At 44.1% G+C, this 144,179-nt stretch overlaps 1 protein-coding gene across 2 annotated transcripts; it reads left to right on the top strand.

Moving 5' to 3' along the window:
* The first annotated feature begins 29,446 nt into the window (after nt 1-29,446).
* GRHL2 (grainyhead like transcription factor 2) lies at nt 29,447-136,936 on the top strand. Of its 2 annotated transcripts, none has more exons than XM_044294420.1 (16): nt 29,447-29,916; nt 77,291-77,477; nt 78,517-78,584; nt 81,115-81,502; nt 86,315-86,367; nt 86,499-86,652; nt 95,820-95,931; nt 97,425-97,519; nt 110,793-110,951; nt 111,656-111,746; nt 114,165-114,304; nt 117,792-117,823; nt 119,334-119,425; nt 124,962-125,047; nt 127,582-127,646; nt 135,273-136,936. In XM_044294420.1, the coding sequence occupies exons 1-16, from the start codon at nt 29,846-29,848 to the stop codon at nt 135,388-135,390; spliced, it is 1,911 nt and encodes a 636-aa protein (XP_044150355.1). In that variant the 5' UTR covers nt 29,447-29,845; the 3' UTR covers nt 135,391-136,936. The 2 variants fall into 2 exon arrangements, with proteins under 2 accessions (XP_044150355.1, XP_044150357.1); XM_044294422.1 differs by lacking the exon at nt 29,447-29,916 and adding an exon at nt 49,295-49,438.
* The last annotated feature ends 7,243 nt before the right edge of the window (nt 136,937-144,179 follow it).

Here is a 144,179-nt window from a genome sequence, read left to right as displayed (position 1 = left end):
ACTTTCCCAGCCTCCATACCTCTCCAGTGGGAAGGGGAACTGGGAAAAGGATTTTCACTGCGTACAGATTATTGTTGGATGTAATACAACTCTTATTTTGCACTCAAAAAGAGACGTTTATTCTACTTCTAGTTTGGTTTTCTTACTCCTACTACACCATATGCTAGCCATTGCACTACTATACCATATACCGCCTGCCAGATATCCATACAATCACCAATATCAAGGGCATCCCAATCTACTATCAGGCAGGAGCCCCAACTACAGGGAGTGTCCTGAGGGAAGAAAGGGTGTACCCTCCTCTCACTGCATCGTCCCTAAGGAGCAATGGCCTGAGGGAAACCACTTTGACATATCATATCGTCCACTACCACTCCCATCCGTGGACATGTCAGATTTGCCAGGACGGGGGCTGCGTTTACAGATAGCTGTCAGCTGTACACTCATTGAGCTGAAAGCTATCACAGGTGTATGGACACCTTTAACCATGATTTGTATGTAGCACGGGGCAACAGGTTTCACCCCTTGAACACATTGCCAAATGATCTAGTGCCTTTTTAATCTAAGCATTTTAAATGTGATTATTTTTTATTGGCCAAATGGGGCATTCTAGTGATACAATACTGGAATGAACAGAAATGATAAAATATTACTTGCAACTTTGCTCCTACGAAGGAATATCTCTTTACAAATGGCACCCGACATGCCCATACAGCAGCACACGATGGCTGCACAGCTCCATACTAGGAAACCATAAGTCCTCTGTACATGGATATTGCCATCTGCATTGGGGACTTCAAGGCTTCGTTTGTAAGATTCAGCACAACATTTTGACATATATTATGGGGTATTAAAAGGGTTTTCCAGGATTTTATAACTGATGACCTATACTCTGGATAGGAAATCAGTATCTGATTGGTCGGGGTTCTGACACCCAGGACCCCCACCGATCTGCTGTTTGAGAGGGCACCGGTGCTCCTGTGAGCACCACTGCCTTCTTCCTGCTTACCAAGTGCAGGGCCGTACATAGTATAGCGGTTGTGCTTGGTATCGCGGCTCCTAGGCCATGTCACGTCATTGGCCTAGGAAAAGCAAAGAGAAGGCCGTGGCACTACTGCAAGCGCTGCCTTCTCAAACAGCTGATTAGCGGGAGTCCCAGGTGTCGAACCCTCTCCGATCAGATACTGATGTATAAACTCTCAGAAAACCCCTTTAAGGCTCCTTTACATGGGCTGATGATTGACCGAACAAACCTTCATAGGAAACTTAACTCCCAGTTATTACCTCTTGTAAACATACCTAGTGATCTGCCGGCAAGCACGCATTCATTTGTCACTGATGATCATATCTATTATGCAGGTCTATAAAATGCTATTTACCTGGGCAGCACGTCACCTCATGTAAACAGGATGTGCTGCCAACAATATGCAAACTGTCCATAGAGCATGACAATGTAATTGTACTAAGCAGTCACCGATCAGCATGCTACATCAATGGTGCTTGTTTATGGACAGATTATCTTGCAGCGTCCCACATGTGTGTGTAAATGGGACACTTTAAACATCTGCCTATGTATTTGCATTGTATGGTATTTCCTATTATCAGGCTGGCAATGTCATTACACCCAGTCGCCCCTAGGTGGTGCTGTCACCACATAATATATAAGTACATGAACTATTACACCCATCGGTCCACCGTGAGCCTCACGTGTTTCCCCTGTGGTTTGGTAGCGTTAAAATCTTCCCCTGTAAAAGGACCTTACAAGGGTTTTCCAGACTCCTGATATTGATGACCTATCCTCAGGATAAATCATCAATACCTGATCAGTGGGGGTCTGACACCCACACTGATCAGTTGTTCACTGTAGGCACCAGAACTAACACTTTTTGAATGGACCTGGGAGCTCAGTGTAATGGCAGGGCCAGGTTACTGCAGCACTTAATGGAATAGGAACTGAGTTGCAGTTACCTGGCACTGTGCTTCTGGCCATATTTAAAATGGTGGTTTTGGTGCAGGCTCTTAAGTTGCATTGACCCCTCACTGCTAAAGGATTAATGATACGGAGTTGGGAAGGAATTTTCCCCTGAAATTAGGGAAATTGGATTCTACTTCATAAGTTTTTTTTTTTGCTTTACTCTGGATCAACTTTGCAGGATAATAGGTTGAAGTGGATGGACATAGGTCTTTTTTCAGCTTTACAAACTATATTACTGTGGTTCATTGCTAAAGGGTATACAGTCAGATTTACTACTTTAGGCCTCATGCACACGGAGTGCTGTCCGCATCTTTTGCGGCCCTATTAAAGTTAATGGGTTCGCATCCGAGCCACCAAAACTGCGGCTCGGATGTGGACCGAAACAATGCTCGTGTGCATGAGGCCTTAAAAAGAGGTTTATTGTGAAACTGTTATCTATGTCTTGTGTAATCCAAAAATGCTATATATGGGTAGGAAATAGATAAACTGGTAGTTCTCAGTGTAGTTGGCGAGCAACAGTCTTAGCTAGCCTGTGAGTCTAGCAGACACCTTTGATTGTGGCTGCCAGAAAAAGCAGCTGTGCCAAGAGACAAACTTGGAGGGAAAGAACCACAGAAACCATAATAGAAGGTTGAGGACAGGGTGAGTGCGTCGGCACAGACAGTGAAGATAACTTGGACTTTGCTGCATGTGGTTATGGTAAATTGCTTCAGGTGCCCGCCACACTGGAACTTGCACATCTTTAAATGATTATATATATATATACATACAGAGAGAGAGAGAAAGATAGAAACTTAGAGGGGATCATGCCACTTCCTATCCCCTACACAGAACCTTTTGGAAAACATTGTGAAGTATTTGAGAGCTGTGCCTACTACTTTTGTGCTTGCACTGTGACACCCATCATCCTTAGTAAAGAGACTGTTATCAGCTGTAACCAAGTGTGCTGGCTCATTGCCTTGATCATAGGCTGACCATCTACCTGCCCTCCTTTCTCACACCCTGCTACCCATCCCCTATCAAGGGCACCCCAGTGACCACTTGGCAAGAGGCCCGAAAGCCCATAGAAAGGTTGCACCCCTCCTATCACTGCATGGCCCAGGAAGTGCCAAGGTGAGGACTGTCACTGTGAGAGCTACAACCCCCATCATTGCCACTACCACGACCACTCTCCTCATCTTGCTGTCCCCTCCTGGGCTCACAGCTAATCATCGGGGATGCTGGATGGTGAACCCCCCCACCAATTGAATATTATTGATCTGTCCTGAGGATCTTGCAAAAATGCTTTTTAATTTTTTGAAAGGTAATCTGGGCAAAAAATACAAATACAATGCCAGGCATTGTTCTTAGAGAAGGGCAATAATACAGGTCTCTACCAGCAAACACTGTCCTGCTGTAACCAGCTCAGTTTACTGTGATTTTTATTGTCTGTATTCCACAGGGTGCTAGCAATTCTTCTAAAAGGGAAGTGCGCCAAATAACCTTAGAAATATATCAGATCACAAGATGCTTTAAAGGACATGTCCAGTTGTGGGCCCAGAGATGATCCAGTGAGTCAGTACCTATTGGTGAAGATTACCAGCTGTTTATTTTTCTCAGATCTTCCTGTTTGACTGATTTTTAGCCCAGCTCCGTTAGGGCAGAGATTTGATCGATAATTTACTGTTGTTACAGGGAGTGTGAGGTAGGTTAATACACACCTCCTGTCTCATGATTGGTCCAGGTTGCTTCTCTCTCCCTCCTCGGATTGGACCCACCAGGAAATCAGTGCATGAAGAGCTTATTTCTATCACATCAAGGGCAGACTGATTATAAATAGTGTTGAGTGAATCAATCCGAATTTCAGGGAAAATTCGATTCACCGCAAAGCCAAGTTGATGTTAAGTGTATGTATGAGGGCAGGGTGTGTGGAGTGCAATGGCCGGCGTATGGTGCAGGAGTCAGTAACCAGGCCAGATGTAGTAAAAAAAGGCGTCTCTCTTTACTGTAGTGCAAAATGGGAGTTGTAGTACATCCAATGGTAGCCCCCAAAAAAACCTAAAAACTGTTCCCTCAATATACAGTGTAAATCTCCCCAGATGGATTTGTATGGCTTTGAGAAAAGATGGAAATTATCGTAGTCTTTGCCCTCTATCTTTCTCAAGAATCTATAGCTGGCAATCTAAATTTTTGCAATTGTGCCGGTAATTCACAACTGAGACATACAGATTTTCAAGATGCAACTGGACAAGTGTGTCCAAGTGTGAATGGTGTCTTAACAGTATTCCCTCGCGGCAGTTAAGTCTAAATGGCTTAGGTAGCAGGATACCATACTGACTGCAATGCTCAGCAATGCAGATTTCCGAATCTTTTTGTCTCTTTCTTTCTGTAGATCATCCAGAGATTGGTGGGTCTCGGTCTTTAGTCTAGTCTTGTGAGGAATAGAGTACATGGAGTTGCTTCCTCTCCTTGCTAACTCCAGGTGAACTCTCTAGACTCATCTGGGGGCCGATCCACACCAAAGCTTCCTGTAGGGGCTGTTCAGGGTTGATTAACTCCATTACTTCCATATATTACCATACTGGATACATAGAGCATAAAATGACATTAAATAACACAACAAGCATTAAACACAGGGGTGATCTGGCCATAGATGCAACAGGGAAATTCCCTAGTGGGCTGGTGCCCATGGGTCTACCTGAGCCCTGCTCATGGCCGCCAGCTGGGTGCATAACAATCTGATGCTCTCAGCATTAATTAATGCTAGCAGAACCAGGTCGCAGGTTCTCTGCTGAATTCAACTGTATTGCCTTCCTAAGGTGATATAGTTGAATAATGTGGCAGGCGTTGGCAGTATTTTGTGCTGCACTAAGGTATTGCTGGCCCTGCCTTTTTCTGTTGGCCCTGCCCAATTGAGTTGCCCTGCCTTCTGTCAGTTTTGCCTAAAACAGGGGGCCACTTTTAGTTTTAGTTTTTTCCAGGACCACTTTAAGTTTCCAGTTCACCCCTGATTAAACAGAAAACTATTTTCAAGTCCCCCCTGCTCAGGCGTACTGCACATGTATTATTGTAAGTCCAGTGGTTAGCGGTTAGCAGTAGTTACAATTACATCGCTGCATCTAAATGAGTGGGCATTGATCGGGTACTGTTAATTCCCATGAGTACCAGGCCATATAAATGGCCTTTAATATGAGACTACAATTTTTAAGCAATATCATATCTTCCACAGTAAACCTGAGGACTGGAAAGCAGACATGTGGAACATCAGTAGTTTGAGCATCTAACAACGAATTCATTAAAGACTGAAATTTAGGGAAAGTGTCCTTTCATGCAGATGAGCAATATTCAGAATGCGAGGATTAATAACTGCCTAAAGCAGTGGAACTTATAAACACGGCTCCGGGAATCACAGTTAATAGTATCAACCTCACAGCAACCGCCATTAAAGTGACAGATTTCTCGGCTAAATTTCATTATCATTGAGACACTTCATTTGCTTGACTTGTGTTCTGGAGCTTCATAGACCAACAACATCCAACTTGAGAACTTCTGATTCTTATAATACTTTCAGACTTCTTTAAACTTAGGCCTGGTTGTCACAGAAATATGGTAGTGTGTGATGCTACACGCATTTTAAATTTGGGATTAGAGTCTAATTTTGTTATGATTGGTGAGGATCTGAACTCCAGCCAATCCCAAGGACCAAGGGGCAGAGGTCTCGTTGGCTGTGTTGGAGTTCTCTGCACTGTGAGTGGCCAGGTGCACCACTTTGCAGCGTAAAACAGTGGTGGTGTGGCAGCATTTGGCTAGAGTGGTGGTCTTCCCCATCCGGTAAGTAGTGTTGAGCGAACTGAAGTATCCGAAGTGGACTTCGATCAGAATTTCAGGGAAAATTTGATTGTCTGTAAAGCCAAATGTCCTTGTGCTTAGTGGTAACGTAACAAATAAATTTTCACTAAAATGGCGGTAAAAAAAAAATCATACCACCTCATCCATTTGAGTGCAAAGAGGCCGCTGCGGCCATCTTGATTGAAGATCCTGCACAAAATCTCGTGAGCAGTGATGTATTACATCATTACGCCGGCCAGCATGATGACATCATCACTCACTAGGCAAGATTTCGTGCGGCATCTTCAATCAAGATTGCTGTGGTGAGTATTTTTTTTTTTTTTTAACGGATTAACCCCTGAAAGCCATATTTTTTTTAATTTCAGATGGTGGCATTTGAGGAGATCAATTATTTTTGAAATTTGGCAAAGCAACCAAATAGAAGTGGGTTTGTAAACTTCGCTCATCTCTATTGGTATGCATTTTATACCCTTTTGACCCATTTAAAAAAAAATTGAATCATCCAGAAAACCAGTTTAAATGGGAACCCCTCATTTTTTTTTACTTTCAGTCGATAAAAATCTGTCTTGGTCATATGATGGACACACAGGTGTATGGCCCGTTATAGTACAGCTATCAGAATTGTGATGTGTAATGCTCTCGCCCGTACAAAGATTACATATATCAGCAGAATATGCTCACACTGGGCAGCCTTATGTGTTGAGCTGCCTGTAGCTGGCCAGCTAAGACCTGTCCTAGGTTGCTAATATAGCTTGTGTGTTTATACAGATAGACCTGCCAATAACCTTAATACAGTTCCTATGTTGTGTGTTAAAGACAAAAGCAGAGTTATTTACAGTGACTTCATGTTTGGATGTCATATAACTGTTATATTTTGTGTTCACAGAAAAGATAGCATGCCTTTAAGATTCACTATATAATGTAAGGTAAGCTCAATGACACAGCAGAAACAACAGAACGCATAGAGTTAAACTGTTGTTCCTGGGCAGAAGTCTTGACCAATCACAGCCAGCCTCACACACTGCAAGAGTTTTCACCAATTACAGCCAGCCTCACACACAGCCTGTGTGGGAAATTCCCCTAGCATGAGCTGCTAGAATTATTCACCAGAGAGAGGAGCTTAACAGACATTCACTCCACTAAGATCTGTGTTTTATGGAAGCAGAGAGGCCAAAATAGGTATTTAAAACAGTTATATAAATGTTCCTATTGTTAATGTAGTGATTATAACTGTATACTGAACTAGTTATATGTGTGTTTACTTACAGTTCCACCAATTGCATACAAAGAACTACTGAGCCATACAATTGCAAACTACAAATTTCACAATCCAAATTCCATATTGCAGTCCAAATTGCACACAACTATAGCAGATCATACTCAACCAATCTGCAAATAGTTACTGCATACTGCAAATTGCGACCAAATTCAGCAAGTAGAACTATTAGTTAGACCTCAGATATACCTCTCAGAGAGATCAAAAAGTTCTTAAATAACTTAAAGTGAGAGTACAGATACTGAAGAGAGAAATATATCCACCATTTTATGCTGAATGACAAAATTGAACAGTTGAACCACCAGCTTATGCATACCGCCATTTTATGAATCTTTATGCAGTGTTTTGTACATGGACTATCTGCTGCGGAGGCGGGAGTGTTATATGAAGAAAAGTTGAAGTTAATAAAGAAGTTATTTCAAGCATTTGGTGTGCTCTTTAAACCTACTGCTTCCATAGAACGGTGCTAGAGGAATTACAGAGTAATAGACAGTCTGGTTAGACTAAAAGTCAGAGATATATAAATCCTATTAATGCCACAGTGCAAAAGGCACTTCATAGTGCTGTGCCTGCCACACTGCCATTATGCTTGCTGAGACATATCTCTGTTCTCAGACCTCCTGATGAGACAGTGGTCTCAGCATTGCAGCGGGGGTTCCTTCTTTTTTTTCATTGAGAAATTATAAGGATCACATAAGGATTTTTCAGCATACTCAGAAAAAGTACTGATTTTAGTGGGACCAGTTGACCATCTGATGTAGATTGGTATTCTGGCTTTTCGGCAGATATTAGCTTTCATAATACCTGTTCCTTTCTTTCTCACTGGAGAAAAGCCACCACTAGAGATGTCTGGCAGCGGGTTACTCGCCTTTCTTCATTGAAAACAGCTACACACTTGGCTAAGTGTGCATGCATGTGTGGGAAGTGGGGTGTGTTAGAAGGAATAGCTTTCAGCGACCTTTGGGCTCAAGTTCTACTATAAGCATGGAGACCATATGCAGTAGCCCAGAGGTGAGGGAAGAATGGAGGAGTGGTAGCGGCTATAATGGAAGTTGTAGTTTTCACAGTTCATGGTAGCAATCTTCACTCCAGCTATCCCTGGGCAGTGCACAGTCAATGGAGGGTGCACTTTTTCTTCCGTCAAGAGACACCCTGGACTTGAGGCTCCTGCCTGGTGTTAGTCGGGCATAACTACCATAGCGGCAGACCATGTGACTGCTATGGGGCCCAGGGCAAGAGAGGGCCCAGTGTTAGTCGGGATTATCTCCTCTTCTACTGGAGGTGAAAACTTGGTCAGGACTCTACCCTCTAAAGGAACAACTTTGAGCAAATGAGGCAGTGGAAAAATGGCCCAAGAGTCATTGAAAATGATTTATGCAGAAACCCTTCTGTCCTGTGTGGGGGCCTGGTTTAATCCTTGCTATGGGGCCCTTACTTCTCTTTGTACACCATTAGGTGCAAGGCAGGAGTGCAGGGGCAGGGGGCAGTGGATGGTGGAGGCAATAACCAGACCCATATATCACAAAAACATTGCACTAAACGGATATGCCACTGACTATACTGGCTAGTTATACAAGTAGATATTAAAAGCTGAGACTTTTGCCAATATAGTCCTGTCAGGAAGATATCGGAGCCCATCATGCACCACGTCACGGTCCTCAGCATGGCAAGGGGTCCTACCACTGCGCTACCTCTTTTTGGTGTGAACACGGTCTGAAGGTGATGAAATCCAGCTCACAGCCAAGCTTCCACACAACCGCATAGCAGGACAACTAATGCAATGTGAACAAAGCAAGACTGTGAGCCTCACCCATATCAGACCGTGTGATGGAGGTTACCAGGTGCAAAAGTGCTTAAGTGCCAAGTAAAGGCACATACACTGCATATCAAACAAAAACACAAAAATATCGTGGCAAATATGGAGGAACTGTTCAAACCCCGAACACTGTAGCGTCCCACCGCATGTGGACGCATGTGGACCGCAGCAGACGACTATCCCCAGCAAAAAATGCATACAATGGAGGATGTCGGCGCGGTCCACATGCACCACTAAGGCATCCCATACACAACAAGGCATTGTGCGGATGAAAATACAATCATATATCACAAAAACATTGCACCAAACGGATATACCACTGACTATACTGGCTAGTTATACAAGTAGATATTAAAAGCTGAGACTTTTGCCAATATATTCCTGTCAGCAAGATATCGGAGCCCATCATGCACCATGCGCTGACATCCTCCATTGTATGCATTTTTTGCTGGGGATAGTCGTCTGCTGCGGTCCACATGCGGTGGGACTGCTCCCCCAATGTAAAACATGCTACAGTGTTAGGGGTTTGAACAGTTCCACCATATTTGCCACGATATTTTTGTGTTTTTGTTTAATAACCAGACCCAGTTTAAATTACAATATACAGTTGCAAGAAAAAGTATGTGAACACTTTGGAATTATATGAATTTCTGCACAAATTGGTCATAAAATGTGATCTGATCTTCGTCTAAGTCACAACAATAGACAATCACAGTCTGCTTAAACTAATAACACCCAAAGAATTAAATGTTACCATGTTTTTATTGAACACACCATAAAAACATTTACAGTGCAGGTGGAAAAAGTATGTGAACCCCTAGACTAATGGCATCTCCAAGAGCTAATTGGAGTGAGGTGTCAGCCAACTGGAGTCCAATCAATGAAATGAGATTGGAGGTGTTGGTTACAGCTGCCCTGCACTATAACAAACAGACGCCAGTTCTGAGTTTGCTGAGTTCACTGCTGCTACTCTCCCTAGGAGTGACCGTCCTGTAAAGATTGCTGCAAGAGCACAGCGCAGACTGCTCAATAAGGTGAAGAAGAATCCTAGAGTGTCAGCTAAAGACTTACAAAAGTCTCTGGCATATGCTAACATCCCTGTTAGCGAATTTACAATACGTAAAACACTAAACAAGAATGGATTTTATGGGAGGATACCACAGAGGAAGCCACTGCTATCCAAAAAAAACATTGCTGCACGTTTACAGTTTGCACAAGAGCACCTGGATGTTCCACAGCAGTACTGGCAAAATATTCTGCGGACAGATGAAACCAAAGTTGAGTTGTTTGGAAGAAACCCACAACACTGTGTGCAGACAAAGAGGCACAGCACACCAACATCAAAACCTCATCCCAACTGTGAAGTATGGTGTTGGGGGCATCATGGTTTGGGGCTGCTTTGCTGCGTCAGGGCCTGGACGGATTGCTATCATCGAAGGAAAAATGAATTCCCAAGTTTATCAAGACATTTTTCAGGATAACTTAAAGGGAGTCTTTCACCTAATCTGAGCGTTATATACCGCTCAGATCAGGTTATAGACTCTTTAACCCTCATTACGATCATACCTGTCTCTTATGTGTCCCTCGCCCAGATAATGAAAATAACACTTTTTAAACTTATGCAAATTACCTTCTGAAGGTGCCCAGGGGTGGCGTTACTGGGCGATGTGCCCAGAAAAACACGCCTCCAGCCGGCGGACGTCACGAGCGGCACCAGAGGACGGCGGGCTGGGAACTGGCCCGCACCTGCGCACTGCTCTGCCCATTATGGGCAGAGGAACATCCTTTCATATTGCGCATGCGCAGACCGGCTGTCTTTAGTTGGCCGGCGCATGCGCAATATGAAAAGCTGTTCATCTGCCCATAATGGGCAGAGCAGTGCGCAGGTGCGGGCCAGTTCCCAGCCCGCCGTCCTCTGGTGCCGCTCGTGACGTCCGCCGGCTGGAGGTGTGTTTTTCTGGGCACATCGCCCAGTAACGCCGCCCCTGGGCACCTTCAGAAGGTAATTTGCATGAGTTTAAAAAGTGTTATTTTCATTATCTGGGCGAGGGACTCATAAGAGACAGGTATGATCGTAATGAGGGTTAAAGAGTCTATAACCTGATCTGAGCGGTATATAACGCTCAGATTAGGTGAAAGACTCCCTTTAAGGCCATTTTTCCACCAGCTGAAGCTCAACAGAAGATGGGCATTGCAACAGGACAACGACCCAAAGCATAGAAGTAAATCAACAACAGAATGGCTTAAACAGAAGAAAATACGCCTTCTGGAGTGGCCCAGAGTCCTGACCTCAACCCGATTGAGATGCTGTGGCATGACCTCAAGAAAGTGATTCACACCAGACATCCCAAGAATATTGCTGAACTGAAACAGTTCTGTAAAGAGGAATGGTCAAGAATTACTCATGACCGTTGTGCACGTCTGATCTGCAACTACAGGAAACGTTTGGTTGAAGTTATTGCTGCCAAAGGAGGTTCAACCAGTTATTAAATCCAAGGGTTCACATACTTTTTCCACCTGCACTGTGAATGTTTACATGGTCTGTTCAATAAAAACATGGCAACATTTAATTCTTTGTGTGTTATTAGTTTAAGCAGACTGTGATTGTCTATTGTTGTGACTTAGATGAAGATCAGATCACATTTTATGACCAATTTGTGCAGAAATCCATATCCTTCCAAAGGGTTCACATACTTTTTCTTGCAACTGTATATAAAGGCTCTCTTCTGAGTAGATGATGAGATTTGCAGCACAGATAGCAGCAATTAGTACAGCCCTAAGGTACGGTACATCACAGAGTTTACTTTTTCCTAATGGCTGTGTATGGCCAGTCTGTCTCAAAGTGTGGTGGGTGCTGGAGGCAATTAACCCTTTCCACATGCAGTAAAGTCTTAATGCCATAAATAAGCGGTACCTTACTGTGTGAATCTGTAACACGCCAGAGTTGTGTTACTAAACTCTTTCACCCCGCTACAATCTTCTAAAAGCATTTACCTTGTCATCTGATGTAATTTTACCTTACATCCTCACAAATGTGCCTTATAAACCTTGTTAATTGTATGTTGCTGTAATTTCCATGTTCACTAGCAGGTGGCAGCATTGTTCTGGCAAGGACTTAAGATCAGTTTAGTGTTGCTAGGCTGGAATAGTTCATTCCAGTTTAGCTCCCCCCTCTGTGAGCAGAGTTGGTTGCACCCACATCCTGCCTCATGGTTGGAGGAGGAAGTTAGAGACAGTGTGCCAGCCACTGCTAGGGGAAGGCTGTGCGTGTAGGAGATCCTAGATATAAGGAATCAAGCCAGGATCTTGTCTCGGCTGGAACATTGATCATCATCCCCAGCCTAAGCCTTGCAGCCTCAGGTGGAAGAAGCAAGCAGACAACTCCAGAATTCCAGGAAGAAAGCATTCCCTGAGAAGATAACTAAGTCAAGTTCCAGAAACCCAGGAGAAGCCATATTCCTCCTCAGCTAGTCAGTGCCCAGACAGCAGAAGATAGAAAGTGCAGAAGCCAAATTCCTGCCACAGTATAGAGCTACAAAGCAGACATCCTTTCCTGCAAGCTCCAGGTTGATAGAGCAGAAGATAAATTCCTGCCAACCATTGCCAATACCTACTGGACCTAAGACTAAAGCTGTATCTTGCTTGGATGAAAGATACAATCAGTAATGACAAGTTTGAACTTTACCAAAGGTCTGGATCTCAATTACTGCTGCAAATTCCTCTATTACTCCTACTAGCACTACATTCAATTTATTGCAAGTGAGCCAGGATCCAGGAGTCCAGCCGTACCCAGGTAGGAGACACCATTGACACCATTACTACTACTATACAGAGACATTACACCACTCTGGCATTCCTAACCTGGGGCGTGAGTTATAACATCTTAAAGGGCCCTGTAACAGTACCCTGCGCATGCTGCAATTGGCATCACAAACAAAACTATACACTATTATACCCATTTCCTGACCCACTGCATAATTTGGCGTCCGTGTAACCATACCACGGTCTTGCTCATTGCAAATCCAGTGCACACCCATGGTGGTTCTAGACTTTCTATCGATATCCGTTCCCTTTCCTTCAGTGGTAGTCTCTCAGTTAAAGGGGTTCTACGGGAATTAAGAATAGTGTTGATCGCGAATATTCTAATCGTGAATTTTTATCGCGAATATCGGCACTTTGAAAATTCCCGAAGATGTAGAATATAGTGCTATATATTCGCAATCGCGAATATTCTAGATTATTTTTTTTTTTATCAGCAACCTCCCTTATTGCTTGTGGGCTAGAGAAGGCTGCAATATCTTTGTCAGAGCTTAGCAACATCCCTAGCAGCCAATAGGAAAGTTGCCTACATCTTACTATATAAGAACCAGCAGACATTTTCTGCAGTTTTTTTTGTTCCGGTTCTGAGAGAGACAGCAGTGACATTGCTGTGCTCTGTTCTTTTCATCTGGATCCTATTTCTTATCCAATTACATTAGATAGTTAGTTAGCTCATATATATAATACAGATAGTTAGTGGGAGATAGTCAGTGGCGTAGCTTAGTAGGACCTGGGGGCGGGGTTTTAAGTCTTTTGAGGGTGGACACATTGTGGCAGGGGGTGTGTATGGGCTCCTTCCTGCAAGAGTGACGCCCTTCTGGGCACCTTACTGTCTCATTTGCATACCAAATAAACTGGATTTTCAGAGGATAAAAACATCTACTGCTGGAACAAAGGCACATCTGGAAATAAGGTACTAAGTGCTATTAGGCTATGGCTTTACTTCAGTAGCGAGTATCCTTGTGACGGATTTCCTTTATTAAAGCTCTGCTACAGCAGTGAAGATGGAAACCTGGAGTAAAACTGTGTATGTGATGACTGGAGGACCTGCGAGCTTCTATTGGCCGATAAGGGTCATGTGACTAAGCTTCTATTGGCTAATGCATTTTTTGGGAATATCTCAGGAATGGTACGTCCTAGAGAGCTGAGACCTGGTCTAAAACCTTCCCGGACACCTGATGTACCTATGGGCCAAATTTTGTGATTATAAATGCGACGTAGCGGATATACATACATACACACATACACTTAGCTTTATATATTAGATAGAGTAATATTTACATATTTTCATTTTCTCAATTCCCGGAGAACCCCTTTAAATAATTCTCTGGCAGCTTTTCAGTCTCAGGAGTGGAATCTACAGGAGGAGGCTTCATCTCTGACCTTCTTTGCAGGAACTCAAACATGTAGCTGTTGTCTGTTGCTCTGCTCAGCTAAGACTATCTAAATAACCGGAGGGCAGAGGGTAGCCTAACCAACTCTGCCAGTTAGTTAACCATTTGTTGTCCATACATTGCCATTGGGTATACATAGTGCACAAAGGAATAAAATCACATTAAACTCAGTAACATTAACTTAACTCTTTTAGCAGTAAGTGCAGTAGACATCGCAGGAGGTGCAGTAGACATCGCTTATCTAGACTTTAGTAAGGCTTTTGACACTGTCCCACATAGAAGGCTTATCAATAAAGTGCAGTCTTTGGGCTTGGACTCCCATATTGTTGAATGGATTAGGCAGTGGCTGAGGGACAGACAACAGAGGGTTGTAGTCAATGGAGTTTATTCAGACCATGGTCTTGTTACCAGTGGGGTACCTCAGGGATCTGTTCTGGGACCCATATTGTTTAATATCTTTATCAGCGAAATTGCAGAAGGCCTCAATGGTCAGGTGAGTCTTTTTGCTGATGATACAAAGATTTGTAACAGGGTTGATGTTCCTGGAGGGATACACCGAATGGAAATGGACTTAGGAAAACTAGAGGAATGGTCAAAAATCTGGCAACTAAAATTTAATGTTGATAAGTGCAAGATAATGCACCTGGGACGTAAAAACCCAAGAGCAGAATATAAAATCAGTGATACAGTCCTAACCTCAGTATCTGAGGAAAGGGATTTAGGGATCATTATTTCAGAAGACTTAAAGGTAGGCAGACAATGTCATAGAGCAGCAGGAAATGCTAGCAGAATGCTTGGGTGTATAGGGAGAGGCATTACCAGTAGAAAGAGGGAGGCGCTCATGCCGCTCTACAGAGCACTAGTGAGACCTCATTTGGAGTATTGTGCTCAGTACTGGAGACCATATCTCCAGAAGGATATTGATACTTTGGAGAGAGTTCATAGAAGAGCTACTAAACTGGTACATGGATTGCAGGATAAAACTTACCAGGAAAGATTAAAGGACCTTAACATGTATAGCTTGGAAGAAAGACGAGACAGAGGGGATATGATAGAAACTTTTAAATACATAAAGGGAATCAACTCGGTAAAAGAGGAGAGAATATTTAAAAGAAGAAAAACTACCACAAGAGGACATAGTTTTAAATTAGAGGGGCAAAGGTTTAAAAGTAATATCAGGAAGTATTACTTTACTGAGAGAGTAGTGGATGCATGGAATAGCCTTCCTGCAGAAGTGGTAGCTGCAAATACAGTGGAGGAGTTTAAGCATGCATGGGATAGGCATAAGGCCATCCTTCATATAAGATAGGGCCAGGGGCTATTCATAGTATTTAGTATATTGGGCAGACTAGATGGGCCAAATGGTTCTTATCTGCCGACACATTCTATGTTTCTATGTTTCTATGTAACCACAGTGGGCCTCTGGGGCACTACACATAGGGGTGGCTCTCTAGTACGCTGCTGCACACCTACATTTACAGAGATACTCTCCCCTAAGAGTAATGTTTCAAAGGGGGCAATATGCACTGGGAATGGGAGCCATAACATGGCCACGTGCATGAGTTCTTAGGATAAATGCACACGATCAGGATTGCTTTCGGATTTGCGTGCAGAAAATCCGCACCGTAGGTCATGTACTTTGTATTCTATAAGAATTTGAAATTCTCATGCACACAAAGCAGATGTTTTCTGTGCGGATTTTAAAATCCGCAGCATGTCAATTTATTTTATTTTCCCTGATCAGATTTTCTCTATACACTTCAATGGGGAGAGTAAAATCCGCATGCAAATCCACATCAATTGATGCGGATTGACCACACGGATTTCCCTATGAACACCTGTGGATTTCAGTGCAGATTGTCCGCACATACATCCTGAACGTGTGCATTTACCCTTAGGGTTCTTTTACGCAGGCTGATGCACAGGCAATTATTGGGAATGAGCCGTTAAATTGTCCTGGAAATTGCTTGATCATTGATCTGGGGGGGGGGGGGGGGGTAGAGCTGCATTTACAAGCAGCAATCATTGCCTCCGTATGAGGACGCACTATTACCTATTACTACTGCAGTCGCTCTTCCCCATACAGATATATTGTTTGCCGGCAGCAGACCCCTGTTTACACAGGGTGATGTTCTTGCAGCAATGATTTCATGTGCCGCATAAATCTCCAGACTAGTTTTTCCTTGTTCATAGGGTTGATCCGCAGCACATTTACACAAGGCAATTATCGGGAACAAGCTTGTTTCTGATAACAGACCCCATCATCGGCCTGTGTAAACAGATCTTAATACTGTAGAGATAAACTCCAGTGAGGATTAGAATATAATTTAATTTTCAGGGTAGCGATGGATGCGGCTTTCTCCAGGTAATGTAAGCTAAACTAATCTGCCATCTACCTGGATTGTAGGCGGCAGTGATTAAGAATTTTGCAATCTCTCTCGCAGGCTTTCAGAGATACGGTTACAGGCTGATAGGATCTGCAAATCTGAGAGTTATTGGTAAAGCATGCAGAGCAAGATTAGCTTCTTGATATCCTGGCAGCACAATTTTGCCAACCAATGTCCTACCAGGTTACGTGACTGTTATGATGACTGTTTGTTGTTCTCACGCAACCTGGGCCAGAGCGTATTGTGCAAAAGAGAAAAAAAAAAAAAACAAGAGCGGAGCTTCCTTCTTTCTTCCACAAGGTAACGACATTGCAAATGCCTGCAAGAGTCACCAGCAAATAGAGACAGCCTGGAGGAATGATGGGTGTGTGATAGGATTACAAGTGGGGGAGGGCAAGGCAAGGACTAACATGAAGAGTACACAACATCCTGCAAGACGTATGAGGACACTTCATGTTTGTATTAGCAACAGAGCAGCAGGCCTGATGTGTAAGGGAGTACGATTACCCCTAATAACCTTTACAAAGTCAAACTACAGATTGGGGTTAACATGTAGGTTTAACCCCAATAAGGCCTCGCCCACATTTGTGTGTCAGTTGGACTCCACAGCATCTGTCTTTCATCCGTGAAGATGTCCATGAAGGATCCGTGTGTCCAGTTTTTACCCGCCGTGTGTCATCAGTAATTAATTTCCAAAGCATCTCCTATCAGTCTTAAGTGAAAAACGGACGCAACCTGGATGCAACACAGATGCCATCCAGGTTGCGTCCGTGATTTTCACAGACCCATAGACTTCAATGGCCGTGTTTGGTCCACATCACGGGGCAAAGTAGTGCAGACACATTCAAATCAATGGGTACATGTGCTGTCCGCAGAAAATGCGGACAGCACACGTTCTTGAAATTAACAAATAACAGGACAGCCCCTTAACCACAGCCGACTGAACAGTAGGAAGAACTAATGCCAACCACAGTAGTATCAAACCCCCATACACAAGCTGTACTAATTGTATGCATGCAACTGTATTGCTTGTAGGTCCTCATGAAAGCTTTTTTTAAAACTTTTTTAATTAGAGTTTTTAATTTAAAAAAGTAGGTTAGAAAAATAATGAAAAAGGAGCGTTACTCACCTCACCAATCCCCAGCCACTGCTGTTCTGATGCTGCTCTCCACTTGCTGGTCCTGGCTTGATATGGGGAAAATGCCAGGAAAGACCTGCTCAGCCAATCACTGGCCTTAGTTTTGACCCGCTTCAGTCTGTGATCAGCTCCTCGTCTTTCCTAGCATTTCCAGCTGTGTAAAGCTGGGGCAGGAAGCACGGAGCAGTTGGGATGGAAGTAGCTTCAGAACAGCCATGGTGGGGGATTAGTGAAGGTGAGTAATGCTTCTTTTATACCTTTTTCTGAACTGTTTTTTTTTAACAATCTTCCTGGAAAACCCCTTTAAAGACTTATTATATTTCTATTATTATTTGCATTCCGAATACAAGGCTGTGATTTTATTTCCTTTTCTTAGTTCTCCAAATACTCTAGACAGCAGATGTCCTTCATGGGAAGTGGTTATATAATGCATGCTAGGGGTGGAAGGCTGGTGTCACCTAATATTTGTGGTGTTTATTAAATTGTATTTCTAAGAAATGCTGAGGGTCTGTGCCCCAGGGTGTGCAATAAAACTTCTAGATTAAGAAAATCCCCCATCTTCCCTTTCTTCGCATGTGTCTATGCCCCAAGTTGCCCGCTGTTCAGATTCACAATAAAACCAATCACTCCGGAGGGCGCTCTATTGAAAACCAGTAGTGTTGAGCGAGCATGCTTGGCCAAACTGCTGTTCGGCTCAAGCATCGCTATGCTCGGAACATGGCGGTACTCGGCCGAGTACCGCATGTGCTCGAGCGCCATGCTCGAGTCTCCCCCCTGCACGTTTCGCGGCTGCTATGCAGGCAATAAACATGCAGATAAGTACTGCCCTCACTGTAATGCCAGTAGCCATGTTGGCTACTGGCATTACAGTGATTGGCTGGCCGGAACACGTCATCAGGTGCTACAAGACGCATGTTCGGCTCATTTGTAGTCAGGGAGAGCTGCGCTTCGGAAGGGACTAAGAGTGTAGGGAGTCTGATCGCAATCAATTTAGTAGAAAAACTTTTCAAAGACCAAAAAGTCCTATTAAGGACTATTGTGTGTGGTGGCAGGCTGGCAGTATTTTATAGCTAAGCCTACAGTACAATTTTTTTCCACCTTTCTTTTTTAATAACTTTTTCTATAGAGGGTGTCGGCAGTGAGTTGTGACATCTGTCCAATACCTTCTGTGTGTCAGGGCCAGAGATTTGAAAAATATGAATGAAAATTACTATAATTTTTTCCATCATTTTCAATACTTTTTATATAGAGGGGGTCAGCAGTGAGTTGTGACATCTGTCCAATACCTTCTGTGTTTTAGGGTCAGAGATTTGAGAAATATGCAGTAAGTGAAATCTATTTTCCTTTTTCCAAAAGGGAGAAGCGGGCCACACCAAACAGGTCCGCAACTGTTCCATGGAGCACCCTCTTGTGTAAATCTCCCTTGCCAAGGGGTAAGTGTTCAGCAATATGGCACTTTTTTGAGAAAAGTGCGGACGACAAAAGAATAGTAGTTTGCACCCTGTGCCACACCAAAATGAGCCGGGGCGTGAACACTAACAACCTCACCACCACCAGCATGATCCACCACATGGCATCCAAGCACCGTAATAAGTGGGACGAACGCCTGGGTCCACAATCTGTGTCTGCGGGTCACACCACTGCCTCCTCTTCCCTTATGGTACGTGCTGGCCAATCGCCTGTTGAAGGCGCAGGCGAGGATGTCTCCTGCCCTGCACCTGGACCTTCGCAAGCACCATCAGCGACCACATCCACTTCCCTGTCCCAGCCCAGTATCCAAATGTAATAACCCCAGGGATTTGAACGCAAGCGCAAATACCCAGCCACCCACAGGCCATAGCACTAAATGCACACTTTCCAAATTACTGGCCCTGAAAATGTTGCCATTTAGGCTTGTGGACACTGAGGCCTTCCACAGCCTGATGTCGACGGCCGTCCCGAGGTACTCTGTCCCCGGCCGCCACTATTTTTCAAGGTGTGCCGTGCCCGCCTTACACCAACATGTGTCCCGAAAGAGAGAAGGTCCACTTAACCATAGACACATGGACATGTGCATTTGGCCACGGATGCTACATTTCCCTGACGGCACACATGGGTGAACATTGTGGAGGCTGGGAGCAAGTCGTACCCTGGGATGGCACAATTGCTACCGACGCCGAGGATTGCGGGCCCTAATTCCATCAGGGTTTCCACCAGCACCTATGTTAGTGGCTCCAAATTATCCGTGTGCAGCACCAGTCAGCTATCAGCCGGTAGCTGGAAGCAGTGTAGCAATGCAGTGGGGAAGCGTCAACAGGCCGTGTTGAAGCTGATCTGCTTAGGGGACAAACAGAACACCGCCGCAGAGCTGTTGCAGGGGATAAGAGACCAGACTGAGCTGTGGCTTTCGCCACTCAACCTACAACCAGGCATGGTTGTGTGTGATAATGGCCGTAACTTGGTGGCGGCTTTGGAGCTCAGCAAGCTCACACACATACCATGCCTAGACCACGTCTTAAACTTAGTGGTTTAGTGGTTTCTCAAAACCTACCCCAATTTGCCTGAGCTACTGGTGAAGGTGCGCCGCGTGTGTGCACATTTCCGCAAGTCATTGACAGCTTCAGCCGGTCTGTCAACGCTGCAGCAGCGCTTACAATTGCCAGCTCACCGGCTGTTGTGCAACGTGAGCACATGCTGGAACTCCACGTTCCACATGTTGTCCAGGCTTTGTGAGAAGCAGAGGGCAGTAGTGGAATACCAGCTGCAACATGGTCGTCGCCTTTCCAGTCAGCTTCCGCTATTCACAAGCGAGGAGTGGGCATGGATGTCTGACCTCTGTGACGTTTTAAGAAACTTTGAGAAATCAACAGAGATGGAGAGCGGCGATAACACTATTATCAGCATAACCATCCCACTTCTGTGTCTACTCAAACACTCGCTGCTCACAATTAAGGACGACGCTTTGCATGTGAAAGAGGTGGAAATGGGGGAAGAAGACATTACACAGGGTGATAGCCAGACCACGTCCGTCTGCAAATTTGACAATGAAGAGGAGGAGGAGCAGAAGACGGTTGCCTCCGCTACAGAGGGTAGTACCCCTGGAAGTTTAATTCCATCTGTTCAGCGTGGGTGGGCAGAAGAGGAGGAAGAAGATGAGGAGATTGAGAGTGATCCTCCTGATGACGACAGCGAAGTCTTGCCTGTTGGTACGCTGGCACACATGGCTGACTTCATGTTAGGCTGCCTTTCCCGCAGAGTCAGTAGTTCCTTTGGCAACCCAGGAGGGGACACAAGAGGAACACACAGCAGTTCCAACAGAGGCAGGGCAACACTCCAAGGCCTGGGACAGTTTAATGACACGCCGCCAGCACCCTCACCCTGAAGCGCGGCCTAGTGTCACAAGGAGGAAAAAGTTTTGGAAGATGGTGAAGGAGTACGAAGCAGACTGTGTCAGCATCCTCAGTGATCCCTCAGTGCCTTTCAACTACTGGGTGTCCAAGCTGGACATGTGGCACGAACTGGTGCTCTATGCCTTGGAGGTGCTGGCCTGCCCTGCCAACAGCGCTTTGTCTGGGCGGGTATTTAGTGCTGCTGGTGGCATTATAACAGATTAGCGCATCCGTCTGTCAACTGAAAATGCAGACAGGTTGACTCTTCTAAAAATGAACAAGGCCTGGATTGCCCCAGACTTCTCGACTCCACCAGAGGAAAGCGGATGAATAAAGGCACTTTAAATGTGTTGTTTAAAGTACTGAATACACTGTATTCCCATGCACCCCTTCCACCACAAAAAAGGGTATATGGTTAAATCTTCCTTTTCTCATCCTCCTTCTCCTCTTCCATCATATCAACATGCTTATTCGTCGCATATAATGCCCTCGCATATATGCCTTTGCATATAATTTTTTACAGGGTCAGCTCACCTGCAGGCCCTTGCATATAATGTTTTACAAGGTCAGCTCACCAGCAGGCCCTCGCATATAATGTTTTACAGGGTCAGCTCAACTGCAGGCCCTCACATATAATGTTTTACAGGGTCAGATCAACTGCAGGCTCTCGCATATAATGTTTTACAGGGTCAGCTCACCTGCAGGACCTCGCATATAATGTTTTACAGGGTCTGCTCACCTGCAGGCCCTTGCATATAATGTTTTACAAGGTCAGCTCACCAGCAGGCCCTCGCATATAATGTTTTACAGGGTCAGCTCAACTGCAGGCCCTCACATATAATGTTTTACAGGGTCAGATCAACTGCAGGCTCTCGCATATAATGTTTTACAGGGTCAGCTCACCTGCAGGACCTCGCATATAATGTTTTACAGGGTCTGCTCACCTGCAGGCCCTCGCATATAATGTTTAACAGGGTCAGTTCACCTGCAGGCCCTTGCATATAATGTTTTACAGGGTAATCTCACCTGCAGGCCCTCACCTACGATGTTTTACAGGGTCAGCTCACCTTCTGATGATGACAGCGAAGTCTTGACTGTTGGTACGCTGGCACACATGGCTGACTTCATGTTAGGCTGCCTTTCCCACGACCCGCGCGTTATATGAATTTTAGATAACACGGGTTACTGGTTGTTCACCCTTCTTGACCCCTGCTACAAAGAGAACTTCTCATCTCTCATTCCTCTGGTGGAGAGGACAAGCAAAACAGTGCTATACAAGAAGGTCCTTGTTGAAAAATTGCTCCAACAAGGGCAGACATCCAAATGGCTCGTCGACCTCTCGGGTACGTGCGATCGCCTAGAAGTTATCTAGAGTCAACAAAGCAGCAGCAGGCCCTCACCTACAAGTCCAGTCTCAGTAGCCAAGAATCTGGTCAACACAATCCTCACCATGATGGCACACTGGGTGAACGTTGTGGAGGCCGGGAGCGAGTTGGCTTTTGGCACCAGACTTGCCCTCCAATAGATCCTCGTTAACGGAAAGTGTACTCATTCCAATAACAGGTCCTCTTATAAGTGCTGTATTGTTATTTATCGTCACTACCTCCCCGAGTCAGGAGTAGGTAATTGCTGCATGCCTGCTGCCTTCCTTGGATGCTTGTACTTTAATAACTTGACCCACCCTCTCTGGGTGGTTCACAATTAGGAAAAAAAAGGGCAAGGAAACAGCCAAATCAGATTTCAGCCTTTTACTTCCCTTGAATGTGGTAGCCGTTTCTCAGGCTCCCTCTCTGGCATCGAACCTTGATGGTAGGCGCAGAAAATAACATCAAAAGTTGATAGGGCAGACATGCGAATGGATCGTCGCTGTCACGGGGACGTGCAATCACCCAGAGGTTATCTAGAGTTACCAATGCGGCAGCAGGCTCTAGCCCCTAATGCTGTTCCAGAACCATTTTGGTGGTGTTTCCATCAATTTTCGACATTTTCCTATGAACCAGGCACCCTCCCCTCTTCAGAACAGGGGGTACTTGGTTTAATTCTTGGGTTCTCCCATTGACTTCCATTATACTCGGGTGCTCGACATCCCGATGTGTTCGGCCCGAGCCCCCGAGCACTACGGTGCTCGATCAACACTAAAAAACAGTTGCCAGCTGTATAGTAGTGGTTTACACTCTGTACTTTGCTGTTTACCTTGCTGTATCTACTTATCTCTGTCTGCTTGTATTTGACCCAGATTGACTGACAACGGTATTGGCTTGTGACCCCTTTGTACGTTAATTCACCACCTACTATGTATATTGACACGACAAGTTATTGATTGCACCCCCTTGTACTGTGATTCATGTCTGTCTCCTTTCAGGCTCCCTACCTGTCTGATATTTGCCATATCATTGGTCCTCCGCACATTTTTTGAGGGAATTAGCTAGCTGACAACCTATAAGTCCTATAGTCCTAAGGCCAACAGAGTATGAAGACTAGAGATGAGCGAATCAAAGCTGATGAAGTGGAATTTGTTTAGAATTTCAGGAAAAATTTGATTTGCAATGAATGCGAATTTCCTCACGCTTTGTGGTAACGAATCACATTTTTCTTAAAATAGCGGCTACACGTGTGAGGACTGAGGACATGGGGCAAGGAACTCTGGGAAGGCGGGATCACCTAGATTGACATGCCTGCAGATAGCCAGCAGATAGCCAGCCCTGTGAGGTCACAGCCCTATAAATACGTTGGCTATCTTAAAGTCAGACATTTTCCAGCGTTCACAGTGCAGGGACAGATGTGTGAAGGCGCAAGGGACAGCTAATGTAAAAACTATTGTGGGGAAAAAAAGACAGAAAAAACTATTTATAAGTGCAGGGAAAAGATAGGGAGGAATCATTTCACAGCATCTTAGTGCAGGGAGAGATGTCAGAAGGCGCTAGGGAAATTGATAGAAAAGTGATTTACAAGTGCAGGGAATGATTATTTGTGGATCCATATAGTCATTAGACAGCTCTGTCATTAAAGCTTTTTGGCATTGTGCTGTAAGTCTTATGTTGAAAAGCCTTTAGAGGCTTATATCTTAGTATCTTATTCAGTACTACAAGAAAAATATATGCGCATTTAACTTCTGCAGTTATTTCTGGTGAAAGCGTATAGGGGCGTATTTCAGTAACAAAGAAAAATATATACGCACTGCACTGTTGCAGTTATTTCTGGTTATTTCAGTTATTTCTGGTGAATGCGTATAGGGGCGTATTTCAGTAGAAAAAAAAAGACTAATATATACGCACTGCACTGTTGCATTTCTTTCTGGTGAAAGCGTATAGGGGTGTATTTCAGTACTACCAGAAAAATATATAGGCACTTCACTATTTAATTGTTTTCTGGTTAAAGCATATAGTGGCCTATTTCATCCCAACAAGAAATATATATTCTGCATTTTTTTCTGGTGAAAGCGTATATAGGGGTGTACAGGTCCTTCTTAAAAAATTAGCATATTGTGATAAAATTCATTATTTTCTGTAATGTACTGATAAACATTAGACTTTCATATATTTTAGATTCATTACACACCAACTGAAGTAGTTCAAGCTTTTTATTGTTTTAATATTGATGATTTTGGCATACAGCTCATGAAAACCCCAAATTCCTATCTAAAAAAAATTGCATATCATGAAAAGGTTCTCTAAACGAGCTATTAACCTAATCATCTGAATCAACTAATTAACTCTAAACACCTGCAAAAGATTCCTGAGGCTTTTAAAAACTCCCAGCCTGGTTCATTACTCAAAACCGCAATCATGGGTAAGACTGCCGACCATCATTGACACCCTCAAGCAAGAGGGTAAGACACAGAAAGAAATTTCTGAACGAATAGGCTGTTCCCAGAGTGCTGTATCAAGGCACCTCAGTGGGAAGTCTGTGGGAAGGAAAAAGTGTGGCAGAAAACGCTGCACAACGAGAAGAGGTGACCGGACCCTGAGGAAGATTGTGGAGAAGGACCGATTCCAGACCTTGGGGGACCTGCGGAAGCAGTGGACTGAGTCTGGAGTAGAAACATCCAGAGCCACCATGTACAGGCGTGTGCAGGAAATGGGCTACAGGTGCTGCATTCCCCAGGTCAAGCCACTTTTGAACCAGAAACAGTGGCAGAAGCGCCTGACCTGGGCTACAGAGAAGCAGCACTGGACTGTTGCATGTCATTCGGAAATCAAGGTGCCAGAGTCTGGAGGAAGACTGGCGAGAGGGAAATGCCAAAATGCCTGAAGTCCAGTGTCGAGTACCCGCAGTCAGTGATGGTCTGGGGTGCCATGTCAGCTGCTGGTGTTGGTTCACTGTGTTTTATCAAGGGCAGGGTCAATGCAGCTAGCTATCAGGAGATTTTGGAGCACTTCATGCTTCCATCTGCTGAAAAGCTTTATGGAGATGAAGATTTCATTTTTCAGCACGACCTGGCACCTGCTCACAGTGCCAAAACCACTGGTAAATGGTTTACTGACCATGGTATTACTGTGCTCAATTGGCCTGCCAACTCTCCTGACCTGAACCCCATAGAGAATCTGTGGGATATTGGGAAGAGAAAGTTGAGAGACGCAAGACCCAAAACTCTGGATGAGCTTAAGGCCGCTATCGAAGCATCCTGGGCCTCCATAACACCTCAGCAGTGCCACATGCTGATTGCCTCCATGCCACGCCGCATTGAAGCAGTCATTTCTGCAAAAGGATTCCCGACCAAGTATTGAGTGCATAACTGAACATAATTATTTGAAGGTTGAATTTTTTGGTATTAAAAACACTATTCTTTTATTGGTCGGATGAAATATGCTAATTTTTTTAGATAGGAAATTTGGATTTTCATGAGCTGTAGGCCAAAATCATCAATATTAAAACAATAAAAGGCTTGAACTACTTCAGTTGGTGTGTAATGAATCTAAAATATATGAAAGTCTAATGTTCAGTACATTACAGAAAATAATGAACTTTATCACAATATGCTAATTTTTTTAGAAGGACCTGTATTTCATTAAAAAAATAAAAATATATACGCACTGCACTGTTGCAGTTATTTCTGTTGAAAGCCTATAGGGGCGTATTTAAGTAAAAAAATACAAATATATACACACTGCACTGTTGCAGTTATTTCTGGTGAAAGCGTATAGGGGCGTATTTCAGTACTACCAGAAAAATATATACGTACTTCACTATTTAATTGTTTTCTAGTTAAAGCGTATAGTGGCCTATTTAATTCCAACAAGAAATATATATGTCACGTACGGAAGGAGTGTTTGCCGTCCTGAGCTCCACCCTCACCTCTTTCCCTGCCTACTTGCATGGTCAGCCCTAGGTGACTGTGTACAACTTGACGGCGGTCCCTAATCTGAGTACATGCAGGGCCTTAAAGGTAAGAATACAATAAAGGAAAAAAGAACAAACAAAGTGACAGGCAGGCACTGAGGGGTTAATCAAATATCAAAGTCAATACGAGCCGAGGTCAGGAGCCAGGAGGAACAACAATACAAAAGGGAAAAGCAAGATCAAGTCAAACTCACGCTGGGGTCAAAGCCAAGAGGTCACGTCAAATGCAGGAGGTAGCAAGAACGAGGTCAAAATACGGAGCCGAGGTAAAAACACAACAAACACTAACAGACAATATGCTGGTGAATGAAATAAGTCCAATCACAGGCAACCTGTGGCCAGCAGGCTGCCTGTTTAAATAGCCCTGGCTGGCGAGTCACATGACGTGGCCAGCGTCACGTGATCACAGTACACAGCCCAACACAGCTGAGCACCAATCATCATTATTGGCGCTAAGGTCCTCTGTTGCTCACTTGCTGCCATGGAGACGAGGACACAGGCTGCGTTCTTGACCCTCTCCTTGTGCAGGGTGGTGGCGGCGCTGCAAAGGAAGCACACATTGCCGGATCCTCGTTACAGTACCCCCTTTAATGAGGGGCCACCGAACCCATAGTCACTGGAGTGGGCTTCTCTGGATGGGCAAGATGGAATTTTTTTACCAATCTGGCAGCATGCATCTTACTCGCCGGTACCCAAGAACGCTTTTTATTAGCCTTGATCTTTTGAACCTCCTGAGCTTTTTTCAGGTTCGACTGAACCTGGGCCCAGATTGTGCACAGTTCTCTAGCCAACCTATCCGCCTCCGGAATTTGCGAGGAAGATGGTGAAAAATAATTAAATTGTGGATGGAAACCAAGGTTACAGAAAAAAGGAGACACCCCAGTGGATGGGTTCACCTGGTTGTTAATGGAACTCATCCAAGGGTAAATGTCTCACCCACAACTGTTGGTTGTCAGAAACATAACACCTCAAAAAATGCTCCAAAAACTGACTCAACGTTCCGTTTGACCGTTCGTTTCAGGGTGAAAGGTCGAAGAAAAAGACAAAGAAATATCACACTTAAGACAAAAAAGCCCTCCAAAACCTAGAGACAAAACCACATTTTCTGGAATCCCGTGTAGACGTACTACATGATCTATAAATAGAGAAGCCAGAGTCTTAGAATTGGGCAGCTTTGCCAGTGGAACAAAATGCACCATCTTACTAAACCTATCAACCACTACCCATACCACCGACTTACCCTCAGAAACCAGCAAGTCGGTGATAAAATCCATTGAAATATGTGACCAAGGTCTACTAGGGATGGGCAGTGGTCGTAACTCACCCGCCGGATGGGATCTCAGAGTTTTGGCTCTGGCACACACTTCACATGAAGACACATAAGAGTGGATATCTCTAGATAACGTGGGGCACCAGTAGGACCTGGAGACGAGCTCCTTAGTGGCATTAATACCCGGATGTCCACTAAACACTGAATTATGGTACTCACCCAACAGTAGGAGGCGTAAATGACCTGGGACAAACAATTTATCTGTAGAGGATTGTACCGGAGCTAGGTATTGTCCTGCCTCTAATTCAGTAGTTAGATCGGAGGACACCGAAGCCACAATGATACCTGCTGGCAATATTGGTTCTGGAGAAGTATCCGGAGGTTGAAAAGCACAAAAACTTCGGGACAAGGCATCGGCTTTAACATTTATTTTATTTTTTAAATCAAGTAATTTTATATATATATATGTTTGAAAAAAATTACCGGCAGCACCACCAAGCCAAAAAACTGAGTAGAAAGGGTGCACTGCCCGAGTATGGTAACTGGTGCTTACCCACTGATACGGAGTAAAGAAATCGGACTGCACTCCAGATGGATCTTCAGTGAAAAAAGGATTTATTCACCCATAAGGTGGCACACATATGTATATATATAAATAAAAAAAATGCAACAAAATACGCAAAAAAATAAAATAAAAATATATATGTTTTACATTTTCTTTCCTGCGGGACATAGAGTGGTATGGCAGATACATCGACGACCTGCCGATTGTCTGGGCGGGCGATGTGTTCCTGCCATACCACTTTCAGGATTACCTCAATGCCAATCCCTACAATCTTAGATTCACGGGCAATCACCATGTTTCCACAATCCACTTCTTGGATTTAACCCTGACCGGGGAGATAAACAAAACAATAAATACAGTCACATATCGCAAACCCATATGGGGCAACACATTGTTACGAGCAAATAGTTATCACCCGCTACACACTGTAAAATCTATACCAGTAGGGGAATTTACCCGAGCCAAAAGAAATTGCAGTGACATTTCAAGCTACAACAATGAATAGGGAATTATTGGTACACGATTGCTGGCTAGGGGTTACCCAAGGTGGATGGTTGAAAGAGCGAAAAATATAGTGGATAAAAAAGACCGTGAAGAATTGTTGTTTGGACTCAAGACCAAACAACCACACGGCAATCAATTGACAATGACAAATAGGAAAAAAGATCAAAGCAAAATTCTGACGCTAATACTCACTTATAGCCGACAGTTTCAGCAGGTGAAACAAGCTGTGGCAGAGTGTATTTCCATCCTTTATGAGGATGAGGCCCTCTGCAAATTGTTGGACGGAGGCTACAAGGGTGGTCCCCAGAAGAGCACCAACCTTGGTGACCTCTCAGTCACCTTCCTTATTCACTTCCACATCTAAGAAAGAGCAAAATACGTGACTCAAATATATAGGCTTCAGTAGATGTGGAAGTAGTCCCTGCAGAACCTGCCACCATGTAACCCCCACAAAAACATTTAATGATAATGACCATTCCACAATTTATGATATCAAGTCCTACATTAATTGCAACACAGTAGGCGTCATATATGTTATAAAATGTAAAGAATGTGATCTACTCTATGTAGGGAATACTACAAGAAAGCTAAAAACTAGATTAATGGAACACATGAATTACATTACTAATCCCAGCTATACCAACATCTCAAGTGCAGCCAAACACTTTATTTCTAAGCATACAAGAAGCTTGAATTTTTTCACTGCCTTAGGCAATGAAAAAATACAATCACGTGTTCGGGGTGGAGATCTGAAAAAACGCATTGTGTGCATAGAGGCTTACTGGATCTTATGCCTGAAGACCAGAAGCCCAGCAGGACTTAATGTTAGGAAATAAATAATGCATGTGTACTAACCACTTTATCATGAAGCTTCTTATTGCATACAACATGCTTAGGATTGTACACGTTTATACAGTTAACATTCTTATTTAAAATGTAAAACTTTTTTTTTGGTTGATGCGTTTTTTGTTGCGTTTTTTATATATGTATTTTATTTATTTTATTTATTCTTGTAATGATCTCAGTTGATTTAATATCTCCAGTTAATTGAAATAGTGTCTTTCCTTCAGATATTCCCTCATAGAGGCTCGTTCAAGATCGGACAAGTTATAAATACAACCCTTCGAGTATTTGGATCCTGCAATGACATTGATGGCACAATCATATGATCTATGGACTGGAAGGTTCTCAGCGTCAGATGTGGAAAAAATATCAGCGAAGTCATAAATGTATGGGGTAAGAGTTTTTGACCCACTAGTGATTCCAGCCTGAATAATCGGTAGACAATAGGAATTACATTTAGGTCCCCATTTCTCTATTTCACCCGTGGACCAATTAATGACAGGGTAAAGAATCTGGAGCCAGGGCATGCCCAAAACCACCTCCATGGGTGAATTATCTAATATCAAAAAAGAACAAATTTCATTATGACAAGTCAAGGAGTACAAAATTTGACCGTTCCACCCACCAAAGGAGTAGAATCAATAGCAACAATGTAGGGTTAGGGAGAGACAAAATGGGTACCCCCCATAGAGAGAGCAAAATTATGATCAAGAAAATTAGAGGCGGAGCCTGAATCAATAAAGGCCTCCCCCGTGACCCTTAGAAGAACCCAAAGAAATAACCACCGTTACTAGTAATTTCCTTTTTGCCACCTCTGGGAGTACCTTATCCTTCGGGACGTCCAATTTGGATGATCTCCCGGAGGAAGGGACCTTGGGGCATAGTTGTACCCAGTGGTCAGAGTCTCCAAAGTAGAAGCATGTACCCCTCAGGTGTCGTTGATCTCTTCTGGTCATCCCGAGTTGTATGGGTTCTTCAAGATGATTTTCCACCTTGACTCTCATAGGTAAGGAGTCTGGTTTGCCCACCGCCTATGGAAAAAACAGATGTTACCGCTGCCTTTCTCTAAAGCGTCGGTCCAGTCTAATGGCTAGGGTCATAGTCTGCTCTAAGGCAGTGTTTCCCAACCAGTGGGCCTCCAGCTGTTGCAAAACTACAACTCCCAGCATGCCAGGACAGCCTTTGGCTGTGCGGGCATGCTGGGAGTTGTAGTTTTGCAACAGCTGGAGGCACACTGGTTGGGAAACACTGCTCTAAGGTGTCAGGACAGGGATAGCTGACCAACATGTCTGAGACTTTCAGAGAGCCCTGATCTAAACTGACACTTGAGTGCTGGCTCATTCCAGCCAGAGGGAACACACCACTTGCGGAATTGGGTACAGTACTCCTCTACTGGTCTGTCCCCCTGAGTAAGAGACTTCAACTGAGATTCTGCCACATTCGCCCTATCAGGTTCATAATAAAGTACACCTAAGGCCTGAAAGAACGATTCCACTGATGCTAAACAAGAGGAGTCCGTGGGGAGGGAGTATGCCCATTCTTGTGGGTCGCCTTGCAACAAAGAGATAATAATCCCTACTCTTTGGTGTTCAGACCCTGAAGAATGAGGGCGTAAACGAAAGTACAATTTACAGCCCTAAATGCAAGAAAAGATCTACCATCCCCTGAAAAACTATCCGGCAGCTTAACTTGGGGCTTGATATTCTGCAGGGAGGAGGTAGCTTCAGGTGGGGTCTGAACCGATTCCTCCTGCTGTAACCTTTCCGTCAACTCCTGCACTATTTGAGCAAGGTTATGGACCTGATCAGTAAGCACTCGCATCGGGTCCATAATGAAGGTAAGGCCTGTGATTCTGTCATGTACGGGAGGAGTATCTGCCGCCCTGAGCTCCACCCTCACCTCTGTCCCTGCCTACTTGCACTGTCCGCCCTAGGCGACGGTGTACAACTTGACGGCGGTCCCTAATCTGAATACAATAAAGGAGAAAACAACAAAGTGACAGGCAGGCACTGAGGGGTTAATCAAAATCAATACGAGCCGAGGTCAGGAGCAAGGAGGAACAACAATGCAAAAGGTAAAAGCAAGATCAAGTCAAACTCACGCCAGGGTCAAAGCCAAGAGGTCACGTCAAATGCAGGAGGTAGCAAGAGCGAGGTCAAAATACAGAGCCGAGGTTAAAACACAACAAAACACTAACAGACAATATGCTGGTGAATGAAATAAGACCAATCACAGGCCACCTGTGGCCAGCAGGCTGCCTGTTTAAATAGCCCTGGCTGATGAGTCACATGACGTGGCCAGCGTCACGTGATTACAGTACACAGCCCAACACAGCTGAGCACCGATTATCATTATCGGCGCTCAGCTCTTTTGCTGCTCGCCAGCTGCCATGGAGACGAGGACGCAGGCTGCGTTCTTGACCCTCTCCTTGCACAGGGCGCCGGCGCTGCTGCAAAAGAAGCACGCATCACCGACCCCTTGTTACAATTTATTCTCAGGTCACTTTTTCAGTTATTTCTGGTGAAAGCGTATAGGGGCGTATTTCATTAAAAAAAGAAAAATATATACGCACTGCACTGTTGCAAGTTATTTCTGGTTAAAGCATACAGGGGCGTATTACAGTAAAAAAAGAAAAAATATATTCTTATTACATTTCTGCAGTTAATCCTGGTAAAAGCGTATAGGGGTGTATTTCAGTAAAATAAGAAAAATATATACGCACTGCACTGTTGCAGTTAATTCTAGTGAAAGCATATAGTGGCCTATTTCAGTCCAACAAGAAAAATATATGCTCAGTTCACTTCTGCAGTTATTTCTGTTGAAAGCGTATAGGGGCATATTACAGTAAAAAAAGAAAAATATATACGCATTTCACTGGTGCACTTATTTGTGGCAAAAGCGTTCAGTGGTCTATTTCAGTACAGAAATAAAAATACATTCTTAGTTCATGTCGGTAGCGGTTATATTTGTTGAAAGCGTTTAGTGGCCTATTTCAGTACAAACAGAAAAATACATTCTTAGTTCACGTTGGCGGTTATATGTGTTGAAAGCATGGCTGGGATTCAGCAGGGTGGCAGCAGTGGGAGGTCGGGAGCCAAACCTACCCAGGAAGTAGTGGTGCGGGGGTTCACAGACGTAGCGGGGGTAGCAGTCAGTGTGTCGGTTATATGTGGTAAAATCTTTATTGAAGTATTTCATTCAAAAACAAAATTTATTCAGTACTCAGCGCTGTGGTTATATGCGTTTAAATCTCCATGGTGTCTCCATGATAAATCTGCAGCGTAGGGGCCCCCTTGTGTCTTCTACACACTTTCAAAATAATCCTTCAGCGGAGCGAATAGATGCCGGATGATCGGGATGCTCCATGACCTTCCCAGGAGCTGATGTCTGGAGCAGCGGTTCATTTCTGAGATGTCCGTATAGTGCAGGTAAAATCCGAAGACCCTTGCCATCTCCATGTGGTAAAATCTTTATTGAAGTATTTTGGTGGAAAAAAATAATGTATTCAGCGTTAAGCGCTGCACTTATATGTGGTAAAATCTTTTGTGAATTATTTCAGTGGAAAAACTAATTTCCACCTCCTCCATTAACTTTCTCCTCTCTTCATTCTCATCTTCAACACATACACTGACTTGACACCCCCCCAGCTATATATAAGTGGTGCCATCACCATCTAGGGGTGAATAAAGGTAAATTACACTGCCAGCCTGTTAAAAGGGAATTACAGCATGATACCACAATACATTTGAAATTACATTTAGCAACAGTTTAAAGTGCCCATATATAGCACAGGCGTGGCTTAGCCAGGATTTCCACACACCAATGCTTGATGCATCAGACTAGATCATCTATGGTGCCACACCAACTATTTGACAAAAGAGACCAGTTTCTTCTGGCTACCTGTCTCAGCTACTTTTCTGATGCTGTTACCCGCCTGATGCCACACATCTGATGCCAAGTGCTCCCTCTTTCACCCACCATCTTCAGTGGGTACTGGTATTGCCACCAACCTCCACAGTATGTCACCTTGCTGCTCTGTGGTCTCCTCATGCTGCTGTCACCTTCACACTATGTCACCTTGCCACTCTGTGGTCTCCACATGCTGCTGCCATCTCCACACTATGTCACCTTGCCTCTCTGTGGTATCCTGCTGCTGCCATATCCACACTATGTCACCTTGCCACTCTGTGGTCTCCTCATGCTGCTGCCATCTCCACACTATGTCACCTTGCCACTCTGTGGTCTCCTCATGCTGCCGCCATCTCCCCACTATGTCAACTTGCCTCTCTGTGGTATCCTGCTGCTGCCATATCCACACTATGTCACCTTGCCACTCTGTGGTATCCTGCTGCTGCAGGAAAACTCCTTTTGCTGTATGGACCGAATTACGTTGTGTGATGTCTGAAAGTGTGAGGAAAATATACATTATGAAACAAAAAATATACAAAAACTACATGAAAAAATGACAACCTCCTGATGCTGCGGCCACCTCCAGACTCAGTCATTGTGCCACTCGGTGGCCTCCTCATACTGCTGCCACCTCCAGACCCTGTCATTGGGCCACTCTGCGGTCTCCTCATGCTGCTTCCACCTCAACACTATGTCATAGGTCCACTATGTGGACTTCTCATGCTGTTCCCACCCTCCCCACTTAATGACTGGGCCACTATTTTGGCTTTTGGCCTGGCTGACATCATCATTTATTTGACCTTTCTTCTGATCTGTCAGAAGGAAGGAAAAATGAGACGCACAACAGATCCTATCTGTGTATCAGCTGTAAGGCCTGTATGGTCCCATCAGAATTGGCTTATGATTTGGTAGCCAAAAACGGGAGTGGGTACAAAACACAGAAGACATGCAAATATTCCATTCACGTGTCATCTCCGTTTTAGATCCACTCCTGTTTTTTTTGGGGCATTAGCAATACTGATGGATTACTGACCAAATGCTGACTGAGTGAAGGCAGATGCTCCACAGACAGGATCCGTTTTTTGTGGGTTATTGTTCTGATGGATCAAAGGAAGGGCAAAATAATCAGTGACGCCAACAAAAAATTTCTACTGACACCGTCTCCACTCTATCAGGAGGGCTCTACATATATAAACGTGTAAATGCATTTAATAGAACAGGTTCTGTTGATATCGATGTGGAATCAGCTGGCGATAGTGTAAAAGGAGTGTGCTTCTTCTTTGCGCTAACATCGACCTGTAAGGCTGAGTTCATACTTGAGTTATTTGGTCAGTGTTGGCCCCGTGACTGCTCAAATAAGTGAAGTGCGCAGTGATTCTAAGAGCGACGCCTGTCATCTGCATGTCATACTGACTCACAGTATTATTTCACTACCACAGCAGACTCCCTATGCGTATTACTGCAAAGCACAGTGTTCTACACCACTATAAAGGCTCTCAGCATCCAGAAAATAGCAGTTTTTCAAAGAAATTAGCTGCAAATATATTCGGATTGAATCGGATTTTTCCCGAAAAATTCGGCAAAGCGGTGAATTGAATTTACGAAAAATTTGCTCATCGCTAATGAAGACCCCAAAGTTGAGGCAAAAGCGGAGGCTGTATAGTAGAGTTTTTTCTTTGGGTATGACAGGTTCATTACACTATGTAAAGTCAACTGAACCCCCAATCAGGCAAGAACAGCCAAGAATCAGTGTTTGAACTTTTATGATCTTTCTGGGGGGGGGGGGGGGAATAATAAGGAATTGTCATATGTGATTTCAGCATGACTAATGAGAGGTATAGCTTTAGGATGTTTATAGTGTCCTGGTAGTTCACTGCTAAAATTATCAAACGATTTACTGCTAAAATAGTAACATAGTACACAAGGCCGAAAAAAAGACATTTGTCCATCCAGTTCGGCCTGTTATCCTGCAAGTTGATCCAGAGGAAGGCAAAAAAACCCTGTGAGGTAGAAGCCAATTTTCCCCACTTATGGGGAATAAAAAATTCCTTCCCGACTCCAATCAGGCAATCAGAATAACTCCCTGGATCAACAACCCCTCTCTAGTAGCTATAGCCTGTAATATTATTACACTCCAGAAATACATCCAGGCCCCTCTTGAATTCCTTTATTGTACTCACCATCACCACCTCCTCAGGCAGAGAGTTCCATAGTCTCACTGCTCTTACCGTAAAGAATCCTCTTCTATGTTTGTGTACAAACCTTCTTTCCTCCAGACGCAGAGGATGTCCCCTCGTCACAGTCACAGTCCTGGGGATAAACAGATGATGGGAGAGATCTCTGTACTGACCCCTGATATATTTATACATAGAAATTAGATCTCCCCTCAGTCGTCTTTTTTCTAAAGTGAATAACCCTAAATTTGATAATCTTTCAGGGTACTGTAGTCCCCCCATTCCAGGTATTACTTTAGTTGCCTCCTCTGGACCTTCTCCAGCTCTGCTATGTCTGCCTTGTTCACAGGAGCCCAGAACTGTACACAGTACTCCATGTGTGGTCTGACTAATGATTTGTAAAGTGGTAGGACTATGTTCTCATCACGGGCAGCAGCTGCCTGACACAGTTTTTTGCAGCTTAGTTTGCTGTTTATTAAAATTCCTAGATCCTTTTCCATGTCAGTGTTACCGAGTGTTTTACCATTTAGTATGTACGGGTGACTTGCATTATTCCTTCCCATGTGCATAACTTTACATTTCTCAGTGTTAAACCTCTTCTGCCACTTCTCTGCCCAAGCCTCCAATCTATCCAGATCCCTCTGTAGTAGTATACTGTCCTCTTCAGTGTTAATTACTTTACACAGTTTAGGCTGCTTTCACACTAGCGTTCGGGTTTCCGTTCGTGAGCTCCGTTTGAAGGAGCTCACGAGCGGACCCGAACGCAGCCGTCCAGCCCTGATGCAGTCTGAATGGAGGCGGATCCGCTCAGACTGCATCAGTCTGGCGGCGTTCAGCCTCCGCTCCGCTCGCCTCCGCACGGACAGGCGGACAGCTGAACGCTGCTTGCAGCGTTCGGGTGTCCGCCTGGCCGTGCGGAGGCGTGCGGATCCGTCCAGACTTACAATGTAAGTCAATGGGGACGGATCCGTTTGAAGATGCCACAATGTGGCTCAATCTTCAAGCGGATCCGTCCCCCATTGACTTTACATTGAAAGTCTGGACGGATCCGTCCCAGGCTATTTTCACACTTAGCTTTTTTTAGCTAATATAATGCAGACGGATCCGTTCTGAACGGAGCCTCCGTCTGCATTATTATGGGCGGATCCGTTCAGAACGGATCCGCCCGAACGCTAGTGTGAAAGTAGCCTTAGTGACATCTGCAAAAATTGATACTTTACTATGCAAGCCTTCTACAAGATCATTAATAAATATATTGAAGAGAATAGGGCCCAATACTGACCCCTGAGGTACCCCACTAGTGACAGTGACCCAATCCGCCAGTTACTTACGCACATACAGACGTTTTCTCCCAGTCCGAGCATTCTCATTTTATATACTAACCTTTTATGTGGTACAGTGTCAAATGCTTTGGAGAAGTCCAGATACCTGACATCCATTGATTTGCCGCTGTCAAGTCTAGAACTTACCTCCTCATAGAAACTGATTAAATTAGTTTGACATGACCGATCCCTCACGAAGCCATGCTGATATGGCGTTATTTGCTTATTTCCGTTGAGATGCTCTAAGATAGTATCTCTCAGAAAACCTTCAAACAGTTTACCCACAACAGATGTTAAACTTACCGGCCTATAGTTTCCGGGCTCTGTTTTTGGACCCTTTTTGAATATTGGCATCACATTTTCCATGCGCCAATCCTGTGGGACATTCCCTGTCAGTATAGAGTCTGCAAATATCAGAAATAAGGGTCTGGCTATGACATTACTTAATACCTTTAGGATACGGGGGTGTATGCCATCCGGTCCTGGCGATTTGTCTATTTTAATCTTTTTAGGCCCCCTGCACACGATCAGGATTGCGTGCGGATTTTGCGCGCGGATAATCCGCACCGTAGGTCATGTACATTCTATTCTATGAGAATTTGAAATTCTCAATGCACACGATGCGGATTTTGACCTGCGGTGCGGATTTTAAAATCCGCGACATGTCAATAATTTTTTTTTTTCCTGACCGGATTTTCTTCATTCACTTAGTGAAATCTGCATGCGGAAAATCCGCACCGAATCCGCATGAAAATCCGCACCAATTAATGCGGATTGACCGCACAGATTTGCCTGCGAACACTTGCGGATTTCAGTGCGGATTCTCCGCACATGAATCCTGAACGTGTGCATGTACCCTAAAGTCGCTGATGTACTTCTTCCTGGGTCAGACAGGACACTTTTAATGGGGAATTTATTTCAACATTCGGCATGTCATCTGACAGTTTATTTTCCTCAGTGAATACATTGGAGAAAAAAATATTTACCAGCTTTGCTTTCTCCTCGTCGCTCTCTGCGACTCCCCCCTCATTATTCTTTAAAGGGCCGACACCTTCAGATTTATACTTTTTAACATTTATATAATTGAAGAACATTTTAGGGTTAGTTTTACTCTCTTTGGCAATTAATCTCTCGGTCTCTAGTTTGTCCGCTTTTATTTGTTTTTTACATGTTCTATTTTTTTCCTTAGGCCCCTTTCACACGAGCGAGTATTCCGCGCGGGTGCGATGCGTGAGTTGAACGCATTGCACCCGCACTGAATCCTAACCCATTCATTTCTATGGGGCTGTTCACATGAGCGGTGATTTTCACGCATCACTTATGCGTTGTGTGAAAATCGCAGCATGCTCCTCTTTGTGCGTTGCGGTGCGATAATCCACTCATACCAGGCCCCATAGAAGTGAATGGGGTTGCGTGAAAATCGCAAGCATTCGCAAGCAAGTGCGGATGCGGTGCGATTTTCACGCATGGGTTCTAGGTGACAGTCTATTCACTGTATTATTTTCCCTTATAACATGGTTATAAGGGAAAATAATAGCATTCTGACTACAGAATGCATAGTATAATAGTGCTGGAAGGGTTAAAAAATAAAAAAGTTAACTCACCTTATCCTCTTGATCGCGTAGTTCCCGGTCTGTTCTTTACTAGCTGTGGGCTAAAGGACCTGTGGTGATGTCAGATCACATGCTCCATCACCATGGTGATGGACCATGTGATTGGAGCATGTGATCTGACGTCACCACAGGTCCTTTAGCCCACAGCTAGTAAAGAACAGACCGGGAACTACGCGATCAAGAGGATAAGGTGAGTTAACTTTTTTATTTTTTAACCCTTCCAGCACTATTATACTATGCATTCTGTAGTCAGAATGCTATTATTTTCCCTTATAACCATTTTATTAGGGAAAATAATACAATCTTCAGAACATCAATCCTGTGAAGAAGTTCAGGTTTGGGTACCAAACATGCGCGATTTTTCTCACGGGAGTGCAAAACGCATTACAATGTTTTGCACTCGCGCTGAAAAATCGCGCATTTTCCCGCAACACACCCGCCTCTTATCCGGGCAAAAAACATGACGCCCGTGTGAAAGAGGTATTATAGTTTTTCAGTGCTTCCGTGCTACCATCCTGTTTTAGTGTTTTATATGCTTTCTTTTTGTCATTTATTGCTTTCTTTACAGTTCTATTTATCCACATTGGTTTCTTTTTGTTCCTTAACCTTTTATTTCCATACGGTATGTTCCTCTCACAATGAGATTTCAGGATGTTTTTAAAGATATGCCATTTTGTGGCTGTATTTTTATTTGTGAGGACTTTGTCCCAGTTAGTTAGGCCTATGGCCTCTCTTGGTTGGCTAAATTTAGCTTTTTTTGAAGTTTGGTATTTTTGTTCCTCCCTGTAGAAACGCTCTTTTGAATGATAATTGGAAGGTTATTACTTTATGGTCACTATTTCCCAGGTGTCCCCCAACCTGCACGTCTGTTGTTCTGTCAGGCCTATTGGTTAATACTAAGTCCAGTATGGCCGTCCCTCTAGTCGGGTCCTGAACCAGTTGGGAGAGGTAATTGTCTTTGGTTATTGCCAAGAACCTGTTTCCTTTATGAGATGTACAGCTTTCAGTTTCCCAGTCTATATCTGGGTAGTTGAAGTCTCCCATAATAACCACCTCATTATGATTTGCCGCCTTGTCTATCTCATTTAGTAGTAGATTTTCTGTGGACTCTGGTATATTAGGTGGTTTATAGTAAACTCCTATTAGTAATTTATTGTTGTTTTTAGCTCCATGTATCTCTACCCACAGTGACTCCACATGTTCATGTCCCTCACTTATATCTTCTCGGACTGTGGGCTTTAGACAGGACTTTACATAAAGGCAGACCCCTCCCCCTTTCCGGTTTTGACGATCCTTTCTAAACAGACTGTAACCCTGTACATTAACTGCCCAGTCATAGCTATCATCCAGCCATGTCTCAGTTATTCCCACTATGTCATAGTCCTCCTCACACATCACTAATTCCAGCTCCCCAGTTTTATTAGTCAGGCTTCTGGCATTAGTATACATACATTTGAGAGGTTTATGTATATTTTTTACCCTACACCTTTCCTTCTGAACTGTTCTAGTCCCTCCTTCTATTCCTCCCCCAGTCCCACTACATTGCCCCCCGGTCTCTATCTGCCCTATCTTTCCCTCCTATAATGTAATTATCCTCCCCCCCAGTCCCTAGTTTAAACGCTCCTCCAACCTTCTAGCCATCTTTCTCCCCAACACAGCTGCCCCTTCCCCATTGAGGTGCAGCCCGTCCCTACGATAGAGCCTGTAGCCGATAGAAAAGTCGGCTCAGTTCTCCAGGAACCCAAACCCCTCCTTCCTACACCAGTAGTCAAAAGGTTCACTATTAGATTTGTCAGAATGTTTACTGTGATGTTAACTATGCAGTTTCAGCGGTACAAAAGGGTGAATGTGGCTTATTTATGCATTATATATCTAAAAAGGCTGTATTTGGGAAGGAATTAGTTAACTAGCAGACCTTAGTGATAGTTGCCCGTGGTGGGCTGGCTCCGCTCCCCTAGTTAGTGAGTTACTGGCAAGTAAGCCACGAGAGAAGTCACGTATGTAGCTTGCTGGTGTGTAAGCCAGTCAAGCTGAAGATAAAGCAGGAGAAAAGAATTCTTCTCCAAGGAGACATCATCTCTGTGAGTGTAAACCTTGCAGAAAAGCAACTGTGCTAAGAATGAGCCTCTTATGGAGAGAACAGACTTTTTACAGAAGGTAAAAAAATAGGTGAATCTGTGTACAATAAACTCAGTGAAAGGTAACCCTCATTTATGGCTGTAGACTTCACTGCACGTGGATTGGGTTATTTGCTTCAGGTGCCTTTCTATACTACTGAGATGGACTGGCCATCCGTTCTGCAGTTGCCCATTGCAGAGACATATTAAAGAAATGTCACACCTTGGTCCATTGGAAAGATTGCCTGTACAGAGGTGGCAGTTACACCTAGACCCTGGTACCTGAGGGAGCCAAAACGTGATTCCTCTATATAAGAAGACACCGGTGTTATTAATGGCACATGGTAAGGTCGCAATCTTCCTACAGATTTTACTTTGGGGCCCAGGAGTTTCAAGTTATACCTCTGTGCCCGATTCTTTGTGTCTGCAGGAGATAAGCCACTTACAGTGGTGTAGCTGTGGCTCTTCTGCCCACGTATAGCAACACGTACAGTATGCTCAGCTGAGCCGAGTGTGCATGTTTATGACGGAGTCAGGAGAAATAACTTTTGGACGAACAAGCATTTATGTGTTTGGCCAGGCTGGTATCAAACCCAGTCTTTTTGGGATCTTTTTTACCTTCTATTGAAATCCCAATACAACAAGTATGTAATAAATTAACAGACGGCCTTTGTTCAGTAATAGAAATAGAAGTGACAATGACACATACATATTGTTGCGCACAAATTTAGAGAACTATGGCGCTGATTTATAAAGACCGGTGTGTGCTGTGCCGATCTCGACGAGCCCTGCGGCAGTCCATGTGCTAGGCTGAATTCTACTCCAGTTTGCAGCCGGCATAGACTTTAGTTACCATTTACGGCAATAATCTGGCGTAAATTATGATAAATGAGTCGATGGCCCCACCTGACCCCATTTTTCTAAACTGGCATGAAAACGGCAGTTACAACTAGATTATGTAACAACGGCACTTAAAAAGTCATGAGTTTGGTGACGCCAAAAACCAAGCGTAGGGACATGCTAAATCTCCCCCTTACTGTTATAGCACATGAATCAGTTGTGTCGGAAATATGACTCTCAGCATACATACTTGTTTGGCTGTTATCAGAACTCCCATAGAAGTGAAGGTAGCATGCTGAGAGTTGTAGTTTCACAACTGCTGGAGGTTGCTGACCCCTGCCATAGTGCACGGTGGAGGATTTACCTTTGCTTTGCATATGGTGAATATAATGGGAAGGCAAACACATGACGTCGTCTATGGCCTGTGCTGCCACAATTGCTATGAAAATAAGGGATGCGTTTAGGTTAAAAACAACGCTGTGGTCAGACTGTAATACCGTATGTCACATTAAAACACTGCGACAACAAACCAGGGGGAGATATTTTGACAACCGTCTCATAGTCCTATTATAATATCGCGGTCTCTCTTACCCTGTGGAGATATCACATGATTAGTTATATAACCATAAGCCTCAGATACACATCACTTCAGCCCAGCTTCAGTATACATAACATTAACCACATATTCTATTAACAAGCGGCAGTACAATAGACGGCTGTGCTGTATGCCCTGCCCAGCCAAGTTGTGTAGGAGTTATATAATGCCAGAAACTAGGGCTGTTTCTAGGGATGAGCGAATCGACTTCGGATGGAACATCCGAAGTCGATTCACATAAATCTTTGTTCTAATACTGTACGTAGCAGGAGCTCCGTACAGTATTAGAATGTATTGGCTCCGATGAGCCGAAGTTATTCCTTTGCAAAGACTCGCGAGACTTTACGTAATAACTTCATAAATTAATTTGTACTGTAAAAAAACATTTCCCGAACTCGGGTTCGGTTCCAAGTGTAACCTTGTGCGACTTCACAAAGCAATAACTTCGGCTCATCGGAGACAATACATTCTAATACTGCAGATCTGCAGCTCCGTACAGTATTAGAGCAAAGTTTTATGCAAATCGACTTCGGATGTTTCATCTGAAGTCGATTCGTTTATCCCTAGTTGTTTCCATTCAATGGATCAGCAAGGTATGAACTACAAATTCAATAGCTACCAGCTCGTTTGACCGACAGCTCCCAACTCCCCTACACATATGCACGCTCAGTTCAGCATGTGTTCTGAATGGGTAGAGAGGAGCAAACCTGAGCCAGACACCCCTGGACCTTGAAAACAAAGGATCAGGCATGTTGATGTTTGACCTTTTTAACAGACCTTGAGACATAATTTGGATAATAATTAAGCCAGCATCACAGCTGCAGACAGCTGTTTCAGGGTGATTGCCTCTCATCAGTGCAGAGCAGAAAGTACTGACTTTAAGGGGTTATCTCATCTCAGCAAATAGAATTTATTATGTAGAGGAAGTTAATACAAGTAACTCGGTGTCGGACTGGGGTACTTAGGGCCCACCAGTGTGGCTGATTCTGGGGGCCCACCTTAGGGCTCCTGCACACTAACTTTTTTCCATGTCTGTACCGTTCACTTCACTTCAATGGGGCATGGCCCCAGAATCGTGTCTGTATGTCCGCATGGCCGTTCTGCAAAATGATAGAACATGTCCTATTATTGTTCACATTCCAGACAAGGATAGGACAGTTCTATTAGAGGCCGGACGTTCTGTTCCGCATAATGTGGAATGCACACACCCGGTTTCCATGTTTTGCGGATCCGCAATTTGCATTCTGCAAAACATCCAACGGTCGTGTTCATGAGCCCTTACAGTGATAACAGAGATATTAAAGATGAAGTATGATGGCGGACATTCACAGCAAAATGCACAAACATACATGTGGCCGAATTTACACATATATGGATAGCCTGCACTTAAGTCAGAAACAAGACACATGCAGCGCACACCAATCACTCATTGGATAGATGTGGGACACAAGACACTTATACATGGCTCACATGCCACTGATACATAGATCATACAATAGCACACACCAATCACATAGGAAACACGCAATGCACACACCAAGACATTTGTGCCTAATCCTTAAGTGTAGCACACTTTTAGGGGTTAAATGGGTTGTCTCACTTCAGCAATTGGCATTTATCATGTAGAGAAAGTTAATACAAGGCACTTACTAATGTATTGTGATTGTCCATATTGACTCTTTTCCATCACATTATACACAGCACGTATCCATGGTTTTGACCACTCTGCAATCCAGCAGCGGTGGCCGTGCTTGCACACTATAGGTAAAGGTGTTGGCCTATGCGCACTTCCAGGCTTTCCGTATAGTGTGTAAGCACGGCCACCACTGCTGGATTACACGGTGGTAATAACCATGGATACGTGCCGTGTATAATTTGATGGAAAGGAAGCATTATAGATAATAACAATACATTAGGCCTCTTTCACACGGGTGAGTTTTCCGCTCGGGTGCAATGCGTGAGGTGAACGTATTGCACCCGCACTGAATCCGGACCCATTCATTTCTATGGGGCTGTGCACATGAGCGGTGATTTTCACGCATCACTTGTGCGTTGCGTGAAAATCGCAGCATGTTCTATATTGTGCGTTTTTCACGCAACGCAGGCCCCATAGAAGTGAATGGGGCTGCGTGAAAATCGCAAGCATCCGCAAGCAAGTACGGATGCAGTGCGATTTTCACGCATGGTTGCTAGGAGATGATCAGGATGGGGACCCGATCTTTATTATTTTCCCTTATAACATGGTTATAAGGGAAAATAATAGCATTCTTAATACAGAATGCATAGTACAATAGGGATGGAGGGGTCAAAAAATAAATAAATAATATTTTAACTCAACTCATCCACTTGTTCGCGCAGCCGGCATCTCTTCTGTCTTCTTCTTTGATGACCTGGAGGAAAAGGACCTTTGGTGACGTCACTGTGCTCATCACATGGTCCATCACATGATCCATCCCCATGGTGATGGATCATGTGATTGACTGTGTGATTAACGCAGTGACGTCACCAAAAGTCCTTTTCCTCCAGGTCATCAAAGAAGAAGACAGAAGAGAAGTCGGGCTGCGCGAACAATTGATTGAGGTGAGCTAAATTATTATTAATTTATTTTTTAACCCCTCCATCCCTATTTTACTAAGCATTCTGTATTAAGAATGCTATTATTTTCCAAAGCAAAGGTGCAAGAGGAGCAATGTGAGCAAGGGGCACAAATGGAGGTTCAAAGCTGAAACAGAGGCATTAGGGTCATCTGAGGGGATCCTTGAGCAGGGGTAACTGGAAAAGAGGCAATATTAGCAGTGCATTTAGAATGGGGGCATCTGGAGCTGGGACGTTTATGGGGTGCACCTACAGAAGAGACATTAGGGTAGCCTGAGGCAGGGTAATAGTGGCGATCCTGGAGCAGAGGTATAAGAGGGGCAACTGGAGAAGAGGCAATATTAGGGGTGCATTTAGAGTGGGGGCATTGGGGGACATCTGGAGCTGTGGCACTAATGGGGGTACACCTAAAGCAGAGGCATTGGGGGGACCTAGGGAAGAGTCCCCCCAATGCCACTCGCAGCACACATCTGAGTCTACTATAAACAAATCGCCTATTTCCCCCTTACAGTCTCCTACAGCTCACTACTGTCACACACCTGACAAATCAGCCAGCACTGCAGAGGAGTCCTTCTCTCCAGGAACCACAGTTTTCTGACAGCAGGGAGGGCAGGAGGATGGCCAAACATGTTGTCTCCTCCTTTACTGCCAGCATCCTGGGAAGCTTAGAAGATACTAGTTGTGGTGCAAGGCCTAAGTGGCAAAACCGCAACTGGTCAACGTTCCCTGTATTGCTTAAGTGCAAGACAGACAGACACAGAACGCAGCCACACAGAGAAGGGTTGTATGGAATAAGGTCAAAAGCCGAGAGAACAATACAGTACACATTTGGAAGACGGAGGATAGTCAAAATAGCCAATCCAAAGTCAGAACCAGATGGGTATCATTGTACAGAATCACAAGACAGAGGGAGGTCATTGCTCTGCTAGATTTATATCAAGCTGACAGCTCAAGGGGAGTGTCTTTTCTGCTGAAGCTTAGGGGCGTGTCAAAGCTCTCCCTATCACAGCTCAGGAGGCAGTTGAAGGATGAAACTGAGCATGTGCAGCCATCTGAGTGAGCAGGACAAAGAAATAAAAATAACAGCAGGTGGCGCTGTACAGATATATTTTATTGAATAACTCAGTGGCTATACTAAATTTTTAATTACATGCAATTACAAAAGAATTCAGATCCAAGTGCTGGTTTGAAAACTGTAGAATATTTTTCGTGGGTCAACCCCTTTAATATAACAAGCACTCCAAATCCACAACAAACGCAACTGGGAGCACAGAAAGGGAGTGAAACATAAATGGCAAGGGGGTATTGCCAGTATAGGATTTAAATAGATTGCCGAGTCCCTGAATTAGAGCCTGATAAGTCCAGAGATTCGGACCCCCATTGGACCAGAACACCACAATTCAAATGATAGGTAGGCTGAGATGTCACTCGCCTGCTAAATGAAATACACGCATACATTTAATCACAAAATCTCCACCAGCGTGCGTGAGCTGCGGGAGGAGGGGAATGAGCCCTTCTATGCCATGGACGCGCTTGTGTCACCGGGGGGTGTGGCCTGGCAGCTTGTCTGACACCATGCGCCCATGCCCGAGTCCCAGGCTGTGGCGCTGGACCCCATCCATTTCCCACATCCCATAATAGTAATTGAAGATTTGTTAAAGAGCTCCAAATCCCCTGCATAGACATGATTTAATGGATGACCTTCTGGCTGCCTCCACTAGAGGGAGCTTAGGAGCTTACTGCATACTGTAAGACAATGATAAGACAGCAAATAAGCTCCCTCTAGTGGTGATTGTGCATAATAGCATGCTATTTTTAAAATGCATGAAATCTTTAAATCTAGACGATGAATGGCCAGCTTAGATGTCACATCATGGACACCATAAATGTCCAATGTGTGTGGGTCATACCCCTGGGGCCCCATTCTTGAGATAGGAGTGGGCCCCAGAGGTATGTCCCACAATCATTGGACATTTATGGCATATGCTATCAATATGTCATAAATGTTGAAGTGAGAATACTCCTTTAGTAAATCTTTCTCAAAGAAACTCTCGCTGTGGAAGGATTGGTATACACGGCGATCTTGCCGATGACACTCGTCGCGCAGCCAAGAATCTCTGTGTAGCACGGCAGCCATTGAACTGAACGGGATCACAGCACGAATCGCAAGTTACAGCAACCACAGAATCGCAAAAAAGTCCAACACTGTGCGATTGTTGGCTCGCGGTCGCAGCAACCTGTGAATCACACTGAGACCCCATTCTATTCAATAGAAGCAGTGCGATCTTTGGTCGATACACGGTGGCAAAGATTGCCATATAACCCCAGCCTTAGGGTCCCCAGCACACGAATTTGGCTCTGATGTTTGTTTGTTTTTGCCAGTAAAAAACACCAGAATAAGTATTTTTCTGCCTTTTTTGCACACAATGGAGGAGATTTTTAAAAACTGGTGTAAAGTAGAACTGCCTTAGTTGCCCATAGCAACCAATCAGATCCCACCTTTCATTTTCCAAAGAAGCTCTGTAAAATGAAAGGTGATATCTGATTGGTTGCTATGGGCAACTAAACCAGTTCTACTTTACCCCAGTTTTGATAAATCTTCCCCGGTGAATAAAAAAAAAAAAATCCAGAACGACAAAAAACTCCACTTAAGGGCTCATGCACCTGACCGTAAAAATACGGATGAACTGAACAGCTGGCCCCTAAAAGATCAGTCCTATCCTCGTCTGTTATGCGGACAATAATAGGACATGTTGAATTTTTTTGTGGAACGGACATACAGGAAACGGAACGCACACTGAGTAACTTTTTTTTTTGCGGACCTATTGAAACGAATGGTTGACGCATGCGGTCCGCAAAAAAAACCCCAAAACTGAACGGACACAGAAAGAGAATATGTTCGTGTGCATGAGCCCTAAGAAAACCAATTGTGTGAAAAACAATTGTGTGTCCTGCATTTCATATTTCCCATAGACTTTCAGCTAACATCTGGAACTTGTGTTTTTACCACAAAAAAATTCACCAAAAATGGCTGGTGCAAAAATTAAAAAAATAAAAGAAAATAGCACAAACAGGCGTAAAAGTGCAGAAAAATGCTGCTAAAAGCCTTTGTGTAAGGGCATTCAGCATCACGGATGCGGACCTATTTACTTCAATGGGTCCACAAATCCGGAGATGCGGAACGGAAGCACGGAACGGAACCCTACGGAAGCACTACGGAGTGCTCCCATGGGGTTTCATCCCGTACTTCCGTTCCGCAAAAAGATAGAACACGGCCGGATCGCGGACCCATTAAAGTGAATGTGTCTGCGATCCGCTGCGGCTGCCCCACAGACTGTGCTCGTGCATTGCGGCTCGCATTTTGCGGGCCGCAGCACAACTACGGGGCGCACACGTGTGAAAGAGGCCTAAAAGCACACTAAGGCCACCTGTACACGTTGCAGAATACATGCGGTTTTTCCTCACAGATTCTGCGCGGAAATCCGTAGCGTGTGAAGGCGCCCTTAGGCCTCATGCACATGACTATATTTTCAGTCCACGTCTGATCCGGAGCCAAAAAAAAATATACGGACAGCACACGGATATCATCTGTGTGCTGTCCGCATCCGTGCCACAAATTAGAGAACGTGTCCTATTCTTGTCCTTTTTGTGGGCCAAGAACGATGCAGGAAGCACACAGCCGGTATCTGTATTTTGCGGATACGCGGTTTGCTGACTGAAAAACGGATGCGGCCATGTGCAATAGGCCTAAGGGTCCATTCACACGTCCGTTGTTTCTTTCCTGATCTGTTCCGTTTTTTGCGGAACAGATCTGGACCCATTCATTTTCAATGGGTCCTGAAAAAAATCGGACATTGTGCTGTCCGATTTTTTTCAGGACCCATTAAAAATGAATGGGTACAGAACTGGTCCAGATCTGTTCCGCAAAAAACGGAACAGATCAGGAAAGAAACAACGGACGTGTGAATGGACCCTTAAGTTGTCCAAAAATGTGTACAGTATTTTGCATAGCCGACTTTTATCTTGTGTCTATGGCCACCGCACGTAAGAAAACTCAGGCACTACACATATCTGTCCGGGAGAACGGTAAATTCTGCATGAAGTCATCCCCAAAGATGGGTTCTTGGGGGTTACCCTTTGTGCGTGAGTGCAGAAGTAGTCCGCTTAAAGCCCTGAGCAGGTAAGACAATGGGTTAAGTATACAACGCACATTCATTTTTTCCCTCTTCCTGCTTTATGAAGGCTGTGGTCATCAGGCAGGTTCCTTACCTACCATAAAGGTTCCTCCTTTAAAAATAAACTAAAATTTCCTAGCCGCGCGCTTTTGTGCATACAGGTGATCATAGTACGCAGATTTAACCCCTTCCCTGTGCGGCTTGCAATGCTTGTCTGTAGCAGGCGTAGATGGGAAGGGACATAGGACAGCACTGACCTGTGTGACTGTTCCACAAGAGGTGGAGAATGGGGTGGAGAGACCTGGGGGCGTAGCTGTCTACCTGTCTCTCACCTTTCTGGCTGGGCTGGGAAAGAAAGAAAAAAAAAAAAAAGTCAAAGGAAGGGGGGGGAGGGGTAGAAGGTAGAGAGGAGGAAAAAAAAAAAAAGAAGAATTACCAGTAGCACTTGTTCTGCCATCTCTTTCCCTTCCACACACCTTTACCTGCACAGACTTGAAAGTCCAGTTCCACCAGGGAGCGAGGGAGAACATAAAGGGAGAGTTCATTGGATCAAACATGTCACAAGAGACGGACAAGTAAGTGATCATACTGGTTTGGGGATCTGGTGGCAGTGAGAAGCTGGGAAAGTTTTGCTCATACCTCTCCTTTCCTTGTGGTTGGATTGATCTGATGAGAGTGCTCTGCAGACCCCCTGAGCTCTACTGTAAACTTATCCACCACCATGTTGCTTGAAAACAAAAAGTTTTTAGGACTATTTATTATTATTTTTTTTTATTACCCCGGAGAGTTTCACGGAGGCCGCTGAGCTGGGAAAGGGCCCAGGAAGGGAAAGGGAGAGAGATTGGCTTTTGTGTGGAAGTAACAAAAGACTTTTCTTGTGCTGCACAACCGTCGTCTCCTGTGCTCTTGTCAGGTGGGCTCTGGTGGTGGGGGGGATCCATTCAGATGACCTCTTCCACCTTCTTCTTCCCGGCAGTGAGTCCGTCTCTAGCGTAGTCGAACGGAATGACTTCTTATAGGTGGCACGGTTTTAATGATACAGAGCAGAGGGGAGGCGTTCAATCAATTAAATTGTCTTCTTTGTATTTTTGATACATTTTTTGCAGAAATACACGTTGGAGATATTTTTGTCTTACTTTTATCCTCGTCATTTTATTGTTGCATCTGTGCAACGTTATGTGATGAAATGCAACCCAGAATCGTAGATTGACAGCAGGACGTGCTGCCTCTCTTGTCATTTCTGTATGGGATGTATATGGCAGGCTTGTAATTACTTCGCTAAATGCTGGGAGTCTGTTCCAAGCATCCACAACTCTTAAGTACATTTGAGATCTCTTCTTGTTGTAATGTTTGATCATTTTGAATTGTGTGCAGTCAGTTGTGAGGACAATAGTGCCATATGTTACTCAGTACCATAACACAAGTCTGGTGGCTTTCATGGATTCTTGAGACCTTTAGAACCACAACAGCTGCAAAGCTATAGGTAACCTAGGTTCGGTCTAGCAGGGCATATGGTACTATACAAGAAGTTCTAGTCCACTGATCTCCAGCGACTTTGGTGCTGAGATGTGGTATATGATATGGGATTTGTATGGAGGGCTGTCCTGTCATCCATCAATGGGTGGGTTCAGGAAGATTTATACTACTCCTTCTGTGCCTCAGGCAGATTGACTGATGTCTCGGGAGACAAGTTGGGACATTCAATCTCCTGAGTCTTGCCTTTCATCTCTGATTAGGATTGTCCTTTCATGCCCTCATTTGCTATTGTTCTTGGCCTAGGAATGAATGATGGACAGACGCATTGAATGGACATTACTTCAGATTCCACTAGTGTCAAAAACCTCAGATAAACACAATAAAATCTCTCTTTGGGAGTTTCTTAACTATGTAAATGGCGGCACAAGAAGCTTTCTTAAAAAAAAAACAACAATTGGACTTAATCCAGGGATTGTAAAATTTGCAATAACGGGTCCACCCATTGCAACTATAAATCGCTGCAGGCATCAACATAGGACGTCTGATATGCGGCATCTCCTTATAGCAAGCTGAGGCACGTTGTCCATCAGCCTCTCAGGCGTAGAGAGAATACAGATTTTATCCCTGTTGTGCTTGTGAATAAAATATTTCCATTGGGTTTATTCTATGGGATCGTATTGCACAATACCCCTTTAGGGTGTCCTACTGTTCTTACTAGAAGAGACTCCCAATGAGAAACTGATCACAGGGTGTTCCTGCTAAAGTCCCCAGCAAACAGCTGTCATGTGCGAGGAGGACCTGGCACTATGGGGGACCTTTCTCAACCCCTTTACTACTGCCATCACAAACTTGGGAGTGGAATGTTGTGACTTTTTGGAGGGTTTTAGATACCTTTAAAAAAAAATTGAGCAGTACGGGCCCTAGCATATCCAGCCAGGCATATTTATTATAATCTACACCAGGATACTCTCTTTCTGGGGTAGATTTCAGTTCTGGCGCAGGGACCTACAAAGATGAGCCAAAATTATTAAGAGATGTGTGCCTCTGACACCCGGGACCCCCGCTGATCAGCTGTTTGAGAAAGCACCAGCGCTCACAGTAGTGCCACGGCCTTTTTGCAGCTTAGCCTAGGCCTGTGATGGCTAACCTCCGGCGCTCTAGCTGTGGTAAAACTACAACTCCCAAGATGCACACTTGCTTGGCTGTTCTAAGAACTCCACAGAATTGAGTGGAGCATGCTGGGAGTTGTAGTTTCACCACAGCTGGAGTGCTGGAGGTTAACCATTACTGGCCTAGGCCAAAGGAAGTCACGTTTATTGATCACATGGCCTAACCACAGCTCAGCCCCATTGTAGTGAATGGGGCTGAGCGTGATACCAAGCACAGCCACTCTATGTATGGAGCTGTGCCTGGTGAGGGTCTACTGCAAGCATCTGTGCCTTCTCAAACAGCTGATCCTCTGGGGTCACGGGTTTCAGACCCCCACCGATGAGTATAAAAGTCTCGAAAAAACCCTTTAAGACCAGTATGTAAAACACCAAAATCAATAACTGTCCACCCGGGCTTCCAACCCCCTTGCAGCGCCACCACAGGAGACCTGAAGCATTACACAGGACACATAGAAATCAACGGGGTGTCCGTGTAATCAACAGATGTGTCAGGTCCTCCAGACTGAGAGGCACTCTTCGTAGCCACTGTCAGATTTGGCTAATAGAAGTAAGTGTCACTTGAGGAACCCTCCTCTACTACATTTGTATGCCCTACCAGGGTTTATCTAAGACCATAAGCTTCCCATGCACAAACTGTAAGTGGTTTGGGTAATGCTTGTTTGGAAATAGGCCTCATTTATGAAAACTGCCTGACAGTGAAAGTGTATGTTATAATAGCAACCAATAAAATCTCAGCTTCCATTTCTTCCTGAGCACAATAGAAATGAGAGCTGTGCTGAGATTGGTTGCTAGGGACAACCCAATTTCAAGCAAGCAATTATAGGCCCAGATTTCCTATTGGGGGCAATATCTATACTGGGCAGGTTAATGGAACTATCTTTGTTGCCAACAACAGCCAATCCCAACACTGCTTTCATTTTTCAAGGACAGAATGCAAAATGAAAGCTGTGCTGGGATTGGTTGCTATGGTTTTAGTTCTAGACAGTCTAAAAGTTTAAGGGAGGACTCATCACCACACGGGTTTTTGGTGATGTTTTTTTTTTTTTGCACCTGTGTTTTTTGGTGCATTTTTTGTGATAAAGACATCAGCTCCAAAAAATATAAAATGCAGGACATAGTATAGTATATATAGTATATATATTTTTTTTTTGCCAGAGGTAAAAAAAAAGTTCACAGCAGTTGTTTAGGAAAAAAGAAACCGCTAAAAAGTACCATAAAAAAACACCATGCGGTATGGAAAAAACCATGAGTGGTTTCTCTGGAAGTAAGCAAAATCATGTGTCGTGGCCGTAGGACAATGGTTAATTGTCTTAATTTTTTGTTATTTTTACGCCAGAAATTTTGGAGTAAAATAAAAATAAAAAACCCCTTTTAGGCCATGCCTTCTTTCTCATTAAACCACGCCCCCTGTTAAGCGTGGCAAATAAACCGTCTAAAACAAGAGATGCAACATTTTGTGACAAAACACGACCAAATATAGACAAAGTCCTGGTGCATATTCAATAGTGAATTTAGGCTATAATGTCTCACACCCAGGGACAGATTGGCCATAGACCTTACAGGGAAACTTCCCGTGGGCCGATGCCCAGGGGCCGCCTGGGCCCTCCTCACGACTGGCCAGTGGAAGTTTTGGTGGATGTATTTTGTGCTGCTGGCAGTATTAGGCCTCTTGCACATGAACGTGTGCGCCCCCTGGCCGTGCACGAACACCAACCATAGAATGGGTCCGCCCATTCCGCAAAACGATAGGACATGTTCTATCTTTGCGGAGTGGAAGAACGGGATGAAACCCCACGGAAGCACTCCGTAGTTCTTCCATATTGTTCTGTTCTGCACCGTTCCGCATCTCTGGATTTGCTGACACACTCAATGGGTCCGTATCCGTGAAGCGAAATACCCATGGAACGGGACCGTGTATTGCGGATCCGCAAATGCGGTCCGCAATACGGCCACGGAACGCACACGTTCGCGTGAAAGAGGCCTTATGTGATGGACTGTGGTATTTGAGTCTGTTGGGGCGGTATAATGTGCCATAATATGGTATTGCTGTCCCTGCCTTCCATCAATTTGGACCCAACTATAAAATGGGGCCACTTTTAGTATTTTTTCCAGGGCCACTTTAAATTCCCAGTCCGCCCCTGACGACACCTGATATACATCTGCTGAAAAGTTGGTTGGTCGTGTTGGACTTCATCACCTATTGACTGCCTGCAGTGGTATGTGTATGGAGTTGGTGGGCGAGCATTAAAGGGATATTCCGGTTGTTAGAAGTTATCACCTATCCACAGGTTAGGGAATAACTATTAAGCCCCTTTCACACGGGTGAGTACTCTGCGCGGGTGCAATGCGTGATGTGAACGCATTGCACCCGCACTGAATCTGGACCCATTCATTTCTATGGGGCTGTGCACACGAGCGGTGATTTTCATGCATCACTTATGCGTTGCGTGAAAATCGCAGCATGCTCCTCTTTGTGCGTTGCGGTGCGATAATCCACGCAACGCAGGCCCCATAGAAGTGAATGGGGTTGCGTGAAAATCGCAAGCAAGTGCGGATGCGGTGTGATTTTCACGCACGGTTGCTAGGAGACGATCGGGATGGAGACCCGATCATTATTATTTTCCCTTATAACATGGTTATAAGGGGAAATAATAGCATTCTGAATACAGAATGCATAGTAAAATAGCGCTGGAGGGGTTAAAAATAATTTAACTCGCCTTAGTCCACTTGATCGCGTAGCCGGCATCTCCTTCTGTCTCCTTTGCTGAACAGGACCTGTGGTGACGTCACTCCGGTAATCACATGTTCCATCACCATGGTGATGGATCATGTGATGACCGGAGTGACATCACCACAGGTCCTGTTCCTGAAATGAATGCTCACCACAGGAGACAGAAGAGATGCCGGGCTACGCGATCAAGTTATCAAATTATTATTTTAACCCCTCCAGCGCTATTGTACTATGCATTCTGTATTCGGAATGCTATAATTTCCCCTTATAACCATGTTATAAGGGAAAATAATACAATCTACAGAACACCGATCCCAAGCCCGAACTTCTGTGAAGAAGTTCGGGTTTGGGTACCAAACATGCACGATTTTTCTCACGCGCATGCAAAATGCATGACAATGTTTTGCACTCGCGCGGAAAAATTGCGGGTGTTCCCGCAACGCCCGTGTGAAAGGGGCCTTAGATTGGTGTGAGTCCTACACTGGGACTCCCACCAATTACGAGAACAGGGGCCCCTGTATCCCCTACAGCCACCCTGAAATGAACAGAGCCGCCGGTTGCACATTTTCGTAGCCGCACCATTCTACAGTTCTGTAGATAGCGGAGTACAGAGTACTGCTACAGTATCTCAGGAATTCTCATAGAAATGAATGGAGCGGCCGCATGCATGCCTGTAGTGGTGGTGGTGGTGGTACCGGGCCCGCATTCTCGTGATCGGTGGGGGTCCCAGCGGTAGGACCCCCACATATCTAATCGTTATCCCCTATACTGTGGAGAGGGGATACATTTTAACAACTGGAATACCCTTCTAACTGTGTACTGAATGTGTATGGCCAGCTATAGATATGAAAGGTTTAGGCCTCTTGCACACGGCTGCTGTTCGGCCATTCCGTGCATTGGGGACCGCAATTTTCTTATATCTCTGGCTTGGTAGCAGCTAGAGATAATAGCCTGGTATTGCTTGAAAGCTGGCAGTCCAGCCAGGGGCAAACTGTGAACTTAAAGTAGCCCTGGAAAAAATATTAAAAGTGGCCCCGTTTTGTAGCTGGGTCCAAATTGATGGAAGGCAGGGCCAACACAAGTAGGCGGGGCCAGCAATACTATATTGTGGCACGTTATACCACCCCAACAGAGCCAAATACCACAGTCCATCACAAAATACTTCAGCCAACAGCACAAAATACATCCCCAAAAATGTCCACTGGCCGGCTGTGAGGAGGGCTCAGGCGGCCCCCTGGGGCTGTGAAGAGGCTCAATGCAGAGAGCACTTCATAGCAAATCTCCTCCTCCTGGATACTTGCAGAAGCAGAATCCACCAGAATAAAGTTTCATATTTTGATTACTCCTGATAAAAACTACACAAAAGGTATGTTTGTACTGCTCTACCCAGCCCCTACCTAGTGCTGTTCCCAGTTTAGACTCAATCTAACTTGTTTCAACTTTTTTCTTTTTAAAGGACCAGCACATTCAAATCAATAGTCAGTTGTCTGTGTAAGCACGACAGGTCCTCAAGAGTGAGAAATAATCTTTGTATGTGCTCTTCTCTGTGGCCAAGAAATGAAGATCCTGAATAGGGGACTTCTCATTAAAGGGGTTGTCTCACTTCAGCAAATGGCATATATTATGTATAGAAAGTGAATACAAGGCACTTACTAATGTATTCTGATTGTCCATATTGCCTCCTTTGCTGGCTTGATTAATTTTTCAATCACATTATACACTGCTCGTTATGACCACCCTGCAATCCAGCAGTGGTGGTCGTGCTTGCACACTATAGAAAAAAGCACCGGCCTCTCTAGTGGCCAACCCCGCGGGAGTGTGCATAGACACACATGTGCCCCAGCTCCCGTCCTGCCACCTCATATGTACACTGCAGCGGTGGCCGTAACCATGCTCCGTGTGCATTCCATTTCCGTTCCGCAAAAAAGTAGTCTATGTCCTATTATTGTCTGCAACTCATGGTCCGAGGCCCATTCAAGTCAATGGGTCTGCAAAAAATATGGAACGCACACGGAACACATCCGTATGACATCCGTATTTTGCGTATCCATACTGTAGAAATGCTATGCCAAGCCCATATTACTCATTTGTTTGGTGAATAATAAGTTACTGTTTACGATTCGCAAAAAACGGATCGCATATGGAAACCATACGGATATGTTCTGTGGAATAACGGAAGAGGAGTTAAATCAGAGGGGAAAAAAACAACGGATCAGTGAAAAATGGACCGCAAAACAACAACGGTCGCGTGCATGAGCCCTGAGTTGGATTTTTTGGGAGGTGCTTGCCTGCCAAAAAAAATAAAAAAACGCATGAAAAAAAAAAGTACTGTCTGAACAAGGCCAACAGAATTTGGTATATAGTGTCTTTATAAGACTGGAAGGGCCATTTTACTGTGATCATCTGGCTGTTTTATCTAATGTCTGCATCCAGCTTTGGATCAAGCAAAGATGCTTTTTCTCTCCCTTTTACAATCCGTGTGGCGATTTCTCGCCTGAAGTTGGGTAGGACAGGTTCCTGAGCTCCGTGTTTGTGTAAGTGAATGCTGATATTAGTCATCTGAATCTAGAAGGAGGCTCAGCGCACCGTGAATCATATTGCCAGATAAATACAAGCGCTGATTTAGCTTGAGAGCAGATAGGTGATGATGGAGATTGATCAATATTGAAGTGGCTGTATGGACACTTGAGACCCAGAACGGAGAGCGCTCAGGATAGGAGTCCTGTTAATGTGTGTATGTATGTACTAGAACTGACATCAAGTGACTACAAATGGAAGAAATTAGCCATGAAGACTGCGAATGGTCCATTTATTTTTAATGAGATGAGAATTTGAGAGGGAAGGATGTGAAAAAGCTGTGATAATGTGGCCCCAACAAGTGAGAAAGCCAAACTTGTTCTGGAGACAGTCAGCAGTTACACTATGTATTTTGTTTCAGAATTTGCGGGTGGCCATACAAATGATGGTTGCGGGTGGGCAAACCCAGTCACATGGCCGAACAAGTGAGTTATTTTAATTAAAAATGGAAGGTCAGCATATAGACAGTGCTGGGGTTTTTAATCTAGGCAAAAGTGATCCCTTCTGACCCATGTTTTCCTCCAAAATCAAACATTTGCTGGAAGGTCTGCTAGGTGCCGTGGATGGATCCCGAAAGAGAGAGATTATTTGCATAGCTTTGAGTTTTTAAATAGTTTTTTTGGGGGGGGGGGGGGGGGGAAAGCATAAGAAAAGTAATTCTTTCTGATGCCAGCTGATGTTAGACATGCTAATTTGCATCTAGTTTTCCCAGAAACCAATTGCCTAGCTTACAATAGTCACCACATATACTAAGTTGTCTCTATAATCGAAAGAGTACCCATCTAGATGTCCCCCCAAGACCTCTCAACTAGAAAAGCTAATTCTATCTGCTTTGCTCTGATAAAGGGCTCTTGTCCTGGAAGAGCTATTTGCAGATGTGAGGCTGACTTAGCTATTATCCTAGTTATGCTAGTAAGGCCACGTTTTCACACGAACTTGTGTGCTCCGTGGCCGAATTGCTGACCGCATTTGCGGATCAGCAATACACGGGCATTGTTCCGTGGGCATTCCTCATCACGGATGCGGACCCATTCACTTCAATGGGTCCGCAAATCTGGAGATGCTGAATGGTGCAGAACGGAACCCTACGGAAGCACTACGGAGTGCTTCCGTGGGGTTTTGTCCTGTACTTCCGTTCCGCAAAAAGATAGGACATGTTCTATCTTTTTGCGGAACAGCCGGTTCGCGGACCCATTAAAGTGAATTGGTCCGCGATCCACTGCGGCTGCCCCACAGTGGGTGTTCGTGCATTGCGGCCTAAGGCATGCATGCATGACATTTTGTCTCCACTTCAAAAATCTTCCTCTGAGTGGAAACCTAACGGACCCCATTACATCTATAGGGTCCGTAGGCTCCGTTCTGCTCAGTTATGTGCCAAATTTGTCCTTTCCGTTCTTCTGCTCCTATAACGGAAAGGCTGAACATTGATGTGAACTCAGCCTAAGCCTGTTTAGAAGAAGGCTGCACAATGTTTGCAAACCTAGGATAAAATGATCTGTGCCAATGGGCAATAGGATTGAAGTAATTCAGTACATAGATTAACCCATGAATTATTCATTCACCCACTAAGATTCATTTAGGATTCTATAATCTAAATTCAGTTCTGTAAACGTGCGAGTTGAATAAGGTGCTGTGTCCATAATATGGGTGCTCAAATGTGCCTTTTAAACCCGGCTTTAGACTTCTTCTTTGGGATTTTGATGGTTTTAGATTTTTATTTTTCCTTGACTTTTTTGCTTTGACTTGTGGTATTACTTTTTTTTTTTTTTTGTTACCATTTTTTATTTTAGGAGTTTAGTTAGTTGGAGTGGCATGCACAGGGGATATTAGAGGGCTCTTTACTAGAGAAGTTGTCATTCCCATTTAAAGGATTCTGCTTATACTCATGCTTATATTTGGTAAGATACAATGAGGAAGATTTATCCAAACTGGTAAAAAGGAAAACTGCTCTAGTTGCACATAGCAACCAATGAGATTCCACCTTTTATTTTTTAGAGCTTATTTGGAAAATGAAAGGTGAAATCTGATTGGTTGCTATGGGCAACTGAGACAGTTCTACTTTACACCAGTTTTAATAAATCTCCCCAATGATCTTGGATGCAGTTTGGCTTAGGGCTACTCTCAAGGGCATTATCCAAGTGGCCCCCATGGTATTCACCCTTTATCCCTTGTATAGGGATCTAGACTTTGATGTAGGGGAACCACCAGGTTGCTACTTCTTGAAGTAGCCTCTGTTCAAGTGACTGCTCACCCACGACGGTCAAGAGATGCTGGTACAGAACAGCAAGTTGTCAAGCAAAACTATAGTCAGGAACAGTCCAGGTTCAGGGCACGCAGAGTACATGCAATACAGTATTCCAGGCATGCTCAACCTGCGGCCCTCTAGCTGTTGCAAAACTACAACTCCCAGCATGCCTGAACAGCCTACAGCTATCAACCTACAGCAGGGCATGGTGGGAGTTGTAGTTTTACAACAGCTGGAGGGCCGCAGGTTGAGCATCCCTGCAGTATACAGTCTGATGTCTGGGCAGTCAGCTCAAGGTCCGTACAGAGATCGGACAGAAGACAGGACAGGCAACAAAAAGTCAAACCGGGAACAGGCAGAAGTTGGTACATGGGCAAATGAGTGTAAACCGGTGCACCTTGAAGCTAGCAAACTGGCACCTCTTGCACAGGAACCCTCCCACAGGTAAGGTGTCTTATTTACCCCCTGGGTGACCATCTCTTTAAGAGCCAGAGGGAGCATGCGTGCGTTCTATGGGCAGGAAAAGGCAGTGCTGGCAGAAAGTAGACCTACGGCCTACAAGAGTTAGAAGGGAGCCCACTGAGAAGGAGGAGGAGAAGACATAAACTTGGTAATGAGGAAAGAAGTACTTTGAACAATCAGTTTTAGATCTGGATTGTCTTCTTTATTGACATGAAGTCCTATGGAGCCAGGTGATTGAGCCATTGCTTGTGTACAAAGCCTCACACTCCACTGTATGCCAATTACCTCTTTTCACCTAATTGTCCTCTTTGATTAGCTCTAATCTCTTTTCCAACTCTTATCTATGCTCTTATCATGTCCAAGTATTTCTTTAGTATTGTTGTGTGCGCTGATGACTTGACCTGACTAGAACTTCCTCACCATTGACATGCGACATACAGAGTTTTTATTTGTTTAACCACCATTTTATAATGATTTTTTTTATTATAATATATACAAGCATAAATTTTCTACAATCACCTGATTTTTTTCAAATCTTGGGACAATATCACAGTATGTGCTTTACGTTTTCCCCATAGTGGTGATGGTTCATGCTATCACCTTCTTCCATCATGGGCCATTAGGGCCCAGAAGTTGTTGGCCACCCCTTAAGCCTGTATTACACACCCCGATTTATTTATTTTTTGGCAGATCATTAGCGATCGCCGCTGATTTTCTGATGAATGAGCAAACTCTCGATCATCGGGCAATCCAAATCTTTTGACATGCTAAAAAATTGTTTGCAGGCGGCAGATCATGGTGTCTAATAATGATCTGCTGCCAGCAAACCACTATACAGCATGGGGACGAGCAATGGCATAGAGATCGCTCCTCCCCATGCTGCAGAGGAGATCACTGCATGTAATAGCAGCGGTCTTCTCCGCTAGCGAGCACCCCCCAACAATCGTCTTCCACATCGGGCTGTGTAATACAGCCTTTACCTATCCGTTTTAACAAACAATACCAACCTGAACCCTTCACTATTTCCCCCCTTGCTTGTTTCCTATCGTTAATTGTAGAGAAAGGCCCAAGACAGGTGTGCATAGTCTATGGCAAAAAGCGATAGAGCCATGCTGATTTGGACGTTCTCTTCATATGGGCTCCATATCAGTTGCATGGACTGATTCTTTGGTATGTAAGGTCCAAAAATGTTGGTTTGGGACCATGTACCTGCACTGAAAATTTTGACCAAAAGGTTGTACATGGTACTAAAGTATAAAAGCTTGATAAATAGTATTTTTTGTCGATGGAGGTAGGAGTGCTCTGACTTTCTCTCCATGTCAGGGAGACAAGTGTTGGGCATGTGTGGTGGCAGCTTTTCCTCCCTCTCCCCATTGGGAACACAAGCACACTTGGCTGTTGGCCGAAAGAGCATTTGGCCGACAGCGAGCCAAGGTGTAGGGCCCATACACATTAGTGTACTGTTGGCTGAACCTGCCAAAAACTGTGAGTTTACCCAACACTCTAGCGTGTATGGGGAGCTACCGAATGTGTTCATCCTATCGTTCTTCCAGGAGATAAGCCACCAAGGGAAGTGTCTGGGTGCGGCTTTCTCTGCTCTCACAATAGAATACACAGACCTGTTCAGCCGAGCGGAACGTGTTTGTGTATGGGGGAGTTGGGAAAGAAGATATCTGTCAGCCGACAGCTACTGAATGTGTATGCCCAGCATAAGACAGAACACATTTTAACCTGAAGGCCTTTGTGTACTTTTTGGCTGTATTTTTTTTGTGCATATCCAATCTTCTAGCAACATGCAAAGCTATTGTGATAAACCGAAACAACACACAATGGGCACTGTTAATTCTAATGGATAGGGGATACATACACAGATTCCTATGGATATTCTACCAGTAAACTAGTGTAAGCCATGGTTAATTCAGCTATAGTTATGGACTTTCAGAGTATACAATTCCCAGATATAAAACAAAATAAACTATCAGCAGTGCATTGACTATTGAAATCACATAAAGTATTAAAGTGTATTATTGCCTAAGTAACAAATAATTATACGCTCCTGTTCTGTTCCTCTGAACAGTTGTTTTACTTGTTAGGCCCCTTTCACACAGGCGAGTTTTCCATGCGGGTGCAATGCGTGAGGTGAACGCATTGCACACGCACTGAATCCAGACCCATTCACTTCTATGGGGCTGTGCACATGAGCTGTGATTTTCACGCATCACTTGTGCGTTGTGTGAAAATCGCAGCATGCTCTATATTGTGCATTTTTCCACGCAACGCAGGCCCCATAGTAGTGAATGGGGCTGCGTGAAAATCGCAAGCATCCGCAAACAAGTGCGGATGCGGTGCGATTTTTCACGCATGGTTGCTAAGATGAAAGTCTATTCACTGTATTATTTTCCATTATAACATGGTTATAAGGCAAAATAATAGCATTCTTTAATACAGAATGCTTAGTAGAAGGTCAATTGAGGGTTAAAAAATATAAAAAATTAACTCTCCTCCTCCTCCTGATAGCGTAGTTGCCGATCTCTTCTTACTTTTTTTAATCATGAGCTGCCGGCTAAAGGACCTGTGGTGACGTCACATCACATGGTCTAATCACATGGTCCATCACCTTGGTGATGGACCATGTGATGAGCCCAGTGACATCACCACAGGTCCTGAAGAAAGAACAGCAGACCGGCAGCTACACGATCAATTGGAGGAGGTAAGTTAATTTTTATTTTATTTTTTTAACCCTCAATTGACCTTGTACTAAGCATTCTGTATTAAAGAATGCTATTATTTTCCCTAATAACCATGTTATAAGGTAAAATAATTACATCTACACAACACCGAACCCAAACCTGAACTTCAGTGAAGAAGTTCGGGTCTGGGTACCACATTCAGTTTTTTATCACGCGAGTGCAAAATGCATAGCACCCGCGCGATAAAAACTGAACATTGACTGCAATTGGGTACCTACTCACGTGGGTTTGCCGCAATGCACCCGGGACGCATCCGGAAACGCTTGTCTGCAAGGAGCCTTAGGGTAACAGTTTGTGCTTCAGAGCTGTTCCTGCTAGTGTAACTGTGGACAGGAAGTTGCAAATACAACCTCACTGGCCACCAGCATTTCTGGTTCAAAGCAAAATCTATGCTTGGGCCCCATGACAAATTCTATGCCATACCTCCCAACTTTTGAAAATTGCAAAGAGGGACAATATGTGCAGCACACATCGCACAGTATTTTTCTTACTAGGCCACGCCTCTAACTCTGCCCAAAGCATAATTACTGACTCCATCACCACTGCAGTATGGGAATGGGTTAGGTGGCTGTAAGTTCCTTTATTTATTTTTACAGCACCTGGAGCCCCTAAAACAATTTTTTTTCTTGCGCTTTATTACCCATTTAAATATTAGCATAAAAATCATTGAATTATAGATTATTATTAAGATCCAAATTGCACCAAATAATGAAGTTATGGTCTAATATACAGGTAGAAACCAGACAGAAAGTTTAGTAAGGAGCAATTTAGTTAATTTATTAATGCACATTTATGCATTAAATCCCCAGATGAAAAAGAGGGACATTTAAGGATCAAAGAGGGACAGAGAGACTTTGGTCAAAAAGAGGGACACTCCGGAGCCATGCTATGCTAGAAAATTAGATTACTACTGCTCAGTTGTTTAAGGGGCATCTAACAGAGTACCCCTAAAGGAAAAGTTTGCTGCCATAAATACCAAGGAAAATTGGCTTGCCGACACCCTTCCTGCAACCCTCCTCTCTTCACGTCCTAGAAGCCCCCAGTTACTGACTTGGTCACTGCCACTTAAAGTCTGTGCCATGGCAGAGATTGGTAGTCTTCCGGTCCCAGCTTGTGTACTTCCGGCTGGACTGCTGATGTAGAAATTCATAGCTATATATCTGTCTAGACCAGAAATGCCCTACATGCGGTCCTCCAGCTGTTGCTATTAGGGCATGCTGAGAGTTGTAGTTTTGCAACAGCTGGAGGCTTGCAGGTTGAGCATCCCTGGGCTAGACAGTAAAGAAGGAAATTGGGGGAGGAGGGGGGGACATTATATACCTCAGTTCTATTTATTCGTGGATTTTCTGGGGGCTATTTTGTATGCAAAGAAGGAAGTAGTTAACCAGAAATGACTCCAGTGCACTCCTGGTAGATGTAGCTGCTTGATGATCACGTGACGAGCTGCTGCCCACCCACAGAAAGTGAAGAAACCATAGATGCAGATTGCAAATTTAAAAAGGGTGAAAATTACACTGGAGAGAAGCATTTCTGCACTGATAGTTATCATAAAGGTGTGCATTACTAGTCCACATATTACATTTTTGATTAATTTAATTTGTAACCCCTCTAATGGGTGGAAAGGAACTGACAAATTCCCTTTAACTGGTTTACTTTATCACAGAGAACTTTTTGAGGCTGTTTTCAGTCAGTGGTGGGTCAGTGATTTCCATTGATTTATTGTGAGCCAAAACCACAGAACAGGTGCAAATCTTTCCCTTATACCTTATCTCTAGGGATGAGCGAATCGACTTTAGATGAAACATCTGAAGTCGATTAGCTTAAAGGGCTTCTGTCACCCCACTAAAGTGATTTTTTTTTTTTTGGCTAGTTACATTCGTTATAGTGCGATATATGAGAATATAATGGTGTTACTTACTTTCATGCGGCCGTTTCTTAAGAAAACGAAGTTTTATTATATGCAAATCAGGTCTCTACCAGCAAGTAGGGCGTCTACTTGCTGGTAGCCGCCGCAAAAAACCGCCTCCTCGTCGTGTTGATTGACAGGGCCAGCCGTGATCTCCTCCTCCGGCCGGCCCTGTCAGTATTTCAAAAATCGCGCGCCTCTGTTCATTCGGCGCAGGCGCTCTGAGATGAGGAGGCTCGTCTCCTCAGAACTCCCTCAGTGCGCCTGCGCCAATGACATCACCGAAAGAGAAGTCTCCTCATCTCAGAGCGCCTGCGCCGAATGAACAGAGGCGCGCGATTTTCGAAATACTGACAGGGCCGGCCGGAGGAGGAGATCACGGCTGGCCCTGTCAATCAACACGACGAGGGGGCGGTTTTTTGCGGCGGCTACCAGCAAGTAGACGCCCTACTTGCTGGTAGAGACCGGATTTGCATATTATAAAACTTCGTTTTCACAAGAAACGGCCGCATGAAAGTAAGTGACAACATTATATTCTCATATATCGCGCTATAACGAATGTAACTAGCCCAAAAAAAAAAAATCACTTTAGAGGGGTGACAGAAGCCCTTTAAAACTTCGTTAGAATACTGTACGGAGCGAACGCATACAGTAAAAAACCTTTTACCGAAGTCTGGTTTGGTTCCAAGGCACCACTCATCTGTGCCAATACATTCTAATACTGTACGGAGCACTGGCTCCGTACAGTATTCTAACAAAGTTTTATGCAAATCGACTTTGGATGTTTCACCCAAAGTCGATTCGCTGATCACTTCTTATCTCTATGGAGGCTCCACTCCTGGTTTTGTCTCACAATCTCTGATGGAAATCAATGACCAAACACTGACTGTGGGAAAGCGGCCTTAATATAAAGAGCCGCCATGGTGATGATTGTCTTCACGTTTCCTCTGAAGCAACCACCACAAGTGAAAAGTAGTATTCTATCGAGTGTCTGGTAAAAATCAAGTGCTGGAGCTTTTTAGGGTCTCTGGCTCATAGAGGGGTTCCCACCTTTTTGATGTCCATATGCCCCGATTGTCTCATCAGCAAGATCCTTTAAAAGGTTTATCTTATCAAAGATAAGATGAAAACCGTTCAGAAGGCTCATGTTTCGAGACTATTCATGGTTTCATGTTATCGAGTGAGTAGTTGGTTTTTGTTCCGTACTGTATAAATTCTCATCAAAAACCTCACAAAGGAGCTGAGCTTGGCTTCACCCGGACAGGAGCAGTAATGGGATGGATTACATAAAATACATTGCTGCAAACAAGCCATTAAACGGGGCGACATACGTCAAAAAGACATTTAAGGGATAAGCATAAAATGACAGCGCTTAACACTGATTCTAGTAAAGCTCATTTTCTCAGGATATTTCTTCACACGCTCGGGCTGTGTAGGACGTCTGGCAACAAGTCCACATTAACCCCTTCACATGCTTCTTTGAAAATCGAAATAAGACCAAAATTTAGTGCTGATTATTTATTATATATTTACATCGTGTGAAGCTCAGATTTTCTGATACAAAGTTACGAATCCCCTGTATTAAATTTGACAACTACTTTCTAAATGCCCTGTTGGTTTACTTGTCACAGAGTGGGGTCCTCACCTGGGGCCTCTCTATAGGAGCCCAGAGTATTAAGCCCCTAACAATCATTGCTCTTGGTTGGGCAAATGTGGTCCAGCCAGTGATTGACCACATGTAACATTACATTTTTCCTGTGCCCCATGTTGCAGGAGAAATAAGCATCCAATGATAACTTCCCCATGGAGCGAAACACCGTGGTAGGGCACATAATAAATGGTTTGACTGATATGAGAAATTCTAATTATTTCAGTCACCTCTAGGGGGAGCTTAGGAGCTTACTGTATACTGTTAAAGGGGTTTGTCATGGTAGGGAACAGTAAACCCTGAACTTCCTGCCCCCTACTTACTTGCACGATTTGCTGTAGGCAATGGCCCACGAATGGACAACAGTCCCTTCCTAAATAAGTACAGGGACCTACAAGGAAGGAAAACACCTAGTGACAGATTGATGACCACAATAAGAAATTGGCAGAACAAACTAGTTGGGTTTACCAGGAGAGACAAATATAAGCCGAATTGGAATTAAAGAGACAGAGTCGAAAACTAGATGCAGGAGTCAAAATCGGAATATCAACTAGTGCAAACCAGAGTCAGAACCAGGAGGTAGCATCATGATCCAAATCGTCAGGCAAAAAACAAAGGTCAAGTAGGGTAAGAGTACCAGGAGAGTCGGGGACGCCGATCATAGGCAAACTGTGGCCAACCTGTAGGTGTGCAGTGCTGTATTCTCCTGTATGTTTTGTAGCGCTGTCTACAACAGAAGGGCTGGAGGGGAGGGGTTGGATTGAGAATTTCACAATGGGGAAGGGGGGTGCATTTCAATATTCGCCTCAGGCAGCAGAAAGGCTAGGTGCACTCCTGTCCACATAGGTGAAGAAGAGTCCACTTGCCACTTCATGGGCAGGGCTGGACATCTTGCCTGGCCCTGACAATCTTGGGCCTCTACCACTGCTCCGAGTAGTGGCGCAGGTGCTACTGGAGTAGCGATTGCACAGGCACTGCTACACTTTTAGAGGCACCGCTAGTTGTAGAAGTGGTGCATGCGCAAGATTGTCAGGACTGGCCCTGTTGGTCAACAGGCAGGTGAGCGCTTGTTCACCTGTGGGGACAGCCCCTCACAGGTGAAGTACTCCTTGCTGATGAGATGAATCGACTTGCTCATCCTTAGGCTCCTGTAATGTTGGAAATGTTCTCATCTACTATATTCATTGGCCTTTTATCCCCTTAGGTTGCCTTATTGTCAGGTTACTATGAATTACACACTTCTACTATTTGTATTACAGACATATACTGTAAGTAGAGCTTTCCATTGTATTTACCTGGTTGGGAAATGTTTGATCTTTACCAGTTCAGAATGCAATCCATAATCTGATCTGGTCTAATATACTTTGTTCTGACGTTTCTGCGCTCTGAAGTGCGGATGTCCACTTTTCAGTTCCGTATGGATGTGAGAAATTCTTTAAGAAGTAAACAAACCAGAAGGATCATCCTGGGAATACAGATAATACACACATTCTCCGGCTAGTCTGTTTTCCTAAAGCATTACTCTCCAGCTGGGAGTTGTAGTTATGTAACCGCTGGACATCTACAGTTCGGAGAACACTGAATTACAGAGAACCATATACCAAACAGCAGTCATTAAGCAAGTCTTTCTCATAGCTCAAGTCAAGACACAAAGTCTTACAGAAAACATGGATGCATCTCCTGACCCCCTTCAGTTGGGGAATAGATGGTCATAACTTGTATGGTTTTCATTGCAGCCAGATTATAGCCATTTTATAGGTTCTTTCTTCTGTTTGTTTGGCATGATCTGGGACTATTGAATATTGCGTCTACATTGCCTCACACAGGCAGAGTATGGCTGCAGACAAAGGGGCAGAATTTATTAAATGGGTTGTCCAGCCTTTACTAAATGATAGTCTATCCTCAGGATGGGCCATCCCTACCAGATGGCAGGGGTCTGACAACCCAGCTGTTTGGGTGTAGCTCAGTCGCCATCAACCATTAAAGTCGCTTATTGAAGGCTGGACAACCCCTTTAAGATGGTGGTATTCCATTGGTCAGTCTGAAAACGGAAGTGCGTGTAGTAAAGTGCCCTAAATTTATTAAGAGACGCTCTTCAATAAATTTGTGCATTTTGGGCTGTCCTTGTGCAGTGAGTCCCTGAGGAGCACAGAGGATGGGAGTATTAGTATCCCTGACGAGAAGTTGCGTCATGGTGTACTCCTTTTAGGTTGTTGCTACCTGGGGATCGGTGCAGTGGAAAGCTGGTTTGATGAATCAGGTCAGGAATTAAAGTATAAAAGTCTCTCTTTACTTACTGCAAAATATAACGTGTTGCACATCTAGTAGTATAAAGTACAAAGTGTAGTTTCGGTCACCATGTGATGAGGTATGGTGGCTGAATAGGTGGCAATTTAATGACACTGACAGGCACTTGTGGATATAGGTGTTCAGGGTATGATACAGGCCTGGTGTTGGACTGGCCTGGAAGTGGTCTAGGTGATGGGTGTCTGATCAGTAGTCCTTCATCTGCAGCAGAGTCTGTGAAGCGCTGGTTTTGCTGATCTTGTTGGTGTTTCAGTGATGAGGCGGTGAGGAGGCAGGTTTAGCTTAGCCTGGGCACTAGCCATTTCTATCTTCCTTTTCCAAGTGTAAGAAAAGGCACTCACTATTTTCTTGCATTTGCCAATTGCATGTTTAACACGGGCGTCTTTCACACTTCTCTCTAAGGACAAAATTGGAAGATATTATTTAGCACAGTCAACCCCTGCATAATGTTGAACTAGTCTAGGACTAAAAGAAACGTTTACCTACCGATAGCAAGGTTGAGTCTGTGGCCGAAGCACTGCAGTCTTGTCTAGCCGTTCATTTCCACTGCTTTCACAATATTTGCGCCATTGTCGGTGGTTATGCAGACTTGTAACTCTTCTTTAAGTCCCCATGACTCCAGCGCTTCCTTTAATCCCTGAGATATCAGTTCACCCGTATCATCCTCGGGGAAATAAGCTGTGTGTAGGCATCTGCTGCACAACTTCCACTCATCATTGATGAAGTGGACTGTGAGACTAATGTAAGGCTCCATTGTGCGACTGGACCACAAGTCCGTAGTAGTTACATAGTGTTTTATGCTCCGGAGTTCTTTCTTCACTTGCTCGCAGACTTTTTCATACAGTTTGGGCATTTCAGTTTGGGTAAAGTGTTTGCGGCTAGGTATCTCGTAACGTGGATCGAGTGTCTTAATCCTGTTCTGAAAGCCGCTTTTCTCCACTGTAAGAAACGGCACCATGTCCTTACACAGGTACAGGGTAATGGCATTACCATTACCAGGGTAATATCAATCCACTGCCGATTCTTTTTGTCATAGGGAGTGCTTTTAGAAAATGCTTTTAAAATATTAGTATGCTGATGTGTAGGGGCAGGGTCACCTTTTTTCTTTCTACTTGACTGACTGGGCGTTTGTTGAGGAGGGCGCAGTTTTTGGCTATCTTCGTATTCCAAAACGTGCTTCGTTTTGAGGTGATAAAACAAATTTGTTTTATTCCCCATTTTCGCTATTATTCTCAGCCGGCATAGTTTGCAGATTATATTTTTCTGCTCAACATCCGACTCCTTAAACCCAAACCAGGTCCATATGACCGACATCGCACCGGTCTTCTTTACAAGCACCTCCTCCTCCTCCCCACGTGTAAGCTCCATGGTTTCGAGTCGACCAAAATGGGCACAGCTTGATGACATCTAGGGCTGCAGGAAACGAATATTTTAGCAATTGAGTATTAATCGAGTACTCTAATAAGAAAAACCTTCTTAAACTAACGTATTGCTTTATAAAAACACTATTTTTATTTCTTACAGACTGTGGTATAGCAAATCATTAGCCCCATGCCATTACCATAATCATCCATGTCCCCTAGCCAGCACCATCAGCCCCATGCCATTGCCATCCTCCAACCCAACTGCTGCCCCCCCCCCCCCCCCCAGGTAGATACAGGCTCCTGCTAATATACTTACCTTTCCTGCAGTGTGCGTGGCTGGCTGGAGACGGACCACGTCTTCTTCCCAGCATGCACTGGGAGGGACCTGACGTCACACAGCGTCAGCCAGCGCGCTGACAATGTGTGCACCCAAGGCCCTGGCCAGTGCAGCACGGTGCCGAGTCGGGAGCTCCTCTATCGCGATAGGGCGATATAGACAAAATCTATATTGTTGCCCTAATTTATATAGTTTATATCGCCCACTCCTACAACATGGATAAATCATCCAATATGGCCCCATTCACACGTCCGCAATTCTGTTCCACATTTTGTGTAACGGAATTGCGGACCCATTCATTTCTATGGGGCCGCACAATGTGCGGCCCGGATGCGGAATTGCGCACCCGCACTTCCGGGTCCGCAATTCCGATCCCCCAAAAAATAGAACATGTCCTATTCTTGTCCGCAATTGCGGACAAGAATAGGCATTTTCTATTAAGTGCCGGTGATGTGCGGTCCGCAAAATGCAGAACGCACATTGCCGGTGTCCGTGTTTTGCGGATCCGCATAACGCACACGGATGTGTCAATGGACCCTAACTCTGATTAGACTGGCTGTGCTCATGACAGTTGGCATCATGTGTGCCACCTCCAGACAGAACGCTTGTCGTGCGGCCGGCTCTGGTAGCCGCTCACCGTCCAGTTTGTATTGAATACACTGCACACTGTACTACGCTTTATTTGCCTCCCGTTTCTTATCAAAAGTTATCTCCTGTCAAAACGAGTTTACTTAATAATTTTAGCTAAACGAAACTTGGCATAAGACATGGCCACAGCTGGACTTCTGGACGGCAACACATTTACTTATTTTGAAACGGTTATCTTTATTTGTATATTGTGTTTCACTATTAAATGTTTACTGACACCATTTTGGCCGCGATATTATCAAGTTTGGGTCAGGGGAATGACCTGGGAGTTATTTTTAATCATTGGATTTAGGCTCCGTTCACACAGGAAGTTTTGCACTAAACCCTTTCATGTCCGGATGGCTTGCTACAAGGTATCAGTTCAGAAAAAAATTATCAATCTGTGTATATATAGAATTGCGGTCTGGAGACTGCAAAAAATACAAACTTAGGGCTTGTTCACACGAACGTGCCGTATTTTGCGTTACGCAAATTGCGGAACCGCAAAACACGGATGCCGCCCGTGTGCCTTCCGCAATTTGCGGAACGGACGGCCCTTTATAGAAATGCCTATTCTTGTCTGTATAATGGACAACAATAGGACCAGACTCATAATTTTTGCCGGGCCACGGAACGGAGCGACGGATGCGGACAGCACACAGAGTCCTGTCCTCATCTTTTGCGGCCCCATTGAAGTAAAAGGGTCCACACCCGAGCTGCAAAAAAATGCGTCTCGGAACCAAATTGGTGGGGGTCCAACTCCGCACCCTGACGATCAGCTGTTTGAAGAGTGAGCTCTTCGGCCCCCTCACAGCACAGCATCGTTGACTGTGCTTGGTATTGCAGCCCAGACCTAGTCACATAAATGGGACTGAGATGCTAATAGGTCATGTGACGATGATTGTGACGTCACTGGCTTAGGAGGACACGTCCTGGTCTCTTCAAACAGCTGATCATCGGGAGTGCTGGGATTCTGACTCCCGTCCACCAGATATTGATGACCCATCCTGAGGATTTGCATCAATATATCAACTGCCGGCAAACCTCTTCAAAGTCCCCATATGGATAGGTGTATTATTGTCCGAACCGGCTGACAATCTAAACAATCAAATGTGTATGCATTTAAAGCACATGCATATTTGGCCAAACTGAACATGTATGTGTATGAGGAAGTCTGGAAAGATAGCTGTCAGCTGCACAAGCATTTGGCTGACATCTATTGAAATTGTATGGGAACCTCAAAGGGAACCTGTCACCATGAATGCAATGCAAGCTACAGGCAGCATGTTATAGAGCAGGAAGAGATGAGCAGACCAATACATAATTTTGTGAGAAAAAATTCTGTATATTATAGTATTTTATATATTATAGTATTTTATTCAGTGATTCGATCCGATCAGTGATTGACAGGATTCCCTCTATTAGGAGACGGTCCTATCAGTGACTGACAGCCTTCCCTCTATGAGGAGACGGTCCTATCAGTGACTGACAGCCTTCCCTCTATGAGGAGACGGTCCTATCAGTGACTGACAGCCTTCCCTCTATGAGGAGACGGTCCTATCAGTGATGGACGAAAGGCCTTCCTGGTAACGTTCTTTCCTAGATAGAACTTTTATTCATGAATGATCTTACTTTGAACGAAAGTCCCACTATCGGACAGAAATATTTATTATGGCCTTCTTCTTTTCAAACAATAATGGTCTGTGGTCGGTCAGCTAAAACGATTGTCCATTCTTAAATTTCACCTGACGAATATTCGTTTTGGTTGAAATCGTCCGTTTTGATCAACTTTAGACTGTGTATGGCCACCATTTAAAGGGGTTATCCAACCCTATAAGGCCCCCCTCCAATGCCCGGGCCCCTCATATAGGTTATACTAACCCGGCACCCGCGTCGCTCCTGATCCCCGCATGGCCACCACTGCATCTCTCTGTCACGCGGATCAAAACATCCAGCAACTGGAGGGGGGGGGGGCAGGCAATAGCAGACCATGACGGGGACAAGCCTCCCTAGCGGGTGACATCAGAGATGCAGCGGCGGCCGTGCAGCGATCAGGAGCTACGTGAGTGCCGGGGAGCGGGGTAAGTATAACCTATATGAGGGCCCAGGCATTGGGGTGGGCATTATAGGGGTTGGATTACCTCTTTAATAACTTATGAACATTGGTACATAGTCAACTCGTAGATCTATTGTCTTGCTCTTATATTGTTTTGGTTGTAGCTTTGTTTGTACAGTAACAATCCCGTTATTCCACTGCAGAAATAGATAAGATTCTCACTCACAGATGCGACGAGGACAAAGAGCAATCTCTTTCTCTCCCTCTCTCTGGAGGAGCGGCACATCCATGTATCTGTGTAGTGCCTAACCTCTCCAGTGATGGTGGTGCTGCCGAGGTCCACACAGATTACAGTTGATTGCTTGGGGTCCCCATGGTGGGACAATTTATGACCAGTCTGTCGTTGAAGACTCTAAAAAAAAAAAAGGATTTTTAAAAAGGGGGTAAAGGTGGGAACGTACATACATGCATAGGCCTTATGTAGCCTTACATTTTTCTAACTGAATTTAACATGACAACATTTCCTATTTGCAAATAATGGAGGATGATTTTCCCAGCAGAGGTGGCGGCGGCTAATGCAAAGCAATTTCGCAGCTCTATTGTCTCTTCTCTATTGTGTGGGTAGTAGCTTTATTGATGGGGTAACAGTGCCATTGTTCCGCTGCAGAAATAAACCCTTGGGCCAACGTGAAAGATTTATTTTAATTCTGAATTCTATTAAATCAGCAGTGAGCCTACCCTTCATTAAGTTCTTCTTGTCTCTCAGTTGGTGCGCTTGGCCCATAATCTCTCTGTTCACAAGATTTCTCTCTATGAATCATGATGACATAGTGAAAAGCAGAGGATACAGTATAATAAGGTCTGTCTATAAAAATGTATATCTTTCCCCGAGGAGTAGATTTCGAGGATTCGCTCTTGGATCTGTCATCTACTTGATATTTCCTGCTGTATTTAATGGGTTGTTTGGTATAGATGGCTTCTTTTTATTTTATTTGCGCTGTTATACTAAGACCAGTCATAGTATAAAGTCCAATGGCGCAGAATTTGCCAGATTTATTAATAAAAAAAATCTACCCCAGATATGAGATGGAGCAGTGTGGTGTTGGACGTGAGAACCATGGGCCCATTGTGCACCATTCTCATTATGCACGGAGGTCAGATCATTAATGCATTCTACTTGGTTATTTTTGAATTGAGAATTATTCCTTGTGGCCTATGATTGGCTTTAAGGAAAACTTGTCACATTGAAAACGCAGTGCAATCTGCAGTAGGGGTGCACCACCAATGAGGCCAGGTGAGGCGATCGCCTCAGGCAGCACCAAGTAGGGGCAACAGAGGGGCCATAGGCTGAAGGGAAGGGGTTCGGTTAAGAAATTGACCTTGTGGAGTCGAGGCGCCCTTTCAGTTTTTGCCTCAGGCAGCAGAAAGGCTAGGTGCACCCCTGATCTGCAGGCATCTTGTTACAGAGCCAGGGGAGCTGAGCAGATTGATTATATAGTTTTGTGGGAAAAGATGCAGTAACATTTGTATTTCATTCATTGGAATCTCTGCTCGTTCTATGATTAGGAGTCCAGATGGTGGTCCTATCATGATTCATACAGCCTTCCCTGTATGAGTGTACATACAGAGTGAGTTGTCAATCCCTAAGTAGGTCATTTTTTATGCATTTGCGCTTGTTTTTAAATTTTACATTTCATTATCTAATAATAGGCTGACACTTCCGGTTCTATAGACTTCAATTCTCATCAGTTATCACTCTATTATCACTGCCAGGATTACAATAACAGATATCACTTATAGTCACAATATCACAGCTTAACAGGGGTTGTCTCGTCACACCGTTACTATGTTATGTTATAGAGCAGAAGACCATAAAAACTTGTAACCTGGAGATCATTCATTGAATTCTATGAGGAAGTGTTGTGGACATGCTCTGTGACCTGTACAGTGGTCATTGTGCAGGGAGGGGAAGTAGTTAAAAAAGGGTTCTATCATGTTGCCATTACTAAGGTGAGATGAGACACAGTCCCACCCCCTGCTGGCTGGGAAACAGCACTGTGCTACACTGTTTTACCTAGCTCCCATGCCCCACAATGGGAGCTAATTAAAACAGCGAGTGCCTGCGCGCGCGCCGCTGTTTACTGGCCAACTGGTGGCCAGGACAGTGTCCCATATAGCCTTAGTAACGGTGAGATGAGACAACCCCTTTAACTACTTCCCTTCCCTGCACAATGATCACTGCACAGCTCATTGAGCGTGCCCACAAAACTTCCTCATAGAAGTCAATATGTAATCTCCAGGTTACAAGTTTCTATGGTCTCCTGCTCTAGAACATGGCTGGAGATTGGACTGCATTTTTAATGTGACAGGATCTCTCCTAAATCGGCTTAAAATTGAGTTGTTGTGTGCTGGGCCTTTACGAGGTTTACAGAGGTGTGGGACTCCTGGGCAAGGTCTGGACTGGCGACGCAATTTTACTGCTGGTCTACTCTCCCCAGAGATGGGTATCTTCTAACACGTAACGGACCAACTATTGGTAAACCGTGAATGTCTGCTTTCATATATAACGCCATTCCTGGAAGTGCTTCATGTAGATGGTATACCTCTATAAATGTGTTAGAAACAACCATGCCACGAATGACATCAATGAAAGTTCTCAAGTTTTCTTTCTTCCTTCTCTTCAGTGGCGCAGAACATAGTTATACAATATAACAAGGCGTTAAAAGGGGTTGGACGGGATTAGAAAGGCATAGCCGCTTTCTTACAGAAGAGTGTCTCGCTTGTCTATATCTTGCCACGCTTGTATAGGGCTGGTATTGTAGTTCACCTCCATTAAAAAGAATGAGGCTCAGCTGCGATACAGCATTCAATTGGTGGACAGGTGCGGTGCTGGCTTTATGAGAAATCAGACCTGAATTATTAATTCATGGCAAACGCAAATAGTTAATGTTAATTTTGTTTAAAAAAATGGTGTGCTTGTTTTTAAAGGGGTTTTCCTATCTGACACAATGGGGGCATATTGCTAGGATATGTCCACATTGTTTGGTAGGTGCAGGGCCCACCTCTGGGACCTGCACCTACACCGAGAACGGCGCACGGAAAGTGGTGGAGGGCGCACTAAGCATGGCTCGGCTATTTCAGTCTGCCCCATAGAAATGAATGGGAGCGGTGGCCGCGCAAAGGCATATATGCTCCCTTTCACTTTTATGAGGACAGCGCTTTGTGGTGGCCGGACCCGGGGAAACCTGGGGTCCTCCAGCCACCACTTTCCCGCTCCGTTCTTGATGTAGGTGCAGTTATTCAGACAATAGGGACATATCCTTGTGATATGCCCCCATTGTCTCAGATGGCAATACCGCTTTAAATTTCCTATTTTCCTATATATGTTTTAAACAAATTCTAAAAGCAGTTTTCACTCTGGCCACTAATAATAGGTCGACACTTTATGTTCCGTAGAGATCAATTCCCAGCTGTCATCTCTATCATCACAGGCAGGATTACAATGACAGATAACACCTATAAAGACCCATATACACATTTATTGCCTGTTGGGTGAACGATCTTTCAGCCGAGAGCTATCTGTCCCGTCACTCTTCTGCACATAGATGGTCAGTGTTGGCTGATCATGTATGTGTATGCAGTGAAGAGGAAGGAGAAAGCTGCTGCCAGACACTTCTAGTGGAGGCTTATTTCCTGAAAGGACAAAAGTACTGGTCGAAAATATTAATTTGCCTAATCTCCTTCTCCAGGGGCTCATGGGCCCTGGTGCAAGAGTTGAGCTTGGGCCACCCTTCCCTCAGTGCTTTGTGGCCATGAGCAGGGAAGCACAGCCTTTGTTCTGCCTGAGGCAAAAATTGAAACCCCACCCCCACCCCCATGCTAAATTCTTGACCTAACCCCTCCAGCCAGAGGTGTAACTGGACCAGCATGCACTTTCTATAATACTGGTGTCTTCTTATGCACCACAAGGGTCTTTGGGCCCCCTAAGGCTCCCGGACCCGGTACCAACTGTTACCTCTGCACCCCCTATAGCTACACCCCTGTCCTTCTCCCAGTTGACATCTGTCAGGGAGAGGTCAGGAGTAGGGATGAGCGAATCTGTGAAAGTTCGGGTTCGGCCGAACTTCAGGTCAAAGTTCGGGTTCGGGACCCGAACTTGACCCCGAACCCGGACCCCATTAAAGTCAAAGGGGACCCAAACTTCACTTTATTATTTTTATTATGGTTATAACGAAAAATAATAGCATTCTTAAAACAGAATGTTATGTAAAATATGTTAAGTAAAATGGTCATTGAGGGGTTAAAATTAATAAAATAAAAAAAAATCGACTCATCCACTTGATTGCGCAGCCGGTATCCTCGTCTTTCTTCTTTCTACAAAAGGACCTGCGATGACGTCACTGCGCTCAGCACGTGGTGAGTGTGGTGATGTCATCGCATGTCCTGCTGAATGAAGATAGAAGGACCTGCGGTGACGTCATCGCAGGTCCTTTTGCAGGTCCTGCAGAAAGAAGAGGATACCGGCTGCGCGATCAAGTGGGTGAGGTGAGTTTATTAATTTTAACCCCTCAATGGCCATTTTATTTAGCATTCTGTCTTAAGAATATTGATACATTTCCTTTAAGTTATGATGTCATCAATTTCTGGTATAACATACACCATGTCCCCTACCACATACCTATGCTCTACCATGTTGATAGGCTAATATGATAATCCATCCTATACCAGTTCTCTGATGTTGAAATGTGCCCCTATTATTTTCCTTAATATAGTAAAAGACTTGTGGTCTTGGTTCCCAATGAAGCAGCTTTCAACTCCCGGCGGCCATACACCAGTGAGGATGAGGCCTGGAAGACGTACTTGGAAAATCCCTTGACTGCCGCAACAAAGGCGATGATGAGTATAAACGGAGATGAGGACAGCGCTGCTGCTCTTGGCCTCTTGTATGACTACTACAAGGTACGGTTGCTATAATGTTATGTAACTTGTCTTTTTACCATTGAAGCACTTATCTCCGGTCTTGACTGCTCTTATAGAAAATGCTCAAAGTTTTTTTTATTTTACTTTAACTTTTATAAAAGTTGTCCAGCTTTAGAAAAAAATAATAATAGACAGCTATAAATGAGCTAAAATGCCAACTTGGCCCATACTCCTCTCTAAAACCGCTGCCTGTCTATGTGCGATGACGAGTCCTACCAGGACATGACCGCTCCAGCTAACCACTGACTGCAGCAATCGCGGACATTCATACTAGCATTACCATAGTGATTGCCGCAGCAGTGGAGTGCGGCACACCATTGCTTATGTAAAAGAAAACAAGGACACTTTGAAAATTTAGCTATAATTTACATAAAATGCATTGTTTTCTAAAGGCCATCTTACATTGCTCAGTTGAGCAAAATATTGTTGTGAGGGAAGCATTCCTTCCCAACAATCTCCTTCTCATCAGTGGAGATGAAGAACTGTATTTATATGCAGCGATCTCCTCCACAGTCTGGGGAGGAGCGATCACTAATGCCATCGCCCGTCCCCATAGAGAGTCATTCTTTGCCAGCTGTTTAGACACTACGATCTGCTGCTGGCAATCGATGATTTAGGAGACCACATGAAAGATGCTATTACCCGATGAACAAGCGTTTTGCTTGTTCTTTGGGTAATCAGTGGGACCTGATTACTGATAGGGATAATCTGCCCGAACATCAGGCAGTGTAAAAGGGCCTGAAGGCTGCAAAAAATGCGGCCGTCCATTGTGCTGTCCCATTCACTTCGGCACTGCACTAACCAGCTCCATTCATGGCACAATAGAGCTACTGCGGGACATCTGATCGTCCGGAGAGCTCACAGAAGAATTACTGCTGATCAGATGTTGAGAACCTGTCCTGACAGGCTATAAATATAAAAAGACTGGAAAAACCCTCTAAACCCTAAAGCACAGTGGATTTTTTTTAAAGTGAATTTAATCAATTTTAAATAATTTAAATTGTCTTGTTGTTCTTAGGTCCCAAGGGATAAAAGATTGCTGCCTGTAAATAAAATTAATGATGTCCATGATGACCAGGACAAAAGGTAAAATGCATTTTTTTAATGTGATGGCTCTGGATGTCAATCACAGCGGCTATCCTCACAGCGTTTCTCCCTAGGACCATGCAGCGGTGAAATGAGGGGGCACCCTTGCTTCCCTGGGGGGACACCCTGATTCTGGGGCTCCTGCCTGATGGTAGCTGGTGTGTCCATGATGTTAGGTGTTTGAATGGGTTCATGGCAGGGCATGTGGAGTGCAATGGCCAACGTATGGTGTTTGAGACAGAAAACCTGGCCTTTGGTAGAAGAATAAACATCTCTCTTTACATCCAATTATAGCAGTCATAGTTCCGAATGTACATAGTGCTATTCTCTCCCAGATAACGGTGTATGGCTTTAGTCAAGGATGGGACTTATGGCTCTCTTTATACACTATCTTGCTCAAGTCTCTCGCAGTAGAATCTATGGCAGGCACTGCGGGGTACAGAGTTCTAAAGGCATGTCTGGCCACGATGTGTCCAGGTGTGAAGAGTGTCTTAACAGTGTCCCTCACAGCAGCAAAGCCTGAATGGCTCTAGTCGCAGATTACCTTGCTGACTCCAATGCTCGGCCATGCAGATTCCTAGTTCTACTCTTTCTTCCTCTCTTTCTTCCTGTTGATCTTGCAGTAGTCCACACAGAGATCTGTTAGTCTCTGAAACTTAGGCCTAAGAAGGAGTATAAATCACAGCTTCATTTCCCCATCAAACTCTTTCTAAAACTCTCACTAACTGAGCTGGGGGATGATCCTGGATCCCCAGCCAACATCCTGCTGCAAGGGCTGAACAAAGATTGTTAACCCTAGGTGCGCCATACATACACAGCTATAACAATACATGGTAGAACATTGCATTACATAACCTCAAAGAACAAACCAGTTGCAGATACCTCCTGCTCTGGGTTACTGCACAACCACTTTTTAAGTATTATTCACAAAGTGTAAATTTGGTGCATCTTTTGTACTTTATGAACAACCTTTTGTCAATAGTGCTCATTTTCATATACCAGCAATTGACCTTCAAGACAACGGTATGGTTATTAGCCTCCTTAAACCACCAGACATTGGGATGTAGTCAGGCTCTTCCTGATACTGATTAGATTAGTAGCAGATCCCTAAGTGATATGGAAAAGCCCTGTAAAATAATGCCTAGTATATGAGGAAATAAACCGTGACCTATTACGTACCGACTGAATCCAGAGTTGGACTGTCACTTTCCTGTGGATCTGACCATTTCCTGCTCCATCTCCTTATCACTCATTACTAATGATAAAGAAGCTCATAAAACACCTTCAGACTTTTCCGCCTCTTGCAGATAAAGGAAAATTTTGCAATATTGTGTCTGTTATGTGCGTAAATGAAGCGGGTGAACAGCTGCAGGAATGCTCAGAAGTGTGAACTCGGTCCATACACAATGCCGGGCCAGCCATTAACATTACAGGGATTCTTCTATGGATATTGAGTTCTAGAAAGTCACAAGTATGTCTGTGTATGTATTATACAACAGTGTGTGCAGGGGTATAGCTATAGGGCTAGCAGGGGAAGCGGCTGCTTTTGGGCCCACCCAGGAGGAGGACTAAAAGATTTTGTCAGGCCCCCCTCAACAGTATTGTACAATGTTATTATATACAGTAACAGTATATACAGTGACATGACCTACTATATACGTGTAGGAAACAGATGGAGGGAATGCCGGGCCTGGTCCAAGAGAGCGTTTTTGACTAGTCACAGCAGTGGGGGTTGCACCGGAGTAGGGGGGTGCCAAGAAGTTGCTGGGGTGGCCCCATTCAAAAATTTGCTTTGGTGCCCAGTCATTTTTTGGGGTCTGGTGGTCAGCTGAGGCGCTGGATGTCAGCATTGGAAAGAACAACACTGCATGCAGCATTTTCCGATCTCGCTGGAGATACTGGACTGGTGAACAAAGGGTGCAAAAATGTTGTCAGATGTGTCTGGTGGTGATTTTCCAGTAATTTTCCCTGTCCCTACATATATAAGAAAAACAATCGTATAATATAAAATGCAGGTTTCCCACTGAGCATTCACCATAGGTTTACAATCATTTACTTAGCTTGTGTATACGCTGAATGACAGGTCAGCAGTCATCTCATTATGATCACAGGAAAGATTCCAATGAAAAATGATACATCTATTTATTGAGGCAGATAGTACATGTAGTGACTTTACACAAGTCACTACATCATTCTCTAGGTGACTTGTGTAAAAGAGATCTATGGATCTGTTGTTTCTCCAGCTCAGGCATGATGGCTATCTGTAAGGAAAATAGACCAGGCGGCAACAGAACAGATTGTTACAACATTTCAGTAAATATTTTCAATCGGTACAAGAATAGGGTGATACAGCTTCTTTGATAAGATAACAGATAGTCTTGTGTTTTCCCCCTTTGCAGGATAGTCTTTTGGTCCACTTGGTTGCCCAGAAAACTGGACCCATACTGTACCTCCAAAAGCATAAAACACAGCAAAGTAATGACATTAATATACAGAACTGGTTACTAAAAATGGTTCTTGTTTCCTACAGAAATGGTGTTCCAGCCAGTGAGTCTCAGAGCAACCTGAGCCCTGGAGAGAATAGAGTGCAAGTTCTGAAGACCAATCCAGTGAACCTTTCCCTCAACGCGGAACCTGTAGAGTCCTCCAAGAGGGAACAGTATAACAGCAGCTTGTCTGGAAGCCCAACTTCCGTGCCTACTTCTTCAGTCGCTGTGGTAAAAGCAGAGGAGTTTACCCCAGTGTTCATGTCTCCTTCAGTGACTTACAGGACGGACAACGAGGAACCGAGAGGGGTTATTTTTGAGCCGACTCACTATGGAGCGCACATCAACCAACATACAGACTACCTCAAGGATGACCAGCGCAGTACCCCAGACAGCACATACAGTGAAAGCTTTAAAGAGACAGTATCTGATGTAAGAATTTATAAAATGTATCACATGGCGCACATTTCTTTGTCAAGAAATTAGATTCATTATGAATTACTTTGTCACGAATCACTCTTCATTGTATGGGGCAGGCGCAATGATGGGGATCGGTGATCACCCCCCCATTATTTCAGCTCTCAGATGCCACATTCAATGCTGATGGCGGCATCTGAGACTCGCATTCAAGTGCTCAGGGGTTTAATCCAGGGTTAAAAAATATTAATATTATACTCCCCTCATCGACTTGTTTGCGGAGAGGCCGTCTGCTCCCACCTTGATTGAAGAAACACGCCAAAGGACCTCCGGCAAGCGTGATAAAGTCAACACATGATCACGTTGGCCGTGAGATGACGTCATCATACCACGCGCAGCCAGCGTGATCATGTGGTGATGTCTTCTAGCTCGCCGCAGGTCCCTTAGCATGCTCAATCAAGACGGGAGCAGACGGCCTCTCCATGATGAAGTGGATAAGGTAAGTATAATTTTTTTTATTTTCAGCTGCCATTTTAGGAAAAATTGATTCGGTACCACGAAGTGCGAGGAAATTTGGCTTTGCAGCAACTCAAGTTTTTCCTAAATTTCTGATCGAATTCCTCTTTGGTTGCTTTGATTTGCTCAACTCTGTTCATCATCAGACTGGTGATACTCTACAGGTGAAACTCGAAAAATTTGAATATTCTGCAAAGTTCATTTATTTCAGTAATGCAACCTAAAAGGTGAAACTAACATATGAGACTCATTACATGCAAAGCGAGATATCTCAAGCCTTTATTTGTTATAATTTGGATGATTATGGCTTACAGCTTATGAAAACTCCAAAGTCACAATCTCGGGTCTCCTTTGCTCAGGGGGTATGGATGAATTACTGGACTAGAGTGTGACACTTTGAGCCTAGAATATTGAACCTTTTCACAATAAGTTGCATTACTGAAATAAATTAACTTTTGCACGATATTCTAATTTTTCGAGTTTCACCTGTACATGCACCAAAGCTTGGCCTCTAAGTGATGAAAAACACCTTCCATTTTCTACAACTTTTTTCATTCATTTCTTATATTCAATAGTTTTTATTACATTTTTGGACAGTAGAAAAATACTAAATACCAGGTATTCACTTTCATTGTAGTACAAAAGAAAGGATGGATTAAGTACTACAAACTCTCAACAAATCTCGACGGTAAACCTTTTTCTACTGCATCTCCAGACAATTGACGCGAGAACCCCTTTTGTATCAGGACCTTCACAACAAATAATACCTAAAGGGGTTACCCCATTAGAAACGCCTCTTTCCATATGACATGTAAGAGCTTATGGAGGTTGTTGCCTGCAAGAAATTTCCCTCTGTAGGACAAAGAATAGAGCTGCTGCAGAGCGCCGTTCCTGGTCTGGAGGACAGTGCAACCATGTATTGTGTCAGCACCATGTAATACCACCTTTCTCCTCCAGTGGCCACTGTAGCCATCTGCTGCTTTTTCTGTTAATGCTGGATCTGCTGTGATCAGTCGATCATCAGTGGATTCTTTTTTAGAGAACTGGTTGTCCAGAGGGAACTACTCAGATGGTCTCTATAGTTAGGCGTAACTTAAAGGGGTTCTGCAGTTTATCCTCTGTATAGATCATCAGCATCTGATCTGCAGGGGTCCGACGCCCGATCAGCTGTTTGAGAAGGCAGAGGTGCTGGCAGTAGCGCCATGGCCTTCTTACTGTTTACCGCAGGCCCAGTGATGTTACGACTAGTATCAATGGCCTGGGCGGGATTGACCTCTGTTCACTTGAATGGAGCTTAGCCCCGCCCAGGCCAGTTGATACTAGTCGTGACGTCACTGGGCCGGCGCTAAACAGTGAGAAGGCCGCCGCACTACTGCCAGTGCCGCTGCCTTCTCAAATAGCTGATCAGCAGGGGTCTCGGGTGTCGGACCTCTGCCGATCAGATGCTGATGATATATCCAGAGGATGGATCATCAGTTTAAAAAAAACTGCAGAACCCTTTTAAGTTTAGCACTCCATACAAGATGCCAGAGACTTTTATAGCTCTTTAAAATTTTATTGCTGTATAACAAGAGAAATAAGTATAAAAAAAAACTTGTAATCTTAACGAGTTCATAGTTGCCTGGCAACATGGCCAAAGCAAGAATATATTTGTGTTAAAATTTCAACACTTCATGTTCACATTCATAGAAGGAGTCGTCATGATTTGTATTTTATTTTTTTCCTTGCTTGAAACATGGAAGGCTATGAGCAGGTCCTTTGCTATATTCTATATGAGATTGCGCTCTGTATACATTGCAAAAAACAGGCTGCTATAAATGCTAGAGAGTAAAGTTCCTATTCACATTAGGACAAAGTTGGATGAAGCCACCAGTGGACCAGTGGACCATCTAATTATCTTATTGGGGGGGCGGCCTATTTGAGCAGTACATGCACCTTTGGCGTCAGTAGCATTCCCATTGAGGAAGTCACATGACTGGTGTAGGTTTCGGGGGAGTGGGGGGCTGGTGGAGCGGGAGATGGAGGGTACCCAGTGATGAAGAAACTCCCATTATTTGTCAGTAACTATATAAATTCCTATGCACTGAGCTCCCCCTAGTGGTGGCTGTTTTATAAGTCGGTTTTATAATATATTGTGTGAACGCAAGCGGGAGATTTAGCCATGTATTTATACCAGTTGTCTGGTGTAAATAAACTGAGAAATAAGGGGGGGGGGGGGGTCATTTATGTAGACCGGCGTTTTAGACTTTGTTCTTAATAACCACTATATCCGGCGGTGGATCCGCTGAAGTCATGAAGAGGCACAGGCCTCTACCTAACTTTGGCGCATCCAGCGCCAGTCTGAATGTAAGCCAGCTTCCTAGTTGTCTGATATTTAGACTATTTTCTATGCCTAAAACAGTCATAGAAAATGGTGAATGAGACGGGCCCACCAGCCCATCCTCTTCCCCACCCTTGCCCACTTTTTTAGACCTGGCATTAGCAGGGAAAATTCGTAGATTGCAGCACAATCTGCACCTGAAATATGCCTAATATAGGCGTGTTTCAGGATGATAAATGACCCCCATGGTGTTGAGAATGCCCGCCATATGTATGGCTAAATTGTCCCACTTTTTCCTACAGATAAAGCAGGTGAGGCGGAGGATGAAATCTTTTTTTTTTTTTTATTACAATCTTTTTTTCTTTAAAAAAAAAATTCTACTTTATACAAAAAATTGTAAATTGGTCAGAAATCTGGGGAGTTGTGCTTTGTGTTCCAAATTTTCTGGGACTGGGTGAAGAAGGAGGGGACCCGTACTAGGTATTGTATGGGCCCCATTGAGATCTTGTGGGCATACTGATCTCTTCTGGACAGGTAGTGCAGGTAGTGAAGAGTAGTGGCTGTTTGGGATCAACTGTAACTAGAAAAGCTACAATTTCTCGGGAAATTGTGTGACGTGTTCTTGCCTCCACCAGTAGTCTACAACTGGAGTGGGCGGAGTAACTGAGTGGAGTGGCTTGAGTAACTGTTGTGTGGTTGGAGTGGAATGTAGAAAGGTTGGACTGGGCAGAGTAACTGTGTGGAGTGTTTGGAGTGAGTAAAGATAGCAAATATTACACTAACCAATTGATTGATCAAATTTAAAAAGTGCACATGGCAAGCTTGATAGAGTGAGAAATGCATTTCAAATTTTATTTATTTATATAGCACATTTAATTGCAATGTTGTTGCTCAAAGTGCTTTACAGTTACATTAAAACATACATTTATAAAAACATTGGCAGCCGAATTGTGTAGGTGGGCTTGAAAATGAGGGAGTGGTGGCAGTTTAGAAATCATGTCCTGATTTTTCAGCTCCCACTCTAGCTTTTGTCAGCTCCCACTCTAGCTTTTGTCAGCTCCCACTCTAGTTTTGAACATTCCGCCATTCATTCCTATGAGACCAATATGAGCTTCTAGGTGCAATGGGGGAGTTGCCATTACACCTAGAGGCTCTGCTGTCTTTGCAACTGCCACGCCCTCTTCCCTTTGCCTGGCCCTGTCAATGAAAGTAGAGAGGCCACAGCAGTTGTAGAGAGAACTGAGCCTCTAGGTGTAATGGCACCTCCCCCCCCCCTCCCCCCTGGAGGCTCATTTGCATATATTTAAAAAATTATCTTTCTCAGCCATGCGGACATATAAGAACATGGCACCAACACAGATGCCTTCAGCTGCCAAGCGCTCATGTAACAGGTCAGACCGTGTCATGGGGACAAATCTGCTGACAGATGCCCTGTAAAGTACATGATTGCAACGACAGACTCAGCCAGTGGATGGCACTGTTTCTGGAAAATAAAGCAGACCCTTTTCTCGGAGCTTAGATAAATCCTTTAGTTTCTTAAAAAAAAATAAAGTCAAGGGCCTAGATTTACTAATGTGCTACAGCAAAAATCTGTGTAAAAAGTGGAGCAATGTGGAACATCTAGGGCTTCTGAACTTTTTTTTTTTTTTCCCCCCGTCATGCCCAACAAGGTGTGGAGGCTTATAGGTAAGGAGCAGACCTAAGATGCGCCATTTTGCGTCAATATTGCACCACAATTCTGATGTGCAAATGCTTTGCAAAGTGAGCCAACCAATAGTTGGTATAGAGCCAGAGAAAAGAGTCCACCCCTGCACCAGATTTATCCTCCAGCCTGAGCCCCTGTGATAAATCTGGTGCAGGTCTAGACAGACTGTCCAAGGTTACTTTATCTATCGGATTAGTAAATCTGGGCTAGTTCCAAGTTTTTTTAAAGTTGCATCCTGGATTTTATGTCAAACCTCATGCATGTCCTTTTTTTCCCTTTGTGTTAGAAATATCGGACGCCATCCATAGTGGACGACTTCATGTATGATCAAACAGCAAGGTATGTGGTAAGGGTTTGCCCCGGAGGATGCATGGCTCGTAAAGATTGCTGAATGTGTAGATATAGTTGAGATGTTGCGGCGATCAGATCTGGTAATATACATATTCTCTCCCGTGTTCTCCCACCCGCAGCACATTTCAATATACTCTAGAAGCTACAAAGTCTCTTCGTCAGAAGCAAGGGGAAGGACCAATGACTTACTTGAACAAGGGACAGTTTTATGCCGTCACTCTGAGCGAAACTGGAAGCAACAAGTGTTTTCGACACCCTATCAGCAAAGTCAGGGTAAGAGATGTGATCCCTTATCTGTACCTTAAGGAGAACCTGTCACCAGGAAAATGCAGTGCAAACTTTAGGCAACAGGCCATAGAGCAGGAGATGATGTATAGTTTTGTAGGAAAAGTTTCAGCAAAACTTGTAAATAATTGTTTGCTCTTTCTTAGCTCAGTAGCCAAGTGGGCGGTCCTATCAGTGATTGACACCTTTCCTCTCGGTCTAGTCCCACTTGTCTGCTGCCTCTAACTGTAGCGGTCCTGACCACTGGTGCAGAGGATGGGAGTGGTAGTGGCCCTGATGAGATGTCGTGTAACAGTTTACTCCCTCAGGCCGTTGTTCTATGGGCATAGGTGCAGTTAAAAGGTGGTATAAGGAATCTGGGCTGAAGTAAATGTATAAAAGTCTAGCAGTGGATTGAACAAACTGCAATTTCTGTTCCCGATGATGAGGTATGGTGCCTGGATAAGTGGCAGTTAATGGTATCTCTGATGTGCCATCCCACTGATGACTCTCCCTTTAACTTCTGGCTAACAGGTGTATGCTGCTACCTGTGGATATAGGTGTCAACTGTGAAATGCAGGCTTTGAGTTGGTCTGGCCTAGATGTTTTCTAGGAGATGGGTGTCTGAACCATAGTTCATCACCTGCAGCAGGCTCTGTTAGGCTGTGGTTTTCTGGTCATTCTGCCAACTGTGAACACTGTAGCTTTTGGGGAGCTATTTGGAGTTTTTGTGATTCTTGCAGTTTCTCTGGAGTCGTAGTCTCACAGGAGAACTGGATCAGAAGCTGGTTTCTAAGACTATTGGAGTAGGAACAATTGGATGTGCTTCCACACTCCATACTGTCCTAGCTAGCAGTTCCCTTCCTGGCAGGAGGCAGATACAGCCCACTCCAACCAAATGGGAGAAACAGGGTGGTTAACCCTGTCCCTGCCAACCATACCTCTTCATGCTGGTGTACTTACATAACATAACATTGAAAAACGTAACAATACAAACAATTGCAGACACCCCCGGATCTGGTTTACTGCACCGTTGTCCTAAGTGTCTCAGCAGGCTGTGGCCTGCGCTTCAGTGAAAACATCTCCAGGCCTGTTCCATAGGGCACTCGTGCACTATTAGCCTCTTAAAGGGCAAGCAAGTGCATGTCCAAACTCCTCTAGGGGAAGTGCCTGACCTTTGAGTTTCCTAGTTTGCTAGTTACCAGTGAAGGTCTGCTTTTTTGACCCGACTGCCCATGTTCCGATTCTCTGCCTGTGTGACCAGCTCTGATTCTCTGTTGCCTGTCTTGACCTTAGACTTTTTCTCGTGTTGACCCATTGCCACTTGCCCTGACCTTGGACTAGTCTCTCGGTTATGCGTGAACTTGTCCTGCCCTGACCTCTACCTATTACCTGACTACGTATATTGCCTGACCCTTCAATGCTTTGAATCGGTCTTTGACCCCATAAATCTACTGCTAACTACATTGGGACTATCCTAAGAGGTAGTGGCCGGGTAGCCTCCCTGCAGGGAAGGCCAGGTCATTGAAGATGGGTAAAAGGGCACTGTCAGGATAACACCTTATCTATTAAAAGAAAAGGGAGAGCCTCATTTGCAGAAACAGGGTGTTATAAAGGGGTTCAGCGGGCAGGAGAGTCTCTCCCCTGGTGCTGTTGTGCTTGGTGCGCAACAGCCCTCCATGCATGTAAGAATACAGGGATGAGGTCTGTGCTTGCTGCTGCGCGCCCTCCAGCCGGAATACAGGTTCCAGTTTTGTCAGATGAACAAAGAGAAGAAAAGCAGAGTATGGCTGCGCTGCAAGGAAGGATGCAGAGGATCTTCAATCAAGGCAAATCAGCTTCACGGATCATATTGCTATAATGTATTATGATCAATAAAGCTGATTTGCCTTGACTGAAGATCCTCTGCATCCTTCCTTGCAGCGCTGCCAAACTCCGCTTTTCTTTTCTTTGCTCAGGATAACACCTTAGGGATAGCCTAAAGCCAAACTGGTGAGCTGACAGAGTGGGTCCATACAACTGTTCTGTAGATCATTTCTCATCAGTCATCTCATCATCACAGGCAGTATTACAGTGAAAGGCAAAACCTATAGAAAGATAACACAGGATCCACCATCCACAATAGGTGATGGCCACAGCTTATCTACTTCCCTTCCCTGCACAATGACCTGTGCACAGATCACAAACCATTTCTACAAAACTCTCTTAGTGAGTTTTCTCCGGATTATAGGTTTCTGTGGGCCATGTGGCTGCTGTAAAGCATATCCCTGAATACTATTAACAGCAGCTCAGGCAATATGGCCGCCCCTAAAATCATAAACCGTAAATAAATAGTGCATCATGCAGCGGCCATCGTTAGCATGTAATGTAAAGCTTCTGTTATTGAATTTCCCTTTGTGACCATTTACAATAAAGCAGCGGTTACAGGTGTCTATCCTTGGGGCGGGGGACATCTGCTAGTACACTGAAAGCACATGAGGATTCTATGTATACTAGACCTATATGTCACGGGAGATAATGTTTCCTTTTGTAAGGGGGAACTATGGGTAACGCTCTACAAAAGTGCAGACACTGAGCTCCTGTTCACATTCCTATTCATACATTCAATGCTGATGCCCATAGGCAAATACTCGCTGTGTGTATCCAGGGAAGTATGTGAATTGTATATAGGCTTCAAACACTGAGATACAGATTAGAAATTGTAGCATATCCCTTCAACACCTTCTGGGTTAAAGGGGTATTCCGGTTGTTTATTTATTCCCTATCCTCTGCATAGGGGATAACTATTAGATCGTTGGAGATCCTACCACTGGAACCCCCAACGATCACAAAACCAGGTTACCACTTCTGCACCTTGCTACTGTCTTTATTTTTATTTATTTTTTCTAACCTCATCTTATGCATTTATTCCAGGTCCTCCACAATGTGCATTCCTATTTTGTTATGCAACTGTTGTGTTCACATGTAATGTGCCTGGTTCACCAGCAGGTGGCAACAAACACAGGAGAGCTGTATGTAGATAGAATGGAACTTACCATTCCATTCTAACCTCCTCTGGAGAGGAGTTGGCGAGTCCTACTTCCTGTAGGAAGGGTGGGGCAGGAGTTCGTCAGTCTAGCTTACCCCCAGCTAGGGTAAGGTGTGCAGCACGTCTCTGCTGGATGTGCCCACTCCAGCCAGAACACCTTAAGCTCTGCTGGCCATGGAGGCTAAAGCTTAAAGCCTCAGGAGTCAGGAGGAAAATTCCCTGGCATAACCTAGAGTCAGATTACAAAGTGAAGTGCCGCATACAAAAGAAGCTGAGTTATACAGTAAGTCTGTCAGTACAGCAGGGTCAGAGAGAAACAGATGTAGCAGAGTTGAGTTTGACTGCCAGTTCCATGCTAAAGCCTGCTGGAACTAAGACAGTCTGTAAACCATTTTGGAGAACGTTTATGCAAAGTAAAGCTGCCATTGAACTTCATCTCAAGGTCTGGACTCAAGTTATTTTATATCCCTCAATTATTCTCCCTAGTTATTGCTTTCGAGCCAAAGCCTGGGGTCCAGGTAGGAGCACTGTGACACACAATAAGAGACATTTTAGGCCTCAACAAACCACTTGGCAATTCCTACACCTGGGACGCGTGGCATAGAGGACCCTAGGCGGAGGCGCCTGTTGCATTTCTAGAACTTTCATAGAGATGAATGGAGCAATGGTTCACATGCCCAACTGGCAGCTCAGTTAGTTTTGCGGGGCCCTGAGGGGATAGGGGGTTAACTTTTTAACAGCTGGAATACCCCTTTAAGTTACAGTACTTAGAATAAACGGCAATCCCTCAGTAGTAAATGCTGGAATGTACGGCTTGCAGGAGGTTTAGATCACATGAGGGGGTCCCGTGATGCTGAAAAGTAGCGTTCAGGAAAATGCTCCATTTTAGGGGACTGTGGGGGTTTAGTGTGGTCACTTGCATACCTCCCAACTTAAAAAAAAATAAAATCAAGAGGGTCAATTTGTGCATTTTCTTTTATACTAGGTCATGCCTCTAACTCTCCCCAAAGCATAACTATACACACCCAGTCCCCTTAATGCCACCACATAGTAATTGTTCCCCCAGCAAGCAGTACTAATACCCACACTCTGCTTTCTTCACAGTAGTTATGCCCAAATTGTGTCTCCTTCACAGTAGTAATGCCCCCTCACAGAAGTATTCCTATGGATGCAGAGACAGCTGAGAGTGGGACATATTTCAGCTGATCTGGACAATCCTGTGTTATCTTTTATAGGTGATATCTGTCATTGTAATCCTGTAATGCTGTAAACCACACAAAAAAGTGATTAGATTTAGTGGCCAGTGTACCAGTGCCAGCATACTGCAGGATTATAGGGTCTTTAAAAAATCTTGATAGTAAAATTAAATTTGAGTTTAACATAACTTGATGTATACAATAGGTCAATATGGCACTTGGTCAGTGCAAATGTTGACAGATAGTTACCTGATTTTTCTTCCTTCTCATCTTCTCATGCTGCTCAGTCTTGTGTTATGTGATGTCTTTCCATCTATCCATCCATCCCCCCCTGTCGTGAGATGCGCCTGTATTGAGATACAAAGACCCACATGACACCCATACGCACCCCTATAGCTAGCAATGTATATCTTAATAGAGGGAGCAGTCAGGGTGCAGCTAATCTATGGACTCGCTGTTGAAGGCCTTAAAGAAAGGGAGCCATACCTTAGGTAAACATTTTGACGGAGGTGAGGTGATTAATGTGGCTTTTAGCCTCCATATTATAACCAATATATATATATATCATATTGAGTCCCTATTCTTGGAGGGGTTATATGAAGCTTATATATTATAACTAGTGTTGAGCGAATCTGAGTCCACCCAATGGACTTCGATCTGAATTTCAGGGAAAATTTCCTCGAGCTATGTGGTAGCGAATAGATTTTCCCTAAATGGTGGTAAAAAAAAAACTAAATAAAATCCTACTTGCCTCATCCATTTGCTTGCGAAGAGTCAGCCGCCGCCATCTTGATTGAAGATCTCTCATAAAATCCCGTGCTCGGTAACGTATGACTTCACCACGGGCCTTGCAGGATTTTGCTTTAGATCTTCAATTCAATCCGCTCCCTATCATTGCACCCACTACTTCCAAAGGAATGCGCTTTGTGACAAAGTAGTTTTCACAAAGGGAATTTTTTTGTAAATTCAGAGAAGGAGCCAACTCAAATTTTTGAAAACTTCACTCATTTTTTAATTATAACTTATGGGTTTTCCCATGAAAAACAGTTGTTGCATTTAGATGGGGTCTGTAAAGTATAATGGGGTGCCTACAGACATTGCATTATTGCTGGCAGAATTATAGCACAGGGCTGCCGGCAGGGTTGCACGAGGCTACCAGAGACAATGCAGTCTTACAATTTGCCAGATATTTGTGACATGACTGAGGATCCTCTGATGAATCCAGACACTGACATGTTAACAATATTTGCAGCCAGTCCTTAGGGTGAAGAGCTGTAATAGCAGACACCACCTGACCCAAAGGCGAGAGTGGTGCTGTTTGTGGAAGAAAGCAGCCATGTGTGTCACGTACAACCCATTTAAACCCAGTTACTTGATATCAGTTTGCAGCGAGCCCAGGAGAAGTCAGCGGAGTATAGGAGTGGTAGTACCTCTAGCAACGTCAGCTGTACACGCAGGTCACAGTGGCAACCTTCAGACTGATGTTTCCTAGGGACCTGCAGTGACTGGAGGATGCACCCTTTCTTCTGTCAGGCACACCCTGATGTTGGGGCTCCTGCCTGATGGTCATTGGGTGCCCTTGTTGTCATATGTTTTGGCAGGGTGCGACTGAGGCAGGAATGTGGATGAAGTAGTCGGCGGACAGTTGAGGAGTCCTTAAGCAGGCCAGTGGCATGTTAACAATATCGGTAAACGGGCCAGTGAAGTGGTCGGCAGACGGTTGAGGAGTCAGTAACCAGGCCAGTGACATATTAACAATATCGGTAACCGGGCCAGTGAAGTGGTCGGCAGACGGTTGAGGAGTCAGTAACCAGGCCAGTGACATGTTAACAATATCGGTAAACGGGCCAGTGACATGTTAACAATATCGGTAACCGGGCCAGTGAAGTGGTCAGCAGACGGTTGAAGAGTCAGTAACCAGGCCAGTGACATGTTAACAATATCGGTAACCAGGCCAGTGACATGTTAACAATATCGGTAACCAGGCCAGTGAAGTGGTCGGCGGACTGTTGAGGAGTCAGTAACCAGGCCAGTATTATAATAAATAAGCCTCTTTTCTAAAGTGCAGAATAGGTGTAGTAGTACATCCAACAGTATCAAGGCACAATTCCAAGCAGTTCACACAGTAACTTCCCCAATATCCATGCAATACTATTGGGCATACAGACACAGTAAATCAGAACTTTTCACTTAACAAGAAGTAAGAAGCCGGGGGAATTTGTACAGTTTTAATGATAAAATATGAGGTAGGGATCGGACTAGTTGAGTAAAGGCGACGCATAACTTCCCCAATAGCATTGTATGGATAGCAGCAATGATGGTGGTTGTGGTACTCCTGCTCTCTGTCTCTTCAAAGTCTCTCTTTGCATAAACTAAGGCTGGCAGTGAGGTTCTTAGTAGATGCTTCTGTAATTCCTGGGCCAAGGAGTACAGAATTAAGTTATGGCTGGTCAAACTGTCTCCAAGTGTGAAAGGGTGTGTTGCAAATATTCCCTCTCACTGCAGTAAGGTCTCTCTTTCTGCCATAGACTAGTACAGTACCTTGCTGACTGATTCCAGTGCACGGCCTTTAGATTCTGGACCTTCTAATTTCTTCTCTTTCTAGAGCACTTTGATGCAGCTGTTGTTCTTTAGCTGTAGAAGCCCCTGAGGTGATGATTCTCTGGGCTCAGGCCTAGTTCTCACGAGTCAGCACATTTTATGTCCTCTCTCTTCCTCAGCTAGCACAGAACAACTCGCTCCCTAAGAAAGGGGCGGACCCAGGTCCCTCTACTGGCAATCTAAGGGGGTTGAGTAAAAGTGCTAACCCTGACTTATCCATACAATACTATTGGGCATACAGACACAGTAAATCCGAACTTTTCACTTAACAAGAAGTAAGAAGCCGGGGAAATTTGTACAGTTTTAGTGAGAAAATATGAGGTAGGGATAGGATCAGTTGAGTAAAGGCGACGCATAATTATTTCTCCATATATTGGGGGAAAAGTGCATCAGTATGAAGAATGTGGAAATTGTCTCTGCTAGAAGAAATACTAAACCTCAGGAGGAAATGCTAAAGGAATGCAAAGACCTGTACATTTTACCAAGGAGTGGCTGTTAATGTGAAAATCCTTTCTATCAGAGTGTTTGATGGGGAGAGAATACCTGTTCATACACGTAGAGAGCAAGAGATTGGAGAGAGGAGAGTAAACAGCAGCTGCAGGAACGTGCACGGATCCTTAGATTAGAACACTGTTTGCACACAGCATGCATCTCAGACTCTGTCTATTATTATGGGGGATGTGGGGGCTGTATATAAAATGTGTTACATTACTGTTATTAGCATTTATTTTTTAATTATTTATACAATGTACTTATATAATAATTATAAAAAAATAATATAATGATAATTTGGGCAGCTAACACTTACAATGTGTTTACATAATACTACTACTACTACTACTACTAATGATAAGAAGAAGCTCAAAATAACAGTAATACTAAAAATCTGTCTAAAAAGTGTTTCAAATTGACATGATTAGAGCTTCTAGGGTTTCTATACTTTTCCCCCCGACATAATCAACAAGGGGGTGGAGCTTAGTGGACAGGGCAGAACTTTGTGAGAAAGGGGCTGGACCTAATGCGCCAATTTGCGGCAAAATTACATTTTACACAAATTTTACACAATTCTGGTGTAAAAATGTGTGTCAATGTTAGCCGCCCAATAGTTGTAGAGTCAGACAAAGGGGGAGATTTATCATCTCCTTTGAGCATGAAAAGTGGCACTAAAAAGTCACAAACTATGGGGGTCATTTATTAAGATTTTAGACATCGGTCTTAATATGCCCTATAGCTGGCGGTGAAGCCTCTACATAACTTCGGCGGATCCACCACCGCTTCTAAATGTAAGACAGCTTTTTTGCTGGCTTTGCTAGTTCCCTGCTTAAGTGTACAGTTTTGTTGTCTGCCTGTGTACCGAATTCTGCCCATTTTTTTACTGATTCTTTGCCTGACCTGACCTGTGCCTGTTACTGACTACAGTTTTGCCTGATCCCTCAGTGTCCCACACTGGTGTCTCTGATCCCCTTGGACACTTGGACTATTCCAGGAGGTAGCGGCCTGGTGGTTCCCTGCAGTGAAGTCCAGATCCCTATATAAAGATTAAAGGGCGAATACCAGGGGACCTTCAGGATAATGCCCTTAGGTCTAGCCCAAAGTCAAATCAGTTGGATTGATACAGTGGTTCCACACCCACTGCCATAACAATCATCCAGCCTGAGCAACTGTGATAAATCTGGCGCAGGTCTAGACAGCCTGTCTAAGCTTTTACCATCTTTAGAATTAGTGCCATCTGCCCAGATTTACTATCTGTCACTGTCTGTGCCTATATAATTTACAGAAAGAGACAGAGTCAATACAATCTGTAGCTATAAACTTTACAAGGAGAGTAAGGGCGGTGGTACTATCTGTGGCTAAGTGTCAAGGAGGTAGTACTATCTTTTACTATACATTTTACAGGGAGAGACAAGGAGACAGTACTGTCTGTGTCTGTATTATCTATAGACGGGCAGGGAGCCAGTACTATCTGTGCCCACATCATTTACAGATAGAGACAGAGAGGCAGTACTATCTGTACCTATATTGTTATCAGTGAGTAAGACTGAGGCATTTCTATCTGCACTTAAATATTTTGAGCGGCATTTATGCCGCCCCAGAGTCAAATACAACATTGGACATTACAACCTGGTAACAAGAAGCGGTCGATATACTCTGTTCTTCAGCCATAATTGTCTTTCTTTATGTTGCCCTCATCCCTACCACTTACCTCCTCTTCTCTATTCCACCTGTGTGACCTGGAGAATCTACCACTAATGATGCCACCAGATTAACTACGAGTACTAGCAATGCAAATTATCTATCTATCTATCTATCTATCTATCTATCTATATTATTATATTTTTTTTTCTCCACAGAGTGTGATCATGGTTGTATTCAGTGAGGACAAGAATCGCGATGAGCAATTAAAGTACTGGAAATACTGGCACTCCCGCCAACACACGGCGAAGCAACGCGTCCTCGACATTGGTAACCATAGCCACGAAATGCTCTTTTACTGTTTGCTGTAAAGTTCTGCAGCTCAAAAAAGCCTCTTATTTAGTGAATTTCAGACCTTTTAGACCCTTTGGTAGCACTTTGTTTCCTCCAAGCCAGCTTACTGAACTGTGCCAGGCAGGGGCTGCTTGAGACTCACTGGCAACATCACCAGCTCTAGGCACCATGGTGCAGGGGGGGACTGGGAACTTAAAGTGGCCCTGGAAAAAAATAAAAATAAACGTGGCCTTGTGTTGTAGGCAGGTCCAAATTGACAAAAAGCGGGACAACAGAAGTTGGCAGGACCAGCAATACTGTAGTGCAGCAGAAAATACTGCCCCAGCAGAACCAAATACCACAGTGCAGCATAATATATTGCCCTATCACCTGCTGCCTAGGTGCATATGTTCTTGATGCTCCTTTCATTAATTAAAGGGGTTCTCCAGGCTTTTAATATTGATGACCTATTCTCAGGATAGGCAATCAATATCAGAACGGCGGGGGTCAGACACCAGGCATCCCTGCCGATCAGCTTTATGACGGGAAGGTGTGAGCGGTGTGCACTTGTCGTCTCCCGTTTCTCTTTCTGCTCCCAGTGTGCACGGGAGATGGCACGTGCACACTGCGCGCTCCTTCCCTTCATACAGCTGATTTGGGGGGGGGGGGGGGGGTGCCTGGTGTCTGCCCCCTGCCGATCTGATAGGTCATCAGTATTAAAAGCCCATAGAACCCCTTTAATGCTGAGAGCATGAGATTGTTATTTACCTGGCCCTGAGGAGGAAGGACTCAGACGCCCCCTGGGCATCAGCCCACTAAGAAATGTCCCTGTAGGGTATATGGCCAATCTGCCCCTGCCTTGGTGGCTCGGTTAGCACTGTTGCTTTGCAGCACTGGGTTCCTGGGTTTAAATCTGACCAAGGACAACATCTGCATGCAGTTTTTATGTTCTCCCCATGTTTGGGGGTTTCCTCCCACCCTCCAAACACATACTGATAGGGAACTTGGCTTCCTACAAAATTGACCCTAGTGTGCGTTGTGTGTTGCAGTCAAACACCTATATTCCTATATGGCTACCTCTGAATTCCCATGGAGTCCTGGCAGGGGTGCACTTAGCCTTTCTGCTGCCTGAGGCGAAGACTGACACGGCGACCCCCAATGCCAATCTCTTAACCTAGCACCTTTGCCACAATGAAAGCGCTCATTACCCATGGCCCTTCCGCTGCCCCCCACTTGCCCCTACCTGGTGCTGTCTAAGGTGATTGCCTCCCCTGACCTTATTGGTGGTGCACCCCTGAGTCCTGGCCACAAAACTACCCCTGCACTTTGAGCCCCTGTGAGAAAACGCATTACAAATGTTTGTCGTTGTCATTTAGCCCTGCCGTTCTGGGTCTCCCCTCCACCCCTTGCCTGGAGCAGGCTCCCATTTTACCTCTATCCAGCGATGTACAATTTCTGATGCATTAATACATTTCCGATCTCTTTCACAGCCGACTACAAGGAAAGTTTTAACACCATTGGAAACATTGAAGAAATCGCTTACAACGCAGTGTCCTTCACCTGGGATGTCAATGAAGAAGCCAAGGTACCAGTACAGAATCGCAGTCATTATATTTACCTGTCCGTAGACCCTCGCTCAGCAGTTACATGAATTAGATTTTTCTTCACCAATTTAAAGATCTCTGCTTGCGCTCAGTGAATTGTAAAACCTTTTCGGATCATGTCCAGCTGACACAGCTGCTTGGGTCGTTACAGTGTACCAGAGCTTGTTCTGCCCAATCTGCTGATTCCGTAAGCCAGGCCAACTGGGGCTGGCTCTTAGTTCACGGCAAGATGGGGCCACCCCTTTAATCTGTTTCAAGAATATATTAAAGGGTTGTGCCACCATTACATGTTGTTTTAATATAATTCAGCATGAAAAACTAGTTACCTTGTAATTTACTTTCTGTTACAAAACTGCTCCAGTTGTGAGAGAATCTCTTTAATTCATGACAATGGCGCTCCCTGGTGTTTAGTATGTATAATCATGTGCACATCCACCTACTGAGGTGGTCGCACGTGCTCCGTTTCATCCTTCAACTGCCAGAAGCTGTGAAAGTTACAGGGAGAGAGAACTGCAGCAGAAAGACCATGCCGCATGAGAAAGGACACACCCAATGAGCTGTGATAGTGGGATAGCTGCAGCAGAAAGGACTCCTCCCCTGAGCTACCAGTCTGAAGAGAATCTTGCAGAGCAATTGGCGCAATGAATGGGGAGATCTCTGGATCCATGTGAGGTGCAGGGCCGGTTCTAGCTTTGTTAGAAAGAGACAGTCATGTATTATATGATATCTGATTTAAATTTTTTACATCGCTTGTAGAGTATACCGTATTTTTCGCCCTGTAAGACGCATCGGCCCATAAGACGCCTCGAGGACAATAAGAAAAAATATTTTTTATTAGACCTCAGGTCAGACCAGCAATCAGATCCCCAATGTTAATAAGACCCCAAATCAGACCCACAATCGGATCTCCGCTCACACCCAAAAGTGAATGACCCCCAATCAGACCTCCGATATGATCCCCAATATAAATAAGACCCCATTCAGACCTCAGATCAGACCCCCCAGTCCCAAATCAGCCCCCATTGCCTCAGATGACATAAAGTAAAAAAAAAAACACTTACCTCTCCTGCTCCTGGATGCCACCTCTCCTCACCGCCTGCGCTCTTCTTCCTGCTACTGTCGGCTGTGCTTTGAACCGGCGCACACAGCCGACAGCCGAGGACCAGGAAGCGGTGAGTACAGAGCCTTCACTGCTTCCCGGTACTCCGGTACTAATGAGCGCTCCCATAATGGAAGCGCTCATTAGGATTCACTCCATAAGATGCAGGGACATTTTCCCCCCACTGTGGGGGAAAAAAAAGCTGCGTCTTATGGGGTGAAAAATACGGTAACCCCTTTAAAATTGTTATCTATAGGAATTTGTTTTGTTAGTTTGTTCCTGGTCAGACTATAGGCGTTTGGTCTACGGATAGCTTAGTAACTGGAGATGATATTTTGTGACGGCCATATCCCACTGCTAAAAAGTCCCATAGGGTCAGTCTATGCAGCTGCTAGACGGCAGAAAGGAGGCCAGATCCTGATAGGCCGCATCCCTTATTTTGAGACGTTCTGGAGGCATCCACAGTCCCTTAGTAAATGATGGTGTGTGGACCTAAAGGGGTTGTATGAGATTGGAGAAACGCATGGCTGATTTCTCCCAAGAAACAGCGCCACTCTTGTCCATGGACCGTGTTTGGTATTGCAACTCATCCCCATTTATTAGAAAGCAGCCATAGTTTTCTAACCTCCTACCACTCCTGTATCCCATGGGTCATGTTCTGTTACCAGGTGGGGATGTGGTATGTCCTCCCCTCTATGTATGGTAATTACAGATATACGCACGCCAGGTAATGGTCATCACTGCTCTGCTATTCTCTGAACTTTAACCATCTATTCTTTTTTTATTTTTTTTATTTTGTGATGGTTATGTGCTGGAAAACTGGTTTGTACTTCCCGTAATGAGGCATTCCTTCTCATAATGACCTTTGTCTTATCATTCATCAAACACTAGGCCATAAAATCCAAGAAGGGGGCAGCTCTGCCAAATAACATGTCTCGGCTGAAATGTATTACTAGTTACCGTCCGACTCTATGGGGACATTCAATAGTCATTTATTTCCTTTCATTAACTTTAATGCATTGGGTATAGGATGCATCGCTACTACATGTATACAGCACCCAATGTCATACTGCGGCCTTAGTGATAATAGGACAGAATTACCGGTTAAGGCCAGAATGACTTACTGGTACAGGAGAAGAACATTTAGGGAGCATTTAAAGGGGTTCTCCGGGCTCTTCTATATCGATAATCTAGGTCATATTTTTGCAAGGGGTTTTCAAAAATGTGAAAAAAGTGGAAGGGTCTGAAGCCTTTCCAAATACATTGTATCTGTTGGGGAATATTCTCAATGTATACTTCTAATGGAAGGCTGTGATGTGACCAGCGCCTAAAGGACACACCCATCAAGGTGTGGGAGGTGGACAACCCATGGAAGCACAAGCATTAATAGTGTATGTTATAAGTAGACAGACAGAAGAGGGACTTCCTTTGTGACTCTTCTGTCCCAGCCGCTGTGATGGTGGCAATAAAGCTAATAAACGAAGATGAGCGTTTATAAATGATCCTGCCTTTTTGGTTGTACTCCGCGGTGAAGATGACAGCAGGCCTCCGCTTGTAACAAGACATGAACTACTTTATAGGAATCGTTCTGCTTGTTTGCGGCGCGCTCCTCCCTGTGCAGGATTACTATTGTGTAAATTCCAGATCAGATGTTTACCCAACACAGACGCACGACTTACTGAGGAGACGTTTCATTCCAGCCACTCCGCGCTCTTCTCAGAAACATTATAATGACGTGAGTCATAATTACAGTGGAACTGTCTTAAAGGGGATGTGTCATCAGAAAATAACCTATTTTTTAAATCAAATTTTTATGCTAAACAGATTTTTTTTAAATCATTTTTGGTGATTTTTGTTTTCATTTTCCATGTCCCTATCTATATGTAAAACCAAAACAAAACGAAAAAAAACACTACAATTGGCCACTGGGCCCAAAATATGTCAACACTTCTTGTTCTGTACAGGTAACTTTTCAGTAGCCATCGCATTATCATTACAGGCAGGATTAGAATGACAGATAAAATTATATATATATATAGTATTAGTTCCTCTCCTGTACATTGTGTCTATGGCTCATGTGGCCTACAGGGGGCATTATAAGAGAAGAGGGTGCAGTATAATAGACGGGCACATTATAAATACATTAGCAGAAGGGCATTAAGGGGGACCATATTGCTTACTACTGGGAATACTTTAGGGGTACTTTATCACTACAAAGTGCACTATAGGGCATTATTACTACTGGGGGAACATTAGGGGGCTTTATTTCTATTGGGAAAATTTGGGGGAGTTTGATCACTACTGAGAGCGCTATGGGGCATTGTTACTACTGGGTCTGTGGGGGGGTTATTATTATAGGGTACAATATTAATGGGGGCACTCTCGTGGACTGTCTTTGTGGTACTGTTATTTTTTTAGTATAGCATTTGGGGGGCATTGGGGAGAACAGTGGGCAGGGGCGAATTGGCCATAGACCTTAGATGAAAATTTCCCGGTGGGCCGATGCCCAGGGGGTCGCCTGAGCCCTCCTAACGGCCGGCTAGTGGAAGTTTTGGGGGATGTATTTTATGATGGACTGTGGTGTTTGGCTCTGTTGGGGTGGTATAATGTGCCACAATATGGTATTGCTGGCCCTGGCTTCCATCAATTTGGACCAAACTACAAAACGGGGCCACTTTTAGTATTTTTTTTCCAGGCCCACTTTAGGTTCCCAGTCCGCCCCTGACAGTGGGTGCAGTATTGGGGGTAGCAGCAGGATGACACGATTTGGGCACCAGGAAGGAGAGGATGATGAGGCACCTAAGATGTGCGTGTGACAAATCTGCAGAGACAAGGAACACATGCAATTATACAAGAACACAAGGACTTACATGGAAAGTAAGAAAATCTTTACGCCAGTGCTGGTGTTTTATTGATTATGAAGGGTTAAAGTGCAGCCTGTCTGGGAAATATAACTAAATGACTAACAGGAATATGGAGTTTATGTGCGGAGATGGTATCTGCTCCCTTCTGCATTGTATGCATTCCTTCCACTGGGAACATATAGGAAAATTTTGCATTTCAAAGAAGATCTATTCAGAAAACAGGATGCCTCGACTTATCATTTGCATTTTCAGTTTACATGACTGTCATGGTATAATATATTACGCCTGCCTAATATTCAGATGAGTTTTTGTTAAGGAATAAATAGCCTAAGGACTGATATGTGATATCTGAGCCCCTTCACATGTGCCCCCCACCGTCCACCCTGTGCAGCAGAGGAGACCTATCAATAGGGCGTCTTCCGTCTTCTACTTACAGGGCCATTACCATTACAGCAAATAAAATGTATTCCTTGTAAAATGAAAACGTACACAACTTTCCAAAATGCTTCCTGCATCCATTGCTTATGGCTTTAACCCCTTAAGGACCGAGGACGTACCGGTACGCCCTATTTCCCGAGTCCTTAAGGACCGAGGACGTACCGGTACGTCCTGACTTAAAATCTGAATTCCGGCGCCGCGGGGGTTAATCGAAACGGGATTTCGGCTGAAATCATTCAGCCGGCATCCCGTAACAACGCCGGCTGAACCCCCCCGTATCGGCGATCGCAGAAAACCGCAGGTCAATTCAGACCTGCGGTTTTCTGCGTTTCCGGTCCATTCGGGTGTCCTGTGACCCGATGAACCGGAAAAAGACTGCGATCGGTGGCGTAATTTTACACCACCAATCGCAGTCCGAGGATTTGAGGAGGCGGTGCTGGCCCTGGTGCTGAACGCTGCTGTCCAGGGTGCTGATTGGTGCAGGGGAGAGAGGCGCGAGATTCAAATTTCCTGCGCTCCTCTCTCCCCTCCTCTTCCTGTCCAGCACCCTGACCGTGCAGCATCGTCCAGCACCAGCTCCTGTGTCCCCCTAAATCGGCATCCATCACCCTCCTGCACCCATCGCCACCCAGGTAGGTTAGGGTCAGTGAGGGAGAGGCACCTTTAGGCAGGGATAGAAGGGAAAAGTTAGGGAAAAAAAAAAAAAAAAAGCACATTTATTCCAAACTTTTTTGTTTCAACTTTCAGACCCCAGACCCCCCCCTGCCACTTGCCCCCCCGCATCCCCCCCACCACCAGGGCCGAGGAGGCATATGCCCAGATTGCCTCCGACTCTGAGAGCCCCAGTGAGGATGAGGATGACCCCACGTTCCTTTTGTCATCCGCATCCTCCTCATCATCATCGGATGACTATGAGCCACCAAGGCAGCGGAGACGCCGCCAGGCGGAGCCAGGGGCCACACATGCTAGGGATCCTGTGGCCCACCCTAGTACGAGCCGCCCTGGGGTTCGTACTGGTTTCCCGGCCCACCAAATAAGTTCACCGGAGCCCCCTGCCGATGAACTTAGCTGGTGTCCCCCAGTGGACTTTGAGCCTGAGATTCCGGATTTCGCTGGCAATCCTGGAATCCAGATTCCCACAGTGGGGTTTACTGAAATAGACATTTTTAGTTTTTTTTTCAGTAACCCACTGGTGAATTTGATGGTGGAGCAGACGAATCTGTACGCCCAACAGTTCGTCGCTCAAAACCCAGGCTCAGTTTTGGCTAGACCCGGTGGCTGGACGCCGGTTAGTGCAGCCGAGATGAGGACATTTTGGGGCCTCGTGCTGCATATGGGTCTAGTCCAAAAACCCAGTGTCAGGCAATACTGGAGTGGGGACGTCCTGTACCAGACCCCACTGTACAGTATGGTCATGACACGTCACCGGTTTGAGGCCATCCGGAAATGTTCCGATATTTAATTATCCGAAATTATTCCGATAATGCAGCATGTCCACCCCGAGGTGATCCTGCCTATGACCGGCTGTATAAGATACGGCCGGTCATCGATCACTTTGGGGCCACATTTCAGCAGGCCTACGTACCTGGAAGGGAGGTCGCGGTTGATGAGTCTCTCGTTGCGTTCAAGGGGAGACTCAGTTTCCGCCAATACATTCCCACAAAGCGGGCGAGGTATGGCGTGAAGCTATACAAAATTTGTGAGAGTACCTCAGGGTACACTTACAAATTTCGTGTGTACGAGGGGCGAGATTCCCGTATTCAACCCCCAGAATGTCCCCCCACTCTGGGTGTTAGCGGGAAACTCGTGTGGGACCTTATGTACCCACTGCTGGATAAGGGTTACCACTTGTACGTGGATAACTTTTATACCAGCATTCCCTTGTTCAGGTCCCTTGCCGCCAGATCCACGTTCGCTTGTGGGACCGTGCGGAAAAATCAACGCGGCCTCCCTGCCTACCCCCTCCAGGTACCTATCCCCAGGGGTGAGACCCGTGCACTTACCAGTGGAAACCTGTTGCTGGTCAGGTATAAGGACAAGAGGGATGTCCTTATGCTGTCCACAATCCACGGTAACAGCACCACCCCAGTCCCTGTGCGAGGTACCGCGGCAACGGTCCTCAAGCCCGATTGTATCATCGACTACAATCGGTATATGGGAGGAGTTGATCTCTCTGATCAAGTCCTCACGCCATATAACGCCATGCGCAAAACCCGGGCATGGTACAAAAAAGTTGCGGTCTACTTGGTGCAGGTTGCCATGTACAACTCTTTTGTACTATCCCGAAGCGCTGGCAGCACAGGGACATTCCTCCAATTCTATGAGGCAGTCCTCAAGGACCTGATCTTTTCGGACCGGGAAAGAGCAGGCCGGAGTACCTCGGGAACTGGAGGCGCCCGGATCGTCCCTGGCCAACACTTTCCAGGTGTGGTACCCCATACTGGAAAGAAGGGACGAACCCAAAAAAAGTGCAGAGTGTGTCACAAGAGGGGGATACGGAAGGACACCACCACTCAATGTGACACGTGCCCCGATCATCCGGGCCTCTGCATTATCGATTGCTTCAGGGAGTATCACACTTCCATGGAGTACTAAATTTTTATAATCCCCAACAGTCCACTAGAGAACATAAAACACTATGGCTCTCAGACTTTGGAGACACAGAAACAATTTTTCTTTCCCCAAAAAATATTAGTTTTAGTGCAGGCATCCTCAAACTGCGGCCCTCCAGATGTTGTAAAACCATAACTCCCAGCATGCCCAGACAACCTACAGCCATCATCAGGGCATGGTGGGAATTGTAGTTTTACAACATCTGGAGGGCCACAGTTTTAGGATGCCTGCTTAGTGTCTCCAAAGTCTGAGAGCCATACATATTGGGCATCGTCGCGTGCGTAAAAGTCGTCGCTATAAAAATAACTTTTTACCAAACACCTCGGATGAACGGTGTTAAAAATATAAAATAAAAACGGTGCCAAAACACCTATTTTTGGGCAAAATTTAAATTTAAATCCATTTTGCCGGTAATAAAGCAAGGGTTAACAGCCAAACAAAACTAAACATTTATTGCCCCAATTCTGTAGTTTGCAGAAACACCCCATATGTGGTCGTAAATGGCTATATAGCCGCACGGCAGGGCATAGAACGAAGGGAACTCCATACGGTTTCTGGAAGGCAGATTTTGATGGACAGTTTTTTTTTTTACACCATGTCCCATTAGAAGCCCCCCCTGATGTAGCCTAGACTAGAAACTCCAAAAAAGTGACCCCATCTAAGAAACTACACCCCTCAAGGTATTCAAAAGTTACTTTACAAACTATGTTAACCCTTTAGGTGTTCCACAAAACTAAATAGCGAATGTAGAAACAATTTTAGAATTTAATTTTTTTGTTACATTGCCTCAAAAAAGAGTAATATAGAGCAACCAAAAATCAAATTTACCCCAAAAATAGTCCCAAAACAACAACCACCTTATCCCGTAGTTTCCTAGATGGGGTCACTTTTATGGAGTTTCTACTCTAGGGGGGCATCAGGGGGCTTGAAAGGGTACATGGTGTAAATAAACCAGTCCAGCAAAATCTGCCTTCCAAAAACCATATGACGTTCCCCTTCTTCTATGTCCTGCCGTTTAGCCAAATAGTAGTTTACCACCACATATGGGGTGTTTCTGCAAACTACAGAATCAGGGAAACCCATTTTGAGTGTTGTTTGGCAGTTAACCCTTGTTTTACTCCTGGAAAAAATTGATTATATTGGAAAATTTTCCAAAAAATAGAAATTTCAAAATTGTTTCTCCATCTGCCATTAACTCTTGTGGAAGACCTAAAGGGTTAATAAAGTTTGAAAAAACAGTTTTGAATACCTTGAGGGGTGTAGTTTCTAGAATGGGGTCATTTTTGGGAGGTTTCTATTATCTAAGCCTCACAATATGACTTCAAACCTGAACTGGTCCATAAAAAGTGGGATTTTGAAGATTTCTCAAAAATTTAAAAATTTGCTTCTAAACTTCTAAGCCTTGTAACATCCCCAAAAAATAAAATATCATTCCCAAAATGCTACAAACATGAAGTAGACATATGGGGAATGTAAAGTCATCACAATTTTTGGGGGTATTACTATGTATTACAGAAGTAGAGAAACTGAAACTTTGAAATTTGCAAATTTTTCAAAATTTCTGGTAAAAAATGTATTTTTTTATGCAAAAAAATTAACTTTTTTGACCCAATTTTAGCAGTGTCATGAAGTACAATATGTGACGAAAAAACAATCTCAGAACGGCCTGGGTAAGTCGAAGCGTTTTAAAGTTATGAGCACTTAAAGTGACACTGGTCAGATTTGCAAAAAATGGCCTGGTCCTTAAGGTGAAAATGAGCCTGGTCCTTAAGGGGTTAAAGATCTGTGCTTACAGTCAATGAATGACAACCCTCATTGGTGATTTGTAGATAGCTTCTGACAGCACACCAGACTTGTTTTTACATTCTTGTTATCAGTCAGCCGTAAATGGGTGCAGACATTTCTTTGCTTTTAAAGTGCATATTTATTTATTTATTTTATTCAAAAAAAAGGTGCAAATATAGCATAGCAACGTTTTGGGCCCTTTGATGAGTGGCCCTTTTTCAAGCGGTTGTGGAGCACCTTTGTCCTGGAAACCGCCTGCCACATAGCTGGTTCTCATCCAGCATCGCAAGTGCCCAGTATACCAAGTCAGCCTAGTTAGGCTGAGACCAGGCGGTGCAATTAGCCACACATGGCCAATGTACGCTCAGTTTTGTGGCAAAATTATTCAGCTATTGGCTGCCGCGGTAGACTACCGGCTCACCGCATGCAGCCAGCCGAAATGTCTGGTCCCACCTTTCTACAAGAATACCTAGAAATCCTAGATCTGCCTATCTAGGCAGATCTAAGAGAAGCTGGCTGACAAGTCTGGGAGCTGTAATGAAGCCGTATAGGTTTTTGCCCCCATGAGAAAGGGCTGAATTGGTCAAATATGTCACAAGTCAAATCTGACGACAAACTTGTATTCCAAGTTTCTGCATGCACTGGAGCCTCTCCACACAGGTTTTTGGCTGCACTATAGAAAAATACACAGCGGAAAGAAGTAGCATGTTACAGAAGTGCAGTGACTGGGTCTAGGGTGGCCACCAACACTATGCTGTGTCAAGGTGTCACCCTGTGTTTCTGCTCTCTAGAGGGATGGTAAGACGTGGTGCACCCCATTGGGAAATAAGTCTCCAGAGAGTCAGGGTCTGCAGTAAACCAGTGAGCTTCTTTACTGGAGGAACTCAAATGCAAAACAATACAAGATAGGAACGGAGCTGTCTCCTCTCCTCCCTGGCAGAAGAAGGTCCCATGCTGAGGAAAGGCCTGAGCTAGCTGTTCCTCTCTCTTTTAGAAGGCCGGTATCCTGGCCAGATGTATGGTGTCCCAGGGTCTGAGGCACAGTATCCCTGTCTCAGCTTTGTCTTCTGGTCACTCATGCAGTCTGGCAGAGTCTCTCCTACTAAACACTGGTCCCTATCTCCTTTTATACTCTTTTAAGCAGAGCTTAGGGTACTTTCACACTAGCGTTATTCTTTTGTCACAGGGGTTCAATACCGGAAAAAAAACACTTCAGTTTTATCCTAATGCATTCTGAATGGAAAGCAATCTATTCAGTATGCATCAGGATGTCTTCCGTTCAGTCCCTCTTACGGTATTTGGACGGGGAAAATACAGCATCATGCTGCAGTATTTTCTCCGGCCAAAATTCCGGAACACTTGCCGGCATTCATTTCCATTGAAATGTATTATTGCCGGATCCGGTACCAAGTGTTCTGGATAACCGGATCCGGTTTCTCCGGTCTGTGCCTGCACAGACCTTTAAAAATGTGAAAAAAATAAATACTGGATTAGTTTTTCTGGATGACACCGGAGAGATGGATTCGGAATTTCCATGCATTTTTCAGACTAATCCGCATCGGGATCTGTCTACAAAGGATATCCGTTTGCATACGGATTTCCGGATCCGGCAGGCAGTTCCGGCAACGGAACTGCCTGCCGGACCTTCACAATGCAAGTGTGAAAGTACCCTTAACTAGACAGTCAAAAGGTCACTCTGTGAAATTTTTTTCCTCCAAAACTTACCACTGCATATTCTCTTATAGTAACTGTGGAATATTACTAGATTCTCAGTGCATAAAGTCCCAAAGTCTCTCAGTATTAGCTGACTGTGCATTTAAATGGTTTTCTGAGATTTTTCAACTGATTGGCAGGGGTCTCAGCTGTCTAACGCCACCAATCAGCTGTTTGAGAAGGCACTATTGCTCGCAGTGGCCTTCTCACAGCAAAGGGTGTTGTACCCCCACTGATCAAATACCGATGGCCTTATCCAGAGGATAGGCCATCAGTTAAAAAAATCTAAGAAAACCCCTTTAACGCTTTTCACGGTGCAGTATAGTATCATAGTGCAAGTTAACCCTTTGAAGTACAATAAAGTATAAAGTAATGTAAAGAAACTGGAGATACTGTGTAACATAATATTTTTTTTAAATGTTACCTATATATACAGTCAGTGTGGATTTGCTCCAGCAGTGGCAGATCTCAGGTTTTGTGCTGGTCACTAGGGTGTGGTATAGGGTAAAAGTTTCAATAAATGAATGCAAACACTGCCTAGAGTTATTAGCTTTGCTGTAAAACTAAAATCTTATGGCCTCTGAGTGACTTTTTATAGACCTGGTGTTAGTATTGTCCCTATAAAAGTGCACTCAAGCCATAGGTGCTAAAGGGCGCTGCCGCCTTCTTTATTCTGGTAGGATCCAGATGCCCAATACTTATACAGTATGTAGCCCTCTTCATGGTTTTGTGTTTGGACACATCATCCACAGTCTATGGTATAGTCCAGTGCCCCCTGCTGGGCAACCAGAGAGAGAGAGAAACAATAAATTTAAAATGTCCTTGAGGTGTTTTATTACATCATATTAAAGGACAACTCCATAGGAAGCAAATTCTATTAATTGTGTTTTGCTTATTGCTGTTATTTTTTTCTCTTTACTTTCAATGTGGAAAACAAATGATTAAATTTACCGGAAGTCACTAGCAAGCATGATATAGGCCCATACTGTACCTTTATTTAGTCCATCCCATTGGGTGCCATATTACATAGTAGCAATGCTTCTGCTGGAGAATATGGGGACGTACCTCTCCATAATAATGAACCACTGGGACTCCTTGCACGGCTGTACACTGTGCCATGCACAAGAAGCATTGGTTGTATTCTAGTTATGGCTTGTGTACCTCCAAACAGATAATGGTCTTCCTGTTGGAACTGAAATTGACTCCAAAAAAGTGTTAGAACTGGTGAAATAAAATTATAAACCCCACTGAGAGTAGAAAAGACACGTGGGTAAGGCTACTTTCACACTAGCGTTCGCTGGTCCGCTCGTGAGCTCCGTTTGAAGGAGCTCACGAGCGGACCCGAACGCAGCCGTCCAGCCCTGATGCAGTCTGAATGGAGCGGATCCGCTCAGACTGCATCAGTCTGGCGGCGTTCAGCCTCCGCTCCGCTCGCCTCCGCACGGACAGGCGGACAGCTGAACGCTGCTTGCAGCGTTCGGGTGTCCGCCTGGCCGTGCGGAGGCGTGCGGATCCGTCCAGACTTACAATGTAAGTCAATGGGGACGGATCCGTTTGAAGATGCCACAATGTGGCTCAATCTTCAAGCGGATCCGTCCCCCATTGACTTTACATTGAAAGTCTGGACGGATCCGTCCGAGGCTATTTTCACACTTAGCTTTTTTTTTGCCATTTTAATGCAGACGGATCCGTTCTGAACGGAGCCTCCGTCTGCATTATTATGAGCGGATCCGTTCAGAACGGATCCGCCCGAACGCTAGTGTGAAAGTAGCCTAATATGTCACAAACCCACCAGTCCACATGCAGTGGTCTATCCACATGCAGCAGATTTGTTGCAGAATTTTCAGCAAGTGTCCCATTCATCTGAACAGGGTTTGTAGAAATCCACGCACTTGCTGCAGAAATTAACAGCCAAATCCAATGGGGTCAATCAACCGTCACGTATGACCGTGGCCCGATGTGTATCTCTTTCATGATCAAAACCCTGGGAGGTAAAAAGTATGTTGCAACAATGTAATAATATAAGATTGTATGAAATCTGCCTTAAAGGGGATGTCTCGCTTCAGCAAATGGCATTTATCATGTCGAGAAAGTTAGTTTAATACCAGGCTCTTACTAATGTATTGTGATTGTCCATATTGCCTCCTTTGCTGGCTGGATTCATTTTTCCATCACATTATACACTGCTCGTTTCCAGGGGTGTCGGCCACCAATGCAGCAGAGATGTGAGGTGTCCGGGACGGGGGGTGCTGCGCATGGGTGCCTATGTGCAGCCACCAGAGAGGCCGGCGCCTTTTCCTATAGTGTGCAAGCACGACCACTACTACTGGATCACAGGGTGGTCGTAACCTTTGGAAACCAGCAGTGTATAATGTGATGGAAAATTTAATCCAGCAAGCATAGGAGGCAATATGGACAATTGCAATACATTTAGTAAGTGCCTGGTATGTACTTTATCTACATGATAAATGCCATTTATTGAAGTGAGACAACCCCTTTAAAGGATTAATGCTTCTAATATGGCATCTTTCTATATCATATACAGTGTATATATGTGTGTGTGTGTGTATATGTATGTGTATATATATATATATATATATATATATATACACACACACACACATATATACACACACAGTACGCACTATATCAAGGTTTGCATTGAACCCGGATGTATTATTTACATTGTTGACTTTCCGGCCATTTGCTCCTATTGTTCATCTTCTTCTGTTCTTCCTGTAGATTTTCATCACGGTGAATTGCCTGAGCACTGATTTCTCCTCTCAGAAAGGGGTAAAAGGACTTCCGCTCATGATTCAGATTGACACATATAGCTATAATAACCGCAGCAACAGGCCCATCCACCGGGCCTACTGCCAGATCAAGGTCTTCTGTGATAAGGTAACCTGACAATGGAAGTCTCCTGACAACCCATAATTCATTGTTCTCCTGAATGAGAGGGTAATGGTGTCTGACTGCTGCAAGGAGCATGGGTGACGATTCTTCATGCACATCTGTCCTTCTGTTACTGGTCCCTTTCTCAAATGACATCATCATCTGTCCCGGGAGCGATGGAAGCATCTCATACACGTTACATAGAAGTTGGATGATGGTGGAACAGCAGTTGAAGAAACAAACATCTGATGAATGTTCCTTTTGCAGACTCGGCCATACATATTTTAGTCCATATCGGCCGTTACAGTTGTTCAAACTGCTCATACATAATCAATGAAACCAGGCGATGAATGAATGATCTTTCATGGACCGCAGTTAGGGCCATGTGAATTCAACATTGAATGTGCTATCTGGTTTAGAAATCCCACTTTTAAACACCCTTTTATAGTATACTGAGTTAATAGGGGGTCCCCCATTTAGGACCTTCATCTATGAGAGCAGCTACACAGCGCTTCTCTCTCTCTCTTTCTCTCTTTCTCTCTCGAGCACTTGGCAATTGTGTAATGCATCATTTCTCCCCTATGGAGGCGCTGCAGATGAAGACTTGCTGCCGATTCCCTGTAGATTATAGTTGATTGCTGTTTTCTTTTCGAACACATTTTCTTTTTTGAATGTTTTTATTACTGTTATCCCTTTCTATTATACTTTAGGGAGCAGAGAGAAAAATTCGCGATGAAGAGCGGAAGCAAAACCGGAAAAAAGGAAAAAGCCAGCCTGCACAAAACCAGTGCACAAATAATTGTGAGTTGCCACACTGGAAAAAAAAACAATAATTAGGTTTTGTTGGAAATTGGCCGCAGCAACTTCTACTTGAGAAGATTCCTTTGTTTATTCAGAGACAAGAGCAGCAAGACAGCGTTAAATGAAATATAAATGATAGATAGATAGATGGAAGTGAGGAGCAGCAGTGGAAGAAGGCAGGGCTTGGTTAAAACCCCCAGACACTGTTTCTTATACCCCAGGGAACAAAAGAATAATTAATATTATAATTCAGGTTTTCCATAGTATGTCGCATTCCATAGCCCTCAATGTGTTTCACACAGATTACATCATTATTATACATAAGTTACATCTACAACAACTTCTAATTGGATAAAAGTTCCTTATCACGAACACTTCATGGGGACATGATTAATGGACGGTCCAAGGAATAAACTACCTCCAATTTTAGTACCGATCTCCATTTTTCTTTCCAAAGAGCCATATGGACCATAAAACCAAAATGGGCCTCTTCCCCCTACCCCAACACCAAGGATCGAACATGATCATAAACCTACTAATGGCCTTCTTCAGTTTCAATAGACAAGTACATTTATCCTGGCCAAGACCTCCCTCACTAATGCCAATATTATCATCTAAAGAAAGCTATTTTTTCATCATTGCATGTTACTCATTTTTGGCTAAAAAAATAATTTTTTCGATTGGCCTTTATTAAAAAATATTGAGCTGTTCTGTTACAAAGGGTTAACTGTTTTTCTGGCTGTGTGACAGGTACTTTCACTTTGTGCCTCTGAGATATGGAGTCCATTGGCTCCTGGTCTGACGGTAAAGACAGAAAATTCAAAGGGTGCTTCAAGAGCATCTCGGCTCTGTACAGAAAAAAAGGAAGCCATATTTTTTTTTTAATAAAGGCCAATAAAAAAAAAAAAATTCTCATAATGAGTATGATGCAATAGTAAAAGAAAATTGCCCCTAAAGGTGTACTTGGCCTTTAAGGACCTCTATTTTATTAACCAAAGTAAATCAGGATTATTCACTAACCATTAACTCTTTACTAAACTCCTTTCTGAGGTGAGAACACAAGATGTCTGCCTAAAACAACATGGCTGACCATCAGATCTAATCCTGATTCTGAAACTAGTTTCTCTGGAGTCCTCTTAAAATAACCCTCCATGAAAAACAGGGCCTGAGGGGGCGTAGTCTGACTTCTACATTTCTTTCTTGAATTCATGCACCGCCACCTCAGGACCCGCACCAGAAATAATACAGTTTTTCCTGGAGTGCTCCTTGAAGAGTAACTAATATAATATACTAATACATGAATAAAGTATACTAATATACACTAATATAATATACTAATACATGAATAAAGTATACTAATATAACTACTAAGGCCTCATGCACACGACCGTTGTGTGCATCCGTGGCCGTTGTGCCGTTTTCCGCTTTTTTTTCGCGGACCCATTGACTTTCAATGGGTCCGTGGAAAAATCAGAAAATGCACCGTTTGGCAGCCGCATCCGTGATCCGTTTTTCCTGGCCGTGAAAAAAATATGACCTGTCCTATTTTTTTCACGGCCAACGGTTCACGGACCCATTCAAGTCAATGGGTCCGTGAAAAAACACGGATGCACACAAGATTGTCATCTGCATCCGTGTCCGTGATCCGTGTCCGTGATCCGTGTCCTTTTTTTCCTATCATTTCAATGGCAAACTTGACTTAGATTTTTTTTTCATTTTTCATGTCCGTGGATCCTCCAAAAATCAAGGAAGACCCACGGACGAAAAAACGGTCACGGATCACGGACCTACAGACCACGTTTTTGCGGACCTTGTGTGCATGAGGCCTAATATAAATTCCCTCATACACCCGAACAAGTAAATATCTGCTGCAGAATTGTAACAGTCTGTCATCTCCTGTGTATTCTATGGGGTTCATTTATTAAGATGATCCTTTTTTACGCTGGCGTGGCTGCCGGAAGATGCGCCTAATTTATGAAGACGCCTCAACATAAATTAGGCGCATCTTTGGTAGTCTGTGCACCTGTTGGGAAATCTACGCCGGTGTAGTTTTTCGGCAGCATTTTCACTTTTTTCCTGGTGTAAAATTAGTAAATTTGCCGGTGCCAGAGTCCCGCTGCCACCACACCCTCAAGATTCCTTTTGTATCGAATGCAGCGTAAAAATGCCCATGCCACAAACCATGTAGTAAGGGCGTGAAAAAAGCTGCAAAAAGTGAATTGTGCAACAATTTTATGCCAAAAAGAGGTGTAAAGCAGTTTTTTGATGACCCCCTCTATCTTGAAGTCTGATCATCCAGAAAATCCAATAGTCTGACGCTGCACTGGTTCCTCTAATACTAGACTCGTGTTCTTCTATGTTTTTCGGGAAGACCATGTTCATCCTCCTGAATCTGTCACCTTGTGGATTTTTCTTTAGCTTCTGACTCTAAGTTATCAGCTTTGCCGCTGCAGAAGAAGAGCGATATCACCTTCTTCAAAAGAATGTCTGACCTGGACTCGCAGCCCGTCCTCTTCATCCCAGACGTTCACTTTGGAAACCTACAGAGGACTGGACAGGTATTTCATATGAGTGTTCCTTCAGTATCCAGGAGTAGTAATGTAACAAGGGCCCTACAGGCTCTGGCAGATCATTTCTTTTACCTAGGCGTACATGCACTTTATAAATTAGCTTGTTCTGATGATCTATATAATGGATGGCTACGACAAGGGTCACATCTGAAGCACCTGTTATGGACCTCCACTATAGTAAATAATGAAATGCGTATACATTGCAGGCAAGGAAGGATGGTTACGGGCACAGGGAGTAGAGTAGGAACAAGGAAATGATGATCTTTCCATTGACTGAACTTAATGATGGTGGAGTTTTAGGCCTCATTTTTTTTAACGGACGTTTTCTATCCGCGTTTTCCGTGGACAGCACACGTACCCATTGATTTTAATGCGTCTGTTCACACATCAGTGTCAATGAAAAAATCAGACATGCACTACTTTTGGTCCATGATGCGGACCAGACATGCCCATTGAAGTCAATGGATCTGTGAAACATCACTGACACAACACGGATGGTATCCATGTTCTGTCAGTGGCTTTTCACGGAACATTGGTAGGAGATGCTCTGAAAATTAAATTTTCAGCCGAGCAGTGTCCATGGCCTACGGAGGACACATGGAGGGCAAAAACACACTCGCAGAACACGGCTCCTTCATTGACATCTTCAAGGATGGAATATGGACAGATTTTTCTCACGGACGTCAAATGGACATGGAAATGTGAATGAGGCCTTACTATGGAGCTTAAGGCCTGATGCAGATGACCATATTTTTGGTCGGTGTCCGATCCATATTTTTTGCAGATTGCACATGGACCCATTCATTTCTATGGCTCCACAAAATAAAAAATAAAAAGTGTGGCCGGGCTGCAAATGATAAAACTTGTCCTATTCTTGTCTATTTTGCAGACAAGAATAGGCTTTTTTTTTTTTTTACAGTAGGAAAATTGCAGGATGCACACCGACCGCATCCGTATTTTGCAGACCTGTGATTTGCAGATACGGTCATGTGCAGGAGGCCTCAGGATTACTTCCCTTGTCCTCTTCAAGGGGTTTTCCTGTTATGTGTAGATCAAGCTGAATTACTATTTAAAAAAAAATTGGACAACTTTCTAAGACTACATTCACATAAGTGTTTTTGCCTGATCCGGCAGGGATCTGCAAAAACACTTCCGTTTTTGATAATACAACCGGGTGTATCCGTTATGAACGGATCCGGTTGTATTATCTTTACTATAGCAATGACTGATTCAGCATTAAAACCATTGTAAGTCATTGTAAAACACAATGCAAGTTAAAGGTGTCCGAGAAAACGGATTCGGCACCATTGGCTTACATTGTGTTTCATGCCGGATCCATCTTGATCAGTATCCCATTACGCACAAAAAATGCTGCTTGCAGCTGTTTTTTGTCCGGTATGGAAACGCAACCAAATTGAACAGAATGCATTCTGGTGCACTCCATTCTATTCAGTTAAGTTTTGTTCCCCTTCACAATGAAGCACCTTTCTCCGGTATTTAGATCCTCTGCCGGATCTCATACCAGGAAAGAAAAACTCAGATGTGAAAGTAGCCTAATACATGTTGTTTATATTTCAACATAATGTTTGCTGTCAGTGAATGAAAACCTTTATGTCTGCATTTGGAGGCTGTAAACGTGTACGCAACTAGTCCAGCTCTCTGCTGGGAAGTGGATACTAGAGATGAGCAAATTTGTAAAAAAATTTGATTCAGTCGGTTCGCTGATCTTTTCAAAAAGATTAGATCCAAATTTATTTGTGGCAAATTGTGTTAAAAAGCAGCTATTTCCTGGCTGCAGAGACCCTGTATAGTTGTGTAGAACACTGTGCCTTGCAGTAACACGCATAGGGAGTCTGCTGTGGTAGTGAAATAATACTGTGAGTCCGTATTACATGCAGATGACAGGTGTCGCTCTTGGAATCACTGCACACTTCACTTATTTGGGCAGTTACGGGGCTAAAACTGACCAAATAACTCAAGTATGAACTCAGCCTTACAGTAGATGTAAGCGTCAAGAAGAAGCGCACTCCTTTTACACCGTCGTCAGCTGATTCCACATAGATGTCTGCAGAACCTGTTCTATTAAACGCTTAGACAAGTAGAGCCCCCCCGACAGAGTGGAGAGGGTGTCAGCAGTAAGTTTGTGTTGACATCACTGATTACTTTGCCCTTCCTCTGATCCATCAAAACAATAACCCCCCAAAAAAACGGATCCTGTCTGTTGAGCATCCGCCTTCACTCGGTCAGCATTTAGTCAGTAATCCATCAGTATTGCTAAATAAAAAATAAAAAAACAGGAGTGGATCCAAAACAGAAATGGCATGTGAATAGAATATTTGCATGTCTTCTGTGTTTTGTACCCACTCCTGCTTTTGGCTACCAAATCACAAGCCAATTCTGATGGGACCATACAGGCCTTACAGCTGTTACACAGACAGGATCTGTTGGGCGTTTCATTTTTCCTTCCTTCTGACAGATCAGAAGAAGGGTCAAATAAATAATGTCAACCAGGCCAAAAAGGCCAAATAGTGGGCCAGTAATGAAGTGGGGAAGTGGGAAAAGCATGAGAAGTGGCCCAATGACATAGTGGTGAAGTGGCAGCAGCATGAGGAGACCACAGAGTGTCCCAATGACATAGTGTTGAGGTAACAGCAGCATGAGGAGACCACAGAGTAGTAATGTGGCAGAAGCATGAGGAGGCCACAGAGCATTGACATAGTTTTGATGTAGCAGCAGCATTAGGAGACCACAGAGTGGTGAGGTGTCAGCAGCATGAGGAGACCACAGAGTAGCCCAGCCTAGCGCCTGCTGACCTTTCTCCCTGCACTAAGCACAATGGAAAATGGCAGAATCCAAAATGGCTGTGGCTATTTATAGGGCTGTGACATCACAGGGCTGGCTAGCTGCGGATTGGCTGCATGCATGGCATTGTGGGTGATCCCTCATTCCCAAAGTTCTTTGCTCCATGTCCTAACGTGCAGCAGCCATTTTTGGAAAAAATGCGATTCTTTACCACAAAGCATGAGGAAATTCAAATTCGGTGCAAATCAAATTTTATCTGAAATTCACATCAAATTCCACTTCGTCAACTTCAATTCGTTCATCTCTAGTGGATACAATTGTATCAATCTGCACCATTCTGAGCATTTGCTACATTGTCTCAGTCATTGACTGATTGCAAACAATGATCTTGAACACCGTGAGGAATTGAAACACAAAAGATATTAGAAATGTGTAGAACAATCCATTTATTCACATAAAACCAGGAAAACTCTTTAATGGGAACCATTTTTTCTATCATTTATCTCAATAAAAGTCGTATTTTATTCTGTGTTCAGTGCTAATCCAGTTACAAGGACCTGGTGCTATCGATGACCATTACCCCCCCTATAAAGTGAATGAAGATGGATGATGGGAATGTAGGCCTTGTCCTGCTTTCAGTTTTATTTTAACCCTTTGTATTTCTCCCTTACAGGTTTTCTACAATACAGAAGATGAAATAGAAGGGTGAGGAATATTATAAATCTACTCTATAGAAAATGTCATTATAAGGGCTCATGCACACGACCGTTTTCATTTTGCGGTCCGCAAAACACGGATCCGCAAAAATAAATGACATTGTATTTATTTTATTTATTTTTTTTGCTGATCCATTGTAACAATGCCTATCCTTGTCTGCCGAACGGACAAGAATAAGACATTGTTCTATTTTTTATTTTTTTTGCGCAATGGACATGCGGACATATGCACGCTGAGTCATTCTCATTTATTTTTTCAAGCCCCATTGAAATGAACGGTTCCAAATACGGACCTGTAAAAAAAACTGAAAGAAAATGGAAGGAAAATACGTTGTGATATTTATACATTATAAATATCGGATATATCTGCTCCATGTGCTTTCCTTATCCTTATTTCTGTTTCACAAAAAGATGGAACATGTCCTATATTTGTCCTTAAAATGCGAAGCACTGACCCACAAAAGTCAATGGGTCTTAAAAAAATTCTGATATAACGCTGCGATTTACGGAGAGCAGAAATGGATATGGTGGTGTGCATGGGGCCTTAGTCTTCAACAACCAGTAATAACACAATAGAAAGATTTATAAAGAGAAATCACTAGAAGGGTTGTCGGGACAGGACTACCCCAATCCTTCTGAATGGTGTACAAATGACGGTGGTGGTTCAACTGCCGAGACCCTCATGAAGCGTCCAGCACTCTCTTCCCCGTGATGAAGTGGTTTCTGGTTGATTATAAAATGGTTCAGCCCCATGACCACAGCTATAGAACTGCCCTGTACAGCCTTCAAGTTATACAGGGACGTAATACGGCAGCCATAGCGGTCTATGGGGCTGGACTGTGCCACCATATGCATCTGATATCATGCCGAGGTGTAGGGAGCTTCTTCACATGGAGACTGCATGCCAAAAAATTCTGCTTGCTCCATCAGATGTTATGTAAAGGTATTTGTCCCAGATTTACTAAGACTTCATTGTCCTAGTCTTAGTCAAAAATCCATTGACGGAAAATGCATGCATTTTATTAAGGTTCGCAAAACTCTAAATTTGGCATCTCTTTGGTCTGTCTGTGCTCCACAAACTGACATCTACACCACTTATGCGTCAGTTATGATTTTTGACAACTTTCTGGCATAAATGATAATTGAAAATCTCAAAAAGTTGCAAACTTTAGCTGAAAAAAAATTGTGTGTGCCGAAATGCGCAACTTTTTTTTATGCCAAAAACTACCGCGCAGGGCACAATAAATTCCCTCCATTTCTTTTAGGAGAGAATACAGTATAGAGTGGCAGAGACACTACAGCTTTCCATTATGGTCGACTGCGCCTCTCAGTGACTATGAACATAAGTAAATGTTTTTGCATTTTCTATTGAACATACATAGGATTGTAAAACCTATTGAGAGTGTAGATCTTCAATAAGAGCTTGGTATGTGTTAGCCATGCACTGCCCCCTAGAGTTCATCTCGGGTATTACATATATCTGCTATGGTTCCCTGCAGAAGCAGTGTGCTGGTAAAGCGAATGCTCCGTCCTGTGGATGAAGACTTTGGCCCTCCTGCACCTAAGCAAATGAAAGAAGAAAGCAAAAAAGGTAATTACATTTTTCACTCTAATTTAGTATATTACAAAATCAAGCTTAAAACATATAGAATGTGTGATGAGAACATATAAAGTTTCTATCTTTTTGTTTACTGCCTTCTAATGCCCCTGGGGTCAATAAGCTCTCACAATGCCATAGGACAAAAAAATCTTTAACTATATATATATGTTATGGCTCCTTTAAATCTTAAAGGATGGCCTTCCTTTACCATGGATGGACTATCCTTGAGAAAAGCCATCAATATGTGATCTGTAGGGATCGGTTCACTTGAAAGGGGTGGGTTGCACAACCAGCCACAGCCACAAACATATTGCTGCAAATGTGTTCTGACCGCTGGGGCGTCTTTGGTGTGGGACCCCCATCAATCACATTTTAATAGCTTATTCTTAAGATAGGTCATCATCTTGAAATCCCAGAAAATCCCTTTTTTTATCATTTTTAATAGGTTGGCTAAAAGGGATTGAAAACCTTTAGGCTGTGTTCACACTGTTATAGTGAGACTCCATCGAGTTTCAAAAACGCACATCTAGCGCTATGATAGAAACCGAGCCAGAACCCCGATGAACCCCTCTTACGGCTGATCTGGCAAAATGGCATGACTTCTGTTATGAACATCAGTATTGATGCCAAAGTAAACATGGGTCACATTTCCCAAACATCAAGAAATTCGTTTCTTAAAGGGTCACTCCAACTTTCACATCAGTTATTAATTGGACCGGTAGAGAAGGTTTGGCTCCTTTTGGTCCCTGACCTGTAAAGTTCTGGATGGGGTCATGTGGGGCGCTGCAGCCAATCCTTGGCGTCAGCGATCACATTTCTAGGTGGCACATCACCCCTGGGTCACATGCCATTTGGGGACACATCACCACTGAAGCCAGTGATTAGCTGAAGTGGTGCACATGACCCCATCCGAATATGTAGACTGTGGACCAGAAGGAGTCAGTCTGTTACTCTGTACCCTTGGAGCTGGAATGGATTGGTGGGGAGCTGGTGAGTGACCTTTTTATTTCAGGATCGTGCTCTGCTGGTCAAAGTGAAAACTGATATAAAGCTGGAGTAACCCTTTAAAGGGAATCTGTCACCAGCGACCTCCCTACTATACTGTTTGCATAGACACATAGCTGTGGTTCGCCTGATTAAAACGCAGTTTTTCTTTTGTTGATCCGAGATTCTGTTCCCAAGTTATACTTTTTCTTAATATGAAAAGTCTTTGGTGCAATGAGGGTGTCACCTTTGCTCTTGTTGCACCCAAGCCTTACTCCTTTCTGAGACTTCCCTCACTGCTTTGCTTGACAGAAACAGGCAGTGGCAAAGAAGTGAGGGAGGAGTTGGCCACAGAAAGGAGCAGAGCTTGGGTGCAACAAGAGCAATGGCAACACCCTCATTGCACCAAAGACCCAATTTTCATTTTAAGAAAAAGTATCATAACTCGGGAACAGAGCCTCGGATCAACAAAAGAAAAACAGCATTTTATTCAGGAGAACCACAGCCATGTGTCTATGCAAACAGTTGGATAGGGTGACAGATTTCCTTTAAAGGGCTGTCTCACTTCAGCAAGTGACATTTTATAATGTAGATGAGTCATTAAAAGGCACTTAGTAATGTATTGTGCTTGTCCATATTGCCTCCTTTGCTGGCTGGATTTATTTTTCCATAACATTATACACTGCTCGTTTCCAGGGTTACAACCACCCTGCAATCCATCAGCAGTGGTTGTGCTTCCACACTATAGGAAAAAGCACCTTCCTCTCTAGTGGCCAGGACCATGGCAGCACACAGGCTGGTGCTTTTTCCTATTCTGTGCAAGTACGGCCGCCGATGCTGGATTGCAGGGTGGTCATAACCATGGAAACGAAGGGATGAGCGGAACCGTGGATGTTCGGGTTCGGCCGAACTTCAAGTCAAAGTTCTGGTTCGAGACCCGAACTCGAACCTGAACCCCATTGAAGTCAAAGGGGCAAGCTCAGGCCATGTGCCAAGTTTGGAGATCCAGAAGTTGAAGGGGGCAGACCCGTCATTCAGTACATGTAGGCGTGTGCACACGTACTGTTCCACTATGTTGCTAAAATGCTGCCTCCTGCTAAGACGTTTCATATCAGTTGGTGGTGCTGGTTGTTGTGGAGTGCTGAAAAAGCTTTTCCACATTTTGGCCATGCTAACCCTGCCTTCTGAGGTGCTGGCGATGTGCCAGCTGTGTTGGCGACTTTTTCCTCCTCCTCTGCCTTCGCCTTGTGCTTCCACTGAGCCCCCGCTGTCAGGTGTGAATGCCTTCAGCAGCGCGTCTACCAGTGACAGAATTAAGGACAACATGTGTAGTCGCTCATGTGTGCCAGGCTGCCCAGACGCAACGGCAAGCTACCCTCTGTGAGAGGTGTATCGTCTGTGTCCTCTGTATTCCCCCAGCTACGCTCCACTGATGACCATAAGCTGCTTTAGGTGCCACCCTGCTGTGAACACTGTTCCTCCTCCTCATCCTGCAGAACTGTGCCCTGGCTGGACACTTGTGTACCTGTCCTCTGTTGGTGCAGGAACCCACCCTCCAAGCCACTTGTGAATGACTGTCCTGATACCCGTGGAAATGATCCCTCTTCATCCTCCTCTTCCTCCTGTACCACATGCTCTTCCATCATCGCCCGAAGTGTTTTTTCAAGGAGACATAGAAGTGGGATAGTAAAGCTGAGGACTGCAACATCAACACTGGCCATGTTGATGAAGTACGCGAAACAGCGCAACACGGCACACATGTCCCGCATGGAGGCCCACTCGTTGGTGGTGAAGTGGTGCTGTTCCGCAGAGCGACTCACCCGTGCGTGCTGCAGCTGAAACTCCACTATCGTCTGCTGCTGCTCGCAGTCTCTCCAGCATGTGCAAGGTGGAGTTCCACCTTGTGTGTATGTTGCATATGAGGCGGTGAGCGGGAAGGCCGAAGTTACGCTGCAGCGCAGACAGCCGAGCAGCAGCAGGGTGAGAACGCCGAAAGCATGCACAGATGTCCCGCACTTTCTGCTGGAGCTCTTACATATCGGGGTAATTTTTCAGGAATCTCTGCACCTCCAAATTTGACACCTGCTCCAGGCAAGGGATGTGTGTCAAACCGGCAAGCCCCAGAGCTGCTACGAGATTTCGCCCATTATCGCACACCACCAGGCCGGGCTTGAGGCTCAGCGGCACCAACCACTCATCGGTCTGTTGTTCCATGCCCGTCCACAGCTCCTGCGCGGTGTGTTTTTTTTCCACCCAAACAGATGAGTTTCAAAATAGCCTGCTGTCGTTTACCCCTGGCTGTGCTGAAGTTGGTATTGAAGGTGTTACGCTGACCAGATGAGGAGGAAGCGGAGTAGAAGGAGGAGGCAACAGGAGGCAACGAGAAATGTCCTGCAATCCTTGGTGGCAGTAGGACATGCGCCAAATTGCTATCTGCCTCAGGCCCAGCTGCAACTGCATTTACCCAGTGTGCAGTTATGGAGATATAACGCCCCTGCCCGTGCTTACTGGTCCATGTATCGGTGGTTATGTGGACCTTGCCACAGATGGCGTTGTGCAGTGCACACCTGATTTTGTCCGCCACTTGGTTGTGCAGGGCAGGGATGGCTTGCCTGGAAAAGTAGTGGCAGCTGGGAACCCTGTACTGTAGCACAGCCACCGCCATAAGGTTTTTAAAAGTCTCTGTCTCCACCAGACGGGCATTAGCAGGCATACTGGCTATGGGACGGCCATTCTGCTTTTGCTCTCTGCTCCCTCTTTTGCTGTGCGGCTGGCGCTGTGTGACCACCACCTCTTCCTCCGAATTGCACACGTCACTCGCATGACCTTGATTCCATGTGGGGTCTAGGACCTCATCATCCTCCACATAATCTTCCACCCACTCTTCACCTCTGTCCTCCTTGCTGGTCTGCACATGGCAGAAAGCCGCAGCAGTTGACACCTGTATTTCGTCATCATCATCAGAGACGTGCTGCGGTCCACATTGTGAAACATAAGTGGTTGGGCATCGGTGCACTCAGTCTCTTCCACTTCTGGGGCAGGGCTAGTCGGATGGCCCTGGGAAACCCCGCCAGCAGAGTCTTTTAAAAGCATAAGAGACTACTGCATGACTTGGGACTCAGACTGTTTGGCTGATTTGCAAGGTGGTGAGGTGAAAGACAGATGCCCATCGGCTGCAGGTGCAAACTCTGCTGTTTCAACAGGGGATCGGGTGGGAGACAATGTGAAGGAACTGGAGGCACTGTCAGCCATCCAATCTACTACAGCCTCTACTTGTTCTGGCCTCACCATTCGTACAAAGGTAATCGGGCTACAAAATGACTCTGAACGTCCTGTCGCCTACGTGCACCTGAGGAAGGTGTTTCATTTGGGCATGTAGCTGGCACAGATCAACCACGCCCTCTTCCTGCAACAGGAGCTCCACCAGCACCAGTAGCACCACAACCAGGGCCACGTCCCTTATTTGATGCTCTCCTCATTCTTTGAGGTCACCCACCGAACTAACAGTCAGATTAACTATCTTAATTTCCAGGTCACATATGCAGTGCAGGTGTACCTCACACCAAAAATGGATATATGTTATCGGCCGAACTAACAGTCAGATTAACTATATTAATTTCCCTGTCACGTATAATGTGCACATGTGCCTCACACCAATAATGGGTGGGTATATGTCACCCACCGAACTAACAGACGCATTAACTATTATATGTTTGTGTCAGGGGTACACAAATTGTGCATTGCACCCACAAAAATATCACTATAGGTCACTCGCAGAATTGACAGTTAGATTAATTATTATATTTCTGTTTCAGGTGTGCAAAGCTGGTGTATTGCACCCACAAAAAAATCATTATAGGTCACCCACAAAACAAATGGCCAGATTCCTAACACTCTCCCTCTCTACAGCTGCCTGCTTCCTGTCCCTGCACTACTCAGAGTTGATGGGCGGTGCTACACGTGATCCAGCTTGTATAGAGGCTGGGTCACATGATGCACCGGCCAATCACAGCCATGCCATTACTAGGCATGGCTGTGATGGCTTCTAAGTACTCACAGCTTAAAAGTTTGTTGATTGGCTGCCTTGCAGCCTATTAAAAGCTATATTAAATGCTCAAACCCAAACTTTTCCGGCAAAGTTCGGGTTCAGGTCCGGGTACCCGAACTCGCAAAGTTTCGGTACGGATCCGAACTTTACAGTTCGCTCAACACTAGAAATGAGCCGTGTATAATGTGATGGAAAAATGAATGAAGCCAGCAAAGGAGGCAATATGGACAATCGCAATACATTAGTAAGTGAGTTGTATTAACTTTCTCTACAAAATAAATGCTATATGGTGAAGTGAGATATCCCTTTAAAGGTATTTGCCCATTTCTCAGCAAGCTTTAAGTTACCCTTGTATAAGGACCTATTAACATTTTGGCAGACCGCTAATGATACCTCTTCTTCCCTGGTTTAGTTTTCTTATTAATAGTCTCTATTGTGAGATAAAGGAAATAATCTGAAGATTTCAGCCTTACTTTTTTGCTTTGCTATTTTCAGTTCTACTTTATGTGAGAAAGGAAAGCGATGAAGTTTTTGATGCGTTGATGCTAAAGTTTCCTACGGTGAAGGGACTACTGGAAGCTGTGAGTATATTGTAGCTGCAAGTTACCTTCTGTGTTGTTATGGGTGGGCATCTGGTGGCACCCGGGCTGTTGTACCTAGGTTTTAGTTAAAAGACAAATCTCCATTCACAACTTGTCTTTTTCACTACATTTGGCACATAAGTCAGGAAATGAATAAATGACCATGTGGCCTTGAAAAATGCAGCTGTATGCATTACAGGGGAATGGGCTGCCACTGGACCCCCAATGTGAAAACAAATAGGACATACAGCGCAGTGTTCATTTCCCATGTATCAAAAGTTTTGTCAACTGTACTTTCCAAAACAGTAAAAAAATGAGGCAAAAAACAAAACAAAAAGCGGACTGATGCACACCATACACTTTTTAGGCATCCGTTGTGTCTGTGATGGACAAATTTGGGAGATGAAGCTGCCACAAAGAGGTGTAGCTGGTCGTCTATAATTCTTGCTCAGATTGGTTGACTGCTTTGCCAAGCATATTTGACATTTCCATCTCTACGGTAAAAGTGAGAGGTCTACCTGCTGTTGTCTTCCGGGGATACTTCTGACCAACTCCCATTGAACCCCGGAGCTGCTGCAGTAGTGACTTGTGTACAGTATAGATCATATATTCCCTTATAGACAAGGCAGAGCCCTTTCCATGCAGATTAGAATACAATGCAGAAGCGATGGAAAGTATACAGAACCGAACCCACACTCATTCTGAGCATCAAGGACATTGAGGCTGCTGCTCCACGGTTTTTAGCTTGTGATTTTTTTATTTTTTTGGGGCATTTTTTTTTGGGTGGTGTTTTGGCAGCATTTTTAGGCTTTAAAAAACAAACCAACAGATAACGTGTTTTGGTGAGGTTTTTAAAAAAAATGTTTTTTTCAAAGCTCCCTCAGTGCGCCTGCGCCGATGACATCACCGAGAGAGAAGACGTCATCGGCGCAGGCGCACTGAGGGAGTGCTGAGGAGGCAAGCCTCCTCATCTCAGAGCGCCTGTGTCGAATGAACACAGGCGCGCGATTTTTGAAATGCTGACAGGGCCGGCCGGCCGGAGGAGATCGCGGCTGGTCCTGTCAATCAACAGGATGAGGGGGCGGTTTTTTGCGGTGGCTACCAGCAAGTAGACGCCCTACTTGCTGGTAGAGGCCTCATTTACATATTATAAAAGTTTGTTTTTAGAAAAAACTGCTGAAGTAAAGTAAGAGCATTATATTTTCATATATCGCAGTATAAGGAATTTAACTAGCCCCCCCCAAAAAAATTACTTTAGTGGGGTGACAGAAGCCCTTTAAGTATGATTTATTTATTTATTTATTTTACCGCCATTGAGCGAAAATAATTGATTAGTTACCGCAAAGCACAAGGAAATTCGGCTTCGCAGCGAATCGATTTTTTGCTGGAATTCGGATCGAATTCCACTTTGTCCGGAACACTTCACTCAACACTAATCTTGATGGGTGAATTGTAGTGTTATCGGTTGCAGATTTTCAGGGCTGAAAATCCACAAGAAATCTGCCACATCTGAACATAGCCTTCTGGGTTGTCAAGGATTTATTTTTCAAATCATCCTCCCCTGCGGAGAAATCTATCCTTGCCTGTTCCCCACTGCTTCGTTCCGGATTCTGGCTATCTTCACTGGACTTCCAGTCCCAGTCTGTCAACTTCTACACAGATGGAGTCACGCGCCGCACGTGCGCCACTGCAGCTAGAGACTAGCATCAGTGGTTACTTGTGCCCAAGGGGCAGATGACCCGACATGATGAACTGTTTATGGACACGTTACTGCTGAGGCCAGTCATAGACTGCAGTGGCGCAGACGGGGACCGGAAGTCCTGTGAAGACAGCTGGGAGCCATGTATCTGGAACAGAGCGGCGGGGAGCAGGTAATTACAGATTTCTTCACTGGTACCACTGGTTGAGGGGGATTTAATACTGAACCTGGAAACCCCTTTTAAAAAGTTGAGTTTGAATGATGAAGTCCCTTAGGCCTCATGCACACAATCGTTGTTTGAGTCCGCATCCGAGCCGCCGTTTTGGCGGCTTGGATGCGGACCCATTCATTTCAATGGGGCTGCAAAAGATGCGGACAGCACTCCGTGTGCTGTCCGCATCCGTGGCTCCGTTCCGCGGCCCCGCAAAAAAAATATAACATGTCCTATTCTTGTCCGCGCTTTGCGGACAAGAATAGGCATTTATATTGCCGGCGCCCGTTCCGTTCCGCAAATTGCGGAAGGCAACACAGGCGCCTTCCCTTTTTTTGCAGATCTGCAGTTTGCGGACCGCAAAAAACGGCACGGTCGTGTGCATGAGGCCTTAGTGTGTAAAGCAGCATCTGTTATATTGTGTACTGCAGGTAGAGGGCAGTATAGTGCCACAAATAAACACCGATGGGGAGTATAAAAATAAACTCTCACCTGTTCCACATCTGGATGAGCATGATTGTATCCACTAATATCTCATTCACATTCTGCCGTGTCCACAGATGGCTCATGTTCCGGTGTGGGGGACTCCGTTCCATCTGTTATTGTTTTTTTTTATTTTTCCAGATATCGGAAAAATATGGTATTCCTGTGGAAAAAATTGCGAAAATCTATAAGAAAAGCAAAAAAGGGTAAGAAGATTGACCGTTTATAATAAACATAATACAAGTAACTAAGTTAAGATTAAATCAAGGCTTGTGATTGAATGGGTTGTCTTTTATAGGTATTGGGCAGTTGTCTTATCCTCCTACAGTTTTCAAACCAGCCCTGGATCTGAATACTTTAGTAATTGCATGTCATTAGGAATGTATTATAGCTATTGAGTTATTAAGTGAAATCTCTGTACAGCGCCTCCTGCTGTTTACCCTTTTTCTAATTTTTGTGTCCTGCTGAGTAGTGTTGATTGTGAATATTCTAATCGCTAATTTTTATCGCGAATATCATCACTTCAAGAATTCACGAAGAATGGAGAATATAGTGATATATATTCGTAATCGCTAATATTCTAGATTTTTTTTCATCAGTAACCTCCCTTCTTGCTTGTGGGCCAATGAGAAGGCTGCAATGTCTTTGTCTGAGCTTAGCAACATCCCTAGCAACCAATAGGAAAGCAGCCTACCCCTTACTATATAAGAACCTCCCCAGCAGCCCTTGTAGTCAGTGTTTTGCAGACCTGAGAGAGAGAGCAGTGTTATTGCTGTGCTCTGTGCTCTCATCTGGATCCTATTCCTTATCCAATTACATTAGATAGTTAGTTAGCTCATATATATATCATACAGTTAGTGTGAGATATAAATAAATAAAAAAGTATACATATTGGGTATCGCCACGTCCGTATCGACCGGCTCTATAAAAATATCACATGACCTAACCCCTCAGATGAACATCGTAAAAAATAACTGTGCTAAATAAACAATTTTTTGTCACCTTCCATCACAAAAAGTGTAATAGCAAGCGATCAAAAAGTCATATGCACCCCAAAATAGTGCCAAACGAACCGGCATCTCATCCTGCAAAAATCATACCCTACCCAAGATAATCGCCCAAAAACAGAAAAAACTATGGATCTCAGACTATGGAAACACTAAAACATGATAATTTTTTTTCAAAAATGAAATCATTGTGTAAAACTTGCATAAATAAATAAAAAAGTATACATATTAGGTATCGCCACGTCCATATCGACTGGCTCTATAAAAATATCACATGACCTAACCCCTCAGATGAACATCGTAAAAAATAACTGTGCTAAATAAACAATTTTTTGTCACCTTCCATCACAAAAAGTGTAATAGCAAGCGATCAAAAAGTCATATGCACCCCAAAATAGTGCCAAACGAACCGGCATCTCATCCTGCAAAAATCATACCCTACCCAAGATAATCGCCCAAAAACAGAAAAAACTATGGATCTCAGACTATGGAAACACTAAAACATGATAATTTTTTTTCAAAAATGAAATCATTGTGTAAAACTTGCATAAATAAATAAAAAAGTATACATATTAGGTATCGCCACGTCCATATCGACTGGCTCTATAAAAATATCACATGACCTAACCCCTCAGATGAACACCGTAAAAAAATTAAAATAAAAACGGTGTAAAAAAAGCCATTTTTTGTCATCTTACATCACAAAAAGTGTAATAGCAAGCGATCAAAACATCATATGCACCCCAAGATAGTGCCGATCAAACAGTCATCTCATCCCGCAAAAAATGAGATCCTACCTAAGATAATCGCCCAAAAACTGAAAAAACTATGGCTCTCAGACTATGGAGACACTAATGATTTTTTTTGTTTCAAAAATGAAATCATTGTGTAAAACTTACATAAAAATTGTATACATATTAGGTATCGCCGCGTCCGTGACAACCTGCTCTATAAAAATACCACATAATCTAACCTGTCAGAGGAATGTTGCAAGTAACAAAAAAAAAAAAACGGTGCCAAAAACAGCTATTTCTTGTTACCTTGCCTCACAAAAAGTGTAATATAGAGCAACCAAAAATCATATGTACCGTAAACTAGTACCAACAAAACTTCCACCCTATCCTGTAGTTTCTTAGATGGCATCACTTTTTTGGAGTTTCTACTCTAGGAGTGCATCAGGGAGACTTCAAATGGGACATGCTGTCAAAAAAAACAGTCCAGCAAAATCTGCCTTCCAAAAACCGTATGGCATTCCTTTTCTTCTGCGCCCTGCCGTGTGCCCGTACAGCAGTTTACGACCACATATTGGGTGTTTCTGTAAACTACAGAATCAGGGCCATAGATATTGAGTTTTGTTTGGCTGTTAACCCTTGCTTTGTAACTTGAAAAAAAATATTAAAATGGAAAATCTGCCAAAAAAGTGAAATTTTGAAATTCTATCTCTAGTTTCCATTAATTTGTGTGGAACACCTAAAGGGTTAACAACGTTTGTAAAATCAGTTTTGTATACCTTGAGGTGTGTAGTTTCTAGAATGGGGTCATTTTTGGGTGGTTTCTATTATGTAAGCCTCACAAAGTGAATTCAGACCTGAACTGGTCCTTAAAAAGTTGGTTTTTGAAAATTTCTGAGAAATTTTAAGATTTACTTCTAAACTTCTAAGTCTTGTAACGTCCCCCAAAAATAAAATGTCATTCCCAGGATCCTAACCTGAAGTAGACATATGGGGAATGTAAAGTAATAACTATTTTTGTAGGTATTACTATGTATTATAGAAGTAGAGAAATTGAAACTTGGAAACTTGCTAATTTTTCCAGATTTTTGGGAAATTTGGTATTTTTTTTTTATAAATAAAAATGAATTGTTTTGACTCCATTTTACCAGTGTCATGAAGTACAATATGTGAGGAAAAAACAATCTCAGAATGGCCTGGATAAGTGAAAGCGTTTTAAAGTTATCACCACTTAAAGTGACACTGGTCAGATTTGCAAAAAATGGCCTGGTCCTTAAGGTGAAATAAGGCTTTGTCCTTAAGGAGTTAAGAATTTGTAGTCTGTAACCATGGAGACAAATAGCTCTGTGGACATAAAAGAGTAGCAGTTTTTAATTAAAAAGGATAGAAGAGAGAGGAGAGCATCACAGGTAGGACTGTTAGGCCCCTTTCACACGGGCGAGAATTCCGCACTGGTGCAATGCGTGAGGTGAACGCATTGCACCCGCACTGAATCCGTTCACTCCAATGGGGCTGTGCAGATGAGCGGTGATTTTCACGCATCACTTCTGCGTTGCATGAAAATCGCAGAATGCTCTATATTGTGAGTTTTTCACGCAATGCAGGCCCCATAGAAGTGAATGGGGCTCCATGAAAACCGCAAGCAAGTGCGGATGCGGTGCGATTTTCAAACATGGTTGCTAGGTGACGATCGGGATGGGGACCCAATCTTTATTATTTTCCCTTATAACATGGTTAGAAGGGAAAATAATAGCATTCTTAATACAGAATGCTAAGTAAATTAGGGATGGAGGGGTTAAAAAATAATTAAACTCACCTCATCCACTTGTTCGCACAGCCCGGCTCACCTTCTTACTTCTTCTTTGTGGACCTGGGAGGAAAAAGACCTTTGGTGACGTCACTGCGCTCATCACATGGTCCATCACCATGTGATGAGCGCAGTGATGTCGCCAAAGGTCCTTTTCCTCCCAGGTCCTCAAAAAAGAAGAAAGAAGATGGATGAGGTGAGTTTAATTATTATTTTTTATTTTTTAACCCCTCCATCCATAATTTACTAAGCATTCTGTATTCAGAATGCTATTATTTTCCCTTAAAACCATGTTTTTGGTCTGGGTACCAAACATGCCGATTTTTATTTTTTTTTGCGCATTTTCCCACAACACACCCACATCTTTTCCTACAACGCCCGTGTGAAAGAGGCCTTAAGATAGATGAAACAAATTGGCGAAGACAGCCTCTCGCCTTGTCCTGTTATGTAAAGAGCACAACAGCCGTAGCATGCGTAGAAGTGATTGTCTTGGCTGCTACTCGCCGTCCCTCTGGTCAGGGTAGTCGAAATAAAAATTTGGTAGCTAGGTGAAAGGAAAATATGGGACCTGCTGGCAACGCTGCGAAGGAGGACAATCCAGGATATAGCGAGGATTACTGTATTGGTGGATCCCTTCGTCAGTTAAGGCTGCTTTCACATCTGCGTTTTCCTCTCTGGTTTTGAGATCGTCAATGGGGACGCAGTGAACCAGAATGCATTCCGTTCTGGTTTGTTGTGTTCCTGTGCTGGAAACAAAACTGCTGCAAGCAGCATGGGAAACTGAACAAGCTGGATCCGGCACCAAAAAACCATGTAAGTCAACAATGCCGGATCAGTTTTTTTCGGACACGGAAAAACTGGATCTGAAGCCCATGGACTTACAATGGTTTTAGTGCCGGATCCGGTATGTTCATTTTCGATATCATACAACCATATCCGTTCTGAACGGATGCAGCTGGTTGTATTATTGAAACGGATGCGTTTTGCTGTGGTTTTGATACCCCGTGCTGGATGTCAAAATAGGATGTAAAAGCAGCCTAAGGCCTCTGCAAAAAATACGGATGGCGTCCGTGTGCATTCCGTATTTTGCAGAACGGAACAGCTGGCCCCTAATAGAACAGTACTATCCTTGTCCGTAATGCAGACAATAATAGGACTTGTTCTATTTTTTGGCGGAACGGAAATACGGACATACGGAAGCGGAAGGCACACGGAGTACCTTCCGTTTTTTTGTGGACCCATTGAAATGAATGGTTCCGCATATGGTCCGCAAAAAAAACATAATGGACACGGAAAGAAAATATGTTCGTGCACATGAGGCCTAAAACACACCCTTTTAAGTATACATTACAGACAGCTTAAGGCGACATGCACACGAACGTGGTTTGGTTCCGCATTCGAGACGTTTTTTTTGCGGCTCGGGTGCGGACTCATTCACTTCAATGGGACCGCAAAAGATGGGGACAGCACTCTGCAAAAAAAAAAAAATGTCCTTGTGTGTTTTTCAGACAAGGATAGGCATTGTTGCAATGGATCCGCAAAAAAAACGGATGCCATACGGACCGCAAAAGGCATACGGTCGTGTGCATGTAGCCTAAAAGGGGGTTTTGGCAGTAAAACACAATACAAATAGTTTTGGCAGCCCCTCACGCCCACTTTTTTGTAACCTACTTGTAATGTATACTTACCAATGGTGTGTTATACCTGACGAAGGGATCAGTATGATCCCAGAATGCGTTGTTTTTCCACCAATCCAGTAATCCTCGCTATATCCTGGATTGTCCTCCTGCTCAGCAGGTCCTGTACCTGTACCAGGCCCTGGCTACCAGACTGTTAATTAGCGGCATTTGTAAAATTGCTTCATTTTTAAAATGCACACGTTGGAAAGATAAAACGGTTGCAAACGTGTCCGTAACTTGTCAGTGTTCCTATCTCATGACTCTGGTAATGACGGCCCGAAGCTAAAAGTGTGATTTTTATTTATTTTTTATTTTTTTTTCATTGCAAGTTTTCAAACAATGTTGTTTTTTCTTTGCTTTTTGCAGTAAAATTCCTAAAAGTAAAATCCATGTGAGATTTTTTTTTACTGTGCTGAGACTACTCAGCACTACTGTGACTCATACGTTAAGGGGAAGTGGAGCACAGCGGTTTGTCAAACAACGGCTGTATATTTACACAGAAATACAATGTTATGGTCATATCGGTGCTCCGAGTATAAATAGTGAGTCACTCCGGGCTGAAATATCTACTTTATAATGCCGCTGCCTTTCCTGCAACTCTCATGCTCGTGACATCAGGCCACGCTGATCAGCGTCATCAAAACAGAGCAAAGGCGAGCAGCTATCTGTGACCATGGGAGGGGCGCTCCGTGATGCAGCAGGAGCAGAATGTGTTGTACAGAACCGGGCACATCGTTTTTCATACCTTTCGGCATATTTGAGAATGCGTAGACTTGCTTTACAATTTTAAATGTTTGTGTCAAACCATAGCCGAGGGGTGAGGCCTTTTGCCTCTTTTATGACCATTGGACTTTGCAGTATGGCCTCATGCACACGGCCGTTGTGCGGCCGTTCCGTGCATTGGGGACCGCAATTGCAATCTATTTTTGTGACTCTGTTGTGCCATTCTTTTGTAATCCCTGCTAGAAATGAGGAATGAATTACTAGCCGTTTGCAATGAAGATCCAGATGGGTGTTACCAGTTGGGGGAGGGGGCAGCACAGGAAGCACTGATTGGATAGTGTCAGACTGTGCAGGAAAACTCCCCTAACTGGTAACACTCATCTGGATCGTCAGTAATTCATTCATAATTTCTAGCAGGAATAATAGAGAAATGGCTTCAGAATATTTACATTGGGGGATGCAAGTAGTTACTAAAATAGACATGTCAGGAGAGGGGACAGGTCCTCTTTCATGAGCTATGTGGCAGTCCGGACAGGATTTAGACCTCTGTATATAAACAAAATGGTTTGCATAGATGTCTAGCTTGACTTGGTTCATAGGTCCTACCCTTTTTCGCAAATCGGAAGAGACCTGTCAATCAAGCTGAGCTGGGCAGCGAGAAGCTGGAGGGGAGCCGCCCTGTGCCTGTCTCTCTCCCTACGTTTGCCTAAAACTAGGGGGAGATTTATCAAAACTGGTGCATGAGGAATCTGAAGCTGTTGGTCATAGAAACAACGGAGATTCCAGCTCTCAATGTCCAGAGTTCCTGTGGAGAATGGAAAAGGACACCTGATTGGTGGCTGTGGACGACTACTTCTCTTTTCTTTTGCACTTCTCTGAAACACAGCAGTTTCTCAGAGTAACACGTAAGGAGAGATTTAGAATGAATTGCTGCGATTTGCGCCAAATGTATCAAATGTTGTCTGATGATTGATACATTTGTCGTATCTTTTAAAGGTGTTTAGATTTGGGGCTCCAGTTTTTATGCTTGTACCCCCACTGAAACAAAATTCCAAAATTTTTGCAACTATTTGAAAAAGTGACACCTGCCTTCCTACCCACATCCTCTTTTCAAAAGTGAAAAGAGTGATAGAAAATCACAAAAAGTTGCACATTTTTGTGCAGAAATGGTGTGTGCCAAAGTTGTGAAATTTTTAAGCCAGAAAGCTGGCATGCGAGGCTTCATAAGTACTTCCCATAGTTCTTTGTAGTGAAACAGCCTGTTGTTATGTCATGTTGCCAGTGGTTAGGGCAGTATAGATTTACATGAATTTCATGACAGGTTTCCTGTACCATGACTATGCCCACTTCCAATTAGTGGAGGTCCAACCACTGTGGCCTCCATTTGATCCTGAGTAGTGCTGCCTTTTAGAATATTTGGACCACAAGCAGTCAATAGGACAAGACCTCTTTATTGGGACTCCATGCATCTCCTATGCTCCATCTTGCAACTCATTGTGTATATTTCGGTGGGCACAGGTAGCACGGGTGAGGATTTTTGTAATATGCAAGCCTTCATTGTGGTGTGGAAAGAAGGTACTGTTTCAGAATCCTGTACATATTAGATGGGAACTGACTACATGAACAACAGTTAGCAGATGACAAAGTGGAGTGTGACCATTTTATTTGACTCATTTGCCTAGGCACCAACAGTACCACTAATCCCAATAACAAGGGACTAACCTCAGTTCTTGGGATTAGTGCTCGAACCCCAAGAACTGGGATTCTAGACGGAGAATAGACCACTGTCGCCAGACTCCCACTGGTACATTTCTACGCTCTAATGGTCATGTGAAAACCCATCACTTCCGTACATGTAATGAATGTGTTTCTGGTCTTTTCTTAGCATTTTGGTGAATATGGATGACAACATAATCGAGCACTACTCCAATGAGGACACCTTCATACTGAACGTGGAAAGCATGGTGGAACAAGGCTTCAAGATCACACTGACAGAAATATAACCCCCCGCCCCTCCAGCCAAACTGATGCCTGATGGGGAGGAATATCCATGGACAGAGAACTGTTCTCCTGCAATTCCTGCCCCACCAGAGACATTTAGAAGTTCTAATTAGTACCTAGGACTGCGAATGCAAGCTTCGATATCTGGTCCACGTAGTAAAAAAAAGACTGAGAAACCATAGTTATATTGGTATTATGCTACTATACAAGATGGAGTCTCCTTGACCGAAAACATGATTTCTTGATGATCTTCAGAAGCATCACCTTCTCAAAAAGAGATTCCAATTCCATATGCTGGAAGAAGAGGGGGATTATAGATTATGTAAATGACTTCCGCAATCATCAAGGAAGGTTCTATGCAGTATCTCCCGAGTCTACAGCAATGTGGTGAAGGCACGTGGACCTAGTGACATGGTCTTGTGCAATTTTTTTTATTGTGCTGTAGATCAACTGGTTTTAAACTGAATGTACAAAAAGTATTTTGTAAGTAATCTAAAAAGTGATTTTTTTTATCGCAATGTACAAATTATTTTGTAAAGTGCAATATTATATTTTACATTTTTGTTATTTTCTTTGTTTACTGCCACAATGGTGAACCGTCTTCTTAAAAAAACAAAACAAAAAAAGAAAAACTCAGTAAGGGTAGGTAAGTCTATCGTAATGGGGGAGGCTCATGAAACCAATCAAAGCGCAGCTTTTATTTCCTAAGCTGCTAACTGCTTGCTATGGGCAGCAAGGCTTGCTTTTGGGTGAGTGCTGATAAATGAGGTCCTATGTCTACCCCTAAGCTTCCACCATACAGATGACATAATCTCCCCCCTAATCTTGCGTGTCTTTGTCTGATTGTTTGCTCAGTCTACTCGTGCTTACCGTAACCTGAGCGTTTAGGGCAAGAAACATGGAGAGGCAGCCCCTTGTAGAGTAGATAAAACTTCCTGTGATCACTTCAGTACATCAACCTGTACTCAAATAGTGGTCCCCTAATATGCTATTAAGAAATTTTAAGGTTTTGGAAGGAGCCGGTCTAATATCTCATTCTGGAGAACCCAACATATTAGTGCATTATATAGACGGCTCATTGATTTCAGTGGGGACTGTGTAATGCTTAATTTCCCCTGCGGTGGCGCTGTAGAATACTGGCTGACTATTCCTCCGCAGATCATGGTTGATCACTAAGGATGTGAGCAGGAAGATGCCCCGTGAGCCGCTGATTGTCGAGGAGTCTTCTAACTAAATCAAAGCTGGTAACCCTTAAAGGACTCCTCATCCAGAGTACTCTAATAAAGGGACGGGGGCTATATAAATCTTTGAATATAAGGGGAACGTTATCTATTTTGCAGTAAGAGTATGTGCTTGAATACCTTCCATATCCTCCTCTCGAATCATTCAAATGTTAATGAACATTGTGGAGTTTGTACATAGATGTGTAGTATACGACTGGAACTATTGTATTTGTATAATTCTGGTGAATGTGAGACAGCTGGACAAATGTGCTTTTTTTCCCCTAAAAAAATAAATATATATATATAAATGGAAGGAATGGCAGCACCAAATATCAAAAGGTACATCGGGTGCTATATCCCAGGGTGTAACTTCTTACCCAAAAATATAGTAAAAAATGGACAGCACTTCCAGTAGAAAATCGTGATTTATTGGCCCATGTGGGACAGTGAGGCAACGTTTCGGCTCAGACAATGCTTGAGAAAGGCTCTGTGTCTGAGCCAAAACATTGCCTCACTGTCCCACAGGGGCCAATAAATCATGATTTTCTACTGGAAGTGCTGTCCATTTTCTACTATATATATATATATATTGTATATTACTTTTTACACCCGTGCTTCCAAACCGAATTATATGATTGTAAATTTGATGGATGATGTTTCTGTATTGTTGGTTCGTAGGTGATTGAAGAATCAGGTTCTGGACACTATGGAACAGATTTTCCCATAACTGGATGTATCAGCGATGTTTTAGCCTTTTGGGACTATTTTATGAATTTGACATGTAGGATACACTCCTGTTGTAGTAAAATGTCTTTAAAGCAATATAACTTATTTAAAAAGCTAACCTCTGCTCTGTCATGTATGAAGCAGGACCTTAAGGCTTCCATTTTCCGTTACAATAAAGCTTCATCTTTTTCTTGTTGCAGATTGTTCAAAAATTTGTCATATTTCGGGTTAGGGCCTGGGCTGTACGGAATATTGAAGTATCGCAATGCCACGTTGTAAATCATCATGTACCCTGAGCCTCAAATGATGAACCATTGACAGTGGCTTGGGTCTTGTTCCATCTCATGGAGGAATTTTCCAAGAGGCGTGATATGGCGGCACGTTATTCTGTAATACAGCCGTAAGGGCTGTGCGCTGCCATACAAGTTACATCCACATTGCTTTTCTAGGTGTGGAACCTTATGCTTGTTAGACTGCCTACTGTGTATGATGTATATTGCAGCGTTAGGCCTTTTCTTTACATCACGTAAAAGAGTTTAATCCGTTTTTTTGTACATCTTTTTAGATATAAAGAATTATTGGATTGTGGCTCGAGAGAGAGAACGAAATGTTATCTAAGATCTCCTAGCATGAAGTACATATTCAAAGCCCAACTAACATTGTCAACAGTGAAATAATGATGCTATGCAATGACCATGTAAAGCCAGCAATGTATAAATAACAACATAAAGCGCCCAAATAATATTGCCATACCATACTCTAAAAAATGAAATTTTTTAAAAAATTGTTTTGTATAAATGATTGTGGGGCAACCATATTGACTTTTATTGGAAACTGTTGTGGGCATGCACTTTGGCACTTAGCAAGGCCACTCTTCATGGAGAGTATAATGATCCGGTGTTATCTGCCTCCAGCTTTATAATAGAAGTGTTAAAGGGGTTGTCCGCTTTTTCATATTGATGACCTATCCTCAGGATGGGTCCGACAGCCAGCACCCCCGCTGGTCAGCTGTACGAGGAGACAGCGCGCGCAGTGTGCACGTGCCGTCTCCACTCTCCAGTCTCTCTTGCTGTCCGCTGCTGTAGACATACAGTGGAGAGAAGGGAAATGCATGTGCACAGAACGCGCGCTGTCTTCTCATACAGCCAATTGGTGGGGGTGCTGGGTGCCGGACACTCACCGATCTGATATTGATGACCTAGCCTGAGGATAGGTCATCAATATTAAAAGATCGAAAACTAAGGTTTGAAATGCATAGTTGGTACTTCCAATGCGCACACATACATTGACTTTTACGTTACTTACACATGTACATTGATTTTGGCTAACTGCACATCTGCACCACAATTCTGGTATTCTGTTTTGGTATAGGAACAGAATACTGGAACCTCGGGGTCCAGACATTCCGATAGTGGGGTCCGTCGGGTGTCCGGTGTCAATGTTGTCATCTCGCAGCGGCATTTCATCGACGGAACCTCCACCGCAGATGTGAACCTTGCCTTACACATTGACAGGGACCTCTTCCCTTTTATCCGCAGGCAAGATGTTTCTTTCTATTCAAGCTCCTCTATGTCCCCCATATGGGAAGACATTGACATCGACACTGTACACGATGAGCATGCAGAATATATAGTATGATGATCTACTCTTTTGGGGAAAAAAATATAGAAGACTAAATATTCACATGCGGTCGGCCAGTTACCCAGCCAAAAATAACATGCTACCTTTCTGGATTTAAACAGTTGCTGTGGAAATAAACAGCACAAAAACAAAAATAGTCATTCCTAAAGTATGACGGCATGCTCCGATTTTCCCTGATGCAGGGCACATACCACGTAAACCGAGAAAGATCATTACCTCGTTCCCATGTGCGTTTGCACTGAAGGATCTCACATTTATGAAATGCATATTCTTTCTCAATCTCTCTGGCTCCCGCTCAGGGATTTCACGACTACTGTATTACCATATGTATGGCTGCAATAAACACTTTGCACAGATTCCTGTATGACAATATATCAAATTCAGTTCAATTTCTGGAACTGCAAGAATTAATTACAGGGAGAGGGTTGCGTTCGGATGATCTGGGTAAATCCATGAACAGAAGTTTATACTTTGCTATGGAATATTTCTATTTCTATTAATGCGCAATTATACCTACTGTATATAGTCACATACAACCCTCCCCCCTCCAGACACCCACTCTTTTCGCAAAGGATTTATGTAAATTTCCTGGTTTTAGGCCTCTTTCACACGAGCGTGTCCGGATAAGGTCCGGATGCGTTGTGGCAAACCCGCGCGAGTAGGTACGCAATTGCAGTCAGTTTTGACTGCGATTGCGTTCCGTTGTTCAGTTTTTATCGTGCGGGTGCAATGCGTTTTGCACGCGCGTGATAAAAAACTGAATGTGGTACCCAGACCCGAACTTCTTCACAGAAGTTTGGGTTTGGGTTAGGTGTTGTGTAGCTTGTATTATTTCCCCTTATAACATGGTTATAAGGGAAAATAATAGCTTTCTGAATACAGAATGCATAGTAAAATAGGGCTGGAGGGGTTAAAATAAATTAAATTATTTTATTCACCTTAATCCACTTGTTCACGCAGCCGGCATCTCTTCCGTCTTCGAGGAATAGGACCTTTGATGAAGTCCCTACGCTCATCACATGGTCCTTAACATGATCTTTTACCATGGTAAAGGATCATGTGACGAGCGTAGGGACTTCATCAAAGGTCCTATTCCTCGAAGAAGACGGAAGAGATGCCGGCTGCATGAACAAGTGGATTAAGGTGAATAAAATAATTTAATTTATTTTAACCCCTCCAGCCCTATTTTACTATGCATTCTGTATTCAGAAAGCTATTATTTTCCCTTATAACCATGTTATAAGGGAAAATAATAACGATCGGGTCCCCATCCCAATCGTCTCCTAGCAACCGTGCATGAAAATCGCACCGCATCCGCATTTTCACGCAGCCCTATTCACTTCTATGGGGCCTGCATTGCGTGAAAAACGCAGAACATAGAACATGCTGCGATTTTCACGCAACGCACATTGATGCGTGAAAATCACCGCTCATGTGCACAGCCCCATAGAAATAAATGGGTCAGGATTCAGTTCGGGTGCAATGCGTTCACGTCGCGCATTGCACCAGTGCGGAAATCTCGCCCATGTGAAAGAGGCCTTAGGGTTCCCGTAGAAGACAGCACAGTGCACAGGCATCCCATTTATTAATAGGCGGTAAAAACTCATCATCTACTGTGATACATCTGGCACAGTTTTAGACTGTGCAGTCGAAGTTTACACTGTCTTAACCTTAGACAATATTAGTAAATCTGTCCCAATGTTTTTGCTATATTTAATTTTTTAAATCTTTTCTGGGCTTGGCCATATTGGACATACAATTCCCTACTGCATGTATAGACAGTACAGACGATTGTGCCCGGTTTGGTGTCATAGGCTACGCTAGACAAATACAGTTTCCAGGAACTGATAGAGTATTGCCCCTTTGGGAGTGGCAGGATAACTGCCTACAGAGCCTCATCTGTATTTGTATATTTTATAGGGTTGTTATCCTGTCTTAGCTAGGTCCCCACCAGTGCAATAGAGCTATCATTAAATGACGGACGATAATGAGATGACTTTATTGACCCTGTTCCAATCTACACAGTACAGTAGACAAGAGAGGTGCAGAAAACAGGAAATGTCAGCTTATTGTGCATCTTCGTGTTGGGATTTATTCTGTCACATTTGTCAAGCTCAAGAAGGATCATTTTTTCGTCTTTTGAGGTTTGGTTTTGGCTTCCTCCTAGATCAACACAGCTGGAGAAGTTGACAGTTGCGTCCTCTTTCAACCTTTACGTGTAATTGTGACCACCGTGGAATTTCGTAGGGTTGAGAGATGGGCTCCATCCCAGGAGATAAATGAATAGTCAGTTTTTAGCTAGAGATTCCCCTTTTGGATGTTGGTCATTTCTTCAGCGACATTTCCTGTACTGTAGGCACACACTGAGGATTCCAGGATAAGCAGATAAAAGACTTCTTATCACGTGTTCTCCAAAATGTTGAGCTTTTATCCTGCATATTTATCTTATGCAGTAAACAAACAGATAATTAAGGCGCTTTGTATCTTGTGACTTTGCAGAATGTTCTTATCTTAATTTTTTATCTGCTTCAATGCCTTCTCTGCGCTGTTATGTCACTCTGTGGAGAGCCTTCTTTCTTTTAAGGTGATCAGAGCCTCAGGAGAACAGGTATCTCCAGTCCACAGTGATACAAAGTGAGGCTGAAGAAGCTTGTCACTTTACAAGATGCCATGCCTCTGTCTGTGTATTAACACAGGTCTCTTCTTAAGGCCTCCTGCACACGAACGTTTTTTTACACGGTCCGCAAAAACGGGGTCCGTAGGTCCGTGATCCGTGCCCGTTTTTTATTCCGTGGGTCTTCCGTGATTTTTGGAGGATCCACGGACATGAAAAATGAAAAAAAAATCTAAGTCAAGTTTGCCATTGAAATGATAGGAAAAAACGGACACGGATCACGGACACGGATCACGGACACGGATGACAATCTTGTGTGCATCCGTGATTTTCACGGACCCATTGACTTGAATGGGCCCGTAAACCGTTGGCCGTGACAAAAATAGGACAGGTCATATTTTTTTCACGGCCAGGAAACACGGCTCACGGATGCGGCTGCCAAACGGTGCAGTTTCCGATTTTTCCACGGACCCATTGAAAGTCAATGGGTCCGCAAAAATAACGGAAAACGGCACAACGGCCACGGGTGCACACAACGGTCGTGTGCAGGAGGCCTAAAGGGATTTTCCAGTTTCCATCAACATGCTTTAAAATAATCATTCATGGAGGTAGCTGTAATTTTGTAATGTATTTCTTTCAACTTTATTGTTCCTATTTTTGTCCAGGGCTGTGGTCACTAGAGATGACCTTGTGATCGTTTCGCGGCAAACGTTCCTCATCGTGATTCGCCAAAAAGGCAAACGTATGGCGATGTCCACCAGTGCCATATTCTTTTGCCTTGTGCAGAACTTTGACCCATGACACATCCATCAGGTGGGACAGGACAGCCAATTGAGACGTTTCAGCACATGGACCCTATAAATAAACCCGATCTGGCCATCATTTTACATTCAGTCTTTTGCCAGTGTAGGGAGAGGTTGCTGTGTGGAGCAGGGACAGACTGTTAGTGACACCAAACGCTAGCTAATAGGGCCACATAAGTCCTTTTAAGGACTGGTATAGGTGAGCTATCGATAGGTGTGACATACAGAGGGGTGTGATATACTTATAATATACTTTCTAACATAGAAAGTATATTATAGTGCAATTGTATTGTGCAGCAGTTGTGTGCGGTTCTGCTGCGATACTCCAGCCACACAGAGTGCCAAGCGCTATTGGAACAAATAATTTCTACTGGTGTGATTTACCAGTTGCCCCCCAAAAAAACTGATTGAGGCAGGGGTTTTATATATCAATAATATAATTTCTATATAGTGCATTTGTATTGTGCAGCAGTTGTGTGCAGTTCTGCTGCGATACCGCAGCTATACAGAGGAACAAATGCTATTGTAATATACCCATTGCCCCCAAATAAACTGATTAAAGGGTTTGATATAGCTGCTTCCAGCAAAGAATCATTAAGGGGTTCTATATACCTGCTTCCACAAATACTGCTCTTCTATAGGGACTTTGTAAAAGGGTCATTTTGAAAATGATAGGCAGAGGAAGAAGAAGGCCATTCTGCAGGGGTGGTAGAGGTCGGGCAGGTGCACCAGGCCGGAGCCTAAGTGGGAAGTTGGAGAAAGTACGTGCGATTACGGCAAAGGACGCACCAGAGTTGGTTGAGTGGCTCACTCAGCTTTCCGCTTCTGCACCCTCCTAATCCTCTGTAACTGCACCCTCCTCACTCTCTGCTGTGTGCACCCCCAAAGACACCACCACCACCACCACCACCACCACCCTCCACTCGAGTCAGAGGAATTATTTTCTCATCCATTCCCAGACCTTACCGATGTGCAGACATTCTTGGCATCGGATGAGGAAGAGGAGGTAGCAACGGCCGCCACCCAGCGGTCTGACGACAGTACCCAGATCAGCCCAAGGTCGGAGATCCCCGCAGTTGCTGCCTACTCCGAGATCTCTAATGTCAGTGGTGGTGAAGGTGACGATGATGATGTGTCGATGGACGTCACTGGGTGCCCACAAGAGAGAAAGAGGAGGGGAGTTCAGAGGGAGAGACGGAGCAGCAGATAGGGGGTAGAAGTAGGAGAAGCAGTCAGAACTCACAGTGCACAGGAGGCAAAAAGCAGACTGCAAATGTATCTGGAGCGAGCCATCCACCACGCACGGCCACATCTGGCGCTCCCGGGACCCCAACACATGGCTCCGCAGTGTGGGCTTTTTTTTTACGTATCCGCTGCTGACAATAGTGTTGCCATCTGCAGCCTGTGCTGTTAACGTATAAGTTGCAGTAAGCCGAACACGCATCTAGGGACGACCGCCTTAAGAAGGCACCTGTCCTCCCATCACCGAGCCCAATGGGAGCAACACAGTCAGAACCCACAAAGCCACACTCCCGGCGCTCCACATCCTGCCTCTTCTCAGTCTCCTCTCTCCTCCCATTTTTCCTCCACTACACCTTCCACTGTGCCGTCGTCGCATTCATCTGGCAAAAGGCAGGCGTCTGTGGCCCAAATGTTCGAAAACAGTTGATGACGCCGGTGTTCTGTCAGAAAACCTTAAGTCGTCAGACTGCCAGGGGGTGTGCGCCTCCGCATAAGCGCAGTACCAGGGCATGGGTAAGTTAAAATTACAGTGAGCGTTGACT

Source organism: Bufo gargarizans, chromosome 5 (genome assembly GCF_014858855.1).
Source record: "Bufo gargarizans isolate SCDJY-AF-19 chromosome 5, ASM1485885v1, whole genome shotgun sequence".
Taxonomy (NCBI): Eukaryota; Metazoa; Chordata; class Amphibia; order Anura; family Bufonidae; genus Bufo; species Bufo gargarizans.
This window is presented reverse-complemented; position numbering and strand designations above follow the sequence as displayed.

Bases quoted from the DNA above. Each gene is read 5' to 3' on its own strand.
- GRHL2 (XM_044294420.1), top strand. From the start codon at position 29,846: ATGATCTATGGACTGGAAGGTTCTCAGCGTCAGATGTGGAAAAAATAT. The intron at 95,932-97,424 runs GTAACCATAGCC...TCTCTTTCACAG, and splicing joins GCAACGCGTCCTCGACATTG to CCGACTACAAGGAAAGTTTT. The intron at 117,824-119,333 runs GTGAGGAATATT...GGTTCCCTGCAG, and splicing joins ACAGAAGATGAAATAGAAGG to AAGCAGTGTGCTGGTAAAGC.